The 144,179-nt window shown below is 43.2% G+C and overlaps 3 protein-coding genes and 1 pseudogene across 7 annotated transcripts; 2 read left to right on the forward strand and 2 right to left on the reverse strand.

Moving 5' to 3' along the window:
- Nucleotides 1-6,888: 6,888 nt before the first annotated feature.
- Nucleotides 6,889-75,332, forward strand: LOC115138641 (sprouty-related, EVH1 domain-containing protein 1-like). 3 transcript variants are annotated; one of them, XM_029675712.2, is made up of 7 exons: nucleotides 6,889-7,642; nucleotides 8,995-9,072; nucleotides 40,716-40,899; nucleotides 57,353-57,521; nucleotides 60,931-60,977; nucleotides 67,278-67,442; nucleotides 70,928-75,332. In XM_029675712.2, the coding sequence occupies exons 2-7, from the start codon at nucleotides 9,056-9,058 to the stop codon at nucleotides 71,624-71,626; spliced, it is 1,281 nt and encodes a 426-aa protein (XP_029531572.1). In that variant the 5' UTR covers nucleotides 6,889-7,642; nucleotides 8,995-9,055; the 3' UTR covers nucleotides 71,627-75,332. The 3 variants fall into 3 exon arrangements, with proteins under 3 accessions (XP_029531572.1, XP_029531571.1, XP_029531570.1); XM_029675711.2 differs by lacking the exon at nucleotides 8,995-9,072 and having other exon boundaries at nucleotides 6,890-7,361; nucleotides 7,591-7,642; XM_029675710.2 differs by lacking the exon at nucleotides 8,995-9,072 and having other exon boundaries at nucleotides 6,891-7,642.
- A 4,698-nt stretch (nucleotides 75,333-80,030) lies between these two features.
- On the forward strand, nucleotides 80,031-91,394 carry LOC115138642 (protein FAM98B-like). Its single transcript, XM_029675713.2, is given in 9 exon segments — nucleotides 80,031-80,229; nucleotides 82,340-82,488; nucleotides 82,593-82,721; nucleotides 83,511-83,677; nucleotides 89,931-90,011; nucleotides 90,126-90,242; nucleotides 90,387-90,554; nucleotides 90,889-90,987; nucleotides 90,990-91,394. Coding segments are annotated over 9 exon segments (1,041 nt in total). The 5' UTR covers nucleotides 80,031-80,191; the 3' UTR covers nucleotides 91,083-91,394.
- A 12,305-nt stretch (nucleotides 91,395-103,699) lies between these two features.
- Nucleotides 103,700-123,932, reverse strand: LOC115138643 (tyrosine-protein phosphatase non-receptor type 21-like; annotated as a pseudogene).
- Nucleotides 123,933-131,496: 7,564 nt separating this feature from the next.
- spata7 (spermatogenesis associated 7) lies at nucleotides 131,497-139,910 on the reverse strand. Of its 3 annotated transcripts, none has more exons than XM_029675717.2 (12): nucleotides 139,708-139,910; nucleotides 135,940-136,011; nucleotides 135,718-135,807; nucleotides 135,569-135,616; nucleotides 135,336-135,472; nucleotides 134,707-135,161; nucleotides 134,417-134,465; nucleotides 133,657-133,784; nucleotides 133,501-133,551; nucleotides 133,241-133,318; nucleotides 132,760-132,817; nucleotides 131,497-132,596 (listed from the first exon to the last, which is right to left on the reverse strand). In XM_029675717.2, the coding sequence occupies exons 1-12, from the start codon at nucleotides 139,745-139,747 to the stop codon at nucleotides 132,009-132,011; spliced, it is 1,794 nt and encodes a 597-aa protein (XP_029531577.2). In that variant the 5' UTR covers nucleotides 139,748-139,910; the 3' UTR covers nucleotides 131,497-132,008. The 3 variants fall into 3 exon arrangements, with proteins under 3 accessions (XP_029531577.2, XP_064881823.1, XP_029531578.2); XM_065025751.1 differs by having other exon boundaries at nucleotides 135,940-139,038; XM_029675718.2 differs by lacking the exon at nucleotides 139,708-139,910 and having other exon boundaries at nucleotides 135,734-135,807; nucleotides 135,940-135,955.
- Nucleotides 139,911-144,179: the final 4,269 nt, after the last annotated feature.

Consider the following 144,179-nt stretch of genomic DNA (forward strand, 5'->3'; position numbering starts at 1 on the left):
GTCTCCGGGCCAGGTTAGGCACCGGGGGACTTCAATTGAAACCAGTAGCACACCAGCTAATTTTATGCCATGAGACCCCCATCATTAACCAGATAGTGATATTTTTGCGTGAAAACCCCAAGTTAGACTGTGCTTAAAATGGACCAGCTTCTGAAAAGTCAAATTAATCTCGGCAATGTTGGTCAATTTATTTGTCATATTGGCTGTATCGATGTGCCTCTCTCTGTCTCTCTCAGTGTCTTTCTCTTTCTTTCTCTCTCTTTCGCTGCTCTCCGTAACATCCCCATGAGAGTGATAAAGAGTCATCTGTAACTTCCTCTCCAACATGTTCAATAATCCCATTTATATGGTGGGGTCGGATGATTACAGGGAAGCTAAATTAACTGCAGCCGCCCAAATACGGCTGTAGTTAGCAACAAAGGTCTGTCCACCTCACCCAAAACACAGTTCCCCCATTTAGCAGGCTCAGGTTTCAATAACATAACATAGGATACAGTCACGGAAACTAGTCTGAAACCACTAGAAAAGGCCCATTGTAGGTGAAATGAAAACAAAGAGTCCAGGTATTCATTTCCTATAAGCCCACAGTGCAGTATGTTGCTGAACTAAACAGGAGTTTTTCCAATCTGGTCAAGCACATCTCTCATGTGTCTTCTGAATGGCATTTAAAGTGTTATTATATCCTCATACAGGGGTAAATTACTTATCTCCTTACCCAACATCATCATCATCATGGATGGTCACATAGACACACATAGTTCACATTCTACCTATTATCCTAGCTGGGGCCATCCATTATAAGCATTTCTCTCTAGCAAGGGCTTCACAGCAATGACCCTCCATTTGAATTTGCACTGTATCTACAAAAGTATGTGGACACCCCTTCAAATTAGTGGATTTGGCTATTTCAGCCACACCCATTGCTGGTGTATAGAATTAAGCACACAACCATGCAATCTCCATAGACAAACATTGGCAATAGAATGGCCTTACTGAAGAGCTCAGTTACTTTCAACGTGGCACTGTCATAGAATGCCACCTTTCCAACAAGTCAGTTCATCACATTTCTGCACTGCTAGAGCTTCCCCGGTCAACTGTAAGTGCTGTTATTGTGAAGTGGAAACGTCTAGGAGCAACAACGGCTCAGCCGTGAAGTGGTAGGCCACACAAGGTCACAGAATGGGACCGCCGAGTGCTGAAGCGCATACAAATTGTCTGCCCTTGGTTGCAACACTCAATACAGAGTTCCAAACTGCCTCTGGAAGCACCGTCAGCACAAGAACTGTTCGTCGGGAGCTTCATGAAATGAGCAGCCACAAACAAGCCTAAGATCACCATGTCCACTCCCAAGTGTAGGCTGGTGGGGTGTAAAGCTCACTGACTCTGGAGCAGTGGAAATGCATTTTCTGGAGTGATGAATCACGCTTCACGATCTGGCAGTTCGACGGATGAATCTGGGAGGAATAATGGTCTGGGGCTGTTTTTCATGGTTTGGGTTAGGCCCCTTAGTTCCAGTGAAGGGAAATCTTAACGCTATAGCTTACAATGATATTGTAGACGATTCCGTGCTACCAAATTTGTAGTAACTGTTTGGGGAAGGCCCTTTCCTGTTTCAGCATGACAATGCCCCCGTGCACAAAGTGATGTCCATACAGAAATGGTTTGTCGAGATCGGTGTGGAAGACTGGTCTGCACAGAGCCCTGACCTCAACCCCATCGAACACCTTTGGGATGAATTGGAACGCAGACTGCAAGCCAGGCCTAATCGCCCAACATCAGTGCCCAACCTCACTAATGCTCTTGTGGCTGAATGGAAGCAAGTCCCCGCAGCAATGTCTTACATCTAGTGGAAAGCCTTCCCAGAAGAGTTATGCTGTAGCAGCAAGGGGGGGGGACCAACTCCATATTAATGCCCATGATTTTGGAATGAGATGTTAGACGAGCAGGTGTCCATATACTTTTTGTCAGATATTATACATCCTTGTCATGTACTATAATTCCTAAGCATGACACTGTTGACACACTTGACACATCCATTTAACCAGATCCTCTAACTGGCACATTCCTTGGATAAGCACACTCCCATTACCATTAGAGGCTCAACAACAGGTCCAACACATGGACTCATAGTCACATGTCGCTAATAATGTACCTAAAAGGTACCTCAATATTCCCATGCAGTGTTGTCTTTCTCTACAATAAACCAGTATAAGTCACGTCCCACAGGCAGTCCTACATACAGTTGAAGTTGGAAGTTTACATACACCTTAGCCAAAAACATTTAAACTCAGTTTTTCACAATTCCTGACATTCCTAGTAAAAACTCCATGTCTTAGGTCAGTTAGGATCCCCACTTTATTTGAACTATGCGAAATGTCAGAATAATAGTAGCGAGAATTATTTATTTCAGCCTTTATTTCTTTCATCACATTCCCAGTGGGTCAGAAGTTTACATACACTCAATTAGTATTTGGTAGCATTGCCTTTAAATGGTTTAACTTGGGTCAAACATTTCGGGTAGCCTTCCACAAGCTTCCCACAATAAGTTGGGTGAATTTTGGCCCATTCCTCCTGACAGAGCTGGTGTAACTGAGTCAGGTTTGTAGGCCTCCTTGCTCGCACACACTTTTTCAGTTCTGCCCACACATTTTCTATAGGATTGAGGTGAGGGCTTTGTGATGGCCACTCCAATACCTTGTCTTTGTTGTCCTTAAGTCATTTTGCCACAACTTTGGAAGTATGCTTGGGGTCATTGTCCATTTGGAAGAAACATTTGTGACCAAGCTTTAACTTCCTGACTGATGTCTTGAGATGTTGCTTCAATATATCCACATGATCTTCCTTCCTCGTGATGCCATCTATTTTGTGAAGTGCACCAGTCCCTCCTGCAGCAAAGCACCTCCACAACATGATGCTGCCACCCTCGTGCTTCACGGTTGGGATGGTGTTCTCCGGCTTGCAAGCCTCCCCCTTTTTCCTCCAAACATGACGATGGTCATGATGGCCAAACAGTTCTGTTTTTGTTTCATCAGACCAGAGGACATTTCTCCAAAAAGTACGATCTTTGTCCCCATGAGCAGTTGCAAACTGTAATCTTGCTTTTTTATGGCGGTTTTGGAGCAGTGGCTTCTTCCTTGCTGAGCGGACATTCAGGTTATGTCAATATAGGACTCATTTTACTGTGGATATAGATAATTTTGTACCTGTTTCCTCCAGCATCTTCACAAGGTCCTTCGCCGTTGTTCTGGGATTGATTTGCACAATCCGCACCAAAGTACGTTCATCTCTAGGAGACCGAACGCATCTCCTTCCTGAGCGATCTGACGGTTGCGGGGTCCCATGGTGTTTATACTTGCGTACTACTGTTTGTACAGATGAACGTGGTACCTTCAGGTGTTTGGAAATTGCTCCCAAGGATGAACCAGACTTGTGGAGGTCTAAATTGTTTTTCTGAGGTCTTGGCTGATTTCTTTTGATTTTCCCATGGTCAAGCAAGGAGGCACTGAGTTTGAAGGTAGGCTTTGAAATATTAGCCTATCAGAAGCTTCTAAAGCCATGACATATTTTCTGGAATTTTCCAAGCTGTTTAAAGTCACAGTCAACTTTGTGTATGTAAACTTCTGACCCACTGGAATTGTGATACAGTGAATTATAAGTGAAATAATCTGTCTGTAAACAATTGTTGAAAAAATTACTTGTGTCATGCACAAAGTAGATGTCCTAACCGACTTGCCAAAACTATAGATTTTTTAACATAAATTTGTGGAGTGGTTGAAAAACGAGTTTAAATGGTTGAAAAACGAGTTTTAATGACTCCAACCTAAGTGTATGTAAACTTCCGACTTCAACTGTACATAGGCAGTATTCAAACATGCCTGAAGGCTTTGTACTTCCTCTCCTTGACAGCTACACCTTTTCTGCCAGTCACAGAGCAATTAACATGCCTGGCTGCCACAGGCTTCCGAGGCCGGGCCCGCACTAATCATAGGTATGCATTGTTGTGTTCAGCTCGCAGCCCTTTAAACAGCACCTCTTGTTTATAGCCCCTCCTCTCTGTTGAGTTGGGCACAGGGCAAGCCCTTAGACTAGGCTAGTACATTGTCTGGTTAGATGGCGAACTGAAGGGGAGATCTCCAGATTTAAGAATGGGATGAGGGGAACGGAGTTGCTCCCCTACAGGTATGCTATTGGGAAACAGGAATCAACAACATCAACAGGAACATAAAGGGAACCAATCCGTGTGGCTTAAATCAAATAAACAAGAGAGGGAGGGACACAATGTAGATAAAAAGGCAGAGGATCCTTAGATTAGTGTCTTTAGGAGTTGTTGTTTACCTTACTGTCTATGGGCTCTAAGAGGTCTCTCAGACTGAATGTCTGATGATGTACACACACATCCTGTTCTCTCCATAATGTTCATACAAAGAGGGACCTTCACTTCCCTTCACTTGTGACCGGAGGTTGACTGTCTACTCTAGATCACTCTGCTGCTTACGCTAGTGATCACCTGAGTTTGAGGCCGTCACCTGATTGTGGTCATGCATGAGAGCTAGAAACCGGTGCTGCTTTGAATAGAACGCAGCTTAGTTTGGATGTTTCACCTTGAGCAACTTCATCTTCCTTCAGTAGATATGCTGTGTCGCTAAGCTGTGTGTTTCAATGTGTGTCTTGCTTTACACCATCCTGACTTTCATAACTCACTTTCCTTGGAATGTTTTCAATGTTGGTGTGCATTCTTGCAGTATGTGAGTGAGTTACTTAATCTACTGCATCTATGATATGTGTTTATAAAATATTATGAGTCGTTGCTCCCTTAAAACTTGAGTAGGTAACCCTGCTCTAGATCTAATCTTCAGGTATTGAGGTCACCATTGATTTATTATGTTATTTATCTCCTTTAACGGGGGACCCTGATTGCTCTATGTGAGGGAAGTAGCGCAATGAGGCTTTTCCCTTTGAGCTAAACATCCTGTTGCCCCTGTGCTCTGTACACTGTGTTGTCTGTGAACAACACAGGAAATGCATTAGGCCATCCATATTTGTGAGATGAGAAAACAAACTGACTTCCTGAACTCTGAATAGTCCTCCAAAGAATAGAGGCAATGCTAGTGGAAAAATTCAAAGATTGTCATTGTTTTACTGCTCAAATGAAACAAGGGACACTTTATTTGAGCTTGTGGAACTAAGCCTAAACATGAGGACACTCAATTATGTTAAAGGAGGGGTGAAAAGTGTACTACTGTAACCTACTTTTCAAATTGAATTAATTTTATAGACCCATTGCCACAAAGGTCTGTTTGGTGACATCAACATGCTTATAAGACTGCAAATAGCATGGTAATTGAGTCTGAACCATATTGATTTTTTTGTAAATACATTTAAAATAACTTTGTTCTAAGAATATCAGCAGCAATTTTTTGTTGTTGTCTTAAGGTTAATGTCAGGTATAAGGTGAGCAGTGTGGTTAAATTTAGGGTTAGGTTTAAAATCTAACATTAAGAAGAGAAATTGTAGAAATAGGCGGAATTTAGCCAAAAGTATGACTTTGTGGCTGTGGTAACTAGTGACGACTGCAGTTTGTGCCACAGCCTTAAATATCAGCTGTATAAAACAAGCTGTATGGGAGCCAGTGAAATACAAAGAAACTTCTCACACAACATACTGTCACTATGACAACCGGGCAGAATTATTTAGCCCGATTTCTCGCTATTCCAGACAGCCCAGAAATCCAATAGCGTTAAAGTCTCATATAACCACCCCATTGGTTTCTCATGGCATATGACATCTCACAGGAGTGAATAAGATTAATGCATATCATATGAATTTGGGGTTAAATTGTCAATTGGTATTGCTTTTGTTTTCTGGCTGTCTTTATGTCACAAAATAAAAATGTTTGCAGAATGCCAATGTAATAGCACGATATACTACATTCACTATCTTTTGGAGAAACATGTAGTTAGAAAAATACAATAATCATAATAAAGTTAAAGATCTGTGAACATGAGTGGGTTGTGTTTTTCAAAGGTTTACTTACACTTTCTGGTTAATGTAATTTTTAAAATAAATAATATTATTATTTAATAATGCTATGGCTGTGAAAGGCTAAACTAATTGGCTAACTTTATTCTCTGTCTTCAAATGTAATTTCGATCTGAATTATGTTTATATTGTTGTCTATTAGTATCGCCTTTTGCATCCAAGAAGACGGTCAAAACGGATATTCTGGCCCGAAGCAAATATATTGAAGATTACTCATTTACCCGGCCGGATCAAAAAGTCACTGCAGATACAATATAATTTTCAGGATTATTTTTAACACTTCCCATCATGGTGATGTCAACATGAAACAATCATTTTCTGGAATCCAAACAAATGACATTCATCATCATTCACATATCTGGCCTCAGACCTACTCTTGAGATCAAGCCTACAGCCAATGAATGAGAAAACGATTGAAGAATACAGCTGTAGCCTTCGTTCTCTGTTATTTGAAATCATGAAGTGGAATCTGATGTAATTCCACGTGCTGCCCCATGTATTCGGCTCATATGTCTATACAATCTCCTCCATTTTATAGCACTAGTCTTCCAGTATGAAAGCAGTTGTTTTCTGTGACGCCAAAGGCGCGAAATGCAACCAACACCAACATAATCTACACATGCTAGTTTATTGATGGTGGTATCACACACACAATCCTTCTCACAGATTATTTTTTATTTTTCGTGCTATCACACATACGCTTCCTTTTTTCTGTATCACTGCGTGACTGAAGGGAAACTTCTGTTGGGAAGTGCAGGGACTACTTTAGGTCAATTTTGGATATAAATAATCCGAATATATGCCTAATGACACAGGCATATTTTATCAAATGTTTCTCACGTATGGTTAGAGTTGATGTAAGCAATATAATTTATAGTTGAGAATCCTTTGACATATCATATGTATTTTTTGCAGCCATGCGGAAGGATTTCATTGTAGAACTGGTGGTCGACGCTTCCGCCCAGTTTTCCGATGTTCATTGCTCGAGTTGAAAATGGAGTTCGATTAAAACAGATGTCCAACAACTTCTTCGGGAAAATGTAACTCACTGTATTTGCTTTTGTATGTCAATTTCTTAATATACATTATGTTATACCTTTTTCTAGCTGTGGAGGCTATAATTCAACGTACACCGACACATTGACGGACCAACCAGCGCTTTTTAAGTGTTGTCCTGGACCTGAAGTTGGAGAGGGGAATGCTCGATAACTAGCCACTAATAACGTGCCAAATGTCGGTTTTATTTTGTACACTTTTTAGCATCTGAACGCATTGGATTTCGTTTTACCGAAGAGGATGACGAAGATGTGCATTTTGTTGAGGTTGGATTTTACTTCCAGGGAAAATAAAATTAATAATCGGTTGTCACTCCTCGCAATTGAGTTACAAAATTAGCTAGGCTACTTGGTTTTCCTAAAAGAGCTCAGTTATGCATGCACCATTGTAAGACAATTAACTTTTATACAATATCTAGTGATTTTATGCGAAAGAAAATGGTGATATTTGCGGTTTATTTCCCCGCCGTCACTGCGTCCTCGATGCTATTGCCAGGATTTGGATCCCCGTGAGAAAAAATGAGCGAAGATTCAACAAATCCAAACGAGTGAGTACATTTTTATCCCACATTCTAGAACGCGATGATAATTCTGCCTTCATGTATCGAATCGTCACTGCAACGATTTGCACGATTCTAAATTTCTCTGTTCCACATGATCCTTGGTTCTACAAATACAATTTTGAGAACTCATATTTTAACGAGGTTACTATTGAAGTAATACATCCATTTATTTTGTTTGGTTTGTTTTCCATGATCACAACAACGTGTTATGGGACTTGATGCAATAGAAATAAAACCGTCTGCAACGGCAGATGCTAAATGTACTTTTGACGACTGTATAGAAAATGGATGCAATATATATGATAGTTGTTTCATCAAGACTGTCTTTGAAAAATACCTTATGATTGGACTGCAATTGGATAATATCTATTGATATTTCAGATTGTATGTGTGACTAAATCGTCATTTATTACAATCACTGTGGCTAGGTTTTGTGTTTAAGCGTATGATTTAAGAAGATTTATATGCTTACTGTACCTACTCAAATTATATTGTCATAAGAATCAATATTATACAATAGTGTTTTCTTGACATTTGATAGCAGGTTACTCTGTTAGTTAATGTAGAGGTTTTAAAAATGTATATTCTCTCGAATATTTTTTTTTTCAATGGAAATGTGGCTGTAAACTGGTTGCTGCAAAAGTAGAAGACGCCATATTTTTTTCTCAATAGCACTCATTTGCATATCACAATCTCCATTCATAATTTTTTTTTTAAATGGACGTATTGCTTTCCAAATGTGACTGGGCTACGCCGGGAAAGCAACATTTATGTGAATTGACATATGGTCCTTTGTGTCGCTGTAAATCCGTATTGTTTTAATGGGCTGATCTCTTGCGTTGCTTGTTGACAGTCAGTGAGAAATATCTGCTCGGGAGGTGCTGCGATCACGTGACCCCTTCCATTCATAAAGAGTACCTGGGTGCCCATTCACAGTACGCTGTACAGTACAGTGTCTCGCAACTCACTGGCGATCACACAAAGATTTGGGATGAGCTTAATCTGGATGTAGACATGACAGACAACCATTCATTTGAAAACAAATAAATCATGCAAGGATGATTTGCTCTTATCGCATTCTTCTGATGCTCTCAAAACTGGCATACATATTTTTTAATTTATTCTAGATGGTTGAAATCTGTTCCTATGCTGACATTTCCATCGTTTATGTGTCTGAAAGACACCCATGCTCGCACACAACAGGTTGATTGATTTAAAGTGGGGGGAAAATAAGTCTGTCCTTGAACGAGGCAATGTAGGCATATTGTTGTTTCATATTCAATATATTACATAAGCAAGGACCATGATGTATGGTGCTTTGCGTTTGTTCTTCCTAGTGACTGCAGCAGCACAACACATAAGATGGCCAACATATGATGCAATTGAAGATCAAGGAAGATGGTGGGAAAAGAACAGTAAGCCCCACCTGATCCATTTTTATATTCATGCTGGCTGGAATTTACGTTCAGTCTAGCAGCTGTTGTACATAATGTACGCATCTGATGACAAAGAACACACAAAGAAGCAAGATGTTTTTAATGTCACTGGATGCCATTTTGACACATTTGAGCTACACTATTGTATCAAATATTAAGGTTTATCAGGTTTTGTACTTGTAAAGCATATGACAGAGCCATTGCAATGTGTATCTTCCAGTTTCACCTCACAACAGCATTAAAGTTAACCATGTCAATGAGTAGCCAAGGACAATCATTAAACCACACTTATTGTTGTGAGTCGTGTGTGAATACAATGGGATGCTCAGTAGGTTACATTGTCGTCTTGTTGGGAGTTTCTGGACACTTCTCTGTTTGCATCACGGGCATAGTAATATATCATTCATTACAGCTTGTTGCTTCGTCAAATGATCACAAAGCTGTGTGATGAATAAAATGTGGTTGAATGTGTGTGCTACTCACTCACACGCAAAGATGCACTCGTACAGGTTATTAAAATATTTTTTGCTGTGAACGTGAAATGCATACCACCATGTTAAATATCCAGTCTGCACGATACACTGAAAAGAGGAAGGGCTAGGCCTAACATGGCCTACTGTGTGTGTGTGTGTGGTCGAAGAAGGTAGCGTAGTCCTCCAAAAATAATCACACAGAGAAAGTAGAAGAACCAGGGTGTGTCTGTCTTGGACTATAGGAGACATATCCTTACGAGGGAGCTTAGAAGTAGTCTTTAATAAGGTTCTTCTGCCATCCAGGGATTTGAGCTATGACATGCATAGTAAACAAGGGTGGGCTAATAAAGCCCAAAATTATAACGAAATAGCAAAATCAGACATGCTGTTAGCTAAATGCAAATACAAACTAATTGCAAAGAATGGCAAATTCAGCTGATAAAGTTATACAAGCATAGGTAGTAGCTACCAAATGTAATTTTCAGTGAGTGTGGACATTTTACAAGTGAAAGTGAGTGAGAGAAACTGCAAATGAATGAATAAAGTTGTGATGCATGCTTTCCTGAAGGAAGAGCAGCAAGTGTACGGAGCAGAGGGGAGGGAAAAAATGTGCTAGTAAGAAGCACAGGGAAATAATGACATATTTTATGTCTGGCATTGGTAAGGTCATTAATAAATAAGTAGGGTTAGCCTAATGGTTTTGGATTGATGTTCTGTTTTCTGTTTAGCCTAGTTTGCCAGTCAGGTGATTTCTCTTGGACTCCTCTTCTTCCTATCTGTGTGATTGATTTGACAGCTCAGCATTTCTGTCAATGTGGGCTGTCACGATCTTATCACCTGGGTGCCTGTTCTGCCCCTCGCGCCATTCCTCTGACCGGCTTCTCCCAAAATAATTCCCTCAAACAATAACTGATTGAATGTGAGTATTTTGCCTTTCCGACAGAGCATAGCTTCTTCAGCTGTTCGGCTAGTCGTTTATGGTGGTGATAATTGCTCAAGTTATGTGCTGTGGAACATTGAAATAATGTTTAGTAGGCTACGTTTTGTTAATCTCTCTCGCTAGAGTTTCGGGTGATGCAGTCTAATGGGGGGAAATGAATAGCCTACATAACACAAGTGGTGCTTTTCCATCAAGACTTACCCCCACATCAGTGGGCAGCCAGTGTTTTAGGGTGGCGGGTAGCCTAGCGGTTAGTGTTGGGCCTATAACCAAAAGGTTGCTGGTTCTGGAAAATAGTCTGAGCCTTCTGTAAAACACTAGGGTAAATCCTCCTGGAAATGCGCCACACCTGTAGTTTTGAAGCCTGAATGTAGCCTTGGCTTACACACTCCTCCTAGGCCTGAGTTTCAAATACCAATTGGTGTGTAGGCTTGGGCGGTATCCAGATTTTCACACCATCCTGGGATTTACGGTATTACTGGAATAGCACACAAGGGGGTGCTAAAAGTGCCCATTGAGCCTCTACAAAAAAGTAAGTCGCTCCAGATAAGTGTCTGTTACATTGCTAAAATGCCTTTAGCTAAATGCTAACGAGCGAAAACTAACAAACTAATTGAAAAGATGAGCAAATCCAGCTCATAAAGTTATACAAGCATAGCTAGTAGCTACTGAATGTCATTTACAGTGAGTGTGGACATTTTACAAGTGAATGAGAGAAGTTGTGCGAATGAACAAAGTTGTGATGCATGCTTTTCTGAAGGAAGAGCACTGAGCAGAAGACAGAAGAACGTAGGAAGGGGGGAAAAACGCTAGTAGGAAGCACAGGCAGCTGTACAGAACTTTGACTTCTCGAACACGGCAGAAAGACGTTATAAGATATCTGATGGCGAACATTTAGTAGTGAATTGTGTACAAGTGTAACTTACTTCATTGCCTCGTGCGCCGCGCCGCACAACAGACATTCCGATATACAGTACCAGTCAAAAGTTTGGACACACCTACTCATTCAAGGGTTTTTCTTTATTTTTTACTATTTTCTACATTGTAGAATAATAGTGAAGACATCAACTATGAAATAACATATATGGAATCATGTAGTAACCGAAAAAGTGTTCAATCAAAATATATTTGAGATTCTTCAAAGTAGCCACCCTTCGCCTTGACAGCTTTGAACACTTTGGCATTCGCTCAACCAGCTTCATGAGGTAGTCACCTGGGATGCATTTAAATTAACAGGAGTGCCTTGTTAAAAGTTTGTGGAATTTCTTTCCTTAATGCTTTTGAGCCAATCAGTTTTGTTGTAATAAGGTAGGGGTGGTATATAGAAGATAGCTCTAAAGAAACCACTACTAAATGGACACCAATGAGAAGAAGAGACTTGCTTGGGCCAAGAAACACAGGCAATGGACATTAGACCGGTGGAAATTTGTCCTTTGGTCTGATGAGTCCAAATGTAAGATTTTTGGTTCCAACCGCCGTGTCTTTGTGAGACGCAGAGTATTGTGAACGGATGATATCTGCACGTGTGGTTCCCACCGTGAAGCATGGAGGAGGAGGTGTGATGGTTTGGGAGTGCTTTGACTGTAAAACTGTTGCTTTTATTTAGAATGCAATGCCTGGCTACCACAGCGTTCAGTGGCGATACTCCCTCCCATCTGGTTGGCACTTAGTGAGATTATCATTTGTTTTTCATCAGGACAATGACCCAACACATCTCCAGGCTGTGTAAGGGCTATTTGACCAAGGAGAGTGATGGAGAGCTGCATCAGATGACCTGGCATGCACAATGACCCAACCTCAACCCAATTGAAATAGTTTGGGATGAGTTGGACCCCAGAGTGATTGAAAAGTAGCCAACAACTGCTCAGCATATGTGGGAACTCCTTCAAGATTGTTGGAAAAGCATTCCTCATGAAACTGGTTGAAAGAATGACAAGCATGTGCAAAGCTGTCATCAAGGCAAAGGGTGGCTACTTTTGAAGAATATAAAATATATTTTGTTTTGTAACACTTTTTTTGGTTCTACATGATTCCATATTTATTATTTCGTTGTTTTGATGTCTTTTATTCTATAATGTAGAAAATAGTCCAAATAAAGACCCTTGAATGAGTAGGTGTCCAAACTTCTGACTTGTACTCTATATACAACTTTTGTATTGAATGTACATAGAATGCTTTCTCCCGTTGTGCTCTTTACAACGAACACGTGTCTGGCTCAACTGTTTTGGGGAACTAGGGTAAGCTTCATAATGTGACAAGGGAAGAAAGCAATATGCTTAATCTCTCAATGTATTGCACAAGTTGACTGCAGGTATTAACTTCCAAAGTAGCAACCAATTTTCCAATTTATGGAAACTACAAATAGTTTTGATGTTATTGGAAAACCATCTCGTGGCATTTCCTAAATACCCCGGTATACGGCATATACGGTGTTCCGCCCAAGCCTAGTGTGAAGTGGGTAGTCAAAGGATTTAGAGGTCCTCAGAGTTGTCTGTAGTTTTGCTTCTGTATTATTTTGGGGAATTAGCCTTTCAATAGTTTCTGGCCACTGCTCTGTATTGATTGAATTGGAACTTGTCATCTGTGCAAATAAAATGTACGAAGGAAGTTTTGGTCTTACATAGGCTAACATCCTGACTTTGGATTGGGTCAGAGCGCGTTGTTCTTTTCTAACTATATCAGCAGGCTGGCCTAGTAGGTTGTCAAACGATCACTGATTCTTGCTCCCACTTATCTCAAGATATATCTTTTGCCAAATGTCAGAAAAAGTATTTTTCCTGCCTCAACGTCATCGTTTCTCCTTTCGTTCTCTACCTATTCTTAACATATGATAATTAGCTGTGGCGGATAGGCTTGGGCAGTATACCATATATACCGGGGTATTTGAAAATGGCCACGGGATAGTTTGTCTATCGTTAACTATTTATTTTGAAGTTGTTTAAATACATTTTAATATTTGAATCTACTTTTTAAGTAAATACCTGCAGTCAACCGGTGCAATATGTTAAGAGATATAGACGAACGCATTTTTTCATTTCACCTGTCACAAAATGTTTCATTATAAAGTTTACCAGTAGTCCCCAGTGATATGGTGTTTGTTTACAAGCACACAACTATAAGAGACCGTAGCCTTGAGAGTCACTCACTGTTGTGCAGCACGAGGCAGGTGATCTAGTTACCCTATGGAATTCACAACTAAGTGTTTGCCAGCTAGATAACTTAACTATTATAGGGACACTTTGGGATTTTGGCTATGATGCCCTTTATCTACTTCCCCAGAGTAAGATGAACTTGTGGATACCATTTTTTTTATGTCTCTGTGTCCAGTATGAAGGGAGATTCATGAGCCAATGCCTACTAGCGATGCCCATAGGCTTCCAGTACTAGCATGCTAAGGATGTCTAAAATGTTCTAAATGCTCTGCAGTTGTGGATTTGGTTTGCTAATTTAGTAGCTAGTTAGCTAAGTGGTTAGCTTCTTCCAAAATAAATCCTTGTTTGGTAACAGCAGAGAATCCCCTCTTGGATCTGTCTAATATTTGTCTTGTGCTTGCAGCAAACTGAGTAGCTTTTTTGAGTTACTAGTATAACTTTATGAGCTGGGATGTCTGTCCTGCAAATAGTTTAGGTCAGACTGTATAAAATGTTTAATGCACACATCAGCATTTAGTTATTCTCTATGGGATTTGACACGTACCAAGCCTAATGGAGGATGAGCAGTTGTTTAATCTGTGAAATTACCCCGTGTACAGGCTATTTATAGTCTGCTTTTCTGTTACATGGTGTTGTATTGTTTGCATGACAATACTTCTCTATAAACCTTTCTGGATGAATGGGATGATTTGTTACTGACAGTGTGTTACTGTGTAACTGAGCAGGCCCTGTACAGTATGAATGTAGTCTGTTCTGGCTCTTCTCTTCCCATGGCCAGAGTTACGATTCTGTGTATTTTAAACCCGAGCAACTTCCCTATTGTAATTCTCATTTCCTCTTTTAAGTATTTTAGGAGCGGACCTGAACTAGTAAATATCATCAGTGTATTTGGATAGTAATATTTCATTCTTTAAAACAGCACTGTACCCATTTTAGTTGACTGTCTCACCAATCAAGACAAAATGATCATGCGTATGCAATGCCCATTTACCTTAGAAACTGCTAGGCTGTGTCGTATTAGACCAGGCTAAAACATCCTCCCCGTTTCTTTTTGTCAGATATATAGTGAGACCTTTTTTTCAAGGAGCTCTCTGGTGTGCCTTGGCCATATCCCAATGCTTCTACGAAATTCTTTGAACAGTAAAACGTCTGAATTTTAGGTATTGTTTTCAGTTGTGCTGCTGCATGAAGGCTTTGCTGGGAGCTGCTGCAGCTGAGGTAAGATGGTTCTTTCCTGCAAGACCACTGACATAAAAGGGCACAGATGTAAATCCAAAACCTTGTCTTTTGATTGAGTTTCCAAGCTCTTTGAAAACAGGAAGGAGTTGGGGCCTGTGAGTGTATTCGCATGTGTACATGCTTTTCTAGTTTGTGTCTGTAAAATACATGTAGCTATAGGCTAGATGAGGGGATTGAAGCAAACATAACTTCATTTTATGATCCAAACATTTGACCGGGTATGTAGCCTATTATAGGGAAATTGATGCTCATCTGCTCATCTTATTAGCCATTTTTAGAAATTGAACCTGACGTTCTATGAGAAGCCACTTCTCCAATGTGTAGCCTACACGTGTGTTAAGTGTTTCTCACAAGGTCTTCTAGCTAGAACATTTTTCAACGCAGTTGTTCTTTATAGCGTGCTAGATTGTAAAGGGCAGTACAGTAGTCTAGTTTGATAGTTTCTTTACAACTCGCCACAATGTGAATATTTTTAAATATTATGCTGTGGTTGTGATGCTTTAACAACAGTGTGGATTACAGGGGTAGTTTACAGCATACTAATGTGCCATTTCTGTGATTGTTAACAACCATGGTGGATGGATGATGGCTTCTTTACAGCATGGTGCATTCCTTGTAATGAGGTCTTGCTTCTTCTCAGCCTTGTCCTAGTACCCGTTCCTAGCACTCCCCAGTCTTAAATCTGAGATTCTGCAGTTACTATTGCAATTAGAAGCAGGGTCTCCAAAGACTACTTTCACATCAAAGCCGCCCGTAGACGCCGTAGCAGTCCATATTAGCCATTCCTCTTTTTCTGTAATGGTGAGTGCACGGTTTTAATTTGCCAAATGCTTGCTGTTTTAATTATGATCATCTCAATATGTTGTGCTTTGATGTTTTGGGGCTTTTGATACACATATGGGATTCTTTTGATTTATTTCAGTACACTGGTGCTGGGGTACCCAGAACATTGTCGTTGGTGTTACAGGCCCAAACGTGTAATGAGGTTGGTTAGCATTGGTGTGAGGCATAAAATCATTGTTACAGAAACATTGCTGGAGTAGCTTGACATGGTGCTTTAGTGCCCGTTCAGATTTGTTAGACTTGTTACCAGCACCGGTGTTCACGTTAGCTACACTTGCCGTGGCTTCAGCGACAATATGTTCTCTGCCCACCTCTATTATTTTAAATCTCACAGAATGCTATGCGAGCATCTTCTCATCTTAACCGTTAGACCTACAGTACTTCAATAATACAAAATGATACACCAATTCACACGTATGTGCAGACCATTTTAAAAGGGTTTATTTTCCCATTTGCAAACTCAAATGACAGGAGTCAGACAATAACACAGAAGTCCGTTACGACGCCAAACTGCAGTCAGGTCAAGACCCTGTTGAGGTCGAGAAGCACGCAGATACGCTTACCTGAGACTGTTTCTGACAATCTTTTGTGGTGCAAACCTACAGCTTCATCAGCTGTCAGGTGGCTGGTCTCAGACGATCCCGCAGGTGAAGAAGCCGGATGTGGAGAGCCTGGGCTGGCGTGGTTAAGCGTGGTGTGCGGTTGTGAGGCCAATTTGGACATATTGCCAAATTCTCCAAAACAGCATTGGAAGCATCTTATAGTAGAGAAATTAACATTCTATTCTCTGGCAACAGCTCTGGTGGACATTCAAGCAGTCGGCATGCCAATTGCATGCTCCCTCATCTTGAGACATCTGTGGCATTGTGTTGTGTGACAAAATTGCACATTTTAGAGTGGCATTTTTTATTGTCCCCAGCACAAGGTGAACCTGGGTAATGATCATGCTGTTTAATCACCTTCTTGATATGCCACACCTGTCAGGTGGATGGATTATCTTGGCAAAGGTGAAATGCTCAGTAAAGGGGATGTGAGGAAATTTGTGCACAACATTTGAGGCATTTTGTGTGTATGGGATCTTTTATTTCAGCTCATGAAACATGGGACCAACACTTTACATGTTGCATTTATATTTTTGTTCAGTTGGATTATATTACAATTTAAGATAACTACCTCAACTAACCAGGCTTTGTTTTATCCTGTAATGCAAGTAATTTTTTTGTTACACTTCTATATAGGCTAGGATATGTAGCCTATTTATAGCCATCTTGTTGGGTAGATTTGCTGTTGTACAGAAGGCATGTTGAATTTCAGGATAGCTAGGTTCATCGTTAACTACCCTAATACTTGCTGTACATAGAACCCTTTAGAGCATGGCACTTGCAACGCCAGGGTTGTGGGTTCGATTCCCACGGGGGACCAGAATGAAACTATGGACTTAAGTCGCTCTCGATAAGGGCGTCTGCTAAATGACTAAAATTGTTAAATTCCATGGTTGGGTTCTGTCATTTTGTCCAGCATCCAAAGGGTTGTGTTGGTGTTTTGTTTTGGGTCTACATGCCTGTGGTGTATTTGTAAAACATTTAAACAGTAGCCAATGTCCTTTTTGGAAACGTGAAGATATGTGTGTGTTAGAGTATGTTCGTCCTTGATGCAGTTGCTCAGTTTGCATGGAAGAAGGTATCCAGATGATTCAGACATAAAAAAAAAATGAGTCCATGCTAGTGAAAAAAATAAGTTCTCTAAATGTTTTCTCTCCTCTGCTTGCGGTTCCTTTCCCTCTGCGGAAGGATAATCTAAAGAATCAGATTGGGATAAGTAGCTTGTGTTTATTTTCCGAGTGACTTTTTGATTCTAAATCTTAATCCCAAAGTGGGCTGCTGGGGCTTGACGGCCTGCCTCCCCTTTAGGTACAAGGGGGAGTGGTGGTGGTGATGTCTCTCCCCTTTTCTAATGCTAATGAAAAGAGGAATGGTTTTCCAGCCTTTAGCTTGCAGAGTGTGTCTCTCCTGCAGCATGCTCCATTGCCTGGACATTGTGAGAGCACAAAACTCCAGGCCTGGGATCCAATAACGTGAAATTTCAGCAGAGAAGCAGCCATTGTGTAGAGAGGCAGCCGTGGAGGGTGATGGGTGGGAGGGGAGGGAGGGAGGGCGGATGGGAAGGAGGCGAGGGTGACTTGGAGATCACCCAGGGCTCAGGCCACATCGTCCCACTCCTGTCTTACTTTCAGGCCTCCTCCTCCTCCTGTCCCCCCAGGGGCTGGGAAGCCCAGGGGCTGAGGCAGAAGCAGAGCATGATGGCATGCTGGAGCTCTGTGAGCCACGGTCCAGGGCCACAGACAAACGGCCACTTTGTTAGGTCAGGAAATGGTTGTCCCAGGATCCCCCTTCGCCACCACACACTGAAGCAGCCAGGCCCTCTGGGCGCAGGCCTGGCCAGCACGTGCTCTCAAGTACAGTCCTAGCCTACAGCCCTTTATGTTGCTGTTCCTGCTGTGTGTTTGGGTGGCTTGTACTGTGGTGGTGTGTGTAATGTATAGCCTAGTTTGTGGAAGTTGAGCTGGTTTAGCAGTGTTTTCCACAAGTACATGGAGTTGCCAGCGAAATAAAAAGTAGCCAGCCAGGTAGTTCTGGGCGGTGGGGGTCCGGGAGGCATGCCCCCTGAGGAAAAAACAATTCCAGAATGAGCTCTTTTGGTGACCTCTGGTACATTCTAACGCCCATAATTCCATCTGAAATACACAGCTAAGTTATGGACTACTTTAATGGCTTTACCTCTCATATCTCCAGTTTTACTGCAAGGTGTGAATTACCACAATTATGTTTGGTCTTCAAATTATGTATTTTTTTGGGCTCTGCTGCTGTGTACACTTAGGGTAAGGAAACCACTGTTATTTTGGTCAACTATCCCTTTAACAGTTTGGCCTGTCAATCAAGGATGTTTGTGAGTCACATGGTAGGGTTTCAGACCTGTCAATCAATCACTGTGGGTGGGACTTTGAGGGAAGGCGGTAGATTAGTATTCCAGTCTACCCTTTTCAATCTAACATATCGTGACAAACTAAAACTAGTCGACTCTTTCAGTTTGGTTTATTTTCTTAACCTAATGAAAAATGCTCTGTAAAATAAACATGGATTCCCTGTTGAGAAACAATATAGAAATCAAGGAAAATGGTTAAAACAAAACATTTATGGGGAGTACCCCCAGCCCCCCCACCATATTGTATAAAAGCGGGGGTGTACAAAGTCAGGCGCCCGTGAATAGACCTACAAGAATGTTTTGAAGAATGAAGCAGGTGTTAAACATGGGCTTTGCTACACAGAAAGAAGCAGTTGGCTACTCCATTGTTGACACTAATCAAGTCAGTAGGCCTATCTCAATATCTTTAACAGTGACATAAGTACACTATATATACAAAAGTATGTGGACACTCCTCCAAAGTAGAGGATTTGGCTATTTCAGACACACCCATTGCTGACAGGTGTATAACATCGAGCACACAGCCATGCAATTTACATAGACAAACATTGGCATTAGAATGGCCTTACTGAAGAACTCAGTGACTTTCAATGTGGCACCGTCATAGGATACCACCTTTGAAACAAGTCAATTTGTCAAATTCGTAGTACCCTACAAAAGCCGTAGTACCCTACCAGTATGCAAATTAGGGAACCAAATTAACAGCTAGCTCTCTCACTCGATTCAGGTTCCGTTGAACTAACAGATAAGTTAAAAAATGGTTTGAACAACCCAACCCACCACTAGGCTACACTGACATGTCACTTTAGCAGTCAAGGGCTTCAAATTATTGGAAAATATAAACCAGATCTTTTGGTTTACTTGTCCCAATGCGATACCATAGACATGACTATGTTGTATGATTTATGAATAGCGAAGAAATATTGTAGATTTACTTTATTTAGTCAATTCAACACCTTTTTATATGCTAGTCGACACAAGCTGTTCTGTCATCAATCGAGGCGCAGTAAATAGCCCATGTTCTCCAAATACATGGCTGGCTGTATAGGTGCCACAAAAGAATAATTATAAGCTCAGCAAAAAAATAAAAGTCCTCTCACTGTCAACTGCCATGATTTTCAGCAAACTTATTAGCATGTGTAAATATTTGTTTGAACATAACAAGATTCAACAACTGAGACACAAACTGAACAAGTTCCACAGACATGTGACTAACAGAAATTGAATGTGTCCCTGAACAAAGGGGGGGTTAAATCAAAGTCAGTATCTGGTGTGGCCACCAGCTGCATTAAGTACTGCAGTGCATCTCCTCATTGACTGCACCAGATTTGCCAGTTCTTGCTGTGAGAAGCACCTGCAAGTTCCCGAACATTTCTGGGGGGGAATGTCCCTAGCCGTCACCCTCCGATCCAACAGGTCCCAGACGTGCTCAATGGGATTGAGATCGGGGTTTTTCTCTGGCCATGGCAGAACACTGACATTCCTGTCTTGCAGGAAATCACGCATAGAACGAGCAGTATGGCTGGTGGCATTGTCATGCTGGAGGGTCATGTCAGGATGAGCCTTTAGGAAGGGTACCACATGAGGGAGGAGGACGTCTTCCCTGTATGACAACATGCTCAGTCTGATGATGCTGTGACACACCGCCCCAGACCATCCCGCTCCAGAGTTCAGGCCTCGGTGTAACGCTCATTCCTTCGACGATAAACGTGAATCCGACCATCACCCCTGGTGAGACAAAACCGCGACTCGTCAGTGAAGAGCACTTTTTGCCAGTCCTGTCTGGTCCAGTGACGGTGGGTTTGTTCCCATAGGTGACACTGTTGCCGGTGGTGTCTGGTGAGGACCTGCCTTACAACACGCCTGCAAGCCCAGACATTCTGAGCACTGATGGAGTGATTGTGCGTTCCTGGTGTAACTCAGGCAGTTGTTGTTGCCATCCTGTACCTGTCCCACAGGTGTGATGTTCGGATGTACCGATCCTGTGCAGGTGTTGTTACACTTGGTCTGCCACTGCGAGGACGATCAGCTGTCCGTCCTGTCACAGTACAGACATTGCAATTTATTGCCCTGGCCACATCTGCAGTCCTCATGCCTCCTTGCAGCATGCCTAAGGCAGAGTTCACGCAGATGAGCAGGACCCTGGGCATCTTTCTTTTGGTGTTTTTCAGAGTCAGTAGAAAGGCCTCTTTAGTGTCCTAAGTTTTCATAACTGTGACCTTAATTGCCTACCGTCTGTACGCTGTTAGTGTCTTAACGACTGTTCCACAGGTGCATGTTCATTAATTGTTTATGGTTCATTGAACAAGCATGGGAAACAGTGTTTAAACCCTTTACAATGAAGATCTGCCAAGGGTCCTGAAAAAATTCTAATAGTTTGCCTAATTTCAGTATGAGAAAACAATCAATGTGTAGAGAATCATTGTACCATCTAAACCACTGTGAAATATCCTTTCAATAACCCAAAATATTGTATTTTCAACTGTTTGAAGCTAGTGTACAAAACCGAAAGCAAAAACTAAACTTAAGACTGGGAAGCATAGAAATAGTGCACATAGAACAGATCTACCACTTCTTAGATTTGCTTTCAATGAGTGACTTTTTCGATGTGAATTTAGTCGGGTGGACCCAGAAAGTTTATATTGAGCTTTTAAATAGGTTTCAACTCATCCTTACCACTACATGGGAAGTGAAAATTCACTCGCATTAGACTCATCATGCTCTCGCTCCTCCGTGAAATGAAATTTGACTGCAACCAACCACAGCATACACAAGTAACACAGATTGCCGAGAGGCTGGACAGACTGCAGACTGACATAACCAGAAGTTTTTTCCTCGCTTTGTGACTGACAGGTGCCTGTCCAATCAATAGATAACTAGAAGATGCCTACCGTTATTCTTTAGTTGGAGAAGGCTATACAGACTTTTCTGACTAGTGAATTTAAACTTTTAAATGAAAAGAAGCCTGGTTAATGAAGTGCCGCTTATGGACGGCGTTTCAAACACTGGTTTAGGTATGAAATCATAGGCAAGCAGTTGTGGTATAAGAAAAACTGCAAGTGATTGAACGTGTCTTTCTGTTTATTTCACTACAGCTTATTAGGTCATTTAGACCGTTCTATAATTTAGGTATTTAGAGGTATTTTGCTGTTGCTTCTCCAGTAGTATGTTGTCTACTTGCTCAGTTAGACAGTCCTTAATTCATTTTTTTAGCTAAAGGGTACTATAAAGCTACACTGATATTGGGACACTGATATTTTTGTTGACAAATACAATGTTTACAAACAATGGAGTAAAACAACCTTATGTCGAGTTTGATATCTCTGTCGTCATATATCCTACTAGATTGTATTGAGAAGGGTGAGCGAACTTTCTCAATGACCTTTCTCAACAAACCTGTTTGTCTAGCCTATATTGAGGAAGATGCTATAATCCTGAAATGCGCATATAGGCTGCGCTCTATAAGAGAAGAGGAGAATTATGCCATAGTTTGTTGATGGACTTGAGGGGTTTAAATCCGTATGAGAGCTGTCGACTCCCTCCCTCCCCCTACCATGCCCCCGTTCTTCCCCTCACTCACTCATTCCCGCTGTTTTCTTCTACTTTTTTGTTGGAAATGAAGTCGGTCATCCAGCAGAATAACTTGGAATAATTTGGAATGGGGGGCGGGACTGAGGCAGGTCTACTTTCTCTTTTTCTCTCTTTCCCTCTCTGCTTGCGGGCCCAAGCCAGCTGATCCGCTTCCGCTCTCATTGTGTGTCCAATGGACTGTGCACCCAGCGAGGGGCACGGCGCCCAGCCTTTGTCTCCATGGACCGCCCCACTCTGTACAGGACAGGGGGTTGTGTGTGCGCATGTTAGGGCCCTATAAATACACGATGTGGAAAACACAGACAGAATCTAGACATTTAAAACTGTATTCAACAATATAAAAATATAATTGTTTTTAGTAGGGAATCAACTAAATGTATTAAATGTCTGAAGAGGCAATGAGAATTTCCCCCTGTCTATTTATGCGGTGCACTATTAGCAATGATTAGCAAATCTTCTGGTAATTGGAAAGGCTTTCCCAATAACCTGTAAAAATAATCACCCCTTTTTACATCAGAAGTTGTCACAAAGTTCTTATTAATGAACTGAACCTAAAACACCAGAGAGCAAGCAATGCAGATGTAGAAGCACGGTGGCGAAAAGCTCCCTAGAAAGGCTGGAATCTTGGAAGAAATCTAGAAATCTCTTGGCTGTGCTAGGTGGAGATCATAGGATTACATGGCCATTAACGCCAGATGGTTCTTCAAAATGTTAAAACGTTCATAGATGACCAGCAGGGTCAAATAATAAACAGTGGTTATAGAGAGTGCAACAGGTCAGCACTAGAGGACGGCCGATTCTGATTGTTCAACGCTGATACCGATTATTGGAGGACAAAAAAAGCCGATACCGATTAATCGACCGATTAAAAAAAAAAAAAATAATAATAATAATTTAAAAAAAAAAAATATATATATATATATATATATATATATATATATATATATACTGAACTAACACTTATTTTAACTTAATATAATACATCAATAAAATCCATTTAGCCTCAAATAAGTAAAGAAACATGTTCAATTTGGTTTAAATAATGCAAAAACAAAGTAAAAGTGCAATATGTGCTATGTAAGAAAGCTAATGTTTAAGTTCATTGCTCAGAACATGAGAACATATGAAAGCTGGTGGTTCCTTTTAACATGAGTCTTCAATATTCCCATGTAAGAAGTTTTAGGTTAGTTATTATAGGACTTATAGGACTATTTGTCTCTCTACCATATGTATTTCATATACCTTTGACTATTGGATGTTCTTATAGGCACTTTAGTATTTCCAGTGTAACAGTATAGCTTCCATACCTCTCCTTGCTCCTACCTGGGCTCGAATCAGGAACACAACGTCAACAGCCACACTCGAAGCAGCGTTACCCATGCAGAGCAAGGGGAACAACTACTCAAAGTCTCAGAGCGAGTGACGTTTGAAACGCTATTAGCGCGCACCCTGCTAACTAGCTAGCCATTTCACATCACACCGTTACACCAGCCTAATCACAGGAGTTGATAGGCTTGAGGTCATAAACATCAGAGCTGCTACCAAAACGCACGAAAGTGCTGTTTGAATGAATGCTTATGAGCCTGCTGGTGCCTACCATCGCTCAGACTGCTCTATCAAATCATAAACTTAATTATAATATAATAACACACAGATATGCAAACCTTAGGTCATTAATATGGTCGAATCCGGAAACTCATCTCGAAAACAAGACGTTTATTCTTTCAGAGAAATACGGAACCGTTCTGTATTTCATCTAACGGGTGGCATCCATCAGTCTAAATATTCCTGTTACATTGCACAACCTTCAATGTTATGTCATAATTACGTACAATTCTGGCAAATTAGTTTGAGCCAGGCGGCCCAAACTCTGCGTGCAATTTCACCTGGTTAATATTTCCTGCTAACCTGGATTTATTTTAGCTAAATATGCAGGTTTAAAAATATATACATATGTGTATTGATTTTAAGGCATTTGTGTTTATGGTTAGGTACATGTTGGAGCAACGACAGTCCTTTTTCGCGAATGCCCACTGCATCGATTATATGCAACGCAGGACACGCTAGATAAACTAATAATATCATCAACCATGTGTAGTTATAACTAGTGATTTAGGATTGAATAAGTTTAATGCTAGCTAGCAACTTACGCGAATGCAGTAAGAAGCCAAGGTAACAGGCGGGCTCCTCGTGAGGCAGGTGGTTAGAGCGTTGGACTAGTTAACCGTAAGGTTGGAAGATTGAATCACTGAGCTGACAAGGTAAAAATCTGTCGTTCTGCCCCTGAACAAGGCAGTTAACCCACCGTTCCTAGGCCGTCATTGAAAATAAGAATGTGTTCTTAACTGACTTGCCTGGTTAAATAAAGATTAAATAAATCATTTTTTTTTTATCGGCAAAATCGATTACCGATTTCCGATTGTTATGAAAACTTGATCGCCCCTAATTAATCGGCCATTCCGATTATTCGGTCGACCTCTTGTCAGCACCTTAGGAGTAAATGTCAGTTGGCTTTTCATACCCTAACATTGAGGTCGAGATACCAGGTGGAGAGAGGGAGGAAACGGCAGGTCCCGGACAAGGTCGCAAAATCGGTGAACAGGTCAGGGTTCCGTATCCGCAGGCAGAACTGCAGGATATGGATCAATAGCATGACCAGGTGGACTGGGGACGGCGACAGCCAGGAGTCATCAGGCCAGGTAGACTTGAGGCATGGTCCTAGAGCTCAGGTCCTCTGGGCGGGGTGGGGGGAAGAGGGAGATGAGAGAGTTAGAGGGAGCATACTTAAGATCACACAGGACACCAGATTTAACCTTAAAAAAATTGCATATTTAAAATTCCTCAAGCATACAAGTGTTTTACACCATTTTAAAGATAAAATTATTGTTTATCCAGCCACAGTGTCTGATTTCAAAAGGCTTTACAGCGAAAGCACCACAAACAATTATGTTAGGTCACCACCAAGTCACAGAAAAACAGAGTCATTTTTCCAGCCAAAGAGGGGAGTCACATAAAGCACAAATGGAGAAAATTAATCACTAACCTTTGATGATCTTCATCAGATGACACTAATAGGACCTCATGTTACGTGTTTCGATAAAGTTCATATTTATATCCAAAAATCTCATTTTACATTGGCATGTTATGTTCAGTAGTTCCAAAACATACTGTGATTTTGCAAAGAGCCACATCAATTCACAGAAATACTCATAATAAACATTGATAAGAGATACAACTATTATACATGGAACTTTATATAAACTTCTCCTTAATGCAACCGCTGTGTCAGAATTTAAAAAACTTTATGGAAAAAGCATACCATGCAATAATCTGAGTACAGCGCTCGGAGCCCAAACAAGCCAAAAAGATATCCGCCATATTGTGCAGTCAACATTAGTCAGAAATAGCATTATAAATATTCACTTACCTTTGATGATCTTCATCAGAATGAACTCTCAGGAATCCCAGTTCCACAATAAATGTTTGATTTGTTCGCTAAAGTTCATCATTTATGTCCAAACACCTCCTTTTGTTAGCGCGCTTAGTAAACAAATCAAAACTCACGAGGCGCGGGCAAGTCCAGTGGAAAGGTCCAAAAGGTTCCGTTACAGTCCGTAGAAACATGTCAAACAATCTATAGAATCAATCTATAGGATGTTTTTATCATAAATCTTCAATAATGTTCCAACCGGACAGTTCCTTTGTCTTTAGAAAAGCAATAGAACACAAGGTCGCTCTCTCATGTCCGCGCGTCACGAGCCTGTGGCACTCTGCCAGACACCTGGCTCAATCCCCTCTCATTCAGCCCCCCTTCACAGGAGAAGCCTGAAACAACGTTCTAAAGACTGTTGACATCTAGTGGAAGCCGTAGGAAGTGCAACATGACCAATATCCCACTGTATCCTCAATAGCGCTGAGTTGAAAAATGAACCTTAGATTTCCCACTTCCTGGATGGATTTTTCTCTCAGGTTTTTGCCTGCCATATGAGTTTTGTTATACTAACAGACATCATTCAAACAGTTTTAGAAAACACTCTGAAGTTTCTATCTAAATCTACTAATAATATGCATACATTAGCATCTGGGACTGAGTAGCAGGCAGTTTACTCTGGGCACCTTATTCATTTAAGCTACTCAATACTGCCCCCCAGTCCCAAAGATGTTAACTATTTATCTGTACATGGAATTGTATTTTTATTTTACTCCTTATTTTCTAATCTTAACAGGAAAATGCCACAGGCACTATCTGATGTGTGGAGGCATTTCACTGCACCTAATGTAGAAGGAAAAGCTGTGTACATTTGCAAATACTGTGCAAATCATATGTGAAGAATGCAGCAAAGATGCAGAATCACCTGGCCAAATGCATAAAGTTCCCTGAGCGCTCAAAACAAGCAACCTCTGACAAAAGTCCCTATACTTCAAAATCGAGGTGAAAATGATGAATCTGACTATAGCAACAGCTCATGGTCCCCCTGGAATCAGAAGTTTTATGGACTCAATGGAGGAACATAGTCAGAGAAATGTTGATGAATGTCTTGCTCGAGCTGTGTATGCAACTGGTTCACCTCTTATGCTCACAGGCAATGTGCTTCATCCTTGGGAGAAATGTCTAAACGCTAGAAGGTACCACGTTCACCTGTACATACAATAGTACGCAAGTATAAACACCATGGTGTCACGCAGCCGTCATACCGCTCATACTCCCAAGGATGAACCAGACTTGTGGAGGTCTACAATTGTTTTTCTGAGGTCTTGGCTGATTTCTTTTGATTTCCCCATGATGTCAAGCAAAGAGGCACTGAGTTTGAAGGTAGGCCTTGAAATACATCCACAGGTACACCACCAATAGGCTAATTGACATCTTTTGATTCAATCAGAAGCTTCTAAAGCCATGACATCATTTTCTGGAATTTTCCAAGCTGTTTAAAGGCACAGTCAACTTAGTGTATGTAAACGTCTGACCCACTGGAATTGTGATACAGTTAGTTGATAGTGATATAATATCTGTATGCAATTGTTGGAAAAATGACGTGTCATGCACAATGTAGATGTCCTAATTGACTTGTCAAAACTATAGTTTGTTAACAAGACATGTGAAGTGGTTGAAAAATTAGTTTTAATGACTCCAACCTAGGTGTATGTAAACTTCCGACTTCAACTGTGTGTGTGTGTGTCATCATGGTCCCATAGTGCGGCTGTCTCAGAAAATGAGGAGCTAGGAAGGGGCTCAGGACAGGAGGAACCAGGAAGGGGCTCAGGACAGGAGGAACCAGGAAGGGGCTCAGGACAGGAGGAACCAGGAAGGGGCTCAGGACAGGAGGAACCAGGAAGGGGCTCAGGACAGGAGGAACCAGGAAGGGGCTCAGGACACCAGGAGGAACCAGGAAGGGGCTCAGGACACCAGGAGGAACCAGGAAGGGGCTCAGGACACCAGGAGGAACCAGGAAGGGGCTCAGGACACCAGGAGGAACCAGGAAGGGGCTCAGGACACCAGGAGGAACCAGGAAGGGGCTCAGGACACCAGGAGGAACCAGGAAGGAGCTCAGGACACCAGGAGGAACCAGGAAGGAGCTCAGGACACCAGGAGGAACCAGGAAGGAGCTCAGGACACCAGGAGGAACCAGGAAGGAGCTCAAATCTCATAATGTCATTGTGTAGGCTTATTTAAAAAATGCATTAGTGGTAATGCATTCTTTTTTGCATACATTTTAGGGTTAGTTTTTCTTTCTATATGCTATTACAACAATTAAATATGAATTATAGGTCCTTGAAAATATTTTTTTCATTCGGGCCAGTAACTTTGATGGCACTGTCCCGGTGTGCCACTAGAAAATGTACATGAATGTCGAGCCCTTCTGTGTCCGATGCGTGTAGGGCCTATATGTCTACCACTTTGTGTAGCCGTTAGCGATGCTAATGATAGCCCGACTTCTGAACAAAAATACAAACGCAACATGCAACAATTAAAATATATTTAGCTTTTACAGTTCATACAAGACATCGGTCAATTGAAGTATATTCATTAGGCCCTAATCTTATGGATTTCACATGACTGGACAGGGGCGCAGCCATTTGAGGGAGGGCATAGGGAGCCAAGCCCAGACAATCAGAATTAGTTTTTCCCCACAAAAGGGAAATTAGTTTTTCAATGCCAAATTCTCTAAAACAACTTTGGAGTTTGCTTCTGGTAGAGAAATGGACAACTGCATTCTCTGGCAACAGCTCTGGTGGACATTTCTGCAGTCAGCATAGGGCGTCGCACAATTGGCCCAGCGCCGTCCGGGTTTAGCTGGTGTAGGCCGTCATTGTAAATAAGAATTTGTTCTTAACTGACCTGCCAAGTCAAATAAGGTTATATATTTTTAAAATGGTATAAAAACGTTCCCTCAATTTGAGTTGTGTAGCATTGTTGTGTTTTTTTTTTACAAAACTGCCCTTTTTAGAGTGGCCTTTTATTGTTCCCACCTCCTGTGTAATGATTATGCTTGTTGATATGCCACACCTGTCCGGTGGGTGGATTATCTTGACAAAGGGTCAAATGCTCACTAAAAGGGATGTAAACAGGTTTGTGCTCAAAATTTGAGATAAATAAGATTTTTGTGCATATGGAACATTTCTGGGATCTTTTATTTCAGCTCATGGAACAACACTTTACATGTTGCGTTTTTATATTTTTGTTCAGTGAATTTTCAGGTAGATGGAAAGGCAATTTAAAGGTAACTACAAAGTAGCCTATGTCTACCTGGCAGAATCATGATTATTTGCATCAATTTAGTGTCCATTTATTTTGGAAACTCCGTCACGAGTACGCTATAGAAACACTGCTAGCCAAACACAACTGTCTGGCTGATGAAAATTAAAGTTTAGCTACCAAAAAAATATACATTTCTCAGATTTTTCCCAGACCTGAAAAATTGTCCCTTAGTCATTATTACCCTGGTTCTGTATGGAATGCATGCATATTATGGGACACAGGCCCGGTCATTATGAATTATTTTATAACAACATTGGTGCCTCCAAATCATGGAAATAGTTAGTGTAGAACCCTGTAAAGAGCTGTCAAATGCAACTCGACCTGATGTCAGGTCATCACAGACCATTATTATGGCCTTTTTACACTTCACTAGTTTGACGAAACATACTAGTTCCAGGACACACATTTTTGAAGTGTAAAGAGACTGATCTAGATTAAAATATCTTTCATAAGCCACCTCTGTAGGTAATGAGACACATCTACACTGTATATTACCATATTTCCGCAGTTACCATAGACTTTCAGTCATTGCGCTGACGCTAGTTAGCAGTTGCGCCAACTCTAGTTAGCAACTTTGTTCAAACTGCATGCAGAAACATACCAATTCTGTCCACGAGTTCATCTGACTGGGGAATTAGATAAACAACTTCATAGCCAACATCCTGAAGTATCCCTTTAATAACAGTACACAGCATTTTTGTTGTTAGCAAATTGAAAATTAAAAGCACATTTGAATCGTTGCATTAATCAAGTGTGCAACATTATTGGCAATACGGTTTAGATGAGCTCTTGTATAGTTCGATAGCATCCTTTTTTTCTTTGTCTTTACACTACTATGGTAGTTAGTGTTTGCTGAAGCTATACACACGAAACAGAAATGTGGCTTTGGCCACACCACATCCAAGGATAATGTAAGGATAGTGAAAAACGGATGTTGAAGAAAGTCAGATCTTACTACACATATTTTACTGATGTAAAAAAATGCATTAGTTCACATCTCTCCTGTTTGTGTTTCAAGTCCTATTGTTTGTATGAATCCACCTTCCTAGGAAGGAAGGCTACTTTTGATTAGCAAGACCAGGAGCTTGTTACCACATTGTGTGCACAAGGGGTGTAATGCAGTAGGCCTCATTCCTCCTTCCTCCACTCCCACGGGGCCGGAATAGACTGTGTGGTTTCAAGGCTGCTTAAACCAACTTTCCTGTTTTGTTGGTTAATTTATTTTGTAGTAATTAACCTTGGTCATTGATCGTGGAAGGAACGTTAGTCAACTATTACCAGGGGTAGCTAGTATTTGTATGTAGGCCTACCTAAGTTTAATGCTCGATGGCTCAAATGGATGAATCGATAACTAATAACCTTGGCATCAAGGTTTTGCAAGGGTGTGGATGCAGAGCAAAGGGCACCTGTTTGAGTTGTTATTGCAGGGAAGAGACTTTACACTGGTATGAATGGAGAAAATGGAAAACGCTGTGACAGGAACTGCCTTGTGACGGAAACCATTATCCTATTGGAAGTTGCTTGAAATATCTCTTTTGTAAACGTTGAGTCATCAAATTATTTAACGGACCAGAGCACAGTTTGTATTTATTGATGGTGTTAAATCAGGTTTTCTGGACATAACAAAGGGTGTCCCACAGGGATCGATTCTTGGTCTGGTTCTTTTCACTATTTACATGAACAATATTGGTTCTGTAAAGAATATTTGTAAATACTTTCACCTGTATGCAAACAGTGGTGTATGCTTTGATTTTAATTTTTATTTAGGATCCCCATTAGCCGACACCAACGGAAAAGCTAGTCTTACTTCAGTCCTTTCCTTGACAGACTGACCAGCGAAATCCAGGTGAAAGTTTTTGATTTTCCCTTATTGATGTCACCTGTTGAATCCAATTCAATTCATGTAGAACCCTTGAGACAATTGAGAAATGGATTGTGTGTGCGTGCCATTCAGAGCGTCAATGGGCAAGACAAAATAATTAAGTGTCATTCAAGGGATAAAGTGCTGCTCTGTTCTCGTCCAGCCGCAGCTTTTCTAGGTCCCTATTTGCAGCACTTGACTATCACCGGGCAATAGTCAAGAGTCATTAAAAATGAGAGCCTGCAGGACTTGTTTGGTCGACTGTAGTGTTAAAAATGCTGAACATCTTTTTCATCACAGACAGACCTCTCCCCATCAACAATTACATCAATATGCCTTGACCGTGACAGTTTACAGTTTAAGATTACATTTATCGTTTCGCCTCTTATCAGGAATGATGAAAAGCTATCTTTTTAAAGGCATATTGATGATTTAGTTAAGAAATTAAGAATCAAAATAGGCTTCTCCTATAGGAACAGGTCTTGTCTTTCATAACCATAGTAGCAATTAAAAGGGAAAAGTTTGGAGGTTATGGGAAAATGATTAGACTAAAGGTGAGGACACAACGGTTCACCTGACACGAGACTGAATCCAAGCATTACGCTGTTGATTGTATGTGCATTTTACATTTACTGTACTTTACGCCACCTTTGTAGATGACTAAATCTGAAAATACATTCAGTAACATGATAAGGAATATTATGGGTAGGTGCAACATCAGACAACAAAAATGATAAGGGTTGAGTCCAAAGTGTGCAGTTCATAAGTGCCTCCCCCCTGTTTGTGCTGTTCAGGAAGTAGAGCAAGCACACTTGTAATTGTTTTTCTTTGGAACACAGCCCTGCATCACCATCTTTATTACTGTTTACGCAATCCAAAAACGTTTATTCTGTTCAGGACAACCCAGGGTATAATGCCAAATCTTGTAACTGTACATCAAATGTAGTGATCATAAATGTTGAGACTGTACATTCGCATACATGCATTTTATGTAATGGAAATTTGAGGTGTACATTTAGACTCCTGGGTGTTCAGCTTGCTTGTGTGATGTCATAGATTGCAACCAGAATTTATTTTAATCCTCAACATCTCATCTTTCAAAATACATAGTCCTTGTAACTTACAGCATTTCTCAGCATCTTTTCAACCCTTATACAGCTATGATTGTAAAGGGCTACAGCTGGTGGAGTGCCTCTAACATCTGCATGAATTGCCCTAGAGGGCCTTTTTACTGAATGTGTTTGTTTGATATGATTGTGTTCTGCTTTTCATGTTTTGTGGAATTGATGTGTGTATACAGTGCATTCGGAAAGTATTCAGACACCTTGACTTTTCCACATTTTGAGTTACAGCCTTATTCTAAAATGGATTCAATTGTTTTTTTCTCCATCAACCTACAGAGAATAGCCAATAATGACAAAGCAGAAACTCCAAGCGGACTGTCATGTGCCTTTTACTGAGGAGGTGCTCCGGCTGGCCACTATCATCAAGGCCTGATTTGGTGGAGTGTTGAAGAGAGGGTTGTCCTTCTGGAAGGTTCTCCAATTTCCACAGAGGAACTCTGGAGCTCTTTTAGAGTAACTATCGGGTTCTTGGTCACCTCCCTGACCAAGGCCCTTCTCCCTGTTTTCACTTTGTCATTATGGAGTATTTTGTGTAGATTGAGGAACAAAATGAATTCACTATATTTTAGAATAAGGCTGTAACGTTACAAAATGTGGAAAATGGGAAGGGGTCTGAACACTTTCCGAATGCACTGTAGATATGTATAGTGTAAATGTTGTTTATTGATGTGTTCATGCAGGGCTCACCTGCGAAAGAGACCATGATCTCAGCATGACTCACAGCTTAAATAAAAGTTCAATAAAAAAATCAAGTGTAATTTGGTATTGTATCTCTCATCCATGTTTCACTGACTACTACAATTGATTACAATAAACAGAAGGGAGTAAATACCCATTGTCAACCAAATCCAGTGGCACTGGCCGTGTCATCAATAGGTTAATAAACTAACCCCTGTGAGGGTGCAACATGCCACAGCAAAATACGTTTTGCGGTCAATCGCTTGCTCGCTCTCTCCTCTTGCTCTCTCTCAGCCTTAAATATGTTACTGGTAGGATCTGTAAAGTGCTGCCCTTTGTCGTTTCCGGTGGCCCAGGGGAATGTTCTTATCTAATCAGACAGCCATCAGACTGCAGGGAGAAGGAAGAGGGCTGGATACATTCACTGTAGTAACTTAACCGTGACATCCTCAGCTACCTGCCTCACCTACTGTAGGGGAAAGGTGAGGACACAGCACTGAGGAGTCTGTAGCCTGGCCATGTAGCCACGTGTTCACAAAAACTAAAGCAGGAAGCACCGGTGACTGTCAATAAAGAAGTGGTCAGATGACGCATATGCTAAGCTACAGGACTGTTTTGTTAGCACAGACTGGAATATGTTCTGGAATTCTTCCGATAGCATTGAGGAGTATACCACATCAGTCACTAGCTTCATCAATACGTGCATCGATGACTTCGTCCCTACAGTGACTGTACTTACCACAACCAGAAGCCATGGATTACAGGCAACATCCTCACTGAGCTAAATTTGACATTTTATTTAACTAGGCAAGTCAGTTAAGAAAATTCTTATTTACAATGACGGCCTACACCGGCTAAACCCAGACGACGCTGGACCAATTGTGCACCACCCTATGGGACTTCCAATCACCGCCGGTTGTGATACAGCCTGGATAGAGCGTAGAGCTACAGGGTAGAGCTGCCGCTTTCAAGGAGCGGGACTCTAACCCGTAAGCTTATAAGAAATCCCGCTATGCCCTCTGTCGAAACATCAAACCGGCAAATCTTCAATACAGGAATAAGATTGAATCGTACTACACCGGATCTGACGCTCGTAAGATGTGGCACGGCTTGCAAACTACTATAGATTACAAAGGGAAGCAGTGAAACGAGCCTATCAGGCGAGCTAAATTTCTTCTATGCTCGCTTCGAGGCAAGCAACACTGAAGCATGCATGAGAGCATCAGCTGTTCCGGGCAACTGTGTGATCACGCCGATGTGAGTAAGACCTTTAAACAGTCCAACATTCACAAGGCCGCAGGGCCAGATGGATTATCAGCATGCGCTGACCAACTGGCAAGTGTCTTCACTGACATTTTCAACCTCTCCCTGACTGAGTCTGTAATACCAACATGTTTCAAGTATTCCACCATAGTCCCTGTGCCCAGAAACACTAAGGTTACCTGCCTAAATGACTACCGACCTGTAGCACTCACGTCTGTAGCCATGAAGTGCTTTAAAAGTCTGGTCATGGCTCACATCACACAAATATCCCACAAACCCTAGACCCACTCAAATTTGCTTACCATCCAAACAGATCCACAGATGATGCAATCTCTATTGCACTCCACACTTCCCTTTCCCACCTGGACTAAAGGAACACTTATGTCAGAATGCTAGCGTTCAGGTCAGCGTTCAACACAATAGTGCCCTCAAAACTCAACACTAAGCTAAGGACCCAGGGACTAAACACCTCCCTCTGCAGCTGGATCCTGGACTTCCTGATGGGCCGCCACCAGGTGGTAAGTGTAGGTAGCAACACCTCTTCCATGCTGATCCTCAACAGGGGGGACCCTCAGGGGTGCGTACTCAGTCCCCTTCTGTACTCCCCGTTCAATCATGACTGTGTGGCCAGGGAATACTCCAACACCATCATTACGTTTACCAATGACGCAACAGTGGTAGGCCTGATCATCAACAACGATGAGGCAGCCTATAGGGAGGAGGTTCGAGACCTGGCTATGTGGTGCCAGGATAACAACCTCTCTCTCAATGTGATCAAGACGAAGGAGATGATTGTGGACTACAGGAAAACCGAGAACGCCCCCATTCTCATCAACGGGGCTGTAGTGCAGCAGGTTGAGAGCTTCAAGTTCCTTGGTGTCCACATCACCAACAAACTATCATGGTCCAAACACACCAACACACTCATGAAGAGTGCATGGCAAAGCCTAGAGGGTAGTGCGTACGGCCCAGTACATTACTGGGGTCAAGCGTCCTGCCATCCAGGACCTCTATACCAGGCGGTGTCAGGAAGACTTTAAAAATTGTCCGATTCCAGCCACCCTAGTTATTGACTTCTCTCTGCTACCGCACGGCAAGCAGTACCGGAGCACCAAGTTCTGTTCAAAGACTTCTATTCAGCTTCTACCCCCAAACCATAAGATTCCTGAACAGCTAATCAAATGGCTACCCAGACTATTTGCATTGTGTCCCCTCCCCCACCTATTACGCTGCTGCTACTTTACATTTTTTATTTTTAATCTATGCATGGTCTCTAACTCTACCTACAAGTACACATTACTTCGACTAACCGGTGCTCCCACACATTGACTCTGTGCCGGTACCCCCGGTATATAGCCTCGCTATTGTTATTTTACTGCTACGCTCTTTGTTACATTTTTAAATGAACCAAAAATGCAGTTAAGAAAAATAAGTGTTGAGGGTTGTAAGTTAGCATTTCTCTGTAAGGTCTACACCTGTTGTATTCGGTGCATGTGACAGATAACATTTGATTTGTTTGGTCTCCAAGAAGCAGGACACATCATATGCACTTACTGACCGCACACACAGACTTGCTGGCTCTGTCATATGTTTGGGCTTTTGTGTCACTACTTAGTTCTATCCATGGTCTATTTTAGATTATGGTAACCTGGGATTGGGTATAGGTGTTGGCATCTTTACAAACTCTCTTAAACCCATAGGCCTTTAAAAACAACAGGTTATACTTTTATGCGTCTGTCCAGGCTTCTATACCTATTTGTTGTGGTCGAGTGTCCTTGGCTATTGTCATTGTTCAACTCTTAACCAGTAGGATACGTTCAGTCTAAATCATCACATACGGCCCAATAAAACCTGGTTGTGGAGAACGAGGATGGAATCATGGAATCCAAACATGATCTATTTTTTTTATTTAACCTTTATTTAACCAGGTAGGCCAGTTGAGAACAAGTTCTCATTTTTAAAAATGTATTTTCCCTTTATTTTACCATTCAAGTCAGTTAAGAACAAATTCTTATTTTCAATGACTGCCTAGGAACAGTGGGTTAACTGCCTGTTCAGGGGCAGAACGACAGATTTGTACCTTGTCAGCTCGGGGATATGAACTTGCAACCTTTCGGTTACTAGTCCAAACGCTCTAACCACTAGGCTACCCTGCCGCCACAATTGCGACCTGGTCAAGATAAAGCAAAACAGTGCGACAAAATCAAACAGAGTTACATAAACAAATGTAGAGCCAATAACACAATAAGACAAATCTATATACAGTGTGTGCAAATGTAGGGAGGTTGGCAATAAATAGGCCATAGAGGCGAAATAATTACATTTTAGCATTAACACTGGAGTGGTGGATGTGCAGATGATAATGTGCAAGTAGAGATTCTGGGGTGCAAGAGGGTAGGTAATAATATTGGGGTGAGGTAGTTGGGTGTGCTATTTACAGATTGGCTATGTACAATGATCGGTAAGTTGCTCTGACAGCTGATGCTTAAAGTTAGAGAGGGAGATATAAAACTCCAGCTTCAGTGATTTTTGCAATTCGTTCCAGTCATTGGCAGCAGAGAACTGGAAGGAAAGGCGGCCAAAGGAGGTGTTGGCTTTGGGAATGACCAGTGAAATATACCTGCTGGAGCGAGTGCTACGGGTGGGTGTTGCTATGGTGACCCGTGAGCTGAGATAAGGCAGGGCTTTACCAAACAGACTTATAGATGACCTGGAGCCAGTGGGTTTGGTGGAGAATATGAAGCAGCCAACGAGAGCATACAGGTCGCAGTGGTGGGTAGTATATGGGGCTTTAGTAACAAAACGGATGGCACTGTGATAGACTACATCCAATTTGCTGAGTAGAGTGTTGGAGGCTATTTTGTAAATTACATTGCCGAAGTCAAGGATCGGTAGGATAATAGTATGTTTGGCAGCATGCGTGAAGGAGGCTTTGTTCCGAAATAGGAAGCTGATTCTAGATGTAATTTTGGATTGGAGATGCTTAATGAGAGTCTGGAAGGAGAGTTTACACTCTAAGACTGCCAGAAATTCTTAGGTTGTGCAAACCCATAGTTTCAGCTGCTGTCCTGGTGACTGGTGACTCAAAAGTTTTAAACCCTTGAATGAGTAGGTGTTTTTCTTTTATTTTTACTGCTTTCTACATTGTAGAATAATAATGAAGACATCAAAACTATGAAATAACACATATGGAATTATGAAGTAACCAAAAAAGTGTTCAAATCTAAATATATTTTATATTTGAGATTCTTCAAATAGCCACCCTTTGCCTTGATGACAGCTTTGCACACTCTTGGCATTCTCTCAACCAGCTTCATGAGGTAGTCACCTGGAATGCATTTCAGTTATTAACATGTGTGCCTTGTTAAAAGTTAATTAGTGGAATTTCTTTCCTTCTTAATGCGTTTGAGCCAAACAGTTGTGTAGTGACAAGGTAGCGGTGGTATACAGAACATTGCCCTATTTGGTAAAAGATCAAGTTCAAATTATGGCAAGAACAGCTCAAATAAGCAAAGTTGAACAACAGTCCATCATTTCTTTAGGACATGAAGGTCAGTCAATCCGGAACATTTTCAATAACTTTTCTTCAAGTGCAGTCGCAAAAACCAAGTGCTATGATGAAACTGGCTCTCATGAGGACCGCCACAGGAAAGAAATACCCAGAGTTACCTCTGCTGCAGAGGATAAGTTCATTAGAGTCAACGGCACCTCTGAAATTGCAGCCCAAATAAATGCTCCACGTTCAAGTAACAGACACATCTCAACATCAACTGTTCAGAGGAGACTGCGTGAATCAGGCCTTAATGGTCGAATTGCTGCAAAGAAACCACTACTAAAGGACACCAATAAGAAGAAGAGACTTGTTTGGGCCAAGAAACATGAGCAATGGACATTAGACCTGGTTTTAAATGGTCATTTTTGGTCTGGAGTCCAAATTTGAGATTTTTGGTTCCAACCGCTGTCTCTTTGTGAGACGCGGTGTGGCTGAACAGATGATCTCCATGTGTATATCCCACCGTAAAGTATGGAGGTGTGATGGTGTGGGGGTGCTTTGCTGGTGACACTGATTTATTTAGATTTCAAGGCACACTTAACCAGCATGGCTACCACAGCATTCTGCAGCGATACACCATCCCACCTGGTTTGCGCTTAGTGAGATCATTTGTTTTTCAACAGGACAATGACCCAACACAACTCCAGGCTGTGTAAGGGCTATTTGACCAAGAAAGAGAGTGATTGACTGCTGCATCATATTACCATGCCTCCACAATCCCTCAACCAAATTGAAATGGTTTGGAAAGAGTTGGACCGCAGAGTGAAGGAAAGTCAGGCACCAAGTGCTCAGCATATGTGGGAACTCCTTCAAGACTGTTGGAAAAGCATTTCAGGTGAAGCTGGTTGAGAGAATGCCAAGCGTGTTGAAAGCTGTCATTAAGGCAAAGGGTTGCTACTTTGAAGAGTCTTTCTTTTCTGTGGAGGTACTCATGAGAGCCAGTTTTATCACAGCGCATGCTTTTTTTACAATTGCACTTCTGCACTTCATAGTTTTGATGTCTTCACTATTATTCTACAATTTAGAAAATAGTAAAAAATTAAGAAAAACCCTTGAATGATTAGGTGTTCTAAATCCTTTGAACAGTAGTGTACTTAAAAAATCTCTAAAATGGTTTTGGAGGCTGCTTATGGTAGAGAAATTAACATTCAATTATCTGGCAACCGCTCTGCTGGACATTCCTGCAGTCAGCATCCCTCAACTTGAGAAATCTGTGGCGTTGTGTGACAAAACAGCAAATTTTAGAATGGTATTTTGTTCCCAGCACAAGGTGAACCTGTGTAATGATCATGCAGTTTAATCAGCTTCTTGATATGCCACACCTGTCAGGTGGATGGATTATCTTGGCAAAGGAGAAATGCTCACTGACTTGGATGTAAGCTTTTTGTGTTGCTTGTGCAACATTTCTGGGCTCTTGTATTTCAGCTCATGAAACATGGGACCAACACTTTACATGTTGCGTTTTATATTTTTGTTCAGTGTATTTGGTTCACAGTTGGTTTTGGTATTTTAACCTGCGTTTCATGAACACGTCTAGTGGGGTTAGACATAATCCACATGCGAGCTTGGATGCATGCTCTGAGTCGGTTTGGTCATGATGACCAAACCATGTGATTTTGAGAGTTAACCTGAACTAGAAACCTGGAAAAACAAAACAGAGGAAACGGAATTTGGGGGAAAAGCGGAATCGGGCCAAAAATAATAGGGAATTTATAGGGCCCTACATCAGTCAGTGACATCTCATGAGGTCCAATGGGATAATAGGGAATTTATAGGGCCCTACATCAGTCAGTGACATCTCATGAGGTCCAATGGGATAATAGGGAATTTATAGGGCCCTACATCAGACAGTGACATCTCATGAGGTCCAATGGGATAATAGGGAATTTATAGGGCCCTACATCAGACAGTGACATCTCATGAGGTCCAATGGGATATGGAGGTTGTAAACAATTGTTCTCTGTTTTTTGGGATGTGTTGGGTTCTCAGGCCCTCCTGCCATTTTGTATTTTATTACCTGTCATTTCTAATGACTGTTTCTCTTACACCCCCAATTCTCTTTCTGTTATCCTCTTTCTCTCTCACTCTTACTGACATTTGTGAGTGTCACATTACGGTTGGTTATGGTGTGTGTTGTGAATGTACTTTCATTAATCTGATGACTGTTATTTATCTAATCAACTAACTGTTTAATTGTTATCCAATTTTAAATGAATCATGTAACAATTAACTCATTAGGAATTGATGCACCATGAGAGCGGTTCTTTAAAGAGTTACCATCTCCCGAATGAAACTCTAAAGGTCTCTACCTTTTGTTGAAATTTCAGAGTTCGAACCACTTTGGACGTGAGCTGCAACTCAACATCTCTCTGGTCTGATATGTTAATTCTTAACCCATTGTTTTATATGGTTCGTTCAAAAGAGGCAGTTAATTAATGAGGCTGACACGCTCTCTGACTTCAGGGGCGGTACAAAGTTATAGAAATAATTTCCTCTTATAGTTTTTAAAATCACGTCCCTCTCTTAACAAAATGACTTTCATGCACAACGCATCAGATGGACACTTCACACATGTGTATACCTTTCAAGTTACAGTATTTCCTTTTAAATCATTTTTTATGACATCACAAAGTAACAACCACACCGAGGTAACCTCTGCCCATTCCCCACATTTTTTGTTAGAAATATTGTTCCGGTATTCGCTTTAGAACATCTTAGGGTTTCGGCGGGATATGTCTGTGAAACAAAGGCACATTCTTGCGTGAATTTGCAGAGGGAAATGGCTGAAAGTTCTTGACCTTGATTTACAACAGGGTGTGAGCTGTCAACCCCCACCAGTTCCCTCCTTCCCCCACTGCGGTTGAGACGGATCTGGCTGAAGTTATTTATTGAGAAGCTGATCTGACACATTTGGATCCTTACAGGACAGCCATAACATATCCTTTCGTGACAAGTCATGCATGTGTTCAAGCAGTGGCCGTGTTGCGGTCATTATGCCGAACCATTTTTTGTCTGTGCAATGGCAGCCCTGTACTCGAGGCGACATGGTTGTGTTGTCATAGTATGTGTTCTCTCTATATGCAGAGGTAGTTGATGCCATGGTCTTGTTACAGTCCCACCCTAATCATGTATTTCCCTTTCTCTCTCTCTCTCTCTCTCTGTTCAGTGACAGTTATGCGCGTGTGAGAGCAGTGGTCATGACTCGGGATGACCCCAGTGGTGGGTGGCTGCCTCTGGGAGCTGGGGGCCTCAGCTGCGTCACCGTCTACAAAGTCAGCCGGACACCGGACAGTGACAGCAGCACCACAGCAGACTTCCTCATCAAGGGGGAGCGGCTCAAAGACAAATCGGTAAGGGTTCACCTCGCTTTCCACACACACTGAGTGCAATTCACCTCATTAAGCTAAAAAAAAAAACTGTCAGAACTGTTAAAATAGGCCTGCAATTCATTTTAGGATTTATTTACATTTTTGTTGACATTATTTTAATGTAGATAAACTTTACCTAATAATGGGAGCGTTTTACTAATAATTATAAGCAATTGTTTTGCTAACTTAGTCTGTCTATTAAACGTTCTACATCTCTTTCCAATTGATGATGCGCAGGGGTGAAGAGCACTATAGGCTATAAGTATTCAGACCCATTTTGTTACATTTACAACCGTACCAATCTACACATGATACCCCATAATGACAAAGCAAACAGGTTTTTAGACATTTTAGCAAATTTATTCAAAATAAAAACTGAAATATCACATTTCTTACCCATTACTGCTTCACAGGAGAGCCGTTTGAACGTAAACTTATTTTTAATCAAAATGTGTTTTTTTGGCAGAAATGCTTTCTCGAACATGTGAACTTTAATGTGCCTCATTAACAAACGTGTATGCCTTCTGTAAATACGAATACAATGGTTAAATTACGATTCTAGTTAGTTTAGCCACAGAAAAGACGACAACCATCACTCAAACCGTGATTCGGTGAGATAATGAGTGGGCTGGACATGCCAAGAGATGAGTTTGGAATGGTCTGCCATATAGCATGCTTCTGTCTATTTGATTTGTTCAGTATGTCTAGGTAATCCTGTCTAACGCGGATTTAAAAATATATATATTGTGTAGTAAAGCTGCATAAGTGTTGGTCTCCACTTTCTGGAGGACTATTTATTTATTTATTTAAATCCGTGGAATTTGAGTGATAGCTAAGGAGATGGAGAAAACACCTGTTTCCGGATTACATCTTCAAACTAAGGGCAGCCATGGCATCCCGACAGGAGACGCGTCCATCCATGAATGATGTATACGGGTAAGATAGCCTAGCCAGCTACATTCTTCAGATATTGCACGTTTCTAATTTTGACAAAGTGGTTTCATTTCAAGTTAAAGTATACTATTAGCTAGCTGGCTGGCTGGCTAGCTAACGTTACAAATAATAAGATCATACACGTATCTAAGAGCAATTTGCTCTGCTAGCTATAGTCTGTTAGCTAGCTAACATTGAACCTGGTTGGTTAGCTACCTGCAGATTCATGCAGGGTAGTAACGTCATGAGTTAGGATTATGGTTCATTGTTTACCTAGCTGACGGTGACTAACCGCATTCCATACAAATTTGCGCATCCGCAGCATTCAAACGAGGCTACAATGAAACCTAATGGGACTGTAGCGACTGTGTTGGCATCAAAATCCGGGGTGTGAACTAAGTTTCGATTCAGTGTTGACAAAACTGACCCCTCTGACGCGTGGTACGTTGTGACGTGTCACTACATAACATACGGCACGCATTTACGTCTAATTTTGTGCCGTACAGTCTCTTTCCACCAGGGGTAGCCCTTCTGTCACAGATTAAAAACAAGAAAGGCACAGGGTAAAGGGGTTACCTAGTCAATTGTACAACTGAATGCATTCATTTTTTGCATCATCTCTGCATGACTCTCAAAAGCTGCGACAGCTGCTGTTTACTTCTAAAAACTTTAGCGCTGCCCTAAAAACCGGATTTAAATTCGACACAAACCTTCAAGTAGGTATGTAATGACACATTATATAAACTCTTTATAGTGTTTTATTTACATTTTATATGTGATAAGTTGGACAGATCAGGTGAAGAAAGCTGTTTCCCCACACAACATATCTCCCCCTTTCACTAGCACACAATAGGTTTCGCTTCCCCATCCACCATTTCTTTAAATACCCGACAGAGCTCATTGCCTTCTTCAATCATGCAGAGATGGGCAGCATGAAAGTCTTGTCATTGATTTTGCTGGAAAGGGGAGAAATTGTGCTTTACAATGTTATTCATATTACAGTTGACCTGGAAGTATTATGTTTTTTGGGTGCTAAAATAAGGTAAATTGTATGGAATAGCGCAATGTACAAAAGTGTGTTAGTTACCATTACATGTCTTTAACAAAAGACTCCACTATGCAAGTAACCATTTTGGGTGCATTTTGTAAATCCAGTCTGGCCATCTACTCAGATTTCAGAGCACTCTCATCTGAGTGTGCCAGAGCGCAGAATAAGTAATGATGAATTTATGAACGCTCAACACCCGTTGAATATGGCCGGTGTCGTCGGCATAAAAGCGGAATTAAATTGTTGCCAGCAGCACAGTTACAGGCACCAACGCTCTGAATACCATGAAAACAGCCTAACCATCTCTGCTAAGGCGAGTAAAATGGTCAGAGTGGGGTTTTTCTCTCATTTGTAGCTAGCCAATGTTAGCATGTTAACTTGTGTGCTTGACTGCCGTCGTGAGGTCGGATCAACCCTATTCATCGGCCAGAGCGTCCAGTGTGCACTCTGAACGCTCTGAGTGCGAAGCGCTCTGAATTTACAGCCGGACAATCTGACCGCACAGTTGCAGTCACCAATGCTCTGGATAACATAACAGCCTAACCCGCTCTGCTAGGGCGAGTAATGTTCAGTGAGTTGTTCACTCATTTGTCTGGAAGTAGCTAGCAAGTTTGACTGCTGTTGTTCATACAGAACACTCGGATCAATCCTTAACCTCTTGCTCCTACCTGAGACGCTTGCGTCCCATCTAGAGCTCTGGAAATGCAAATGCACTACGCTAAATGCTAATAGTATTAGTTAAATCTCAAACGTTCATTAAAATACACATGCAGGGTATTGAATTAAAGCTACACTCTTTGTGAATCCAGGCAACAAGTCAGATTTTTAAAATGCTTTTCGGCGAAAGCATGAGAAGCTATTATCTGATAGCATGTAACACCACAAAAGACCCGCAGGGGACGTAAACAAAATAATTAGCATATTCGGCGCTACACAAACCGCACAATAAAATAGAAAACATTCATTACCTTTGACCATCTTCTTTGTTGGCACTCCTAGATGTCCCATAATCACTATTGGGTCTTTTTTTCGATTAAATCGGTCCATATATAGCCTAGATATCGTTATATGTAGACTGTGTGATCAACGAAAGAAAACAGCGTTTCATAACGAAACGTCATTTTTTAAAATTCAAAAAGTCGGCGATAAACTATCACAAAACACTTCGAAATACTTTTGTAATGCAACTTTAGGTATTAGTAAACGTTAATAAGCGATCAAATTAATCACAAGACGAAGTATATTCTATAGCTGTCCGTCTGGAAAAATGTCCGGCTAGAAACTCAACCAAAATATCCGGTCCTAGACCTGAAGAACTGCGCTGCCTTGCATGTGTTTGACCAAGAAACAAATCGTAGGCAAATGACAAGACTCTAGACACCGTGTGGAAGCTGTAGGTACTGCAACCTCAGCCTCATTAATTGTGGTTCACCTTTATCAATGGGTTCAAGTCGCGCAGCAATATATTTTTCCATTTTCAGTGATCAGTTTAACCTGCGCTTTCCGATGAAACGCACATTATGTTATAGCCACAGCCGTGATTTAACCAGTTTTATAAACGTCTGAGTGTTTTCTATCCACACATACTAATCATATGCAAATACTATATTCCTGGCATGAGTAGCAGGGCGCTGAAATGTTGCGCGATTTTTAACAGAATGTTCAAAAAAGTAGAGGGTAGGAGTAACAGGTTAAAGAGATGGGTGGGGCTGAAGCTTAAGAGGGTGTCAACGATGCTGAATAGGTGTAGACAAAGGACTCTCCAGCAGTAGTACCAAAACATTCAGAAGGCTAATTTCTCAAAAGTGAGTTTACAAGTTTATCAACTTTAAAAGCAGAATTACTTTCAAATTGTTCCTCAACTGTAGTGTGTAATATACCATTTTGTAGCTTTGAGGCTCTACTTTTGTGTAATGTGAAAAACACACTTTAAAATTTTGCTGCAGAAAACTGATTAGAGCCGGTCGGTCACGTTTCAGTATTCAGACCCTTTACTCAGTACTTTGTTGAATCACCTTTGGCAGTGATTACAGCCTTGAGTTTTCTTGGGTATGACGCTAAAGGCTTGGCACACCTGTATCTGGGGAGTTTATCCCATTCTTCTCTGCAGATCCTCTTAAGCTCAATCAGTTTGGATGGGTAGCGTCACTGCACAGCTATTTTCAGGTCTCTCCAGAGATGTTATATCAGATTCAAGTCTGTGCTCTGGCTGGGCCACTCAAGGACATTCAGAGACTTGTCCCAAAGCCACAGAGATAGTTGTCCTTCTGTAAGGTTTTCCCATCTCCACAGTGGAACTCTGGAGCTCTGTCAGAGTGACCATCGGGTTCTTGGTCACCTCCCTCACCAAGACCCTTCTCCCTCGATTGCTCAGTTTGGCCGGGCAGGAGGCCACTGTTCTTGGGGACCCTCAATGCTGCAGACATTTTTTGCTACCTTTCCCCAGATCTGTGTCTCGTCACAGTCCTATCTCGACGCTCTACGGAAAATTCCTTCAACCTCATTGCATGGTTTTTGCTCTGACATGCACTGGCAACTATGGGACCTTATATAGACAGGTGTGTGCCTTTCCAAATCGTATCCATTCAATTGAATTTACCACAGGTGGACTCCACATTGTAGAAACATCTCAAGGATGATCAATGGAAGCAGGATGCATCTGAGGTTAGTTTTTGAGTCTCATATCAAAGGGTTTGAATACTTATGTAAATAAGGGTATTCTGTTTTTTTGCTTAAGAAGGGAAAGTGTCTGAATACTTTCCGAATGCACTGTATATGTCCATCCAGAAAGTTTCTTAAAGTAGCCTGTCTGGACTCAATCTCTTAATAATAATCAAATGCTCCTCTCATAATTTAGTCTTGTAAAAGGCCTGTTATCAGTAGCTTAGGCTACATAATTTCTCAATACGGCATCCTCTCTTTGAAGAATTACCACAGCAGCAGGGTTTGTGACGTAATGTGACTATTTCGGGAAAAGTTTTAAAAAACTTCGGACTTCGTTTTGAATGGTTTTGTGCGAAACAGGAAAGAAAACCAGCTGCAGAGGATAAGTTCATTAGAGTTACCAGCCTCAGATGTTGCAGCCCAAATAAATGCTTAACAGAGTTCAAGTAACAGACACGTCTCAACATCAACTGTTCTGAGGAGACTGCGTGAATCAGGACTTCGTGGTCGAATTACTGCAATGAAACCACTACTAAAGGTCACCAATAAGAAGAAGATACTTGCTTGAGCCAAGAAACACGAGCAATGGACATTAGACCGGTGGAAATCTGTCCTTTTGGTCTGATGAGTCCAAATTTGAGATTTTTGGTTCCGATCGCCCTGTCGTTGTGGGACGCAGAGTAGGTGAACGGATGATCTCCGCATGTGTGGTTGCCACCTTGAGGCATGGAGGAGGTGGTGTGGGGGTGATTTGCTGATGACACTGTCTGTGATTTATTTAGAATTCAAGGTACATTCAACCAGCATGGCTACCACAGCATTCTGCAGTGATACGCCATCCAATCTGTTATGCGCTTAGTGGGACTATCATTTGTTTCCAACAGGACAATGACCCAACACACCTCCAGGCTGTGTAAGGGCTATTTGGCCAAGATAGAGAGTGATTGAGTGCTGCATCAGATGACCTGATCTCCCCAATCACCCGACCTCAACCCAATTGAGATGGTTTGGGATGAGTTGGATCACGGAGTGAAGGAAAAGCAGAAAACAAGTGCTCAGCATATGTGGGAACTCCTTCAAGGCTGTTGGACAAGCATTCCAGGTGAAGCTGGTTGAGATAATGCCAAGAGTGTGCAAAGCTGTCATCAAGGCAAAGGGTGGCGGCTTTGAAGAGTCTTCCTTTCCTGTGGCGGTACTCATGAGAGGCAGTTTCATCACAGCGCTTGATGTTTTTTGCGATTGCACTTCTGTATACCACCGCTACCTTGTCACAACACATCTGATTGGCTCAAGTGCATTAAGAAGGAAAGAAATTCCACAAATGTACATTTTAATCAGGCACACCTGTTATTTGAAGTGCATTCCAGGTGAATACCTCATGAAGCTGGTTGAGAGACTGCCAAGAGTGTGCAAAGCTGTCTTCAAGGTAAAGGGTGGCTATTTTGAAGAATCTCAAATATAAAATATATTTTGATTTGTTTATCACTTTCTTTGGTTACTACATGATTCCATATGTGTTATTTTATAGTTTTGTTGTCTTCACTATTATACTCAAATGTAGAAAATAGTAAAAATAATGAAAAACCCTTAAATTAGTTGGTGTTCAAACTTTTGACTGGTATTTCATGTGTTGCCACCCTAGAGTCATGCACTGCTCGTAAAGCAAATGTAGAACTTGTATTATTCAAAAACATCAAATACCGTTAATAATGTGGGAAATATGTTGCCCAGCCTAATGACATGTAGCCTAAGTATCGTATAAAACGTTACAAACCTCCCACTCAGGGAGTCACACAAACCTAAAACACCTCACACTCACTCTTAGGGCCTCATACACACCACACACACTCATCTGTCACAATGGAGAGCAAGCATGTTCGCAATGTACTATGCACCAACTCAGCCTGTGACACATTCCACACAGAGGGGGTCGTGGGATGAGATCACCATCAACCTCCGCCTTACACACACAGTCACACACACACATACACTGTCACACAGGAAGTGGCTGTTTGGCTTTCCTCCTCTGCGCAGGGAAGGTATCTGTAAATAGGAGCGGGCTGCATGATTGTGTGGTGCATGCTGACATCATCTGAGAGAAGAGATGGGCAGACTGCTCAGAAGAGGGGAATGTGGGATGAGGGATGTAGGAAGTCTAACTAAAAAGATGGAGGAAAAAGGGAATGAAGGACAGAACTTATTGGATATTGGTGCGCTGAGCTTCTAGTCATATATTCCTATGCTCTCGTCCTGAAACTGTGAAGCCCTTGCGTCTCTTTATTCATGTTAAACAATTAGTTTGATGACCATTTCCTTTGATAATAATTAATAGGTGACTCTTAAGTATCGTAGATAAGTGGCTCCTGTCTGCTAAGACACTTCGATTATAACTGTCTATTCTGAGCCTGGGCCACCGTGCTATATAGAGCATGATTCTGGTGATGTCACCCACCCCAGGGGCTTGTTAAAGCAGGAGGTCCAAACCACCATTTTACTAGAAAGACAATGGGAACAAGGGAAGGAGATGAAGAGGAGGAAAAAAAGATTGTCAGTCAAACTGTAAGAAATGGAGGGTGACCAAATAGAGACTGAAAAAGAGAAAGTGAGGGAGAGATTGAGAGAGATGAGGTGGTGATTGCAATGTTTGGGGGGGGATCTGCCTATAAGCGCAATGATGCGGCACAGAGTGTACTGATGAGTCAGCTGGCTCCTGATATTGCCACCAATGAGACTTCTCGACTCTGTTCTCTCGCTCAGTCCTCTTGCTCTGTTTTCGCTCTGTTTTTGCTCTCTCTCCCTCTCTTCTCCCTCTCTTCTGTTCTCTCTCTGTGTTTTCGGCTCTCTATTTGCGCTCTGTTCTCAATTAAATTCAAAGGGCTTTATTGGCATTGGAAACGTATGTTTACATTGCCAAAGCAAGTAAAATGGATAATAAACAAAAGTGAAATAAACAATATAAAATTAACCGTAAACATTACACTCAACGTCCCAAAGGAATATCCTCCCGGACAAGCTAAACTACTTCTATGCTCGCTTGGAGGCAAGTAACACTGAAACATGCATGAGAGCACCAGCTGTTCCGGAAGACTGTATGATCACGCTCTCCGCAGCCGATGTGAGTAAGACCTTTAAACAGGTCAACATTCACAAGGCCGCTGGGCCAGACGGATTACCAGGACGTGTACTGCGAGCATGCGCTTACCAACTGGCAAGTGTCTTCACTGACATCTACCATCTACTGTATCTTGCCTATGCTGCTCTGTACCATCACTCATTCATATATCCTTATGTACATATTCTTTATCCCCTTACATTGTGTATAAGACAGTAGTTTTGGAATTGTTAGTTAGATTATTTGTTGGTTATTACTGCATTGTCGGAACTAGAAGCACAAGCATTTCGCTACACTCGCATTAACATCTGCTAACCATGTGTATGTGACAAATAAAATTTGATTTGATTTGAGGTATTGGAGTGGCCATCAAAGTCTTGACCTCAAGCCTATAGACAATATGTGGGCAGAACTGAAAAAGCATTTGCGAGCAAGGAGGCCTACAAACCTGACTCAGTTACACCAGCTCTGTCAGGAGGAATGGGCCAAAATTCACCCAACTTATTGTGCAAGGCTACCTGAAATGTTTGATCCAAGTTAAACAATTTAAAGGCAATGCTACCAAATACTAATTGAGTGTATGTAAACTTCTGACCCACTGGGAATGTGATGAATGATATAAAATCAGAAATAAATCATTCTCTCTACTATTCTTCTGACATTTCACATTCTTAAAATAAAGTGGGCATCCTAACTGACCTAAGATGGAATTTTTACTACGATAAAATGTCAGGAATTGTGGAATAACTGCGTTTAAATGTATCTGGCTAAGGTGTATGTAAACTTCCAACTTCAGCTGTTTGTGAGATTATCAAAATGTGGATTTGTATTTTTGAATTCTTTGTGGGTTTGTGTAATCTGATGGAAATATGTGTCTCTAATACATTTGGCAGGAGGTTAGGAAGTGCAGCTCAGTTTCCACCTTATTTTGTGGGCAGTGTGCACATAGCCTGTCTTCTCTTGAGAGCCAGGTCTGCCCACAGTGGCCTGTCTCAATAGCAAGGCTATGCTCACTGAGTCTGAACATAGTTAGATTTCCTTAATTTTGGGTCAGTCAGTGTTCAGGTCTTCTGCCACTGTGTAATCTCTGTTTAGGGCCAAATAGCATTCTAGTGTGCTCAGTTTCTTTGTTAATTCTTTCCAGTATGTCAAGTAATTAACTTTTTGTTTTCTCATGATTTGTTTGGGTCTAATTGTGTTGCTGTCCTGAGGCTCTGTGGGGTCTGTTTGTGTTTTTGAACAGAGCCCCAGGTTCATCTCTTTGTAGGTGATGGCTTCGTTATGGAAGGTTTTGTGAATCACTTCCTTTTAGGTGGTTATAGAATTCAACGTCTCTTTTCTGGATTTGGATAATGAGCGGGTATCGGCCTAGTTCTGCTCTGCATGCATTATTTGGTGTTTTACGTTGTAGACCGAACATATTTTTTGAAGAATTCTTCATGCAGTCTCAATTTGGTGTTTGTTCCATGAATTCTTGGACCCTAGACCTCAACCATAACGGGCAATGAGTTCTATAACTGATTCAAGTGTTTTTATCCAGATCCTAATTGGTATGTCGGTTTTGATGGCAAAGAAGGCCCTTCTAGCCTTGTCTCAGATTGTTCACAGCTTTGTGGATGTTACCTGTGGCGTTGATGTTTAGGCCAAGGTATATATAGTTTTTTCTGTGGTATATGGCAAAGGTGTCTAGATAGATTTTGTATTTGTGGTCCTGGAAACTGGACCTTTTTTGGAACACCATTATTTCTGTTACTGAGATTTACTGTCAGGGCCCAGGTCTGACGGAATCTGTGCAGAAAATCTAGGTGCTGCTGTCGGTCCTCCTTGGGTGGGGACAGAAGCACCAGATCATCAGCCAACAGTAGACATTTGACTTCACATTTTAGTAAGGTGAGGCTGGGTGCTGCAGACTGTTCTAGTGTCCTCGCCAATTCGTTGATATATATGTTGAAGAGGGTGGGGCTTAAGCTGCATCCCTGTTTCACCCCACGGCCCTTTGGAAAGAAATGTGTATTTATTGCCAATTTTTAACCACACACTTGTTTGTGTACATGGATTTTATAATGTCGTGTGTTTTCCCCCCAACACCACTTTCCATCAATTTTTATAGCAGACCCTCATGCCAACTTTAGTCAAAAGCTTTTTGGAAATCAACAGAGCATGAGACTACTTCGCCTTTGTTTTGGTTTGTTTGTCAATTAGGGTGTGCAGGGTGAGTACATGGTCTGTCGTATGGTAATTTGGTAAAAAGCAATTTTGACATTTGCCCTGTACATTGTTTTCAGTACATCTGCTTTTATTGATAATGCAGAGGATTTTCCCAAGGTTGCTGTTGACGCATGTCCCACGTTAGTTATTGAGGTCAAATTTGTCTCCCACTTTTGTGGATTGGGGTGATCAGTTCTTGGTTCCAAATATTAGGGAAGATGCCAGAGCTAAGGATGATGTTAAAGAGTTTAACTCTAGCCAATTGGAATTTGTGGTCTGTATATTTTATCATTTCATTCAGGATACCATCAACACCATAGGCCTTTTTGCCATGGAGGGTTTGTATTTTGTCTGGTAGTAAATGTAATGTAATTGGAGAATCCAGAGGGTTCTTGTAGTCTTTAAGTTGATTCTAAGACTAGTATTTGATCATGTACAGTACCAGTCAAATGTTTGGACACACCTAATCATTCAAAGGTTTTTCTTAATTTCGTACTATTTTCTACATTGTAGAATAACAGTGAAGACATCAAAACTATAAAATAACACATGGATTCCTGTAGTAACCAAAAAAAGTTTTAAACAAATCTAAATATATTTTATATTCTTCAAAGTACCCACCCTTGGCCTTGATGAGAGCTTTGCACATGCTTGGCATTCTCTCAACCAGCTTCACTTGGAATACTTTTCATACAGGCTTGAAGGAGTTCTCATATATGCTGAGCACTTGTTGGCTGCTTTTCCTTCACTCTGCGGTCCAACTCATCCCAAACCATCTCAATTGGGATGAGTTCTGGTGATTGTGGAGGCCAGGTCATCTGATGCAGCACTGCATCACTCTCCTTTTTGGTCCAATAGCACTTACACGGCCTGGAGGTGTGTTGGGTCATTGTCCTGTTGAAAAACAAGTGACAGTCCCACTAAGCGCAAAACCGATGGGATGGCATATCGCTGCAAAATGCTGTGGTAGCCATGCTGGTTAAGTGTGTCTTGAATTCTAAATAAATCACAGACAGTGTCACCAGTAAAGCACCAAGCACCATCCTCCATGCTTCACGGTGGGAACTACACATGCAGAGATCATCTGTTCACCTGATCTCACAAAGACACGGCGGTTGGAACCGAAAATCTCAAATTTGGACTCATCAGGCCAAAGGACAGATTTCCACCGGTCTAATGTCCATTGCTCGTGTTTCTTGGCCCAAGCAAGTCTCGTCTTCTTATTGGTATCCTTTAGTATTGATGTCTTCGCAGCAATTCGACCATGAAGGCCTGATTCACAGTCTCCTCTGAACAGTTGATGTGTCTGTTACTCACATTTATTTGGGCTGAAATCTGATGTGCCGTTTACTCTAATGAACGTATCCTCTGCATTTACATTTACATTTAAGTCATTTAGCAGACGCTCTTATCCAGAGCGACTTACAAATTGGTGCATTCACCTTATGACATCCAGTGGAGCAGCCACTTTACAATAGTGCATCTAAATCTTTTAAGGGGGTGAGAAGGATTACTTTATCCTATCCTAGGTATTGGTACTAGGTACTGCAGCAGAGGTAACTCTGGGTCTTTCTTTCCTGTGGTGGTCCTCATGAGAGCCAGTTTCATCGTAGTGCTTGATGGTTTTTGCAACTGCACTTGAAGAAACTTTCAAAGTTCTTGAAATGTTTCGGATTGACTGACCTTCATGTCTTAACGTAATAGTCTCTTTGCTTATTTGAGCTGTTCTTGCCATAATATGGACGTGGTCTTTTACCGAATAGGGCAATGTTCTGTATACCACCCCTACCTTGTCATGAACACAACTGATTGTCTCAAACGCATTAAGAAGGAAAGAAATTCTTTCCACTGTTCTCTCACTTTCTCTCTGTTCACTCTCTGACCTCTCTGCTCTTCCCCTCTTTCTCCCTCTGTTCTCTCTCTCCGCCTCTGTTTCCTCGCTCTCGCTCTATTTTGCTCGTTCACTGTTCTCTCTCCCTCTTCTCTTTCTCTGTTCTTTCTCTCTCCCCTCTCTCTGTTTGCTCTTCCTCGGTCTCTGTTCTCTCTCCATAGTTTGTTCTTTCTCTCTGTTCGCTCTCTCTGTTTTCTCTCTTCTCTTTCTCTTTCCCTCTTTCTCTCACTGCCTCTGTTCTCTCTCTCTCTGTCTTTCTCCCTCGCTCTGTTCTCTCCCTCGTTTGCTCTCATTCTCTGTTCTCTCCCTCGTTTGCTCTCATTCTCTGTTCTCTCCCTCGTTTGCTCTCATTCTCTCTGTTCACTCTCTACTCTCACTCTCTCTGTCCTCTTCTCCCTCTGTTCTGTGTTCTCTTTCCACCTCCTCTCCACCTCTCTCTGTTCTCTCCCTTGCTCTGTGTTCTCGCTCTCCCTCTGTTCTATTTGTGTTCTTTCTCTCTCCCTAGCTTGCGCTCTCTCTCTCTCTGTTCTCTCTCGCTCACGACATTCTCTTTGTTCTCTCTCTCGTTCTCTTTCCGTTCTTGCTCTCTCGCTGTTCTCTGTTTTTTTTCTGTTCAGACTCTCTCTCTCTGTTCTCTCTTTGTTCACACACACACTCTCTCTCTCTGTTCACTCTCTCTGTACACTCTCTCTCTGTTCACACTCTGCTCTCTGTTTTCTTACTCTCTACTCTCTGTTCTCGCTCTGTTCTCTTACTCTCTACTCTCTGTTCTCGCTCTGTTCTCTTACTCTCTACTCTCTGTTCTCGCTCTGTTCTCTTACGCTCTGTTCTCGCTCTGTTATCTTACTCTCTACTCTCTGTTCTCGCTCTGTTCTCTTACTCTCTACTCTCTGTTCTCGCTCTGTTCTCTGTCGCGCTGTTCTCTTTGTGTTCTTTCTCTCTCCCTAGCTTGCGCTCTCTCTGTTCTCTCGGTTCTTTCTCGCTCTCTATATTCTCACTCAGTTCTCTCTTTCCATTCTCTCTCTGTTCTCTTCCCGTTCTCGCTCTCCCCTCGCTGTCTCGGTGTGTTCGCTCACTCTCTCTGTTTTCTCTGTTCACACTCTCTCTCTCTCTCTCTCTCTCTGTTCACTCTCTCTCTCTCTCTCTCTCTCTCTGTTCACACTTTTTCTCTCTCTGTTCACACTCTGTTCACTCTCTCTCTGTTCACACTTTCTCTCTCTCTGTTCACTCTGTTCACTCTCTCGCGCTGTTCTTACTCTGTTCTCGCTCTGTTCTCTGTGTTCTTTCTGTCTCTCCCTAGCTTGCACCCTCTCTCTCTCTGTTCTCTCCGGTATTTCTCGCTCTCTCACACTCAGTTCTCTCTTTCCGTTCTCTGTTCTCTTTCCGTTCTCACTCTCCCCTCTCTCGCTGTCTCTGTGTGTTCGCTCACTCTCTGTTTTCTCTGTTCACTCTCTACTCTCTCTGTTCTCTACTCTCTCTGTTCACACTCTCTACTCTCTCTGTTCACACTCTCCACTCTCTCTGTTCACACTCTCTGCTCTCTCTGTTCACACTCTCCGCTCTCTGTTCACACTCTACTCTCTCTGTTCACATTCTCTGCTCTGTTCCCTCTGCTCTGTTCTCTTGTTCTCTCTGCTCGGTTCCCTCTGCTCTGTGCGCTCTCTGCTCTGTGCGCTTCCGCTGTGCGCGCTCTGCTCGGTTCTCTCTGCTCTGTGCGCTCTGTGCGCTTCCGCTGTGCGCGCTCTGCTCGGTTCTCTCTACTCTGTGCGCTCTCTGCTCTGTGCGCTCTCTGCTCTGTGCGCTCTACTCGGTTCTCTCTGCTCTGTGCGCTCTCTGCTCTGTGTGCTCTCTGCACTGTGCGCTCTCTTAGTCTCTGTTTTCTCTCTGTTCTTCCTCTCTCTGCTTTCTTACTCTCCTCTCTCTGTTCACACTGTTCTCTCTCTGCTCTCTCTGACCCCCCTTCTCTCTCTGTTCTCTCCCCCTCTCACTCGTTTTCTGTGTTTTGTCAATTGGCTGCTGAATTACCAGCTCTCAGATTGTAACAGCTCTCTCTAAGCTCTCTGACTCTCTCTAATATTGCATTTCTTTCTCCACTGCTAGATTTAACCTAACCTTCTTAGATGTACTTATTTGTTTGTGTCGCCTGCCCAATAGGCTACTTTTGTATTGGATTGATTAAGAAAGATTGAACCAACTAATTTCCTTCAGGATGTTATAGACTTGTTCTTAACACATAAATGAATAAAGATAAGAGGTCGTACAAACTAAGAGGACTCTGCCCCAGTTATTCTATATGCATGGGAAGTCGTTTTTTATTTAGTTTATAGATATAGTATTGCTGCTTGGTAGATTATCAAATGGATAACTGAATGAATGTATGTGGCATTTATGTCTGCTGTTTGGTGTCTGCTTGTCCTCTGCTCTCACACAGAGAAACAGTCCTGTCCTCTTGATAACATCTCAGAGTGGAATCAGTCCTCCCTCTGTCACAAAAGCCAGAGTGCAACTACAAACTCCCCCAATCTGTTAAAACTCACTCTGAATTCAATTAATCTTCTCTCTCCTTCTATCTCTTTACCAATCCCTCTCTCGCCACACCTATGTCTCCTACACACATAGGTTCTTAATTTGATCCCCCTGTTGCACGATAACTTAGTGTATTTGTGGTTTAAAAAGGCTTCTACAGTTTGTAATTTCCACTTTTAAATTTGACTTGATTTTCCCTTACTAAAAATGTACTGCTACAAAATTGTTCACTCACAATTCACATTTCCTGTTGCTGCTTGATTATTTTCCTGCTGTAGGAGACTACATGTGAAGATCCTACATCTGAATTTTCTTTCTCCCTCGCTCTCTCTGGTCTCTACTCTGGTCTCTACTCTGGTCTCTACTCTCCACCTTTCTGTGGATCCACCTCTCTATTTCCCTGACTTGAATGAATGCGGTGTTGAGTGGCATCCTTCCTCAACGACGATACTTCCTCTTCTCCCAGGCAAGCCGCTCACCTTACCCACTCCGGCTCCGCTCAGTCTCGCCTCCCACAATCAGCCCCAGAGGCGGACACCTCCTCATGCCTCTCTCTCCCTCCCTCCCTCCTTTCCTCCACAGGCTCTATGTAAACACAAGGGTTTAACCCTTACTCCTCGCTTTCTCTGGGCGAGCGAAACACTCCTGTCTGTCTACACACCTGCATTTCCAGCTAATAGGCCTATTTGTAATAGGTGTTTTGGTGCACTACTCATGCGATCCGTCACACACCAGATATATCACCAACCCACACATTCAGCTGCCACGTATGCACTCTTATCAAACATAGACAAAGGTGTACACGGTGACAATGATTTATATACTGACCGTCAGGATGCCATTGGGGCTTGAGTCTCTTTGACTGTTTTGTGTTACAGGTTATTTTTTGCATAGGGACAATTAAATGTTATAGCCAATCTTTTTTTATTTACTAATACTGCCGTTTTTGTTATAAAGGTGACAGTATAGCACAGATTACCATGTCGTAGACAACCCCCTAGTAACGGTTTCAAACATGAATGTCTAACAGAATGCACAAGTTGCCACACAACGTCGTCCCTTCCCGCCCTTATTCAACCCAACGTGCACGCGCACCCTCTCACTCGCCCTCGTCGTCGTGCACGTTCTCAAAAAGCCTTAAAGACTAATGGCCATATCTCATTTCATTGAATCTGCCTAGAGGAAGGGCTGGAGGAAGGGCTGGAGGAAGGGCTGGAGGAAGGGCTGGAGGAAGGGCTAGAGGAAGGGCTGGAGGAAGGGCTAGAGGAAGGGCTGGAGGAAGGGCTAGAGGAAGGGCTGGAGGAAGGGCTAGGAGGAAGGGCTGGAGGAAGGGCTGGAGGAAGGGCTAGAGGCCACCCAACAGTCTTGATTAATAATATCTCTCTCTTTCACACACTTAGTTTCTGTGCCTGGCTCCAAAACTGTTCTTACCCTCCAGCTTTATCGTTTGTAAAATAAAACCACACTATATTGTAATCTGTTTTACAAATGAAGAGGGGAGGAAAAGGGCTATTTGGTTGGATTTGGAGTGTTTCAATTTATCCAGGGTTGGGGCTTTTCATTTCTCAACACGCTACGAGTTGTAATTAAACGGGACACATTTAAACAGCTTAGGGTGATGAGTAAGATGGCGGTTAGATGTCTGTTCCTCAAAGGCTCCCTCAGACAGGGGTAAATAGCAATGTTTCCATTTAGTGATTTTACACTCCTATACCATGTTGGATTTCTACTTTCTACGGCTTTGCTTTTCGAGTGAGAGACTGATTTTTGGGTTTTCTAGCTGCTTCTGGAGAAATCTAGACTAGATTCTGTGCTGTGTGGTTCTGTATCATATTATTCTGCATTAAGGTAATGGGACCAACATTTTACCATCTGGCCAGGTAGCCTAGTGGTTAAGATCGTTGGGCAAGTATGTTCCCTTGAGCAAGGCCCTTAACACTTCATTGCTGCTGTAAGTCTCTCTGGATAAGAGCGTCTGCTAAATGACTGAAATGTCAGTTTAGAAAAATGTGAACTTCAAGTCACTAGCAGATGTCTCTCTCTCGCTGTTCAGGTTGTTCTGGAGTGTATTCTAAAGAAGGACCTGGTCTACAACAAGGTCAACCCCATATTTCACCATTGGAGGATCAACGACAAGAAGTTTGGCCTGACCTTCCAGAGTCCTGCAGACGCCAGGGCCTTTGATAGAGGGATCCGCAGGGCCATTGAGGACATCAACCAAGGTGGGTTAGGAAGGACCCCTGAGCTTCAGTCCACCTCAGTACAGTCTCACCTCACAGAACATATGCTTTTGTAGACTCCTTTGTGTGTGCTGGTTGCTGTGTGTGTGTGTCATTGTGTGTTGTTCTATGTCTGTGACATGTAATGGTTGGCCTATTCTCCTGGTGGTAGATGTGTAGTGTTGATTAGCTGTGATGACTTCCCCTGCTCCCGGCTCACTCACCTATGATTGGCTCTCCTATCTTATCTGTGCCAGCTGTCTAGGACATAATATTATTGCACTTTTCATGTAGCCTAATTTTAGTCAGCTAATTGCCTTACTACCGGTCAAGCAACATTATCCACTAAATCTTGTTGCTGCAGGAATATTTTTCTGTGGAATAGGCTAGGTGAAGTTTGGGCTAGGTTAACCTGTTTGGAGATAAGCTGGGCTCTGCTAGGTTAACCTGTGGAGATGAGCTGAAGCTAGGTTAACCTGGTTGGAGATGGGCTGAAGCTAGGCTAACCTGGTTGGAGATGGGCTGAAGCTAGGCTAACCTGTTTGGAGATAAGCTGGGCTCTGCTAGGTTAACCAGGTTGGAGATGAGCTGAAGCTAGGTTAACCTGGTTGGAGATGGGCTGAGGCTAGTCTACATTAACCTGGTTGGAGATGAGCTGAGGCTAGTCTACATTAACCTGGTTGGAGATGGGCTGAGGCTAGTCTACGTTAACCTGTTTGGAGATGGGCTGAGGCTAGTCTACGTTAACCTGGTTGGAGATGGGCTGAGGCTAGTCTACGTTAACCTGGTTGGAGATGGGCTGAGGCTAGTCTACGTTAACCTGGTTGGAGATGGGCTGAGGCTAGTCTACGTTAACCTGGTTGGAGATGGGCTGAGGCTAGTCTACGTTAACCTGGTTGGAGATGGGCTGAGGCTAGTCTACGTTAACCTGGTTGGAGATGGGCTGAGGCTAGTCTACGTTAACCTGGTTGGAGATGAGCTGAAGCTAGGTTAACCTGGTCGGAGATGAGCTGAAGCTAGGTTAACCTGGTCGGAGATGAGCTGAAGCTAGGTTAACCTGGTTGGAGATGGGCTGAGGCTAGTCTACGTTAACCTGGTTGGAGATGGGCTGAGGCTAGTCTACGCTAACCTGGTTGGAGATGGGCTGAAGATAGGTTAACCTGGATGGAGATGGGCTGAAGCTAGGTTAACCTGGTTGGAGATGGCCTGAGGCTAGTCTACGTTAACCTGGTTGGAGATGGGCTGAGGCTAGTCTACGTTAACCTGGTTGGAGATGGGCTGAGGCTAGTCTACGTTAACCTGGTTGGAGATGAGCTGAAGCTAGGTTAACCTGGTCGGAGATGAGCTGAAGCTAGGTTAACCTGGTTGGAGATGGGCTGAGGCTAGTCTACGTTAACCTGGTTGGAGATGGGCTGAGGCTAGTCTACGCTAACCTGGTTGGAGATGGGCTGAAGATAGGTTAACCTGGTTGGAGATGGGCTGAAGCTAGGTTAACCTGGTTGGAGATGGCCTGAGGCTAGTCTACATTAACCTGGTTGGAGATGGGCTGAGGCTAGTCTACGTTAACCTGGTTGGAGATAGCCTGAAGTTGATACAACAGTTTGGGGCTCTGTTACGCATTTCCAGCAGAGGTAGTGCCAGAGGTAGCAAAGTCATCCAATTAGCAGGAGAGCCGCCAGCTCAGCAATCTGCCATCCAGCCTCCTGCCCTTCATTACTCAAGACTAGAATCTAGCCTGGGCTCTACTGTATCTCCTCCGGTCCTCTGCCCTGTAGACCTGTGTTACTTAAGACTAGAACCTGGCCTGGGCTCTACTGTATCTCCTCCGGTCCTCTGCCCTGTAGACCTGTGGAGGAAACTGATGGGGTCTAACAACATGACAATTGTTTAAATTAATAAAGCACAATGGACTACACCAAAATATAACTTATAACTCTAGCTATGGATATTTTAGGTACGGATGATCAATACAAGCATATTAGCAGAATTAGCACACAGGCCTATGGGAAAGGGAAGGAAAGGTGATATCTAGTCAGTTGCAGACCTGAATGCATTGAACTGAAATCTGTCTTCCAAATTGAACCCAACCCAATAATCACAGAGGTGCGGGCTACCTTATTCGACATCATCATCTGTGCCCAGGGAGCATTTGTTGTTGGTGGTTAACTGCCTTGCTCACGGCAGATTTTTCCACCTTGCTGGCTAGGGGAGTCGCACCAGCGACCTTTTCGGTTACTCTACCAACTCTCTTAACTGCTAGGCTACCTGTCTTTGGTCTTGTTGTCAGTCATGGGTTTATAATAAGACTGCTGCTTAACTCTCAGTGCCTGTTCTACTCCTCTCCTCTCTGTATCCTCGGATCTGTTCTAGCTTCCTCTGTTTTCCGCCAGTGTTGTGTAATACCTCTTCTCCACACAGGCAGGTTCCTTTGTATTCCTGTTGCATCGCTCTGCTGCCGGACTGCAGTGTGTGTGTGTTCTTCTTAGTGTGTGTTTGAGTGTGTGGTGTGTCAGCCTTGCGGTCCTCTGTTGCCATGGGAACAGCGGACACATGGCCCAGGCAGCTCCGGGACCCAGCACTGGCAGAGTCATCTCTGTCTCAACGTGCTATAGACAGACAGACGGCCTGGGTCTCACCGTAGCAGACTGACAGACAGGAACATGGATACCCACACGCTGTTCAATGCTCCAACAATATTCTTCGGCGTTCTCTAAACTAACGGAGAGAGACGCAGACGGACGTAAAACACGGAGGCCTGGTTTCTCCTGCTGCCTGCCTGGCTCCTTTTAAATGAGGTCTTAGTGATCCTAATTAAGTGAACTAGGAGTCTTAAAAGAGCCTCTTGATGCCTCCGGTACAAACAGTTTCCTCTTCGTCCGTCCCAGTGGAAATGAGCTAATATCTGTTTTCTACACTACTGCCAACATTTAACTTTGGACTAATTTATTTTCCCCAAGATTTCAGGATGAGCTTGTTTTAGACGTTAGATGTTGCTAAGAGTCGGGTACGAGTTCAACAGTACGATTGACTTAGTATTCTTATCAGTACTTACTTGACATTAGGTGTCAGTGAATGCAACATTCAAGGCTTTTTAGCCTCGACTCGAGTTGCACTTTTACAAGTAGAGAGTCGATTTCATTAGGCCATGTGTCCCACCAACACAATGCTTTCATTTACCTTTTAGCTGTTCTCGGGTGAATGGAAGTCTTTGCCAACCATACCTCTCTTAATTGCTTCTCTCTTTCCTTGATCACCAGTGATGTACTTGTGGGGAAGTCATTTTTAGGGACTTGGTGGCGTGTGGACATACTGTGTGTTATGAGAACTCTTTCTGTCTCTCTCTGTAGCTCACCTGTATCTGTGTAGCTGGAAGTCTTGAATATCTCATTTTATTATATCTTCTCTTTTCCAGGCTGTCCTGCGTTTGATGACTCGGACTCTCTTGAAGATGGATTACAGGTGAGTCCAAAGACTGGGGTCCTCATATTCTCCATGTACTTGTGTCTCTATTTGCTAGCACTGAGGTTTGCTGTAGGACTAACTCCACTTCTCACAAGTCTAGTGTGTGTTTGAGTTCTCTTGCTGGTGCTTGAATCCAGGAAGCAGGGAAGAGGGAAATCTGTACTGCTTCAGGCCCTTCTGTCTTCTACTCTGCCAGTTGTCTTTAGGATTTGAGTCTGTTTGAACAGCCAGGGCCTTACCTTACCTTCCTTTGCTGGGGAGTTGTCGAGTGTGCCCATGGCTTAGGTGTGTGCATCTGTCATCTGGTCAAAACTGATACCTGGGGGAACCCAATTGTGTAAAAATAATTGCGTGGATTATCGGAAGCCACTTGTATTTACTCATGTTCCTCGTCTGTTAATAGATTGAGCTGTGCTTTGTTGGTAAGCTGATAAAGGAGTTGGTTATCACTTTGTCCTCTTCAGTCTGAGCTTTCACAAGCTACAGGTGGTGCGGTTAGAAAGGTTTTCTCAATCTGAACAAGTGGGAGTACAGGTATATGACTACACACCCAAGTTGATTTTGTGGTGTAGAAACAACACGGCTCCTTAACACTTCAAGTAGAAAACCCCATCAGATTTGTGACACGATGGTACAATGTGTGGTATTTATACCGTGGATTGATGGCAGCATTCGCGCAAAACTGAAAGCGCGAACCACTGCTTTTAACCAGGGCAAGGTGACCGGAAACATGACCGATTACAAACAGTGTAGCTATTCCCTCCGCAAGGCAATCAAGCAAGCTAAGCGTCAGTATAGAGACAAAGTAGAGTCGCAATTCAACGGCTCAGACCCGAGACGTATGTGGCAGGGTCTACAGTCAGTCACGGATTACAAAAAGAAAACCAGCCCCGTCGCGGACCAGGATGTCTCCCAGACAGGCTAAACAACTTCTTTGCTCGCTTTGAGGACAATACAGTACCACTGACATGGCCCGCTAACAAAACCTGTGGACTCTCCTTCACTGCAGACGACGTGAATAAAACATTTAAACGTGTTAACCCTCGCAAGGCTGCAGGCCCAGACGGCATCCCCAGCCGCGTCCTCAGAGCATGGGCAGACCAGCTGGCTGGTGTGTTTACGGACATATTCAATCAATCCATATCCCAGTCTGCTGTTCCCACATGCTTCAAGAGGGCCACCATTGTTCCTGTTCCCAAGAAAGCTAAGGTAACTGAGCTAAATGACTACCGCCCCGTTGCACTCACTTCCGTCATCATGAAGTGCTTTGAGAGACTAGTCCACAACCATATCACCTCCACCCTACCTGACACCCGAGACCCACTCCAATTTGCTTACCGCCCCAATAGGTCCACAGACGACGCAATCGTAACCACACTGAACACTGCCCTAACCCATCTGAACAAGAGGAATACCTATGTGAGAATGCTGTTCATCAAATACAGCTCAGCAGTTAACACCATAGTACCCTCCAAACTCATCAACCCTGGGTATCGACCCCGCCCTGTGCAACTGGGTACTAGACTTCCTGATGGGCCGCCCCCAGGTGGTGAGGGTAGGTAACAACATCTCCACCCCGCTGATCCTCAACACTGGGGCCCCACAAGGGTGCGTTTTGAGCCCTCTCCTGTACTCCCTGTTCACCCACGCCTCCAACTCAATCATCAAGTTTGCAGACGACACTACAGTAGTAGGCTTGATTACCAACGACGACGAGACGGCCTACAGGGAGGTGGTGACGGCCCTCGGAGTGTGGTGTCAGGAAAATAACCTCACACTCAACATCAACAAAACAAAGGAGATGATTGTGGACTTCAGGAAACAGCAGAGGGAGCACCCCCCTATCCACATCGACGGGACAGTAGTGGAGAGGGTAGTAAGTTTTATGTTCCTCGGCGTACACATCACAGACAAACTGAATTGGTCCACCCACACAGACAGCATGGTGAAGAAGGCGCAACCTCAGGAGGCTGAAGAAATTTGGCTTGTCACCAAAAGCACAAACTTTAACAGATGCACAATCGAGAGCATCCTGTCGGGCTGTATCACCGCCTGGTACGGCAACTGCTCCGCCCACAACCGTAAGGCTCTCCAGAGGGTAGTGAGGTCTGCACAACGCATCACCTGGGGCAAACTCCCTGCCCTCCAGGACACCTACACCACCCGATGTCACAAGAAGGCCATAAAGATCATCAAGGACAACAACGACCCGAGCCACTGCCTGTTCACCCCGCTATCATCCAGTAGGCGAGGTCAATACAGGTGCATCAACGCAGGGACCGAGAGACAGAAGCTGTTTTTCAATCTCAAGGCCATCAGACTGTTAAACAGCCACCACTAACATTGAGTGGCTGCTGCCAACATACTGACTCAACTCCAGCCACTTTAATAATGGAAAAATGTATTTAAAAATGTATCACTAGCCACTTTAAACAATGCCACTTAATATAATGTTTACATACCCTACATTACTCATCTCATATGTATATACTGAACTCTATACCATCTACTGCATCTTGACGATGCCGTTCTGTATCATCACTCATTCATATAATTGTATGTACATATTCTTCATCCCTTTACACTTGTGTGTATAAGGTAGTAGTTGTGAAATTGTTAGGTTCGATTACTCGTTGGTTATTACTGCATTGTCGAAACTGGAAGCACAAGCATTTCGCTACACTCGCATTAACATCTGCTAACCATGTGTATGTGACAAATAACATTTGATTTGATTTGATATTTGCTAAGTATACATGGCAAACTGAACCCCTTAAAGAAAGTCCTTGTTTCAGAAGACCTGCCAAGCCAATCATTTAGTAGCTCCTGCTGCTCTTTAGTTCTCAGTATTTGTTAGTTTTGTGTCCATCAGTGACCCGGTGGCTGGGCTGCAGTCACCTTTGACCCTCAGTATCTGACCTCATTCACTGAGTGGAGTAGAGAAGGTCAGAGGGCGTGAGAGGGAGGGGGAATCTGTTCATGTGGAGAGAAGCATTGTTGCTAAGCAGCAGAAGAGCAGACGGTGGGAGGAAAGGGGGGGGGGTTCAGTGAGTGAGCAACTGAGGGTGTCGCCATGGTAATTTGGCATCTGAGTGTTGCGGTCTGTGACCTGAGCTACACGGACGAGAAACCGTGAGGCTAGTCACTCTAACACCAAGCCACCCAGCTAGAGAGAGATAACGAACGCTCTACTTAAATGCCACCACACAATGTGTGACATTAGCCTGCACCTCTTCATAATTTAACACGTTCCAGCCTTGGCTGCATCACAGAATATGACTCCAATGATGAGAACTGTGTACACAGACAAAACATTTGTTCAGAGTTTTTTGTTCAGTTTCATTTATTCATCAAAGGTCTGACATGAATTGATTTAGTTGAAAGTGACCTTGTGCTTTTGCCCAGCCGAGAGCCACGAGACGAGTCACTTTGACATGGGCTGGAGGGCACTCTGGAGCCTCGTTTTGGCCTGTATTGGATTTAGCCTAGTCTTTCTCTACATAAGCTGGACTGGCCTAGTGACATGTCTGCCAAGTAGTGTTTTGGGAGGGATGTCTGATTTTCCCCTTATAATCTGAAGCTCTGAGCCAATGCAGACATCAATGGCCAGCCAGGTCTCTTGGTTTCTGGAACCTCTTAACCTGCTGCGTGTGTAGCGTGTAGGACCCTCTTATCAGCCCACATCCTGCCCAGCAGGGTTCAGCACCCCCACCAAAACGCCACAGTCTTCCTCTCACCCCGACACCGCACACCCCACAGCCAGTCACACACATGCATAATCACACAGTCGACACATACATACACACTCAAAGGCTGACATACTGCACAAATTGCATACACCCCCCACCCTCCTTGCAGAACCCTGTTTAGGTGCAACATTTGACAGGTGTTTGAGAACGCAAAACCACATCTGTTTTGTACTGCACGATATCCGCTGAGGGGGATGGATGAGCCTCTCCATCTTAAATAGATATAGGACTTGTAGAAATGTAGTGTTGGGTGCGATTTGAACTCAACCAAGTATTTGAGAGGAGGTGGGGTGCCATAGTCCTGGAGAGATTAAACAAGTAAACCCCAAATGTGGGTCAAATGGCACCTGGCATGTTCTAGTCCGGTTGTTTGGTTGAGGAGAAAGCGTACGGGAGAGAAGCCCCAGTAGAATCCTTGTAGAGCAGGGCTGAGCAGCATTACGAGGTTGCATTCTAGGGATGAGTCATCATCCGTAACACTGAAGAACTCATACACAATCCCACTCTCTACCCTCCTCCTCTCCCTCTCTAACACACATCTGAATTCCTTTTTCTTGGGATGCTTCACAATGAAATGATGTGAACATGCAGATGCTTGGACCTGGGAGTCTTTGAGTCACTGATACAACGCACAAACAGCAGGCCAGCCCGTTCCCCTGTGTGTGCCTGGGAGGGTGGAACCGCGTGGAGCTCGTATGTTGGTCCTGAGCCAGGTCACCCCCCACCATCTCCACATCTCTGGGGTCAGATCGGAACCAGATTGGCACCCACGCATGCCTTTTGAATGGAGGGGCTCAGCACAGCGCTTTAAAAGGAAGCCCAAGTCTGGTTCCAATTTCATCCCCCTAACCCCCTCTCTCGCTCTTTCTCACACACACACACACACACACACACACACACACACACACACACACAGCTGTCATCTGGCATTTTAAATTCTGGCCTGCATTTCTCCAGCTGGAGTTGGTTTATGACATTCCCTCAGCAGATTTGTTGGCTGTGCTCTCTCTCTCTCACACACATGCATACACACTCACGTATGCATATGCTCACATACACACACTTTTTTATTTTTCCCTGTTCTGTTCTTTCTCTTTCCCCTCCTAATTCTGGCATTCCTGCTCAGACTGCTACACACACACGCACAGTATTTTAGCAGTCTGAGGAGGAGAGGAGGGTAAAAAGAGAAAGAAGGGGGGTAGGGGGGGGGTCAAAGGAAGCATCTCTTAGCAACCACAGGACAGTAATTACTGTAGCAGCAGCTGGGAGCAAACCAGATTTCCGCTGTGTGTTAAAACACTGGCGTGGGCTACTTTACACACAGCACTGACTAACCAGAGCCAGCAGCCTCCTCCACACGCAGTCAGCGAGGCAGTGTGAGTGAGCGAGGCAGTGTGAGGCCTGAATGAGGAACGGTGTGTTTCTGCTTGTGTTTCAAATACAAAGTATATGCTTATCTGTGTGAGAATATGCATCTTTGTGTTACTGCGTATAAGTTTGTGTACCAATATGTGTGAGAGAATTTATGTGCGACTGCATGTCTAAGTGTGTGGCTGTGTGTACGTGCGCAGATGCAAGCTCCATGCTTGTGTGAGTGCTGAAATGTGCTGGCCATCATTAAGAACTCACCATTAGGCCTGTTCTACCTCCGCCGCACCGGTTCTACCACTCCTCTCCTCCGCACCGGTTCTACCTCTCCTCCGCACCGGTTCTACCTCTCCTCCGCACCGGTTCTACCTCTCCTCCGCACCGGTTCTACTTCTCCTCCGCACCGGTTCTATTTCTCCTCCGCACCGGTTCTACTTCTCCTCCGCACCGGTTCTACTTCTCCTCCGCACCGGTTCTACTTCTCCTCCGCACCGGTTCTACCTCTCCTCTCCTCCGCACCGGTTCTACCTCTCCTCTCATCCGCACCGGTTCTACCTCTCCTCCGGTTCTACCTCTCATCCGGTTCTACCTCCTCTACTTCGGTTCTACCTCTCCTCTCCTTCGGTTCTACCTCTCCTCTCCTCCGGTTCTACATCTCCTCTCCTCCGGTTCTTCCTCTCCTCCGCACCGGTTCTACCTCTCCTCCGCACCGGTTCTACCTCTCCTCCGCACCGGTTCTACCTCTCCTCCGCACCGGTTCTAGCTCAGAGCTCATAGTCCATTGTTGTCACCTAATAGGCTGGTGGGTGTATGTATACATGTATTTGTGTGTGTTAGAGTTCTCAACAGTAGTTGTCCAATACAGTTGACTAGGATTTGTCATCAATAAAATGCCTGTAAGAACGCATGGGAGGCTGAAAGGAACTCTTGAGTTCTCAACAGAAGGGGCTTGAGTCATCTCATATCACAGGCAAAGGCACAGGGAGAAATGTGTTCTCTGGGCGCTACCTGGTGGACAAATGTGGGACAAATATAGTTAGAATATCAATGGTGTCTGTAGCTAATGTGAGTCAGTGATATACTTCTTATACCTACTTGTGAAATATAATAATGGTGTCTTGTATAATTAAGGTGAAATGTGAAAAATGAATGATATAGAAGTTTTGTCGTTGTGTTGCAGCCCCTGTGTGAGACGCTGCCCTCCATCTGTACGCCAATGAAGGAGCCCTTTTCCCCCCTGAGTGTCCACAATGTGGTGTCCACTGAACCCTACCGGGGCTGCTACGTCCGCGCTCAGCCCTTTGACCAGTTTCCCTCCAGCAACCACCACTACCTGCCGCCTCAGGTCAGTACCAAACACCTCTAGACTGGAAGTCTTCACGGGTACAACCGACCTGGAATTCTGAAGTCCGACTTTTTATCTGTCAGCCAATTGCAACTCAATAAAACATAAGTTATGTCCAGCTAAAAGTGGTTCCCGCCACTCGCCTCACGTGCTCCTGCTGCTAAGGAGAGAGACAGACAGGGAGCGAGTGAAAGGAGCCTTGGCCTAGGAAATTGTTGATTGCGAAGATGGCCTTTTTAACCTCTAGTGACTCCCAAACCCGCATGCGGGAGTGTAATCATCACCTGAAACTAATTAGCATAACGCAGTGGACATAAATATCCCTAGAAAATATTCCTATTCATGAAAATCACAAATGAAATATATTGAGACACATCTTAGCCTTTTGTTAATCACCCTGTCATCTCAGATTTTCAAAATATGCTTTACAGCCAACGCTAGACAAGCATTTGTGTAAGTTTATAATAGCCTAGCATAGCATTATGCCTTGCTAGAAGCAGGCAACCTTGTCACGGAAATCAGAAAAGCAATCAAATTAAATCGTTTACCTTTGATGAACTTCGGATGTTTTCACTCACAAGACTCCCAGGTAGACAGCCAAAGTTTTTCCCAAAATATTATTTTTGTAGGCGAAATAGCTCCGTTTGTTCTTCACGTTTGGCTGAGAAATTGCCCGGAAATTGCGGTCACCACAACGCCAAAAAATATTCCAAATTAGCTCCATAATATCGACAGAAACATGGAAAACGTTGTTTGGAATCCATCCTCAAGGTGTTTTTCTAATATCTATTCGATAATATATCCGTCGGGACAATTCATTTTTCTCTAGGACCGATTGGAGTAATGGCTACCTCTGCGAGAATCTAGATATGTAAATATACAGTGCCTTCAGAAAGTATTCATAGCCCTTGACTTATTCCACATTTTATTGTGTTACATCCTGAATTCAAAATGGATTAAATAAATTAAAAATATCACACAATATCTCATAATGACAAAATTAAAACAGGTTTTTAGACATTTTAGTTAATTTATTGAAAATGAAATACAGATATCTAATTTTGACATTTTTTCACACCCCTGAGTCAATACTTTTTAGAAGTACCTTTGGCAGTGATTACAGCTGTGTGTGTTTCTTGGTAAGTCTCTTAAGAGCTTTCCACACCAGGATTGTGCAACATTTGCACATTCTTCAATAAATTCTTCAAGCTCTGTCAAATTGGTTGTTGATCATTGTTAGACAACCATTTTCAGGTCTGGCCATAGATTTTCAAGTAGATTTAAGTCAAAACTGTAATTTGGCCACGCAGGAGCATTCACTGTCTTCTTGGTAAGCAACTCCAGTGTAGATTTGGCCTTGTGTTTAAGGTTATTGTCCTGCTGAAAGGTGAATTAATCTCCCTGTGTCTGGTGGAAAGTAGACTGAACCAGGTTTTCCTCTACGATTTTGCCTGTGCTTATCTCCATTCCTTTTTTTATTATTCTGAAACTCCCCAGTCCTTAACGATTACAAGCATACCCATAACATAATGTGGCACCTTAATTGAGGTGGATGGCTCTTGGTAATGGCTGGAGTGGAATGAAATACACCAAACACACGGTTTCCATGTGTGTGATGCCATTGCATTTGTTCTGTTCCAGCCATTATTATGAGCCATCCTCCCCCCAACAGCCTCCACTGTGATGCAGCCACCACTATGCTTAAAAATGGAGTGTGGTACTCCAAACATAACACTTTGTATTCAGGACAAAAAGTCAATTGCTTTGCCTCTTTTTCTGCAGTATCACTTTAGTGCCTTGTTGCAAATAGGATGCATGATTTTTAATATTTGTATTCTATACAGGCTTCATTATTTTCCCTCTGTCAATTAGGTTGGTATTGTGGAGTAACTACAATGTTGTTGCTTCAAACTCAGTTTTCTCCTATTACAGCCATTAAACTCTGATTTAAAGTCACCATTGGCCTCATGGTGAAATCCTTGAGTGGTCAGATGCCAAGCAGTTGCCATACCAAGATGTTCTCAATGATGCAGCTGTAGAACTGTTTGAGGTTCTGAAGGTCCATGACAAAAAAAAATTCAGCCCCCTTAGGAGGAAGAGGTGTTGTCATGCCCTCTTCACAACTGTGTTGGTGTGTGTGGACCATTGATAATTCCTCAGTGATGTGGACACCTAGGAACTTGAAGCTCTTGACCCGATCAACTACGGCCACGTGGATGGGGGCATGCTCAGCCGTCCGTTTCCTGTAGTACAGCTCCTTTGTCTTGCTGACGTTGAGGGATAAGTTGTTGTCTTGGCACCACACTGCCAGGTCACTGACCTTCTCCCTATAGGCTGTCTCATTGTCGTTGGTGATCAGGCCAACCATGTTGTGCCGTGCAAACTTATTGAATATGTTGGAGTTGTGCGTGGCCACACAGTCGTGGGTGAACAGGGAGTACAGGAGGGGACTAAGCATGCATCCCTGAGGGGCCCCTTTGTTGCGGGTCAGAGTGGCAGATGTGTTGTTGCCTACAGTCACCACCTGGGGGCCGCCAGTCAGGAAGTCCAGGATCCAGTTGCAAAGGGAGGTGTTCATTCCCAGGGTCCTGAGCTTAGTGATGAGCTTGGAGGGCACCATGGTGTTGAACGTTGAATTATAGTCGAACAGCATTCTCACGTAGGTGATCCTCTTGTCCAGGTGAACATAGGAACTCTATGTCTCCGTTTCTGTGTGGCTAGGCCTAAGCTTATCTTCCTTTTTGATATATATATTTTTAAATATTAATATCATACAGTGGACACCTAGACCGATATGCCTATATGCATGCAATGCCCTGGCGCATATAGCACTCACATCTCTGACAGCTGAGCTGTGAGGTGGACAATTTATTGTTTTAGGAAAGTAAAAACCAATATAACAATAGGCTAAAGTTTTTCATATTCTACACATCGAAAGTTACAACATTTTATTTGATTTGTTATAGGCAGGTTTTAAGGACACATAACGGTTGATCATTTGGCCAATATCACTTGTTTATTGATGGCGTTGGCAGCGTCCAGTCTGAGGTTTCTTTCTGCTCTCGGATCCTGACTGGTCTTCGGATCCAGATCGGGAGGCGTATGTTTGGGTCTGTTTCTCCACGGGCCTTTTCAGAACGTGTCTGACAGTCCTCGGGTTCATTCGGAAACGGGTCTCCATTTTTATAAAATGTATTTATTCATATCAAGTCAGGTGGGAATGCCACTTTCCATTCCCTAAGTTGGACCCGTGACCCACTATATTACAGTATATGAATCGCCCTGTATTACCACTGGAGATTAAACCTCCATGTTAGATCTAGTTTAATAAGGTATACTATTTCTGAAGAATGTCCTACATGACATGGAAGGACAGTAAAGATCATTCACGATGCATACTCAAATAAATTAAATATATACTGACACTGCTAAAATGTCTTGTGTTCTCTGAACTGAATTACATAAAATAACACTGTCTCCATCAGGTGTCCTTCAAGTCTACGCGCCATGTGAGCTTTCACATGGATGAGGAGGAGATTGTAAGGATCAACCCTCGTAAGGATGTTCTGATTCGCGGCTACGAGGACTACCGCCACCCAGTCATGTGGAAGCAGGAGGCAGAGCGAGAGGACCCTGACTTCCCTGCCCTGTTCCACAAACTGGACAGCAAGAAGTGTGAGTACCTCTTCCCTGAGGGGCCGGGCATGGAGTCCCACTCAGGCCCTGGGAGTATGGGCATGGGCACAGGACTGGGGCTAGGGCTGGGTAAAGACTCCTCCAAGGTGCAGCCCTCACCGCTGCTCAAGTCCAAAAAAGGGCGGCGGAGGCGGGAAGACGGGGAGCGTTCTCGCTGCATCTACTGCCGGGAAATGTTCAACCATGAGGACAACCAGCGGGGCCAGTGCCAGGATGCTCCTGACCCCATCAAGCAGTGCATCTATAAAGTCAGCTGCATGCTTTGTGCCGAAAGCATGCTGTACCACTGCATGTCCGACTCGGAGGGAGACTTCTCGGACCCGTGCTCGTGTGACACGGCTGACGAGCAGTTCTGCCTGCGCTGGCTGGCCCTGACGGCACTGTCCTTCATCGCTCCCTGTATGTGCTGCTACCTGCCTCTGAAAGCATGCCACCACTGTGGAGAGGCCTGCAGATGCTGCGGGGGCAAGCACAAGGCCGCTGGGTGACCTGACAGAACTCTGACCCCTCACCCGGGATGACCTACCCACAACACAGCTAGCTGACACAGGAAAGCGGAAAAAAGCTGGCTATTCAAATGCCGGCAACCTTGTTTTTCATTCACCTCGGAGGGGGTGACATGTTGTTGTAGACGCCGGGCTCTGGAGGTCTTTTGTGTCCTTCGACGCAGAGAGCAGCGGAAGACTAACCTTGTGCTTTACGGGCTCTGAGCGTGAAGTAGAGTTCAGGAGCTGAACGCGAGGAGAAGGCATTGAGACTAGCAGACATGGAAATATTATTAAACAAACACACTCTTACTCACACTCGTACATAATACACACAACAACCAGGCCACCATGTCACTCTCCCTACAAGTAATGTGTAACTTTATGAAGGAATATTGTTTTTGTACAGAGAGCAGCAACTACACAACAACAACAGCAAAAAAAGAAAGAAAACATTTGTGCATACGGAAAACAAACTTGAAGTCTGCTAAAAGGGATATGTTGTTGTGAACTTGTAATTGGGTAACATTGGCAGGTCCTTTATGACTTGAGCGTTCGCTGACGGTGTAATTGTTAGAGAAGGTGCACTAGAAATGTTTATCCCCCTTCACACAATTCTAATGGTACATTAACCTTAAGACCATTCTTATTGAGTCATTTAACAGTTGCTGTAGTGGATGTGTACGTGTTTCCTTATTTTTCCTATTCATCAAATGTTGAACAAAAAAAGAAGGTAACACCTTTTTATCTTTTGCTGGTACAGTCTGACATAGCTAGATGTTAGAATGATTTCCTTGTTTTGGTAAGGTGTTTTGGACCACTTAATTGCATTCCAACATAGTGATCAATTCCATGAGCAGGAGCGAAAATATGGTAATGTCTTTCGCAGTCCTCCATCCCCCGAACTAGTCAAGAATTCATGTTAGCACTTCTTGACTCACCTTCCATGAGACCAAAATTCCAGGTACTTTACCAGATTTTCTATTTTGACTCCATCACATCTTCGCTTCATGGTAAAACTGTTGTTTCTTATTTAAAGCTGAAGTTTTTCCTCAACCAGCAAGTTTTTCTGTTTAATGTTGGTGAGTAAGGGGTCTTGAGTGCCCCTTTGTTGAACAAGGCACTTAAATTAGACTAGTTTGGGGAAAACCTTTTGTTTTTATTAGTCTGAAACTAGAAATTACCAACTAAAACTCAAATGTTGTGTGCGAAAAGCCAACCTTGAAAGCACTGGTCTCCAAGCTTTGGTTACAGCACCATCTTCAAATTTCAAAAGTACTTGATGTCTGTCCCCTTGTGATTTGAAGCATTTGTGACGAGTCAAATGTACTACTGTTAAGTCATTTTGCAGCTTGTCCATGGTAAGTCAGAGAATACATAGTTTAACATTTGCCCAGTCATGAATGAACAGGTACCTCATTTTAAATGTCAAAGGGCATTTGCCTATAGGTAATTATAGCATATGGGTATGATTGTTTGTTACACACTATATGTGCGTAGGTCTTCATATGCAGTGAGATGTCAAGCACAGTGATCATAGAAACTAATAACTATGTTGACTCGTTGTTACAAACCTGACTTTGTTGAAAGCTGATGGGGAGATGCAGTATGAAGGTCCTTGTTGAAATCCATATTTCACTCCGAGGAACATAGCCACAATAACTGTAGACATACCTCTGGTTGTATTCATTTGATGCTGCGTCTTTAAAAGACAGTATGTTATTGCTAATTCCACTGAAATCTGTCTGCCTGTGTTCCGGAATCGTTTTTGAGAACAAAGAAATTGGTTTCTTTGATCATTTAGGCCAGCGGTGTCAGTCATTCCACGGAGGGTTGAGTGTCTGTGGGTTTTTGTTTTTTTCCTTTCAATTAAGACCTAGACACCCAGGTTAGGGGAGTTCCTTACTAATTAGTTAATCAATCAAGTACAAGGGTGGAGCAAAAACCCTCAGACACTCCATGGAATGAGTTTGACATGTGATTTAGACAAAATCGTTATCAAAAGGATTTAAAATCAACCCTATTTGAAAAGCTTGTTATTATAGCCCTGTACTGTAACCAATAGATATGCACACCATCCCCCGGACCACCCCTTCTTGAGAAGGATGTGGCAACCCTGTCGTCGCCAGACTGGATGGGGGCAGTCAACTTCTTCCATATCCCTCTCTTATGTCCCATGCGAGGTACCAACCTACACTCTTTACTTTCTATGCAAACTGTTGACCATGAGAAACACATAGACCTCTCCACACTGAGTCAGTGACAGGACACTTCACTAACGCTATGTAGACGTTACCCCAGGTACTAAACTCCAAGCACCTATAAATAAGTAACACTATATTTAAATACCGGATCAGAATCCCATTTTGTTTTTTGGAAATTAAAAGAGAGCTGTATTTGTCATTGCTGTCAGCATATACTGTAGCTTCAATTGACAGCATTATGTACATAGGTCACCTTTTAGTATTATTTCACATTGAAAGTGGAGGGCGTTCATGATGGAAATGACAATTGAGCTTTTAATGGAGTTTCATTCTAGTTTTCTATGAAGGGAGGAAGGTTAGAGTGCTAACATGGTACAGTAGTGGCAGTCCACTTATTTAAAAAAAAAAGTTATATATATATATATATATAAGCTGCTAGATACAATCACTAATTTTTTTATTGATTTGAGAGAGAGAAGTCTGCACCTAGTTTCTATGACCGCATATAACCGTGTGTGTGCGTGCTCATTTGGTTGGTTTATCCATGTTTTTATTCTCCCATATTGTAATTTGGATTGCCCTGCATATCTCAAGCTGAACCCAAGATTAGATTAACCTGATTTAAAAACTTGCTGGCTGAGGAGTAAAGTGTAGGACGTACATTCATACAAGTTTAGCTGAGAGATACTGAAATCTGTTTCATTCTGCATTAACCAGCACAGTGTAACTCGCTATCATGTACTGTATTATATATGCAACGTGTTTGTCTGCTTTAATATATTTATGTTTTACCTGTCAGTTAACTTTGCATAAGACTTCAGTTCTCAACCACTTTGCTGCTAGTCTTTTATTCTTCTTTCAGTCTTGGAAAGTGCATATTTTTGGAATGCTTAAAAATGTACATTCTTGACTTTGTCTGCGTTAAAAAGAAATGCCTATATAAACGTGTTCAGTGTATTGCTTAAAAGGGTTTCTTTTCACAGCAGTTGAGTGGTTACTTTTCAATTCTCCAATGCTTTGGTGCACTGATGATGTATGTAGGTTTTTTTCTTACAGCGCTTGATGATGTAACATTTCTGTGATTAGTTCTAAATTGTGGAAAACATTTGTGTTTTGTAAATTGCAGTATAAATGGTCTTAATTCTTCTGTGAACACTGCCTGTTTCCTTTCTTTCTCATGCCTCTTTTCTGTCAGTTTCTTAGTGCCATTGGCTTCACATCCTGACAACCTTGAAAAAGTGCCTCACGTCCATCATAGTTTCCATCTAAAACTTAACAGCTCTTGTTCTGGTTATATTGGTTTATATATGTCTAGGTATTTCTACCATGGTTTGAAAATTCTAAGTATATGATGTAAAATGTATAGTTCAATAACTCATGTCATAGTTGTATTTTCTTTATACAGATGTAACTTGTTACTTTTCATAAATATATAATGTAAATTTGCATACACTTGTAATTTGTCATATCAAATAACATTATCATAATAAAATGGTGAGTTTTAATCTTGTGGGATTCTTTTGAAGACTTCAATCGTTCTCTTTCCTCCTCAGGTTTCCTTATGATCCGAGGGGAGTCCATAGTGTTATTAATATGGTGGAGACTTTACATATGCACTGTGCAACCAAATTGTACATAAGTAACTTCAATGAAAAATTCTGTTTTTCATTTTAACAGTTTGTTGCAAAAGTGAGATATTTTGGTCCTTTAGTAAGTACATCTAGCTCTTTTTGCCCCTAGCAGTTCGACTCATGATAGTGCTCCTGTCATATCAAGGGAGGGTTTGGTATGAAATACACTCCCTTCAAGATGTGCTGGGTGGTACCACCCCAAGGCTCACTATAAAAGCAGGTGACCTCGTGCCTGGTAATGGTCTTGGTAAGTGGAGTGTGCCATTATAATTTGCATGATGCTTCCTTGACCAGACTACTGACACAAAATTCAAAAGGCACACTTTCTGTTTATTACACATCTGGGTCATTCCATGAAACGGTAGGATTTGAGTCCAATATTTTAAGTATTGTGTCACCATCTAATTTAAAAAGCTTTTTTTATATATGAATTGATATGTCCCTGTAATGAAGTGTAAGAAACCTAACATGAATTTCATCAGAAGATATCTTGTTTTCAACTGACACTAAGCATTTTGTCATGTCCCCCGTGGCCTTCACTGAATTTGTACTTAGGATATATATAACCTATACATTTTTCCATTGATATAAACATCTATTTGTGTTCTTTTGCTGAGAATGTATTTTTTCCAAATAAATGTTGATTTTGATTTAAAATCACAATATTTATTTGCGTACCTCAGTCGACCCTCAATCCTGTTGCACCAACTCCCCCATACAAATAGGGAACGTATACTATACTTGTGACAATATCGACTGGAAGTGCCATCATACAAGTCTTCTGAACAATATGGTGAAAAGAATGGCAAGTTATCACATTATTGTGTGACACATTATATACATTATTGTATATCTATATTTCATTGATTTGTATTGTTAGATTGGGGTCATCGACCTCAACTCTGTTACATTAAATAAAGATGGGAAACTATTACTTATCAAAACTCTCTTCTTACTGCAAACATACAATTGAAGTCAGAAGTTTACATACACTTAGGTTGGAGTCATTAAAACTTGTTTTTCAACCACTCCACACATTTCTTGTTAACAAACTAGTTTTGGCAAGTCTGTTAGGACATCTACTTTGTGCATGACACAAGTCATTTTTCCAACAATTGTTTACAGACAGATTATTTCACTTACTCAAATTCACTGTATCACAATTTCAGTGGGTCAGAAGTTTACATACACTAAGTTGACTGTTCCTTTAAACAGCTTGGAAAATTCCAGAAAATGACATCATGGCTTTAGAAGCTTCTGATTTTACATAATTTGAGTCAATTGGAGGTGTACCTGTGGATGTATTTCAAGGCCTACCTTCAAACTCAGTGCCTCTTTGCTTGACATCATGGGAAAATCAAAAGAAATCAGCCAAGACCCCAGGAAAGTAATTGTAGACCTCCACACGTCTGGTTCATCCCTGGGAGCAATTTACAAACACCTGAAGGTACCACGTTCATCTGTACAAACAATAGTACACAAGTATAAACACCATGGGACCACGCAGCCGTCATACAACTCAGGAAGGAGACGCGTTCTATATATATATACAGTGGGGAGAACAAGTATTTGATAGACTGACGATTTTGCAGGTTTTCCTACTTACAAAGCATGTAGAGGTCTGTCATTTTTATCATAGGTACACTTCAACTGTGAGAGACGGAAACTAAAACAAAAATCCAGAAAATCACATTGTATGATTTTTAAGTAATTAATTTGCATTTTATTGCATGACAATTACAGACCTCTACATGCTTTGTAAGTAGGAAAACCAGCAAAATCAGCAGTGTATCAAATACTTGTTCTTCTACTGTGTATATACACTGCTCAAAAAAATAAAGGGAACACTTAAACAACACAATGTAACTCCAAATCAATCACACTTCTGTGAAATCAAACTGTCCACTTATGAAGCAACACTGATTGACAATAAATGTCACATGCTGTTGTGCAAATGGAATAGACAAACAGGTGGAAATTATAGGCAATTAGCAAGAGTAGTTCTGCAGGTGTGGACCACAGACTACTTCTCAGTTCCTATGCTTCCTGGCTGATATTTTGGTCACTTTTGAATGCTGGCGGGGCTTTCACTCTAGTTGTAGCATGAGACGGAGTCTACAACCCACACAAGTGACTCAGGTAGTGCAGCTCAGCCAGGATGGCACATCAATGCGAGCTGTCGCAAGAAGGTTTGCTGTGTCTGTCAGCGTAGTGTCCAGAGCATGGAGGTGCTACCAGGAGACAGGCCAGTACATCAGGAGACGTGGAGGAGGCCGTAGGAGGGCAACAACCCAGCAGCAGGACCGCTACCTTCACCTTTGTGCAAGGAGGAGCACTGCCAGAGCCCTGCAAAATGACCTCCAGCAGGCCACAAATGTGCATGTGTCTGCTCAAACGGTCAGTAACAGACTCCATGAGGGTGGTATGAGGGCCTGACATCCACAGGTGGGGGTTGTGCTTACAGCCCAACACCGTGCAGGACATTTGGCATTTGCCAGAGAACACCAAGATTGGCAAATCCGCCACTGGCGCCCTGTGCTCTTCACAGATGAAAGCAGGTTCACACTGAGCACGTGACAGAGTCTGGAGACGCCGTGGAGAACGTTCTGCTGCCTGCAACATCCTCCAGCATGACCGGTTTGGCGGTGGGTCAGTCATGGTGTGGGGTGGCATTTCTTTGGGGGGCCGCACAGCCCTCCATGTACTCGCCAGAGGTAGCCTGACTGCAATTAGGTACTGAGATGAGATCCTCAGACCCCTTGTGAGACCATATGCTGGTGCGGTTTTGGTTCCTCCTAATGCAAGACAATGCTAGACCTCATGTGGCTGGAGTGTGTCAGCAGTTCCTGCAAGAGGAAGGCATTGATGCTATGGACTGGCCCGCCCGTTCCCCAGACCTGAATCCAATTGAGCACATCTGGGACATCATGTCTCGCTCCATGCACCACAGACTGTCCAGGAGTTGGCGGATGCTTTAGTCCAGGTCTGGGAGGAGATCCCTCAGGAGACCATCTGCCACCTCATCAGGAGCATGCCCAGGCATTGTAGGGAGGTCATACAGGCACGTGGAGGCCACACACACTACTGAGCCTCATTTTGACTTGTTTTAAGGACATTACATCAAAGTTGGATCAGCCTGTAGTGTGGTTTTCCACTTTCATTTTGAGTGTGACTCCAAATCCAGACCTCCATGGGTTGATACATTTGATTTCCATCGATAATTTTTGTGATTTTTTTTGTCAGCACATTCAACTATGTAAAGAAAAAAGTATTTAATAAGAATATTTCATTCATTCAGATCTAGGATGTGTTATTTTAGTGTTCCCTTTATTTTTTTGAGCGGTGTATATATACACATACACACACACAGTACCAGTCAAAAGTTGACACACCTACTCATTCAAGGGTTTTTCTTTATTTTTACTATTTTCTACATTGTAGAATAATAGTGAAGACAAACTATGAAATAACACATGGAATCATGTAGTAACTAAAAAATACATGTTAGATTCTTAGCCTTGATGACAGCTTTCCACACTCTTGGCATTCTTTTCTGATATGGACACCATTTGTCTTCAACCCTGTAATGGACGCTATGGAAGTAGTCTGAATATGATTATAAAATACATTTGTAATAAAATCAACATTTTTGTATTAATCATATGCCACTCAAACTAATTCAATAATTACAAGTATAAAATCGGACTTTTGCTATACCAAAGCCTGAAAGGGACACTGTCAGTGGCCTCTTCATTTATCAAAAGTATTGTTTCACTTCAGAATTTGAACTAAAATCAATATTGTCATGATTGCTCTAAACATTTCAGACTGAGCTCAAACATCAAATTCATATGTCATAACCTTTACAAAATGTATGACAAAATTGTCATGTAACAGGGTTGAGAGTGAGATCAATGATTGTGTGCTAACTGTCTGAGCCATATTTGCTCATGATGCTTTGGTGAGAAAGTATTGGCATCAGGTACAACTACTTTAACCCTCTCACAAAATGAATACTTATGAACAATTGCCCCCACCCACAACTTCTCACCTGAATGTTTTTTTATTTATTTGAAGGGGTTGGACAAAGGCCGTATTTGGAGTTGAGCTTCCCTTTAACCAGGGATATTTTTCAGGTATTAGGCTATCCCTAGCTCGTGGTAACTTGTACTCATGTTATTTTTCATTGAGCAAATATCAAAACTGGTAAGCGGGATGGTTTTATTATAGTACCAATTCCTTCCCTTCGAGTGAAATGCATTGGATAAGGTTTTCCCATGTGAAAGTCACATATACTATAATAGTATTTTGTTGAATTACCTGACAGATAGTTATGGTTATATAGTAAATTGATAGCATTTATCTATAGATCATGGGCCATGGCATAACACAAATTAAACATTTTCATTCACATAAATGAATGGTAAATTATATTTCAGAATGGGATGTCACCTTTTCAAAGTGCGCTTTTTGATTATATTATTATACTTTTTTAGTCCACGGAAGATGTGACGAAAACACGGGAAAACACTAGGCGGAATGTAACTAACCAAGATGCATGTTCCATTACGGATTTAATTTTCGCTACACCGAACTCGCGGCATGTTTTTCAAAACGGCGTAGCTAGGTTAGTTCGTAGATAATGATATGTTTGTATCACATTGTCACACTCAAGCTTCTATCGGTTACATCTTTAAAGTAAAAGGAATCTTCTGATATTGTTGTCTACCACAATGGAAAGTGATATTTTAGATGCGCTGGAACAAGTTGGGTAAGCAAGTATGCACAATACCACCACCGATGATGCTGTCCGCTAGCATGGGTGTTAACAATAACAGTGTTGTGGAGTAGTGAACTACATGTATTCCAACTAGTAATTTAACTACATTAGCAGTAGGCTGGTGGTAGTTTAACTAGATTCAAATCTAGGTATCTAGCTAACTTTAGTGTTTTAATACATTTGCCATAGAGTATCGGTGTAGCTAGCTAACTACTGGAACTACACTTTTTGTGCAAAAATAAATTCAGGGTTAAGTAGGAAATCATTTCATTTCTCTTTCGGCATCAGACCGGCCCAATTCTCCCTTGAAACAGTTTTTGTGTTTAAATGGACTAAATAGAGTCCCACTGTGGAGGTATAGTAATATCCATAAAACCTAGCGGTCAAACAGGTCATGGTTCCAATTGTCTTTGCACAATACATTTTTCCCATAAGGGAACAACTTGAAGGGCTGTGTTTTGTGTAGGCTTATCCCGGCGTGACGTTTTGATAACCATGTGAATCTCTCGGGCAAGGTGACTTTAATCAATATATTCGGCTTTATTAACTCTCAGATTCGAACATGCTCATTAGCATCAAAGTAGACATAATGCAAAACTACAAATCCCTGCAAGCTCCTGCACGTAATCTCTAGCAGACTCCTTTGCTAACAGGAATTGTGTCAATTTAAAACCTGCACAGGATAGTTCACAAGTTCACAGAATTGTCCATTTAAAGAAATGTTGCCAATTTATTCATTACTACATTTAGCTAACATTAGATTGTTAATCCAGAGATCCTTACCTTTGCCTCGATTTGGCAGTCTTGTCCAGATCATCATGGCATTTGTGGTCCTATATGATAGCGACATTATCAGTTAATTAGTATTTCATTTTTTGGGGGGGTTAATACAGGTGAATATATTGATAAAAGTTATCTTGTCCTAGAGAGATTTACATGGTTATCAGAATGTCAGGCCAGTGTAAGCCTACACAAAACACAGCCCTTATTTTAAGTGTTTCTAAAATCCCCTATGGGAAAAATTAATGGTGAAAAAACTAATTGGAACCATTTTCCTGTTTGAACTCTAGGTTTTATGGGTTTATGACTCATACTGTGCTCTATTACACTTTCTGTTAACATATGATCCCAAAGTGTTTTTGATTTACATATGATAATTTTTCACTAAGTAGTTTGGATGTCGTCAACTACTTTTTCATAGTAGCTTTAGTTAAGTAAACTATTTACTAGAGCTTTAGTGTAGCTTAACTTCGTCCAGTGTGAAGTAATTGGTAGCTTGGTAAACCTATATTTTCATAGTAGCTTCCCCAACACTGCAATATACACTGAACAAAACTATAAACACAACATGTAAAGTGTTGGTGTCATGAGCTGAAATATAAGATCCCAGAAATGTCCCATACGCACAAAAAGCTTATTTATTTTTAAATTTGTTCTTACTCAATTTGTAAGTCGCTCTGGATAAGAGCGTCTGCTAAATGACGTAAATGTAAATATTCTGCACAAATGTGTTTACTTCCCTGTTAATGAGCATTTCTCATTTGCCAAGATAATTCATCCACTTGACAGGTGTGGCATATCAAGAATCTGATTTAACAGCATGATCATTATACAGTTCACCTTGTGCTGGGGACAGAGAATTGAATGTTAATTTATCTACCATAAGCTGCCTCCAACATTGTTTTAGAGAATTTGGCAGTAGGCCCAACCGGCCTCATAACCGCGGACCACGTGTATGGCGTTGTGTGTACGAGCTGATGTCAACCCAGTGCCCGATTTTGATTGCGCAAAAATGCTGAGGCCTGTTTTTCTTTGAGGTATCTGTGACCAACAGATGCATGTCTGTACTCCCAGTCACGTGAACCATTGACCGATTTCCTCATGAACTGTAACTCTGGAAAATCAATGAAATTGTTGCAAGTTGAGTTTTATATGTTTGTTCAGTATGCTTAACTAGTGTAGTCATTCTAGACAGTGGGAGAAAAATATAAGGGTCCTTTGCTTATTCCCTCGCAAAAGCATCCATACAACATCCAAGTGCTATTATAGCTATGATTCAATGCTAGCGTACAGCTAGATCATATTGTTTGTTGGTGCGCAGGTATGAAGGACCTCTGCAGACTGAGGAGAGGCTTGTCAGAGCATGTGAAGGTGGACTTTTATCAAAGGAGTATGTCAACCTATGCATGTGGTTAGCATCCCGTCTGAAACCGTTATGTGATCTGGAAGAGAGCATTTCTTCAGGTTCAGGTTAGCCAAAAGACATCACCTCTACTGTCCCATTTGATCGAAATGTGTTTTATTAAATCGGATACTATTGCCATTGCTAAGTTAATTCTGAAACGTGTGTTTAGGTGACACTGATGGCCTTCAGTTTGAGATGAGTGGCATGCTGAAGGAGTTGCAGTGCCCTTATCAAGGCCTTGTTTCCGGGATTATACAGGAAGGGCTGCTGAATAAGAAAGACTATCTAAAGCTAGTATGTAAGTATTGAATTGGCCATCTGTCCAGAATCCTGGGCATCATGTTATTATTATATTTTTATTATTGTTATTTATTATATTCTATTTTTTCTATTTTTTCAACTTTATTAAGGTTAAGAACAAATTCTTAGGCCGTCATTGTAACAGTAACTGCCTTGTTCAGGGGCAGAACGACAGATTTTTACCTTGTCAGCTCGGGGATTCGATCTAGCAACCTTTCGGTTACTGGCCCCACGCTCTAACCACCTAGGCTACCTGCCGCCCATGATACCCTTTTTGGTATGTTGCGGCTCTGCCATGGTTCAGACTTGAACCTTTCCTAATATAAATCAAATCAAATTTTATTGGTCGCATACACATATTTAGCAGATGTTGTTGCGGGTGTAGCGAAATGCTTGTTCTTAGCTCCAACACTGCAGTAATATCTAACAATGGAATTAAATATATAAATATTAGGATGAACAATGTCAGTGGTATTGACTAGAGTACAGCATGTAAACATGATTAAAGTGACCAGTGATTACATGTCTATGTACATACAGTATGGCAGCAGCCTCTAAAGTGCAGGGTTGAGTAACCGGGTGGTAGCAGGCTAGTGGAGTGACGAAGTTCAGGGCAGAGATAGAAGCTGTTTTTCAGTCTCTCTGTCCCAGCTTTGATCCACCTGTACTGACCTCACCTTCTGCATAATAGCAGAGTGAACAGGTTGTGATTCGGGTGGTTTTGGTCTTGAGTTTTAATTTTGCATGTTTGTTTTTTTAACCTGTGGCTTCTATCTTTATTCTGCAGTGTTTTTATGCTCTGAGCTACAAGCTGCACAGATAGTAAAGAGACGACCTGCTAAGGACAAAGAACACAAAGACCGAAACGATCTCCAGGCAATCTGTGAAACACTGATGCTCCCAGAGCTAAGAGAGCAGGGAGTAGCAGAGCTGTTCTCTGGGATAGGGAAAAAGGTGTGTTCACTTCCTCTCAGAGCTCAGAAGGTTTGGTATACAAAAGCTGCAAAAACAGCCTTCGTTAACTCAATAGAATATCCCGAATGCATAGCCATCGATTTTATCACTGTCTTTGTATTCAACAGATGCATTGTATCTTGTAGTGCCTTCAGAAAGTATTCACACCCCTTGACTTTTTCCAAACGTTGTTACAGCCTGAATTTAAAATGGATTAAATTGAGATTTTGTCTGTCACTGGCCTACACACAATGTCAAAGTGGAATTATGTACTTTGACATCTTTACAAATGAAAAGCTGAAATGTCTTAAGTCAATAAGTAGTAGGAAATGTGCTTAAAAAGTTGCATGGACTCAATATTTGTGCAATAAGTGTTTAACATGATTTTTGAATGACTACCTCATCTCTGTACCCCACACATACAATTATGTGTGGGGTACAGGTCCCTCAATCGAGCAGTGAATTTCAAACACAGATTCTACTACAAAGACCAGGGAAGTTTTCCAGGGACTTGCAAAGAAGGGCACCTATAAGCTGATGGGTAAATAAAAAGCAGACACTGAATATCCCTTTGAGCATGGTGAAGTTATTCATTACACTTTGGATAGTGTATTAATACACCCAGTCACTACAATGATACAGGCGTCCTTCCTAACTCAGTTGCCAGAGAGGAAGGAAACCGTACTGGGATTTCACCATGGTGACTTTAAAATAGTTAGAATTGAATGTCTGTGATAGGAGAGAACTGAGGATGGATCAAAAACATTGTAGCTACACCACAATACTAACCTAGTTGACAGGGTGAAAAGGACGCTTGTACAAAATAAAAAATACTCCAAAACATGCATTCTGTTTGCATCAAGCCACTAAAATTATAGTTTCCAAGATGGCATAGCAGTTCAGACGTCTTTTGTCCTCGTCTTGTCGTGTATATATATATATTTACAACTTTTTTTTCACATACATTTTATTTTTATTTTCCATCAACTCATCTTCAATACACTCTCCTGCAACCTGCCTCACCAATTGATATGTATAAATACGTATTATTTACCTCAAATCTGCAATCAAATCTGCAATCCTCCAAGAAGCTAGCCAGAAGCTAGTTAGCTTCTTTACTGGCAACTCGTTCGTATTCAGCTAACCACGGTTTGTGGTCATTAGCTATCCTTTAACTCGAAAATCTATCGCCAGTTTTGTACGGCGCAGCGGCTCGGAACGGAACATACCGGACCGATTTTTTTCTCTCCATGTCCCTGGATTTCAACTGCTCTCTGGACATTCACTCCCCGGATCTCACAGCTAGCTGGCTGCTATCCGTGTGTCTATCTGCTTTTCGATTTCGAGCAAACATCAATTACTCCGGAGCTAGCGAGCTCGTCAACCACTCCTGAGCTCCGTCAATCACTCCTGGGCTGCAGTCACCTATCCGGACCCGTTTTACTGCCTACACGGAGCCCCTCCGGCCCTCACAACTGGACTGCCGACGTTATCTACCCGAAGGAGATCCGGCTGGCTCCTCCGTCGCGACGTTACCTGAATGCCCATCTGCGGCCTGCTAACCGTTAGCTGTCTTACCGGATGCTCTCAGAATAGACAATCGGACAATTTATTTATTTTTATTATTAACATGTTTCTTCTTGGGCCTCTATAACTATATCTATTGTTTTTATTTTTTGTTGTTGTGTGATTTGGACTAATCCCCTCTACAACACGGAACTCCACTAATCTACTGACGGAACGCAAGAGGTGGCTAACAACAGACCTCCATCCTATGCTAGCTTGCTACCGATGTCCTGGCTAGCTGTCTAAATCGCCGTGACCCCCAAACCAACCTCTCCACTCCCTGGACCCTTTTGATCACTCGACTAAGGATGCCTCTCCTTAATGTCAATATGTCTTGTCCATTGCTGTTCTGGTTAGTGTTTATTGGCTTATTTCACTGCAGAGCCTCTAGTCCTGCTCACTATACCTTATCCAACTTATTATTTCCACCACCCACACATGCAATGACATCTCCTGGTTTCAATGTTTCTAGAGACAATATCTCTCTCTTCATCACTCAATACCTAGGTTTACCTCCACTGTACTCACATCCTACCATACCTTTGTCTGTACATTATACCTTGATGCTATTTTATCGCCCCCAGAAACCTCCTTTTACTCTCTGTTCCAGACGTTCTAGACGACCAATTCTTATTGCTTTTAGCCGTACCCTTATTCTTCTCCTCCTATGTTCCTCTGGCGATGTAGAGGTGAATCCAGGCCCTGCAGTGCCTAGCTCCACTCCTATTCCCCAGGCGCTCTCTTTTGATGACTTCTGTAACCGTAATAGCCTTGGTTTCATGCATGTTAACATTAGAAGCCTCCTCCCTAAGTTTGTTCTTTTCACTGCTTTAGCACACTCTGCCAACCCGGATGTTCTAGCTGTGTCTGAATCCTGGCTTAGGAAGACCACCAAAAATTCAGAAATTTTAATTCCAAACTACAACATTTTCAGACAAGATAGAACTGCTAAAGGGGCGGTGTTGCAATCTACTGCAAAGATAGCCTGCAGAGTTCTGTCCTACTATCCAGGTCTGTACCCAAACAATTTGAACTTCTACTTTTAAAAATCCACCTCTCTAAAAACAAGTCTCTCACCGTTGCCGCCTGCTATAGACCACCCTCTGCTCCCAGCTGTGCTCTGGACACCATATGTGAACTGATTGCCCCCATCTATCTTCAGAGCTCGTGCTGCTAGGCGACCTAAACTGGAACATGCTTAACACCCCAGCCATCCTACAATCTAAACTTGATGCCCTCAATCTCACACAAATTATCAATGAACCTACCAGGTACCCCCAAAGCCTTAAACACGGGCACCCTCATAGATATCATCCTAACCAACTTCCCCTCTAAATACACCTCTGCTGTCTTCAACCAAGATCTCAGCGATCACTGCCTCATTGCCTGCATCCGTAATGGGTCAGCGGTCAAACGACCTCCACTCATCACTGTAAAACGCTCCCTGAAACACTTCAGCGAGCAGGCCTTTCTAATCGACCTGGCCGGGGTGTCCTGGAAGGATATTGATCTCATCCCGTCAGTAGAGGATGCCTGGATATTTTTAAAAATGCCTTCCTAACAATCTTAAATAAACATGCCCCATTCAAGAAAATTAGAACCAGGAACAGATATAGCCCTTGGTTCTCCCCAGACCTGACTGCCCTTAACCAACACAAAAACATCCTATGGCGTTCTGCATTAGCATCGAACAGCCCCGTGATATGCAGCTGTTCAGGGAAGCTAGAAACCGTTATACACAGGCAGTTAGAAAAGCCAAGGCTAGCTTTTTCAAGCAGAAATTTGCTTCCTGCAACACTAACTCTAAAAAGTTCTGGGACACTGTAAAGTCCATGGAGAATAAGAACACCTCCTCCCAGCTGCCCACTGCACTGAAGATAGGAAACACTGTCACCACTGATAAATCCACCATAATTGAGAATTTCAATAAGCATTTTTCTACGGCTGGCCATGCTTTCCACCTGGCAACTCCTACCCCGGTCAACAGCACTGCACCCCCAACAGCAACTCGCCCAAGCCTTCCCCATTTCTCCTTCTCCCAAATCCATTCAGCTGAAGTTCTGAAAGAGCTGAAAAATCTGGACCCCTACAAATCAGCCGGGCTAGACAATCTGGACCCTTTCTTTCTAAAATTATCTGCCGAAATTGTTGCCACCCCTATTACTAGCCTGTTCAACCTCTCTTTCTTGTCATCTGAGATTCCCAAAGATTGAAAGCAGCTGCGGTCATCCCCTCTTCAAAGGGGGGGACACTCTTGACCCAAACTGCTACAGACCTATATCTATCCTACCATGCCTTTCTAAGGTCTTGAAAGCCAAGTCAACAAACAGATTACCGACCATTTCGAATCTCACCATACCTTCTCTGCTATGCAATCTGGTTTCAGAGCTGGTCATGGGTGCACCTCAGCCACGCTCAAGGTCCTAAACGATATCTTAACCGCCATCGATAAGAAACATTACTGTGCAGCCGTATTCATTGATCTGGCCAAGGCTTTCGACTCTGTCAACCACCACATCCTTATCGGCAGACTCGACAGCCTTGGTTTCTCAAATGATTGCCTCGCCTGGTTCACCAACTACTTCTCTGATAGAGTTCAGTGTGTCAAATCGGAGGGTCTGCTGTCCGGACCTCTGGCAGTCTCTATGGGGGTGCCACAGGGTTCAATTCTTGGACCGACTCTCTTCTCTGTATACATCAATGATGTTGCTCTTGCTGCTGGTGAGTCTCTGATCCACCTCTACGCAGACGACACCATTCTGTATACTTCCGGCCCTTCTTTGGACACTGTGTTAACAACCCTCCAGGCAAGCTTCAATGCCATACAACTCTCCTTCCGTGGCCTCCAATTGCTCTTAAATACAAGTAAAACTAAATGCATGCTCTTCAACCGATCGCTACCTGCACCTACCCGCCTGTCCAACATCACTACTCTGGACGGCTCTGACTTAGAATACGTGGACAACTACAAATACTTAGGTGTCTGGTTAGACTGTAAACTCTCCTTCCAGACCCATATCAAACATCTCCAATCCAAAGTTAAATCTAGAATTGGCTTCCTATTTCGCAACAAAGCATCCTTCACTCATGCTGCCAAACATACCCTTGTAAAATTGACCATCCTACCAATCCTCGACTTTGGCGATGTCATTTACAAAATAGCCTCCAATACCCTACTCAACAAATTGGATGCAGTCTATCACAGTGCTATCCGTTTTGTCACCAAAGCCCCATATACTACCCACCATTGCGACCTGTACGCTCTCGTCGCCAAACCCACTGGCTCCATGTCATCTACAAGACCCTGCTAGGTAAAGTCCCCCCTTATCTCAGCTCGCTGGTCACCATAGCATCTCCCACCTGTAGCACACGCTCCAGCAGGTATATCTCTCTAGTCACCCCCAAAACCAATTCTTTCTTTGGCCGCCTCTCCTTCCAGTTCTCTGCTGCCAATGACTGGAACGAACTACAAAAATCTCTTAAATTGGAAACACTTATCTCCCTCACTAGCTTTAAACACCAACTGTCAGAGCATCTTACAGATTACTGCACCTGTACATAGCCCACCTATAATTTAGCCCAAACAACTACCTCTTTCCTAACTGTATTTAATTTATTTATTTATTTTGCTCCTTTGCACCCCATTATTTTTATTTCTACTTTGCACATTCTTCCATTGCAATACTACCATTCCAGTGTTTTACTTGCTATATTGTATTTACTTTGCCACCATGGCCTTTTTTGCCTTTACCTCCCTTCTCACCTAATTCGCTCACATTGTATATAGACTTGTTTTTTTTTACTGTATTATTGACTGTATGTTTGTTTTACTCCATGTGTAACTCTGTGTCGTTGTATGTGTCGAACTGCTTTGCTTTATCTTGGCCAGGTCGCAATTGTAAATGAGAACTTGTTCTCAACTTGCTTACCTGGTTAAATAAAGGTGAAATAAATAAATAAATAAAAAAAAGTAGTATTGAAGAAAATGTGGCAAAGCAATAAAATTTTAGTCCAAAATACTGTTATATTTCTGTAAAATATAGCACATTACTGAGTACCACTCCATATTTTCAAGCATAGTGGTGTCTGCATCATGTTATGGGTATGCTTATAATAGTTTTTCAGGATAAAGAATAAAGGGAATGGAACTAAGCAAAATCCTAAAGGAAAAACATTGTTCAGTCTGCTATCCACCAGACACTTGGAGATTAATTCACTTTTCAGCAGGACAATAATATAAAACACAAGGCAAAATCTACAATGGAGTTGTTTACCAAGAAGACTGAGTGTTCCTGAGTGTCCAAGTTACAGTTTATATGGCACGACCTGAAAATGGTTGTCTAGCAGTTATCAACAACCAATTTGACAGCTTGAAGAATTTTGAAAATAATAATTGGCAAATGTTGCACAATCCAAGTGTGGAGAGCTCTTAGAGACTTACCCAGAAAGACTCAAAGCTGTCATGGCTGCCAATGGTGCAAGTATTGACTTGGGTGTGAATTGTTTCTGTATTTGAATAAATGTGCAACGTTTTCTAAAAACATGTTTTCACTTTGTCATTATGGGGTATTGTGTGTAGATGGATGAGACATCTATTTAATCAATTTAAAATTCAGGCTGTAACAACAAAATGTGGAATAAGTCAAGGAGTATGAATACTTTCTGAAAGCACTGTATGTATATCCAGATAAACGCAGTGCTTCAAGAGCTTCCAAAGGATCACATTGGAAAGCCTGTTCTGAAGAACTCTCTCGACAGTGAACAGTGGGTAAGCAGACTGCATTCAGAATGTCACCCATTTTTGTGGAGGCAAAGGGTATAATTCCTGCAAAGCCATGAGGGGATGCCAAGTGTGCATTGAATATGGGCCTTGTCTCCACAGGAGCAGCTGGAGCAGATCAACATGGTCCTGTCCTCAGAGTATGAGTGCCGACGGAGGATGCTGATCAAACGTCTCGACGTCACTGTGCAGTCTTTCGGCTGGTCAGAGAGAGCCAAGGCAGGTGGAGTGCTCTGGTGTATCTTGATAGTCTCAACATTAGTGACCCCCTTAAATCGGCAGGCTACTCCCTTTCTGTTCTTTCTATGCAGAACGTCATTGTCCGTGTCCTATGCTCAACAAACTGTCTTGTCTGTCTGTTAGGAGAGAGTTGATAGCATGGCCAGGGCCTACCAGCCTAAGAGACACACCCTGGCCCAGAGTTCATCTGTAGGCATGGCTCACCTGCTGGCAGCCAGGGAGGACATATGCAACGTGGTGAAGACCAGCAGTGGCTCCAGCAGAGAGAATACTGCCTGTGCTGTCAATAAGGTAGCCTTCCAGACTGTGGAATGTGACCCAAGGAACATTGTGTCCAAATGTCTAATGAGTGTACATAAGTCTTGAGCATTTAGACCAAGTACCCAGCAGTGGAATTGCACTAATGTTGAGTTTCCATCTTAGATTTACCCAAAAGGCTCAGACTTTTCAGTTTTTTCAAGTATTTAGTGTCACACTCCTGATGGAAACACAATTATACTAGAGCTAGCATTAACATAAAACACAGGCGACACACTGGGGTGGGGTACTTCTTAGGTGGAAGTGCAGCATAAATGACTAAAATGTTCTCCATCCATTGACCTACCATTGTATTTCTCTTCTATAGATCCTGATGGGTAGGGTGCCAGACAGAGGTGGCCGGCCCTCTGAGATAGACGCCCCTCTCCCTGAGATGCCAGCCTGGCAGAAGAGACAAGACGGTGGAGGGGTTGGGGCGGTCGGGGAGGGGGTAAGAGTGGCTGGCGAGGTGGTGGAGCTGGTTGGGGTCATGGAGGAAAGAGAGGACGTTATCAATACTAACTTACCAGTTTTTTTTTAAACTGAAAAGCCAGACAGTGTTCAATAGGTGAACTGAAACCTACTCATGGTTATATGCGTATATTTGAGTTCATTTTCAGAGTTCTTATGAACTGTGTTGCTGTGGAGAGTTGTAGAAGCAATACCGACAGTAAGTCAAACTCACTGACCATTTTTATATAGTTTTATGTATTTTCTGATTGTATGTTGGTAGTTTTATCAAATTAACTATTCGGAAATTGGAATTATGGTAATGAACTTTTTGATTTGAAGACTTAATCCGATTGACTTGAATAATAAAATGCTTTCTTCAGATTTAAATGTCTAGGTTCCCTGTGTGTGTGTGTGTGTGTGTGTGTGTGTGTGTGTGTGTACTTGTCTTTGTCTTGTGTAATTCCTTATGCATAGATATTTAATTAGTTTTACATGAGTTGAGTTCATTCACCCTCATGGATTAGCCTCTTGTATCAGAAGTTTGGCGTGATTTATGTCATAATGACCGTGACCTTACAAAACCAGTGGCTTGTTCACGTTGGCGGTATAGTGCTTCAAGTACAACTGCAAGTGCTCTCGCCATCCACAGCGAGACACTGGATGGGGCAAACATTCAGTGAAAGACGGTAGCAGCATCGATCGGGCAGAGATACTTAATTCACCTGAGCCGCATGTGGATAGCCTATGCGTAGTCAACAGAAAATGCTAACATCCGGTTTTCAGGGATACAGTATTTTCAACCCAACTTCAGTTTCCCCTGAAAAACAGAAGTGGGAACTCTGCTGAGTCATCTTTCTATGCCTGCTACTTTATGTGGATGATGAGCGTCCTGATAGCAGACCTCACCTATAGTAAGAATCTTTACTTGGTGGAAAACACAGAGCTCCTGAAAATCCAAGTGACAGAGGAAATGCCAAGGCTGTGTAAAGAGAACACAGACCTGAATAATGAGTGAAAAGCCTGGAATGGGGAACACGATAACGGACAGGATCTGGGAGATGTGTGAGTGCATCTGAATGAGTGCATCAGCGCGACACAGCCAGGAATCAGATTAAAATTGAAGGGTGATCTGTCCATTTAAAGACCAAATCACTTTTTTTCACAAGGGTGAGTTGATCGAGGAGATGCAAAACTCAGTGGGAAAATGTAATTCTCACATCCTGGTGTTGTAGGAGAGGCTAAAGAAGTTTGATGACAGAATTACCGAAGCCAAAGACAGCTGGCAAAACACAGCTCCATTGCACACGGGAAAAGGGCTCCATCTCTCACTGAGGAAACTGCGCAGTGTAAAGAACTTGAGCAGTGTGCCAAGCGATGCACCATTGAGGAGGAGACCGAAAGTGGAGGTGGCGGCTCCACTCGATCCGACCCAAAGATTGTTGAGAAGTATAATTACAATTTAGCATTAACACTGGAGTGATAGATATGCAGATGATGTGCAAGTAGAGATGTTTGGGTGTGCTATTTACAGATTGGCTTTGTACAGGTACAGTGATCGTAAAGCTGCTCTGACAGCTGATGCTTAAAGTTAGAGAGGGAGATAAGACTCCAGCTACAGTGATTTTTGCAATTCGTTCCAGTCATTGGCAGCAGAGAACTGGAAGGAAAGGCGGCCAAAGGAAGCGTTGGCTTTGGGAATGACCAGTGAAATATACCTGCTGGAGCGTGTGCTACGGATGAGTGTTGCTATGGTGACCAGTGAGCTGAGAGAAGGTGGGGCTTTCCCTACAAAGACTTATAGATGACCTGGAGCCAGTGGGTTTGGCGACAAATATGTAGTGAGGGCCAGCCAACGAGAGCACACAGGTCACAGTGGTGGGTAGTATATGGGGCGTTGGTGACAAAACAGATGGCACTGTGATAGACTGCATCCAAGTGTTGGAGGCTATTTTGTAAATGACACCGCCAAAGTCAAGAATCGGTAGAATAGTCAGTTTTACGAGGGAGGCTTTGTTGCAAAATAGGAAACCGATTCTAGATTTAATTCTGAATTGAAGATGCTTAATGTGAGTCTGGAAGGAGAGTTTACAGTCTAACCAGACACCTAGGTATTTGTAGTTGTCCATATATTCTAAGTCAGAACCATCCAGAGTAGTGATGGTAGTCAGGCGGGAGGGTGCGGGCAGCAATCGGTTGAAGAGCATGCATTTAGTTTTACTTGTATTTAAGAGCAATTGGAGGCCACGGAAGGAGAGTTGTATGGCATTGAAGCTTGCCTGGAGGGTTGTTAACACAGTGTCCAAAGAAGGGCCAGAAATATACAGAATGGTGTCGTCTGCGTAGAGGTGGATCAGAGACTCACCAGCAGCAAGAGCGACATTGATGTATACAGAGAAGAGAGTCTAAGAATTGAACCCTGTGGCACCCCCATAGAGACTGCCAGAGGCCCGGACAACAAGCCCTCCGATTTGACACACTGAACTCTATCAGAGAAGTAGTTTGTGAACCAGGCGAGGCAATCATTTGAGAAACCAAGGCTGTCGAGTCTGCCGATGAGGATGTGGTCTTTGACAGAGTCGAAAGCCTTGGCCAGGTCAATGAATACGGCTGCACAGTATTGTTTCTTATCGATGGCGGTTAAGATATAATTTAAGACATTGAACGTGGCTGAGGTGCACCCATGACCAGCTCTGAAACCAGATTGCATAGCGGGGAAGGTATGGTGGGATTCGAAATGGTCGGTAATCTGATTGTTGACTTGGCTTTCAAAGACCTTAGAAAGGCAGGGTAGGATAGATATAGGTCTGTAGCAGTTTGGGTCGAGTGTCCCTCCCTTTGAAGAGGGGGATGAGCGCAGCTGCTTTCCAATCTTTGGGTATCTCAGACGACATGAAAGAGAGGTTGAACAGGCTAGTGATAGGGGTGGCAACAATTTCGGCAGATCATTTTAGAAAGGGTCCAAATTGTCTAGCCTGGCTGATTTGTAGGGATCCAGATTTTGCAGCTCTTTCAGAACATCAGCTGACTGGATTTGGGAGAAGGAGAAATGGGAAAGGCTTGGGCGAGTTGCTGTGGGGAGTAGAGGTCGATCGATTAATCGGAATGGCCGATTTCAAGTTTTCATAATCGGAAATCGGTATTTTTATATATTTTTTAATACCTTTATTTAACTAGGCAAGTCAGTTAAGAGCGCATTCTTATTTTCAATGACGGCCTAGGAATGGTGGGTTAACTGCCTCGTTCAGGGGCAACCTTACAGTTAAGTAGTCCAACGCAATAAAGACCTGCCTCTCTCGTTGCACTCCACAAGAAGCCTGCCTGTTACGCGAATGCAGTAAGCCAAGGTAAGTTGCTAGCTAGCATTAAACTTATCTTATAAAAAATAATCAATCATAATCACTAGTTAACTACACATGGGGCAGCAGGGTAGCCTAGTGGTTAGAGCGTTGGACTAGTAACCGAAAGGTTGCAAGTTCAAACCCCTGAGCTGACAAGGTACAAATCTGTCGTTCTGCCCCTGAACAGGCAGTTAACCCACTGTTCCTAGGCCGTCATTGAAAATAAGAATTTGTTCTTAACTGACTTGCCTAGTAAAATAAATAAAATGGTTGATGATATTACTAGATATTATCTAGCGTGTCCTGCGTTGCATCTAAGCTGACTGAGCATACAAGTATCTGACTGAGCGGTGGTAGGCAGGAGCGTAAACATTCATTCAAACAGCACTTTCGTGCGTTTTGCCAGCAGCTCTTCGTTGTGCGTCAAGCATTGCGCTGTTTATTACTTCAAGCCTATCAACTCCCGAGATGAGGCTGGTGTAACCGAAGTGAAATGGCTAGCTAGTTAGCGAACGCTAATAGCGTTTCAAACTTCACTCGCTGAGCCTGTGGTTGTTTCCCTTGCTCTGCATGGGTAACGCTGCTTCGATGATGGCTGTTGTTGTTGTGTTGCTGGTTCGAGCCCAGGGAGGAGCGAGGAGAGGGACGGAAGCTATACTGTTACACTGGCAATACTAGTGTCTATAAGAACATCCAATAGTCAAAAGGTTAATGAAATACAAATGGTATAGAGGGAAATAGTCCTATAATTCCAATAATAACTACAACCTAAAACTTCTTACCTGGGAATTTTGAAGACTCATGTTAAAAGGAACCTCCAGCTTTCATACAGTGCCTTGCGAAAGTATTCGGCCCCCTTGAACTTTGCGACCTTTTGCCACATTTCAGGCTTCAAACAAAGATATAAAACTGTATTTTTTGTGAAGAATCAACAACAAGTGGGACACAATCATGAAGTGGAAGGACATTTATTGGATATTTCAAACTTTTTTAACAAATCAAAAACTGAAAAATTGGGCGTGCAAAATTATTCAGCCCCTTTACTTTCAGTGCAGCAAACTCTCTCCAGAAGTTCAGTGAGGATCTCTGAATGATCCAATGTTGACCTAAATGACTAATGATGAACAAACAAATACAATCCACCTGTGTGTAATCAAGTCTCCGTATAAATGCACCTGCACTGTGATAGTCTCAGAGGTCCGTTAAAAGCGCAGAGAGCATCATGAAGAACAAGGAACACACCAGGAAGGTCCGAGATACTGTTGTGAAGAAGTTTAAAGCCGGATTTGGATACAAAAAGATTTCCCAAGCTTTAAACATCCCAAGGAGCACTGTGCAAGCGATAATATTGAAATGGAAGGAGTATCAGACCACTGCAAATCTACCAAGACCTGGCCGTCCCTCTAAACTTTCAGCTCATACAAGGAGAAGACTGATCAGAGATGCAGCCAAGAGGCCCATGGTCACTCTGGATGAACTGCAGAGATCTACAGCTGAGGTGGGAGACTCTGTCCATAGGACAACAATCAGTCGTATATTGCACAAATCTGGCCTTTATGGAAGAGTGGCAAGAAGAAAGCCATTTCTTAAAGATATCCATAAAAAGTGTTGTTTAAAGTTTGCCACAAGCCACCTGGGAGACACACCAAACATGTGGAAGAAGGTGCTCTGGTCAGATGAAACCAAAATTGAACTTTTTGGCAACAATGCAAAACGTTATGTTTGGCGTAAAAGCAACACAGCTCATCACCCTGAACACACCATCCCCACTGTCAAACATGGTGGTGGCAGCATCATGGTTTGGGCCTGCTTTTCTTCAGCAGGGACAGGGAAGATGGTTAAAATTGATGGGAAGATGGATGGAGCCAAATACAGGACCATTCTGGAAGAAAACCTGATGGAGTCTGCAAAAGACCTGAGACTGGGACGGAGATTTGTCTTCCAACAAGACAATGATCCAAAACATAAAGCAAAATCTACAATGGAATGGTTCAAAAATAAACATATCCAGGTGTTAGAATGGCCAAGTCAAAGTCCAGACCTGAATCCAATCGAGAATCTGTGGAAAGAACTGAAAACTGCTGTTCACAAATGCTCTCCATCCAACCTCACTGAGCTCGAGCTGTTTTGCAAGGAGGAATGGGAAAAAAATTCAGTCTCTCGATGTGCAAAACTGATAGAGACATACCCCAAGAGACTTACAGCTGTAATCGCAGCAAAAGGTGGCGCTACAAAGTATTAACTTAAGGGGGCTGAATAATTTTGCACGCCCAATTTTTCAGTTTTTGATTTGTTAAAAAAGTTTGAAATATCCAATAAATGTCGTTCCACTTCATGATTGTGTCCCACTTGTTGATTCTTCACAAAAAAAATACAGTTTTATATCTTTATGTTTGAAGCCTGAAATGTGGCAAAAGGTCGCAAAGTTCAAGGGGGCCGAATACTTTCGCAAGGCACTGTATGTTCTCATTCTGAGCAAGAAACTGAAACGTTAGCTTTCTTACATAGCACATATTGCACTTTTACTTTCTTCTCCAACACTTTGTTTTTGCATTATTTAAACATGTTTCATTATTTACTTGAGGCTAAATAGATTTTATTGATGTATTATATTAAGTTAAAATAAGTGTTCATTCAGTATTGTAATTGTCATTATTACAAATAAATTACAAAAAAAATCGGCCGATCAATCGGTATCGGCTTTTTTTGATCCTCCAATAATCGGTATCGGCGTTGAAAAATCATAATCGGTCGACCTCCAGTGGGGGGTGCAGTGCTGTTGACCGGGGTAGGGGTAGCCAGGTGAAAAGCATGGCCAGCCGTAGATAAATGCTTATTGAAATTCTCAATTATAGATTTATCGGTGGTGACAGTGTTTGTGGGCAGCTGGGAGGTGTTCTTATTCTCCATGGACTTTACAGTGATGGGGTGCGATCAATTCATATATGGTGTCCAGGGCACCGCTGGGGAGTGTATAACAAGCGGCAACGGTGAGAGACTTGTTTCTGGGAAGGTGGATTTTTAAAAGTAGAAGCTCGAATTGTTTGGGCACAGACCTGGATAACCAGGGGCACACGCCAACACTCCATCATTTACAAACAAAGCATGTGTGTTTAGTGAGTCTGCCAGATCAGAGGCAGTCGGGATAACCAGGGATGTTCTCTTGATAAGTGCCTGAATGGACCATGTTCCTGTTCTGCTAAGAATTCGAAATGAAAGTACTTTTGGGTAGCAAGGAAAATGAGTAAAGTAAATATTATTTAGGAATGAAGTAAAAGTAGTCAAAAATATCAATATTAAAGTACAGATACTTAAGTAAAAATACATTCAAGTGCTAAAGTACTTTACGCCACTGCTTAGGATTCAAGGAGATAATTTTTTCAAAGCCTATTTTACTATTGCTTACTCCATACCTCTTCCTTTCTGAATATCTCCATCCCCTCTTCTGTATGTTTATTTTTTTTACAAAACTCCTGATTTATTTACTTAGGCTATTCATAGCACTTGAAATAACAGAAGCTACATTATCATGTATTGTATATGGCATAAAAGTGATATGGTGTTAGATGGCTGTACCGTCACTAACATTATCTCTGTTTCCCAAGGGGTGCTGATTTAAATAATGAACTCATCACACTTTGATGATTTAAATCAGCTGTGTGGTGCTAGGGAAAAAACGTGCACCATTGGGGTCCCTAGATGAACTTTTCCCGAACTAGGTCCTATCTGGTGCTGAGGTGACCCTGATGATGAGTAAATGCAGTTTCCTATATGTACAGTGGGTGGCAGGATATATATGGTCTGAGTTCCAGAGATCACAAAAATAAACTATAGCTGCTAGTACCAATGAACAATAAAACACAGGATGACAGTAAGGACACAAATCATTTACATTTACATTTAAGTCATTTAGCAGACGCTCTTATCCAGAGCGACTTACAAATTGGTGCTTTCACCTTATGACATCCAGTGGAACAGCCACTTTACAATAGTGCATCTAGGTCTTTTAAGGGGGGGGGGGGAGAAGGATTACTTTATCCTATCCTAGGTATTCCTTAAAGAGGTGGGGTTTCAGGTGTCTCCGGAAGGTGGTGATTGACTCCGCTGTCCTGGCGTCGTGAGGGAGTTTGTTCCACCATTGGGGGGCCAGAGCAGCGAACAGTTTTGACTGGGCTGAGCGGGAACTGTACTTCCTCAGTGGTAGGGAGGCGAGCAGGCCAGAGGTGGATGAACGCAGTGCCCTTGTTTGGGTGTAGGGCCTGATCAGAGCCTGGAGGTACTGAGGTGCCGTTCCCCTCACAGCTCCGTAGGCAAGCACCATGGTCTTGTAGCGGATGCGAGCTTCAACTGGAAGCCAGTGGAGAGAGCGGAGGAGCGGGGTGACGTGAGAGAACTTGGGAAGGTTGAACACCAGACGGGCTGCGGCGTTCTGGATGAGTTGTAGGGGTTTATTGGCACAGGCAGGGAGCCCAGCCAACAGCGAGTTGCAGTAATCCAGACGGGAGATGACAAGTGCCTGGATTAGGACCTGCGCCACTTCCTGTGTGAGGCAGGGTCGTACTCTGCGGATGTTGTAGAGCATGAACCTACAGGAACGGGCCACCGCCTTGATGTTATTTGAGAACGACAGGGTGTTGTCCAGGATCACGCCAAGGTTCTTAGCGCTCTGGGACGAGGACACAATGGAGTTGTCAACCGTGATGGCGAGATCATGGAACGGGCAGTCCTTCCCGGGAGGAAGAGCAGCTCCGTCTTGCCGAGGTTCAGCTTGAGGTGATGATCCGTCATCCACACTGATATGTCTGCCAGACATGCAGAGATGCGATTCGCCACCTGGTTGTCAGAAGGGGGAAAGGAGAAGATTAATTGTGTGTCGTCTGCATAGCAATGATAGGAGAGACCATGTGAGGTTATGACAGAGCCAAGTGACTTGGTGTATAGCGAGAATAGGAGAGGGCCTAGAACAGAGCCCTGGGGACACCAGTGGTGAGAGCACGTGGTGAGGAGACGGATTCTCGCCACGCCACCTGGTAGGAGCGACCTGTCAGGTAGGACGCAATCCAAGCGTGGGCCGCGCCGGAGATGCCCAACTCGGAGAGGGTGGAGAGGAGGATCTGATGGTTCACAGTATCGAAGGCAGCCGATAGGTCTAGAAGGATGAGAGCAGAGGAGAGAGAGTTAGCTTTAGCAGTGCGGAGCGCCTCCGTGATACAGAGAAGAGCAGTCTCAGTTGAATGACTAGTCTTGAAACCTGACTGATTTGGATCAAGAAGGTCATTCTGAGAGAGATAGCGGGAGAGCTGGCCAAGGACGGCACGTTCAAGAGTTTTGGAGAGAAAAGAAAGAAGGGATACTGGTCTGTAGTTGTTGACATCGGAGGGATCGAGTGTAGGTTTTTTCAGAAGGGGTGCAACTCTCGCTCTCTTGAAGACGGGAGGGACGTAGCCAGCGGTCAGGGATGAGTTGATGAGCGAGGTGAGGTAAGGGAGAAGGTCACCGGAGATGGTCTGGAGAAGAGAGGAGGGGATAGGGTCAAGCGGGCAGGTTGTTGGGCGGCCGGCCGTCACAAGACGCGAGATGTCATCTGGAGAGAGAGGGGAGAAAGAGGTCAGAGCACAGGGTAGGGCAGTGTGAGCAGAACCAGCGGTGTCGTTTGACTTAGCAAACGAGGATCGGATGTCGTCGACCTTCTTTTCAAAATGGTTGACGAAGTCATCTGCAGAGAGGGAGGAGGGGGGAGGGGGAGGAGGATTCAAGAGGGAGGAGAAGGTGGCAAAGAGCTTCCTAGGGTTAGAGGCAGATGCTTGGAATTTAGAGTGGTAGAAAGTGGCTTTAGCAGCAGAGACAGAGAAGGAAAATGTAGAGAGGAGGGAGTGAAAGGATGCCAGGTCCGCAGGAGGCGAGTTTTCCTCCATTTCCGCTCGGCTGCCCGGAGCCCTGTTCTGTGAGCTCGCAATGAGTCGTCGAGCCACGGAGCGGGAGGGGAGGACCGAGCCGGCCTGGAGGATAGGGGACATAGAGAGTCAAAGGATGCAGAAAGGGAGGAGAGGAGGGTTGAGGAGGCAGAATCAGGAGATAGGTTGGAGAAGGTTTGAGCAGAGGGAAGAGATGATAGGATGGAAGAGGAGAGAGTAGCGGGGGGAGAGAGCGAAGGTTGGGACGGCGCGATACCATCCGAGTAGGGGCAGTGTGGGAAGTGTTGGATGAGAGCGAGAGGGAAAAAGGATACAAGGTAGTGGTCGGAGACTTGGAGGGGAGTTGCAATGAGGTTAGTGGAGGAACAGCATCTAGTAAAGATGAGGTCGAGCGTATTGCCTGCCTTGTGAGTAGGGGGAAGGTGAGAGGGTGAGGTCAAAAGAGGAGAGGAGTGGAAAGAAGGAGGCAGAGAGGAATGAGTCAAAGGTAGACGTGGGGAGGTTAAAGTCGCCCAGAACTGTGAGAGGTGAGCCGTCCTCAGGAAAGGAGCTTATCAAGGCATCAAGCTCATTGATGAACTCTCCGAGGGAACCTGGAGGGCGATAAATGATAAGGATGTTAAGCTTGAAAGGGCTGGTAACTGTGACAGCATGGAATTCAAAGGAGGCGATAGACAGATGGGTAAGGGGAGAAAGAGAGAATGACCACTTGGGAGAGATGAGGATCCCGGTGCCACCACCCCGCTGACCAGAAGCTCTCGGGGTGTGCGAGAGCACGTGGGCGGACGAAGAGAGAGCAGTAGGAGTAGCGGTGTTGTCTGTGGTGATCCATGTTTCCGTCAGAGCCAAGAAGTCGAGGGACTGGAGGGAGGCATAGGCTGAGATGAACTCTGCCTTGTTGGCCGCAGATCGGCAGTTCCAGAGGCTACCGGAGACCTGGAACTCCACGTGGGTCGTGCGCGCTGGGACCACCAGATTAGGGTGGCTGCGGCCATGCGGTGTGGAGCGTTTGTATGGTCTGTGCAGAGAGGAGAGAACAGGGATAGACAGACACATAGTTGACAGGCTAGAGAAGAGGCTACGCTAATGCAGAGGAGATTGGAATGACAAGTGGACTACACGTCTCGAATGTTCAGAAAGTTAAGCTTACGTAGCAAGAATCTAATTGACTAAAATGATTAAAATGATAGAGTACTGCTGGGGTAGGCTAGCTGCGTTGTTGACACTACCCTAATCAAGTCGTACTGTTGAGTGTGAAGTTTCTACAATGCTGCTTTTCGGGAGCTAGCTGGCTAGCTAGCAGTGTTGGTTACGTTACGTTGCGTTAGGAGAACGACAATAGCTGGCTAGCTAACCTAGAAAATCGCTCTAGACTACACAATTATCTTTGAAACAAAGACGGCTATGTACGATCAAACAAATCACACCGTTGGGACTGTAATGAAATGAAATGAAAAAGTGATACTACCTGTGGAGCGACGCGGAATGCGAAAGTTCTATTCAGTAGACGTTGGCTGGCTATTGGCTAGCTAGGAGTGTCTCCTACGTTAAGGACGACAAAATAGCTGGCTAGCTAACCTCGGTGAATTAAGATAATCACTCTAAGACTACACAATTATCTTGGATACGAAGACAGCAAAGACAACTATGTAGCTATCTAATACTACACTAATCAAGTCGTTCGGTTGAGTGTGATAGTTACTACAGTGCTACGGTAGCCGGTGAACGTATGCTAGCTGGCTAGCTGCTAGGCAGATAGGAGGGCGACGAAATACGATAATAACGCAATTATCACTCTAAGACTCCACACTCTAAGCTACACAATTATCTTGGATACGAAGACAGCAAAGACAACTATGTAGCTAGCTATGTAGCTAGCTAACACTACACTAATCAAGTCGTTCAGTTGAGTGTGATAGTTACTACAGTGCTACGGTAGACGGTGAATCAGTTGGATAACAAAGCAAGCACTCCTTTCCTACATGACAATCAGTGAAAGCATTACCATGTTAATCTCTCAATACCACAAGGATGATGCAAATGAAGTTTAGTCTAGGTAATCATTCTTAAAACCATTACTTAATGTATTGAGTTTATCCATCTATATAGATCAGCTGAATGCGCAAGCAGCAGGAATTCTGTTCTCATTTTCCCAAATAAAATATCCGGTGTGAATTTGCGCACATTCTAAAAACCTGTTTTTGCTTTGTCATTATGGGGTATTGTGTGTAGAATGATTAGGGTACACACACAATTTAATCCATTTTAGAATAAGGCTGTACAGTAACAAAATGTGGAAAAAGTCAAGGTTTCTGAATACACTATATATATTTTGCATTCATTTGCATGAGACAAACTCTACTTGATCAAGTTATTGCTCTAGTATCCACTGATGCCAATGACATCTATAGTGCCGCCATCTAAGGCCGCAGAGACTTTATATTCACACAGCTTCTAAGGACATACACATATGGTTTACATAACAAATTTCATGGCACCATGTCTGGAGTGAATCTGATGTATGGTTTATGAGAAGATGATTGCAGATGATTTTCTCCAGATGGGCCTATATCAGAGATCGGCAATTGGCGGTCATTCCTGCTCTACTAGATGGTCCTCATAAGGAAATCAATGACAGTCCATACACTTTCTGAAACTCTGAAAGCAATTCATTTCAACTGCACCTTCAAAACAATCCCCTTAGTACTATTCAGGTACTATGGCTAGAATGGCATGTACTTAGGGCACAGTATGTTCAGTGTAACATCTTGGATAAGCATTTGTAGGTGGACTAGGGGAGAACTGCCCCTTCTCTTTGAAGCCATGGCAGTTCAAGGCCGACTGCGGTACTGCAGGCTTTGTTAGCCGAAAACAGTATCCCACATAATAGTGAATGGAAAAATGTCTTTGTGATCTTTGTGTAAATAAAGCACTTTTTTGAAGTCTATCATGATGCCAACAATTGCATCTAATACGCTCAATGTATGATCTTAAACCGATTATTTTTTAAATTGCATACAATAAGTTAAGGATAATTTTGTTGCTAATGGCAGCTTGCAGTACCCCAGTCGGCCTTCAACTTGAGTTACTCAATGAGGGAGACAGCACTGAGCTAGTCTGCAAAGTCACTTCCTGGAGTAGCTCAAACTGCATGTTATGTCTCCATAGATGGGTTGGCTAACGATGTCATGAAAACTATGCGCACACATCCATTGGGGCAGAAGTCAGCCTGTTTTTGTGATTCTGAATGGCCAGATTGCTAGCAAGAATGACAAGAAACTACCATGTGGGAAATCGTAAGTGGCTCGTTTCAGGTTGTTTTTGATACCATGTCTTGTTTTGAGGTGTTTTGACTGAATTCATGTCAATGCTAATACAACTCAAATTCACTAGCTAACCAACAACTGTAATGATGTATTTGAGAGACAAGTGGTCATTGTGCAAATTTATTTATGTTTTCAATAAACATTGGAGACAAAATATAGTTTGCATGTCAACAATCTAAACCAACCTCATCCGTTTTGCCCCATGGTTGCGCACATGCTGTTAAGAATGCAGAGTTGTGCTTTATTATAGACAGACTTCTCACCATCTTAGTTCCTGTTGTATCAATGTTTTGACCATGACCATTTACAATCCAGGGTTATTCCAAGCAGTTTAGTCACCTCAACTTGCTCAATTTCCACATTATTCATTACCAATAGTTAGTTGAGGTTTAGGGAATGATTTGTCCCAAATACAATGCCTTTAGTTTTTGAAATATTTAGGACTTATTCCTTGCCACCCATTCTGAAATTAACTGCAGGTCTTTGTTAAGTGTTGCTGTCATTTCATTCGTTGTGGTAGCTGACGTTTATAGTCATCCGCATACATGGCCACACTGGCTGTCCTCAAAGCCAGTGGCATGTCATTAGTAAAGATTGAAAAATGTAAAAGGGCCTAGACAGCTGCCCTGGGAAATTCCTGATTTTACCTGGATTTTGTTGGATAGGATTCCATTAAATAACTCTGTGTGTTTTGTTGGGACAGGTAACTCTATCCACAATATAGCAAGGGGTGTAAAGCCAAAACACGTTTTTCCAACAACAGACTATGATCTATGTCAAAAGCCACACTGAAATCTATCAAAACAGCCCCCACAATTTTCTCAGCCAATTAGTCATTTGTATAAGTGCTGTGCTTGTTCCCTATAAGCATGCTGAAAGTCTTGTCAATTTGTTTACTGTAAAATAGCATTGTACCTGGTCAAACACATTTTTTTTCAACCATTTACTAATGGCTGGTAACAGGCTGATTGGTCAGCTATTTGAGCCAGTAAAGGGGGCTTTATTATTCTTAGGTAGGGAAATAAATTTTGCTTCCCTCCAGGCCTGAGGGCACACTTTCTAGTAGGCTTAAATTGAAGACGTGGAAATATCATCCACTATTATCCTCAGTAATTTTCCATCCAAGTTGGCAGACCCCGGTAACTTTTCACCTCTTCCACAGTTACTTTACGGAATTCAAAAATCCAATGCTTGCGTTTCATAATTTGGTGTGTGTATGTTAAAATAAAAGTATTTTTTCCCCCCGATATGTAAACAAAGTTATTCTAATGATTTATCATATTTAGATAATCAAGCTTAAAAACTCAACATGTGTGTGGCTATTGAATGACTACAGCTCTTTGTTTACAAAGACCCAGGTTTCCCCAAAGTGGGTTTTTTGGTACCATGTGGGCAACATCATAAAATGAACTCCTCTTGTGAATGAAAATAATGGTCTGTGTCAGGCCTATTACTAAGTCAAATAGAAGAGCAAAGGAGAAATCCTAAACCACCACAGGGGGAACATGGCAACACTTCTACACTCCTCAGATGCAAGTGCACTGCACCCGAAGATAGATTTAATTTTAAAAATGAAATCTTTGTCATCTTCCATGGTCAAGCAGACAACAGCAGTCCAATGTAATCAAGAGTGATTTTAAGTTCCTTCTAAATTCTAAATCAAAACATTAGTCAAGTCCTTCATTGTAAAAAACATCATCCAGTGTGCACATCGGAAAAATCGACAAAAAAATGGATCTGTAATTATACTGATATGCAAAAATCTGATTTAGATTCTAATTGCAACTTCAACATGGTTTCACTATATACAGCTAGGTACTGTACTGAAAAAGTGCTGCGTTTCATGTCAGTAATCGTTTAGTGTAAAAACTCCACAGTTGAAATCTCAATAATACTGTTTGAGAGGGACACACACAAAGTCCTGTGATCCTTTCCTCAGGTTGCAGTCTCGCCTCCACTAACACTTCGAAAAAGGGCCATCTGCTAGCACCGCCCTATTTGGAGCCAGAGGCCACAGTTGCTCCAACGCACTGAAGTTTGGCATGAGCATTGAGGAAACTTGGAGAATATTGGTACCTCGTGCCCCAAAACAAATGTTTGAGTGGGGCTGAGGTTTGCACTTAGATAAGCCTGGAGTTGCAGAGGAACTGGATTAGAACTTTGTAAATGAAGCTGTATTGAGAGATGGTCTGCACCATCATCATACGCTGCTGCCGGAGCATGTTGAGAACGGTCGGGATGTCCAGCATCTGGATGAAAGAGGTGGAAACAGGCCACAGACAGGGGTTTACAAAAGGAGTATGTTATTGGATTGGTTAATGGGCCTATTGATCTAAACTGTGGTGAGATGTGATCAATGCCTACCTACATTCCTGATGGAATAGATTCGGGTTCAATCCTGGAGACCTTATTCATTTTTAGGCCTTCTACATAGCCCAGTAATGTAATATACATGTAGACGTTAGTAGGTGTTTACCTCGTTGTGTTCCAGACAGGCGATCATGACCTCAGAGAGGATGACCACCCCGGAGCGGCCCACTCCAGCACTACAGTGGACCAGCACAGGCAGGTTGGTGTTCTTTGGGTCGCTGGTGCTGTTGGTGTGTCTCCTCACTGACTGGATCTCCTCCAGGTATGCTGGGGAAAACATTGAAATAAGAGAATGATTGATTCTATTAACCGAACTAAATGAAAATAGGCTTTTACAACACAATCTCAATTTATCACTGAACACTCATTTAACTTTGACTGGAACTGCCTTCTTGACCTGCTCTCCCTTGAAATAGAGATTTCTTATTAAAGGGACTTCCTGGTTTGAATACACGTTACTCCAACTGATCCACTCACAGAGGAAGCCCTTGAAGTCCTCAGGGCAGCCGTGGTCGGGCCAGTCTGTGTACTGCAGGTGCCACACAGTGTGCTCCTGGCCCGTCAGCACGTGTTTTATCGTCAAGCCTGTGGTGGCGTAGCAGCCTGAGTCCATCCTGAAGCGTGTGGTGATCTTAAAGTGTCCGTACGTCACTGTGTTGTGGTGGGAGCCGAGCCGTGGCCAGTAGTGGAAACTCTTTTCCCTGCCACCCTCCTGCAAAGGGGTTAGAGGCCAAAGGTTTGCCAGGGTCAAAGGGTAATGTTATTGCTTACAGGGCAGTATCCTAGATCTGAGGTCATGCAATAACAGTAACACACCATGGACATACAGACATAATAAAGTCCAGTGTAACACACACACACCTCTTCAGCTGTAACCATGGCAATGATGGCCACGCCCTGCTCCCACACCATTTGCCAGAAGTCCTGACAGGTGTTGGAGAGAGGGCCTTGGGAGGCGATGTACCTCCACTCGTCTCCGCCCACCATGATCTTGGAAACGCCAGAGGAGAGATGGTTATAAGTGACCTCAACCACTGTAAAAGCATTTACAGTGCCTTCAGAATGTATTCAAACCCCTTGACTGATTCCACAAGTGTTACAGCCTGAATTCAAAATGGATAAAAAATGTAATCTCACCCATCTACACACAATTCCCCAAAATGACAAAGTAATACCATGTTTGTAAACATTTTAGCAAATGTATTGAAAATGAAATGCAGAAACATCTCATTCATTGCATGCCACTCACAATACGATATTAGCACGATACTTAGGTGCGGATACGTATTACACTGCTCACAATTCTATATGTATTGCAATTCAACACTGATTTTTATTGGTATTTGATGTTCCAAACATATTGCTCACTATATATTTCTGCTGAAGAGTGAACCTGACAATTATGTTGATCAGTCATATAAATAACAGTGCTGAAAACATCCTGACTCACTATTTAAAATGCTTATCAGAGACAATGACTGCATAAAGTCCTAAGCCATCAGCAGTCATCTGGAATGAAGAACAAGCGGAGAGGAGGCATTTCTGGGAAGTTAACCCTAACCTGGGAAACACTGCACTAGAGCAAAGACATTCATAAATGTATGGTGTATGTACAGGTAACTTCCGAAATAATGGAAACACAAGTAAATAAGGGATACAAAGTATATTGAAAGCAGGTGCTTCCATACTAGAGGTCCACCGATAAATTAGGGCCGATTTCAAGTTTTCATAACAATCGGAAATCAGTATTTTTGGACACCGTTAAAAATATATAAAAATCACACCTTTATTTCATCTTTATTTAACTAGGCAAGTCAGTTAAGAACACATTCTTATTTTCAATGACGGCCTAGGAACAGTGGGTTAACTGCCTTGTTCAGGGGCAGAATGACAGATTTTCACCTTGTCAGCTCGGGGGATCCAATCTTGCGACCTTACAGTTAACTAGTCCAACGCTCTAACCACCTGCCTCTCATTGCACTCCACGTGGAGCCTGCCTGTTACGCGAATGCAGTAAACCAAGGTAAGTTGCTAGCTAGCATTAAACTTATCTTATAAAAAACAATCAATCAATCATAATCACTAGTTAACTACACATGGTTGATGATATTACTAGTTTATCTAGCGTGTCCTGCGTTGCATATAATCGATGTGGTGCGTATCATTGCTCCAATGTGTACCTAACCATAAACATCAATGCCTTTCTTAAAATCAATACACAGAAGTATATATTTTTAAACCTGCATATTTAGCTAAAAGAAATCCAGGTTAGCAGGCCATATTAACCAGGTGAAATTGTGTCACTTCTCTTGCGTTCATTGCACGCAGAGTCTGTGTATAGTTCTGTACCATCACTCATTCATATATCTTTATGTACACATTCTTTATCCCTTTACACTTGTCTGTATAAGGTAGTAGTTTTGGAATTGTTAGGTTAGATTACTCGTTGGTTATTACTGCATTGTTGGAACTAGAAGCACAAGCATTTCGCTACACTCGCATTAACATCTGCTAACCATGTGTATGTGACAAATAAATTTGATTTGATATATGCAACAGTTTGGGCTGCCTAATTTGCCAGAATTTTACGTAATTATGACAAAACATTGGTGGTTGTGCAATGTAACAGCAATATTTAGACTTATGGATGCCACCCATTAGATAAAATACGGAACGGTTCCGTATTTCACTGAAAGAATAAACGTCTTGTTTTCGAGATGATAGTTTCCGGATTCGACCATATTAATGACCTAAGGCTCATATTTCTGTGAGTTATTATGTTATAACTAAGTCTATGATTTGATAGAGCAGTCTGACTGAGCGATGTTAGGTAGCAGCAGGCTCGTAAGCATTCATTCAAACAGCACTTTCCTGCGTTTGCCAGCAGCTGTTTATGACTTCAAGCCTATCAACTCCCGAGATTAGGCTGGTGTAACCGATCTGAAATGGCTAGCTAGTTAGCAGGGTGCGCACTAATAGCTTTTCAAACGTCACTCGCTCTGAGACTTGGAGTGGTTGTTCCCCTTGCTCTGCAAGGGCCGCGGCTTTTGTGGAGCGATGGGTAACGCTGCTTCGATGGTGGCTGTTGTCAATGTGTTCCTGGTTCGAACCCAGGTAGGAGCGAGGAGAGGGATGGAAGCTATACTGTTACACTGGCAATACTAAAGTGCCTATAAGAACATCCAATAGACAAAGGTTAATGAAATACAAATGGTATGGAGAGAAATAGTCCTATAATTCCTATAATAACTACAACCTAAAACTTCTTACCTGGGAATATTGAAGACTCATGTTAAAAGGAACCACCAGCTTTCATATGTTCTCATGTTCTGAGCAAGGAACTGAAACGTTAGCTTTCTTACATGGCACATATTGCACTTTTACTTTCTTCTCCAACACTTTGTTTTTGTATTATTTAAACCAATTTGAACATGTTTCATTATTTATTTGAGGCTAAATTTATTTTATTTATGCATTATATTAAGTTAAAATAAGTGTTCATTCAGTATTGTTGTAATTGTCATTATTACAAATAAAATAAACAAATTTAATAGTCCGATTAATCGGTATCGGCTTTTTTTTGGTCCTCCAATAATCGGTATCAGCTTTTTTTGGTCCTCCAATAATCGGTATCGGCTTTTTTTGGTCCTCCAATAATCGGTATCAGCTTTGAAAAATCATAATCGGTCGACCTCTATTCCATACAGGTGTGGTTCCTGAGTTAATTAAGCAATTAACATCCCATCATGCTTAGTTAGGGTCGTGTATAAAAATGCTGGGCAGGCCATTATTTTGGCTACCATGGTGTTTCTAGCTATCAACGTCGGTTCACTGGGTTGGTTCGCACTATGGAGCCGAGCAAAGCCATACTACTCTGGACTAGTTACGCATCCACCATAAAATGCTGGAACCATGCAGGAAAAGACGGGGAGAAAATATCCAAGCCAGCATGGTCGGGCTCGGGTCGGCATGGTACTGTGAAAAGGGTATTAGTGTGTCCATTACCCTGATGTGTGAGGCGTTGATGTAGCCAGTGTTGTTCTCCTTGCTGGGCACCAGCTCCACACGCGTGTCGTTGTAGGGCAGCACGTCCTGGAAGCGGTTCCTCTCGCCGCTCTCGGGAAGCTGGGCGATGCTGCAGTCGCCTGCCGGACGCCGCTTGGCCACCTGCTCGTACTCCTGGAACACCATGCCCTGCTCCATACGCTGCTGCAGCACCTTACACTGAGAGAGAGACACACAGACAAGGGTTAATGACAGAGACCTGGAATTGTTCCGGTAGGTATAAAATTATTGAAATGCTACAGTGTTGTGAGTAACTCTGCAAGAAATAAAGTACATTTTCCTGACAGCTGTTAAGGTCCCCTACATTGCTGTTATTACAGTGCTATCACTCTGATTAGTACGCCTGCGAAGAAGTGTCACTGGAGATGGACCTGGCCTGGAGTGTGATGGCGACTATGTTTAGTGGTAATACGGTCAAGTAAACATTGTTAAACTGGAACCTAGTCGTTGTGTCATTTTGAGTTAACAATAGCTGGAAACAGCGTAGCAGTATCTGAATTCTGATTGAACAAACAAATGGTGCACCAACTAACACATTCAGGAGTTTCAACTAAAACCGATATAAAAAAGTAGGACAATATTATCCTGGTAGAACTGTTCTATTTCATCACTACCATTCAACACCTTTTTGTTCTGTTTTAAATAACATACTGTTTTGAGCTCCATTAACTAAGTCTTATGTTCTGCAATAGATGCAAGACAATAACATTTGGATAAAACATTACTCTGTCTGCCTGCTATTCTGTTTGGCAATCAAATCCAAAACTCCTGCAAATGTAAAGCAGTATCAATGTCTAGATTCTACAGAAAATATTACAGTATCCACCCCTAGAGCAAACCTTCTCTATAATACTGTTCATGTAAAATACCACAGGGCCTCTGAGCATAGGTGGTTACAAAACCAGTCTCTCTAGCTGCAAACCAAAACACTCAAGAAATGTTGAAGAGGTTCCTCCTAAAACGAAGCATAAAATAAACCCCATTTAGCAAACAGTGTTAAAGGGACAACACCAGTCTAGAACAATGCCAGTGCCTACCCTTTCGTCGTTGGAGGTCTCAGGCTTCTCCTTGCCCCCTTGGTGCAGTGGCAGCCTGGACAGGGTCAGGCCGTTGAGGGCTGCCACCTTCAGAGGACCCATCTTCTTCAGCTCAGCCCACTTCTTCATGCCCTGGTGTTACAGAGGACAGAGAGAGAGTGAGTGAAGTTGACAGTGTCAGAGAGGGAGATGAGGGGGAAGGACAGAAACGACATAGCCTGGTTATGCCTTTCCGTGGAATGCTACCGGACCAGCTATTGCGGTCGCCAGCCACATTCCTGCCACATGTTAAGTCACCTGACCAACAGAGAGTGTTTGATATTGGTTGAAATGGCCTTTGGGACATTGTTGAGTTGTGTGACATTGTGGTGTAAATGAGAAGATCATTCAAATGTCAGACATCTTAGCTATGAGAAAAAAAATATCTTAACTGACAAAGAAATTAAGAAGTCTCCATGACATGAAGATTGGGTAACAGCTGTTCCTTGAACTACGAAATACACACTGACACCTCTAGTCAAATATTGTAATTAAATGTACTTTTAAAAAACTACACTACACAGCGAGTGAGGCAGCGGAAACTGGAGCTACTATGGCGGAAGAGAGGGGGCAAGTCTCACGGCAGGAGGCAGGCCATCGATGGGTTTCTTCCCAGCAGGAACGTCTGACACGGGCCTCTTCTTGATGAAGTCCTTCTTGGCCTTCTGTTTTTTCTGCCCACTGATGTCACCGTCAGACACAGAGGGAAGCATCCTGACAGGCTGCCCATGCGCCAACAGGTACACCGGCTCCGCCTCCTGGATCAGTGCGTGCATCTGATAGGCCGGGAGGCCAGACAAGACAGGGTCAAGGGGGGAGCCAATGGGATATGCGGGCGGGGGCTCCAGGGGAATCTGGCCCAGATTGGTTAGAAGCTGCTGTGGGTCAAACCCAGACAATAGTGCATCGTGGGATTGGGGGGTGTGGTGTCCGCTCTCATCCTCAAACTCCTCCTCCTCACTGCTGTGCACCAACATGGTGGCGTCCGACAGGGACTTCTTATGGCCGTAGCGCATGTGCTCCTTCCCCTCTCCCCCATCCTCTGACTTGGTCCGCTCCAGGAATACTTTGAGCTGGGAGCTTGAGGAGGGTCCATGCGGGGCCAGAAGGGGGGTGTCATTGATCCTCATGCCCTCCAGGCTGTAAGCCAGGCTGGCGATCTCAATGGAGTTGCGTTTGTGTGCGTTTTGTTGGTGGGGGTGGTGTTGTGGGGCTCCAGCCATGAACAGGGGTTCAGATACCTCCTGCAGGGAGTGGGCTACAGGCAGGCTGTCCTCCTGGAAGGTCTGGACAGAGTGGTGCACGCGCCGCATGGTGATCAAGTCCAGGTTGCTGCTGCTTACGTACAGGTGGTGAGACAGGGCTGGCGTGCTGTTAGCGGGCCGTGGGTGGGCACCGTATGAGTAGGGGGGTGAAGGGCGGTACACCTGGGTCCTCATGATGTTGGCCGCAGGGTACTCCTGCGCCTGCTGCAGCCGGACGTTGATCAGCTTGGGCACACTGACCGCCCCCGCCACCGGCCTCCTCTCCGTGGGGTAGGAGAGGGGCTGTGGAAGCTGGAATTGAGGTGGAAAGGGTAGTGGTGGTGCGTTCCTCCTCCACCATGCTCTCCTCTGATCTCAGGCTGGCTGTAGACCAGGGGGTCGGGCCTGCTGTAGGCGTACGAGTTCCCAATGTTCAGGTTCCTCATGGAGAGGCTCTGGCGGTGCTCGTGGGCGTGCACCATCCCTCCCTGGTTCTTCTGCCTCATGACTGTATTGTAGTCCGGGGTGGCGCGGTAGGAGGGGGGGATGAGAGCGCTGTGGCGGTGCGAGGGCACGTAGTCAGGTCGGGTGATGTTACTTCCTGTGATGGAGGGGTTGGAGGACATGGGCGAGGGCTGCATGTAGTGCTGGGGGTTGGTGAGGGAGCTGGTGCTGTGGGCGCTGTACACGCTGCCGTTACGCAGCTGCCCGTTCACAACGCCACTGTTGCCGTACTCGAGTGGTGAGCGGTCCAGGCTGGGTCTGGGAGTGGTAGTAGCAGCCGTGCTGACTGTTCATGTACAGGTTGTCTGAGAGATAGGAGAGAGATAAGACAAAAGGTAATGTTAGAACTACAGTATTAGAATTAGAGGTCGACCGATTATGATTTATGATTATGAACGCCGATACCGATACCAATTATTGGAGGACCAAAAAATCCGATAAAAAAGCCGATAATAATGACAATTACAACAATACTGAATGAACACTTATTTTAACTTAATATAATACATCAATAAAATCAATTTAGCCTCAAGTAAATAATGAAACATGTTCAATTTGGTTTAAATAATGCAAAAACAAAGTGTTGGAGAAGAAAGTAAAAGTGCAATATGTGCTATGTAAGAAAGCTAACGTTTCAGTTCCTTGTTCAGAACATGAGAACATATGAAAGCTAGTGGTTCCTTTTAACATGAGTCTTCAATATTCCCAGGTAAGAAGTTTTAGGTTGTAGTTATTATAGGAATTATAGAACTATTTCCCTCTATACCATTTGTATTTCATTAACCTTTGACTATTGGATGTTCTTATAGGCACTTTAGTATTGCCAGTGAAACAGTATAGCTTCCGTCCCTCTAGTTAGCGCGCGCTAATTAGCTAGTCATTTCACTTCGGTTACACCAGCCTCATCTCGGGAGTTGATAGGCTTGAAGTCATAAACAGCTCAATGCTTGACACACAACGAAGAGCTGCTGTCAAAATGCACGAAAGTGCTGTTTGAATGAATGATTACGCGCCTGCTTCTGCCTACCACCGCTCAGTCAGATACTTGTATGCTCATTCAGATTATATGCAACGCAGGACACGCAAGATAATATCTAGTAATATCATCAACCATGTGTAGTTAACTAGTGATTATGATTGATTGTTTTTTATAAGATAAGTTTAATGCTAGCTAGCAACTTACCTTGGCTTACTGCATTTGCGTAACAGGCAGTCTCCTTGTGGAGTGCAACGAGAGAGAGGCAGGTCGTTATTGCGTTGGACTAGTTAACTGTAAGGTTGCAAGATTGGGTCCCCTGAGCTGACAAGATGAACATCTGTCGTTCTGCCCCTGAACAAGGCAGTTAACCCACCGTTCCTAGGCCGTCATTGAAAATAATAATATGTTCTTAACTGACTTGCCTAGTTAAATAAAATGTCACGCCTTGGTCTTAGTATTTTGTGTTTTTTTTAAATATTTTGTTCAGGCCAGGGTGTGACAGGGGTTTATGTTATTGTATTTTCGTATTGGGGGTTGTAGTATTTGGGATTGCGGCTGATTAGGGGTGTTGTATAGGCTTGGCTGCCTGAGGCGGTTCTCAATCAGAGTCAGGTGATTCTCGTTGTCTCTGATTGGGAACCGTATTTAGGTAGCCTGAGTTCGCTGTGTATTTCGTGGGTGATTGTTCCTGTCTCTGTGTAGTTTCACCAGATAGGCTGTAATTAGGTTCCACGTTCCGTTTGTTGTTTTGTCTTTATGAGTTATTTCATGTATCGCTATTTTCTACATTAAAGAACATGAGTAACCACCATGCTGCATTTCGGTCCTCTCTTTCGACAAACGAAGAACGCCGATACAGAATCACCCACCACACACGGACCGAGTGGCGTGGTTACAGGCAGCAGGAGCAGCGAAGTGAGAAACAGACACGGCGGCGCAGAGCGAAACCCGAAAGTCACCCCAAAAAATGTATTGGGAGGGGGCTCAGAGGGAGAGTGGCTGAGTCAGGAGATAGACCTGAGCCAACTCTCCTTGTTTATCGTGAGGAGCCAAGGAGGAGACCAGAACCAAAGCCGGTGTTAGAGGTGAGCGAAGCAGAGACTGTGAAGGAGTTAATGGGGAAAGTGGAGTGGAGAGTAATGAGGGAGTTGCTAGCTTGGTGCTATAGGTACAAAATTTGTCCGACGGAGCGAGTCGGGGATTTGATGGCACCTGGGGCAGCACTCCATACTCGTCCTGAGGTGCGTGTTAGTCGGCTGGTGAGAATTGTGCCAGCCTCACGCACTAGGCCTCCTGTGTACCTACCTAGCCTTGCACGTCCTGTGCCAGTCCTGCTCTCAGGCTCTCCAGTACACCTTCACGGTCCAGTCCATCCTGTGCCACCTTCACACACCAGTCCTCCGGTGGCAGCTCCCCGCACCAGGCTTCCTGTGCGTGTCCTCGATCCAGTACCACCAGTTCCAGCACCACGCACCAGGCCTTCAGTGCGCCTCGCCTGTTCAGCACAGCCAGAGCCTTCCTTCCCTCCTACGCTGTCGGAGTCTCCCGCCTGTTCAGCGCAGCCAGAGCCCGTCTCCTCTCCTGCGCTGTTGGAGTCTCCCGCCTGTTTAGCGCAGCCAGAGCCTTCCTCCTCTACAGCGCTGCCGGAGCCTCCCGCCTGTTCAGCACAGCCAGAGCCTGTCTCCTCTCCTGCGCTGTTGGAGTCTCCCGCCTGTTCAGCGCTTCCAGAGCCTTCCTACTCTACAGCGCTGCCGGAGTCTCCCGCCTGTTCAGCGCTATCAGAGCCTTCCTCCTCTACAGCGCTGCCGGAGCCTCCTGCCTGTTCGGAACAGCCTGAGCTGCCAGTCTGCAGGGAGCTGTCAGTCTGCAAGGAGCTGCCAGTCTGCAGGGTGCTGTCAGCCTGGGTGTGACAGGGGTTTATGTTATTGTATTTTCGTATTGGGGTTTGTAGTATTTGGGATCGCGGCTGATTAGGGGTGTTGTATAGGCTTGGCTGCCTGAGGCGGTTCTCAATCAGAGTCAGGTGATTCTCGTTGTCTCTGATTGGGAACCGTATTTAGGTAGCCTGAGTTCGCTGTGTATTTCGTGGGTGATTGTTCCTGTCTCTGTGTAGTTTCACCAGATAGGCTGTAATTAGGTTTCACGTTCCGTTTGTTGTTTTGTCTTTATGAGTTATTTCATGTATCGCTATTTTCTACATTAAAGAACATGAGTAACCACCACGCTGCATTTCGGTCCTCTCTTTCGACAAACGAAGAACGCCGTTACAATAAAGGTATAAAAAATATTTTTTTAAATTAAATAAAAATTCGGCAAATCGGTGCCCAAAAATACCGATTTCCGATTGTTATGAAAACTTGAAGTCAGCCCTAATTAATCGGCTATTCCGATTAATCGGTCGACCTGTAATTAGGACGGACATACCCATTCAAATAATCCAGCAATCAAAGCATTGTTGCATGACTAAGCTCAAATAAAGATTCAATTTGGGTGAAACACCAGTGATCTTGGTGAGGTCAGACTCTATAAGTAACTTGTGAGGATGTGTAAGGCTCAGTGAAGTGGCCATTGTAGGGCATCTGTGGCGGGGGCATCATGTAGGCCGGGGGCTTAGGCTGCACAGAGAGGGATCAAACAACAGCATTCAGTTACTACAGACATGATCTTAATGCAGCCCAACAGATTGGAATTACACACAAATCTAATAGTGTGCTGAAGAGCTGGCCAGGGACTGTGATGTTTGTCATGTGCTGCGTTTCACAGGCCATAGATCAGAGGGCGAGCGTGTGTTTCACTGCCGGGATACCAGATACATCCTGGTGGAGGATCGCCGGTACACTGGGTTCACAGCAGTAGGCTGGGTTTGGCTGAGAACAGGAACACAAAAACAACAATGAAACAAACAGGTAGAAAAAACAAAAAAGGCTTTCTTTGAAGTTGAAAGGGACTCGGCTGAATAGCTCAGATCAACTCTTCTCTGTTAAATGAAATCTCCCTTCATCGCAATGAAAGACAGGAGCAGTATCCAGGAGAGAACTCCTTTTCTTACGTTCTTCTTTCACATACATCATCTTTCCTCGCCCAAACACAAAATGTTTCAAAAGTGGTGAGGAGAGGATTGGTGATTATTGGTGCACGTCATTTAAACGTAGCTAGGGTGTTTTGGAGGCTCTGGATGGTTTTTAGGGGAGGGTGTTGGCTCTCTGAGGAGACCTGTACTGTAGGCGGGTGGCTGCGGACAGCGTTGTTACAAGGCAGAAAAGGAAAGAGAGGAATGGAGAGAGTGAGAATGGACTCCTGGGAGCCCTCAGAAGGCGAATGGGGATCAGACTCCTTTCTGGAGAGAAGAGGGGACAGGAATGAGGAGAGCACACACGCAAAGAGTTCCACATGCACAGGAACTGGGCTAGACTCATTAAGAGAGAGAGACACTTACAGGCTGCTCTTGTTAATCTTGTAAAACTTGTGCCTGGCCAGACACATCCGGCACACGTATTTGGAGGTTTCCATGTCTTCCTGTAGAGGGGAAAGAAAGCATTTACAATTTCAGACATTCAGTACACTGGACAGGTGGTGGTCCACTACTTATTCACCAACCCAAATACAACTTCTATGAATATTTCGAAGATACATACACAACGCAGAGACAGAGTACACGAGGTCATGTGGACGAGAAGTCAATAGAATTAACGATCAATGGAAATAGTGTTTTTTCTGTAATAGGAAATTATTTATCAATGGGTCAGATACATGGGAGGAATTTGTCTATATATTGAGTCTGAAATAGGATACTTGTTATTTGACCATTGGCCTAGTTGTACTGCAAGGACTTCTAAATTGGTCAACCACAGGCTAGGGCTGGGTTATAAACTACCTCCTGTCCCTTTGTTCTGGAGAGATAATCACAGGAGAGAATCACTAGAGAGCATCACTGAGGACAGGGGAGAATGACCATCTACCTCCCATTTACATTTACATACATTTAAGTCAATTAGCAGACGCTCTTATCCAGAGCGACTTACAAATTGGTGCGTTCACCTTAAGACATCCAGTGGAACAGCCACTTTACAATAGTGCATCTAAATCTTTTAAGGGGGTGAGAAGGATTACTTTATCCTATCCTAGGTATTCCTTAAAGAGGTGGGGTTTCAGGTGTCTCCGGAAGGTGGTGATTGACTCCGCTGTCCTGGCGTCGTGAGGGAGTTTGTTCCACCATTGGGGGGCCAGAGCAGCGAACAGTTTTGACTGGGCTGAGCGGGAACTGTACTTCCTCAGTGGTAGGGAGGCGAGCAGGCCAGAGGTGGATGAACGCAGTGCCCTTGTTTGGGTGTAGGGCCTGATCAGAGCCTGGAGGTACTGAGGTGCCGTTCCCCTCACAGCTCCGTAGGCAAGCACCATGGTCTTGTAGCGGATGCGAGCTTCAACTGGAAGCCAGTGGAGAGAGCGGAGGAGCGGGGTGACGTGAGAGAACTTGGGAAGGTTGAACACCAGACGGGCTGCGGCGTTCTGGATGAGTTGTAGGGGTTTAATGGCACAGGCAGGGAGCCCAGCCAACAGCGAGTTGCAGTAATCCAGACGGGAGATGACAAGTGCCTGGATTAGGACCTGCGCCGCTTCCTGTGTGAGGCAGGGTCGTACTCTGCGGATGTTGTAGAGCATGAACCTACAGGAACGGGCCACCGCCTTGATGTTAGTTGAGAACGACAGGGTGTTGTCCAGGATCAAGCCAAGGTTCTTAGCGCTCTGGGAGGAGGACACAGTGGAGTTGTCAACCGTGATGGCGAGATCATGGAACGGGCAGTCCTTCCCGGGAGGAAGAGCAGCTCCGTCTTGCCGAGGTTCAGCTTGAGGTGGTGATCCGTCATCCACACTGATATGTCTGCCAGACATGCAGAGATGCGATTCGCCACCTGGTCATCAGAAGGGGAAAGGAGAAGATTAATTGTGTGTCGTCTGCATAGCAATGATAGGAGAGACCATGTGAGGTTATGACAGAGCCAAGTGACTTGGTGTATAGCGAGAATAGGAGAGGGCCTAGAACAGAGCCCTGGGGACGCCAGTGGTGAGAGCGCGTGGTGAGGAGACAGATTCTCGCCACGCCACCTGGTAGGAGCGACCTGTCAGGTAGGACGCAATCCAAGCGTGGGCCGCGCCGGAGATGCCCAACTCGGAGAGGGTGGAGAGGAGGATCTGATGGTTCACAGTATCGAAGGCAGCCGATAGGTCTAGAAGGATGAGAGCAGAGGAGAGAGAGTTAGCTTTAGCAGTGCGGAGCGCCTCCGTGATACAGAGAAGAGCAGTCTCAGTTGAATGACTAGTCTTGAAACCTGACTGATTTGGATCAAGAAGGTCATTCTGAGAGAGATAGCGGGAGAGCTGGCCAAGGACGGCACGTTCAAGAGTTTTGGAGAGAAAAGAAAGAAGGGATACTGGTCTGTAGTTGTTGACATCGGAGGGATCGAGTGTAGGTTTTTTCAGAAGGGGTGCAACTCTCGCTCTCTTGAAGACGGAAGGGACGTAGCCAGCGGTCAGGGATGAGTTGATGAGCGAGGTCTGAGGTGGAGAAGAGAGGAGGGAGAAGGTCTCCGGAAATGGTCTGGAGAGAGGAGAAAGAGGAGGGATAGGGTCAAGCGGGCAGGTTGTTGGGCGGATCGGGCCGTCACCTTCTTTTCAAGATCTGCAGAGAGAGGAGGAGGGGAGGAGGAGGATTCAGGAGGGAGATTTCATCTGAAAGTGGAGAGAGAGGGGAGAAAGAGGTCAGAGCACAGGGTAGGGCAGTGTGAGCGCAAAGTCGTCGAGCCAGCGGGAGGGGAGGACCGGTCTCGTTTGACTTAGCAGAACAGGAGAGGTTGGGATCGGATGTAGGATCGACCTTCTTTTTCAAAATGGTTGGATGAGGCGAGAGGGGAAGTCATCTGAGGAGTTGCAATGAGGAGGAAGAACAGGAGATGAGGGGGATTGCCTGCCTTGTGAGTAGGGGGAAGGTGAGAGGGTGAGGGGGGAGGAGGATTCAGGAGGGAGGAGAAGGTGGCAAAAAGCTTCCTAGGGTTAGAGGCAGATGCTTGGAATTTAGAGTGGTAGAAAGTGGCTTTAGCAGCAGAGACAGAAGAGGAAAATGTAGAGAGGGAGTGAAAGGATGCCAGGTCCGCAGGGACTGGGGAGGCGAGTTTTCCTCCATTTCCGACCTGGAACTCGGCTGCCCGGAGCCCTGTTCTGTGAGCTACAGAAGGCTACGCTAATGCAAAGGAGATTGGAATGAGTCGTCTCGAATGTTCGAGCCACGGAGCGGGAGCTAGCTGGAGGACCGAGCCGGCCTGGAGGATAGGGGACATAGAGAGTCAAATTTGCTTTGGGGTCTGGATGCAGAAAGGGAGGAGAGGAGGGTTGAGGAGGCAGAATCAGGAGATAGGTTGTTTGAGAAGGTTTGAGCAGAGGGAAGAGATGATAGGATGGAAGAGGAGAGAGTGGTCACATTTAGAACTGGACTGTGGGAGGGTAGTGACGTAAATAGAAACCATATCTGATTCAATAGTAAGAGAAGTGTCTACATTTGGGACAAAATGAGACTTCCTCTTGGTAAAATTCAAGATTTCGATACCATACCCCCAGCAAACATGATTCAAATTGTGTCAACCCCAAGGGGCAGTGTTTGGGAAGTGTTGGATGAGAATGCAGGAGGGAAAGGAGGCCTAGTTTCTCCTTGCCAGGTCACATGGTAGTGGTCGGAGACTTGGAGGAGCCATCTAAGAAAGGCTAGCTAGCCTGAAAAACTTATCAGACAGCTCCTACGCTTAAAAATAAACATAACTGCTGAACAGTTAATCAAGTAGCTACCCAGACCATTTGCATTGGCCCCAGAGGAAGGCCCTAAAAATTATCAGAGACTACAGCCACCCAACACTGTTCTCTCTGCTACTTCACTGTTTTATTTTTCACTGACTCTATGCACATTACCCACACACACTACACTACACTGACACTCCAACACATAAATATTGATGACACACACACACTTTCACATAATCAACAGAGTAGCAGCAGTGTGTCTCCGTCTATAGGCTGGGCTCCCGAATGACGCAGCCTGGGATGCAAAGGCTCTAACCATAACTGGCACTGCATCTTTTTCACTGACTCTATGCTACACTGACACTCCAACACATAAATATTGATGCATCACTACAGACACCCTGGTTCGAATCAAGGCTGGATCACAACCGGCCGTGATTGGGAGTAAATTGTAAATAAGAATTTGTTCTTAACTGACTTGCCTAGTTAAATTAATTTTAAAAAATTACATAATATTATCTATCCTGATTGCCCACTCACTTTTACCCCTATCTACATATACAGTACCAGTCAAAAGTTTGGACACACCTACTCATTCAAGGGTTTTTCTTTATTTTTTTTTTACTATTTTCTACATTGTAGAATAATAGTGAAGACATCAAAACTATGAAATAACACATATGGAATCATGTAGTAACCAAATAAGTGTTATAAAATATATTTTATATTTGAGATTCTTCAATGTACCCACCCTTTGCCTTAATGGCAGCTTTGTTTACTCTTGGCATTCTCTCAACCAGCTTCATGAGGAATGCTTTTCAACAGTGTTGAAGGAGTTCCCACATATGCTGAGCACTTGTTGTCTGCTTTCCTTCACTCTGTGGTCCAACTCAATCCAAACCATCTCAATTGGGTTAAGTTCAGGTACTTGTGGAAGCCAGGTCATCTGATGCAGCACTCAATCACTTTCCTTCTTGGTCAAATAGCCCTTACACAGTCTGGACGTGTGTTTTGGGTAATTGTACCTTTGAAAAACAAATGATAGTCCCACTAAGCGCAAACCAGATGGAATGGCGTATCGCTGAAGAATGCTGTGGTAGCCATGTTGGTTGTGTGCCTTGAATTCTAAATAAATCACTGACAGTGTCAACAGCAAAGCACCCCCACACCTCCATGTTTCCGTTCACCTACTCTGCGTCTCACAAAGACATGATGGTTGGAACCAAAAATCTCAGATTTGGATTCATCAGACCAAAGGACAGATTTCCACCTGTCTAATGCCCATCGCTCGTGTTTCTTGGCCCAAGCAAGTCTCTTCTTATTGGTGTCCTTTAGTAGTGGTTTATTTGCAGCAATTCGACCATGAAGGCCTGATTCACGCAGTCTCATCTGAACAGTTGATGTTGAGATGTGTCTGTTACTCGCATTTATTTGGGCTGAAATCTGAGGTGCCGTTAACTCTAATGAACTTGTCCTTGCAGCAGAGGCAACTCTGGGTCTTCTTTTCCTGTGGGGGTTCTCATGAGAGCCAGTTTCATCATAGTGCCTAATGGTTTTTGCGACTGCACCTGAAGACATTTTCAAAGTTATAGAAATGTTCTGGATTGACTGACTTAAAGTAATGATGGACTGTTGTTTCTCTTTGCTTATTTGAGCTGTTCTTGCCATAATATGGACTTGGTCTTTTAGCAAATAGGGCTATCTTCTGTATACCACCCCTTCCTTGTCACAACACAACTTTTTGTCTCAAACGCATTAAGGAAAGAAATTCCACAAATGTACTTTTAAAACATAGCACACCTGTTAATTGAAATGCATTCCAGGTGACTACCTCATGAAGCTGGTTGAGAGAATGCCAAGAGTGTGCAACGCTGTCATCAGGGCAAAGGGTGGCTACTTTGAAGAACCTGAAATATAAAATAAATTTTGATTTAACACTTTTGGTTACATGATTCCATGTGTTATTTCATAGTTTTGATGTCCTCACTATTATTCTGCAATGTAGAAAATAGTACAAATAAAGAAAAACCCTGGAATGAGTAGGTGTTCAAACTTTTGACTGGTACTTTACATAATACCTCAATTACCTCGTACCCCTGCACATTGACTTGGTAATGGTACTCCTTGCCTCGTTATCGTATTTTATTGTGTTACAAATTCCTTTTTTATATATCCATTTTTTAATTATTTGTAACTCTGCATTGTTGGGAAAGGGCTCGTAAGTAAGCATTTCATGGTAAAGTCTACACCTGCTGTATTCGGCGCATATGACAAATTGTATTTGATATAGCAATGGAGTAGTGCAGTGAGGCTTTGGGGGAGCAGTTACTGTAGTTTGGTGTAGTTGTTCACCTTAGCTGGGGTACTCTCCTGGCCATAGCCCTCCATCTTCTCCACCTCCTGCCCTGTACAACACCTCAGCCTCTCACCCCCTGAGAGAAACACACATATGGCAATAGAAGTTAACATAAACCATATACATTTCCAACGCAGGCAGACACGGAGATACCAGCATCCATTAACCAGCACAAACAGAGAGTACAAAGACACACCGTGGTCACATTCTGAAACAGAATTGATGGAATATTCACACCTTTCATCTCAGCAAACTGAACCGGTGTCAGTCTAGTTCAACAACCAGCATGATCAGCTGCTGCTATGTTATATCCCCCTTCACCTCCATCTTCAGTTCATCTGTCTCACTGCACCTGCACACAATGCAGTGAAACCATTTCATACAGACCAACATCAAGGCAAGTGTCAACTCCTCACCTCTTACCTTCAGAACCCACTGACACCTACCTCCCCTGTAGCCAGGGCCAAGGTATGAATCTAAACAGCTCTTTCCAGCTATCCATCTATCCAGACAGCCCATATGGGGGATGAGCAGAAGGCTGGAAACCTGCAGGTTGGGATGGAGGGATAGGGGGGGATGAAAACCAGCTGGCCTTGGACTGGAGGACTGTGCAGGCTTAGTGCCAGGCCAGCCCCAGCTCGGGCCTTTTCATCTATCTACCTGACTGTAAATAACAGCCGAGGAACCCTGGCGGGCCTGCTAATTGGGGACAGATAAGATAGATGCACCATGGACTGCCCAATGCATGTATGGAACCTGGAATCAATTAAAGGCACTGTGTATGTCAGCCTCAGGAGATATGAAGGGGGGGTTCTGTGGAGAATGAAAGGCATGTCTTCTTTTCCACGGATGGAAAAATCAGGCGGATGAACATCTGAAGGTTTCTCACCTGTAGTTCTGGTAAAGCAGAGCCACCCTCTGAGTGGCCTCTTCCAGTACTCTCTCATCCTGGATCCATCCCTGTAAAGAGATGGGGAAACACAGATTACATTGTGTATTCATGAACATATGAACACATGACGTAAAACGTTAACTTTGAGCTGCAAGTCAAAAATAAATAAAACTTCTTACGATAGGAAACAGCACAAACTTCTGAAGAAACTCCTGCAAATCATAACGATTGAAGTCTCCAAAGTCAGCTGAAACACAAAATAATCAAATACAATCACATTTTTTGTAGACTGGATGAATACATGTAAATAACAGTACAGTAACACTTTTCCTAGAAATGAAAACCTGACTTAAAAAAACAGATAGCTTTTCTTTAAATAGGTCAAAGTCCATAATGTGTCTATTTCTGCAATTAGTGCAAGGCAGACTGAAAGCATGGATTTTCAGAATGGCGTGATGCTTTTTCAGCGGTTTCAGTATACAATGACAAAGCGGGCTAATTTGAGAAAGGCAGGAAACCCGTTTGGGATTGCGGTCCAATGTTACCAGCAATCTCAGTCTGCCCACCAGCTATGTTCACAACTATGTTGAGTATGCCAGGCATTAGTCATGCTAGCTAAACAGCTACGGCCCTGCCGGCCAGGCCCCCCACCAGCTCTAATCTCAGCAGCTAGGTAAAAATAATTCATATTCCAAGCAAAAACCAAAAGCAAACTGAGCAGAGCATTTTTAAGTCCAAAAATTCTTTGGAGGTTTCGCAAAACGTTCAGTATTACTGGGATATTTTGTTCTAGCTTGCTATGCCAGTTGGGCAGCAGAAGTTTGAACCTGGGTTGCACTAGTAAGTGATCTCAGTTGCTGTGCTATGTTAACACCCAGGCCAGTAACTTGCACTGCCTGATTTAACTTTGCCAGTAGTGTTTGAGATTCTTCTGGCTGGGAAAATGTGCGAGCCCGGAAATGTCAAGCTGGAGACCAGTTTATTGGATGGTATGGGCTTAGTAAGGTTCCTTCAAAAAATATATATTTCACCTTTATTTAACCAGGTAGGCCAGTTGAGAAAAAGTTATCATTTACAACTGCGACCTGGCCAAGATAAAGCAAAGCAGTGCGACACAAACAAAAACACAGAGTTACACATGGAATAAACAAACGTACAGTCAATAACACAATAGAAAAAAATCTATATACAGTGTGTCCTACATTAACAGACTTGTGAAAAGCTCAATAAAGCCAAAATAAAGTGCTTGACCAGGCTTTTATAGAAACAAGGTTAGGATAATAGAAAATCTTATTTCATAAGTACATTGAAACAACAATTATGTTCTCTTGAATACCAACTGAAAATATTCAGGTTTAAAATTCCCATTTTCCCTAGGTACGCTTTGAAATCCAATGATGAGACACCCGACGAGTCCAGAGTCGAGATTCAGTAATGATCCTTGAGACCATACTCTTAATGACATCACTCCTGCTGCACTGGTGGACCGTCAACAGCCTCAGGATCAATAACACATGAGGTGTGGAATTTACAACAGGCCATGACAGCAGTGTGTGTGTGTGGTGCCAAAACACCTGCTGTGGCTGCTTATGGCAGGACCTAACCTGTCACCACAGTTTGAACAGGTGGTGATCCTCAGTCTTCTATCAGTAGATTATAGAGTACTAAGTTTCACATTCAGAGCCGGTGTTACGTATTCACATGTATACCTTGCACTGCCAAGCCAGCCAAACGGATGGCTTGTTCTATGGAGCAAGGGATTCTGCCTCCCAGAACATCCTTCTTTAACTGGAGGTAATACTGATATCTGTAGGGAGGTAGAGGCAGTTGGTTCATCTCAAAGTGTGAACATGACTTGGTTTGACCCCTCCATTCAAATGTCCAGTTAGAGATGTGATGTCATACTGTGGTGGGTGACCACACACAGAAAAACCTATAGTACTGGACTGAGTTGCTCAGTACGCATTACTAAGATGATACTGAGGAGTAACTGGGCCGGAAGGTACAAATCTGTCGTTCTGCCCCTGAACAGGCAGTTAACCCACTGTTCCTAGGCCGTCATTGAAAATAAGAATTTGTTCTTAACTGACTTGCCTAGTTAGATAAAAGGTCAAATAAAAATAAAAACAAAGTTCAATATAGGAATTCTCTGCTAAGGTACGGAGTATGACAAATCCTCTGGCATGTAGGACACATGCATTCCATTCCCTTCTCCCCTTACTCACTACCTTTGACTGATCCAATAGGAATGGATAAATAAAATCAATATGGTGGGAACTATGTGGCTTAGAGTTAACCAGGGAATAGATGAAGGAGACAACGTTTTGGCCTGAGAGGGTGTCTAGTTTTACCCGGAGAAGCAGCCGGAGCGAGTATCTAGTGTCCCTCTGTGTTAAACGTTTATCTGAAAATAAAAGAGAGCCGCACACTCTAGGAGCTCAGATGCAAAAATGTTATTACAGTGCCTTGCGAAAGTATTCGGCCCCCTTGAACTTTGCGACCTTTTGCCACATTTCAGGCTTCAAACAAAGATATAAAACGGTATTTTTTTGCGAAGAATCAACAACAAGTGGGACACAATCATGAAGTGGAACGACATTTATTGGATATTTCAAACTTTTTTAACAAATCAAAAACTGAAAAATTGGGCGTGCAAAATTATTCAGCCCCCTTAAGTTAATACTTTGTAGCGCCACCTTTTGCTGCGATTACAGGTGTAAGTCGCTTGGGGTATGTCTCTATCAGTTTTGCACATCGAGAGACTGACATTTTTTCCCATTCCTCCTTGCAAAACAGCTCGAGCTCAGTGAGGTTGGATGGAGAGCATTTGTGAACAGCAGTTTTCAGTTCTTTCCACAGATTCTCGATTGGATTCAGGTCTGGACTTTGACTTGGCCATTCTAACACCTGGATAGTTTAGAGGGACGGCCAGGTCTTGGTAGATTTGCAGTGGTCTGATACTCCTTCCATTTCAATATTATCGCTTGAACAGTGCTCCTTGGGATGTTTAAAGCTTGGGAAATCTTTTTGTATCCAAATCCGGCTTTAAACTTCTTCACAACAGTATCTCGGACCTGCCTGGTGTGTTCCTTGTTTTTCATGATGCTCTCTGCGCTTTTAACAGACCTCTGAGACTATCACAGTGCAGGTGCATTTATACGGAGACTTGATTACACACAGGTGGATTGTATTTATCATCATTAGTCATTTAGGTCAACATTGGATCATTCAGAGATCCTCACTGAACTTCTGGAGAGAGTTTGCTGTACTGAAAGTAAAGGGGCTGAATAATTTTGCACGCCCAATTTTTCAGTTTTTGATTTGTTAAAAAAGTTTGAAATATCCAATAAATGTCGTTCCACTTCATGATTGTGTCCCACTTGTTGTTGATTCTTCACAAAAAAATACAGTTTTATATTTTTATGTTTGAAGCCTGAAATGTGGCAAAAGGTCGAAAAGTTCAAGGGGGCCGAATACTTTCGCAAGGCACTGTACCAACGTTTCGACAGCCAAGCTGTCTTCATCAGGGTATAATCACAAACACTGCGGGATGACTCGTTTATATAGTGTCAAAAGACAGGTGTCTGTAATCATCAATATCATTGGTTAATTCTCAAATATTAAAATGGCATACAAAGAACAGCATACAAACAACAAATGGATAGCATACGATCATAGATTCATTTTAGACTACTGCTTCCTTTCCTCATAAGCATGCCGATACTAGTACACATAGCTTTTACTCATCTGAAACTTTCAACTTGACCCACAAGCCCAAAGGAAAGGTACAGGCTGCTGTGTTGCTGCCACTCCCTGTCCAGTCTTGTGAATGTCTGCCGGAGTGGAGCAGTGTGCATCACACAATGAACAGTGGATCTGGAGTTGACCTACAAGGCTCACAGTGTGATTGCCCACTGCAACTGTGTGGCCATAGGTTTATTTCAGTGCCCTGTCCTATAGTCTTTCTGTTTATCTGACTGCTCACTGACTAATGGTCCTGCATGACCATCCATGCTCGAAGTTCCCCCACTCTCAATGCCATCAGCATGACCACTTCAAGTCCTTGATATGTGTTGTAGCTTGTTATGTGCTTTTGTAATACGCAATTCAGCTGCCACACACACACAACCGTTCAAAAGTTTTGGCTCACTTAGACATTTCCTTGTTTTTGAAAGAAAAACACATTTTTGTCCATTAAAATAACATCAAATTGATCAGAACTACAGTGTAGACATTGTTAAGTGTTGTAAATGACTATTGTAGCTGGAAACGGCAGATATTTAATGGAATATCTACATAGGCCCATTATCACCAACCATCACACGTGTTCCAATGGCATGTTGTGTTAGTTAATCCAAGTTTTTCATTTTAAAAAGGTTAATTGATCATTAGAAAACCATTTTGCAATTATGTTAGCACAGCTGAAAACTGTTCTGATTAAAGAAGCAATAAAACTGGCCTTCTTTAGACTAGTTGAGTTCTGGAGCATCAGCATTTGTGGGTTCGATTACAGGCCATTTTGAGCAGAGGTGTGTCCACTTGACCTGTGCATGTTTGGCACAGTGTATCACCACTACTAGACCCACGTGACTGAATAATGACTCGGTCCATGTGGAATGCTTTTGGCTGAAACTAATTATTCTTTCCATACCCATACCCCTATACGTTCTAGGTTTCTGATAGTCCTGTGATTATACATCATTCAGGTATGTTGCAGAACAGCTCATAGGCCATGATAGCCTAACTTAAGCCTGAAAGGCCACCCACTTGAGATGAGTAATCACAAACACAAAGGACAACAATCAGTGTTTCAGTTATTTTGCTTGAGCATACATACCTCTCTTAACTCCAGTCTCTGTGCAACTGCCTCCAAACATTCCTGGCCGGTGCTCTCCACAGAAAGCGTAAACTCAACAAATTCACTATTCAGTAGCTGAATGCGAGTGACCAGACAGCTCTTGCTTGAGACTGTATACCTTCGAGATCTTTTGAGTTTTAAGCCAAATGGCAAGGGCATGTTTCAAACTTTGATGCAGAAATATGTGCCCTACTGTCTCTCTAAACTTGGCCCTTCAAAAATTGAGTGGATATGAGGCCATCCATACGTTGGATACATGTATCCATGCGAAAAGAGAGACAAATTGTTATTAATGTTATTAAAGAATCAATTATTCTTACAGATTACATTTTCCAGACAAACACAGCCTAACTTATGATAAATGTGAAATCCCAATATAAGCTAAATAGTATTACATGTTATGCTGAATCACCAACTTTGGATCTGGAAAGGTACAGGGTGTGCAGGCTTTTAGTGATCAACTTTGATAAATTGATTCAGTTGTGTAGTGTGCTTGGCTGGAAGAAAAGCCTGTAATCCCTGACCACCAGTGCCAATTGGAAGACGTAACCAAATCAAATGTTATTAGTCACATGCGCCGAATACAACAGGTGTACCTTACAGTGAAAAGCTTACTTATGAGCCCCTAACCAACAACGTAGTTTTAAAAAATACAGATAAGAATAAGAGATAAAAGTAACAAGTATTTAAAGAGCAGCAGTGAAAGAACAATAGCGAGACTATATACAGGGGGTACTGATACAGTGTCAATGTGCGGGGGCACCGGTTATTTGAGGTAGTATGTACATGTAGGTAGAGTTATTAAAGTGACTATGCATAGATGACAACAGAAAGTAGCAGTGGAGTAAAGTTGGGGGGGGGTATCAATGCAAATAGTCTGGGTAGCCATTTGACTAGATGTTCAGGAGTCTTATGGCTTGGGGGTAGAAGCTGAATTAGAAGCCTCTTGGACCTAGACTTGGTGCTCCGGTACCACTTGCCTTGCGGTAGCAGAGAGCACAGTCTATGACTAGGGTGGTTGGAGTCTTTGACTATTTTTAGGGCCTTCCTCTGACAGAACCTGGCATAGAGGTCCTGGGTGGCAGAAAGCTTGGCCCCAGTGATGTACTGGGCCGTTCGCACTACCCTCTGTAGTTCCTTGCAGTTGGAGGTCGAGCAGTTGCCATACCAGGCAGTGATGCAACCAGTCAGTGCTCTCGATGGTGCAGCTGTAGAACCTTTTGAGGATCTGAGGACCCATGCCAAATATTTTCAGTCTCCAGAGGGGGAATAGGTTTTGTCGTGCCCTCTTCAAGTGTGCTTGGACCATGTTGGTGATGTGGATGCCAAGGAACTTGAAGCTCTCAACCTGCTCTCAACAGTCTTCCGGAACAGCTGGTGCTTTTATGCATGTTTCAGTGTTATTTGCCTCGAAGCGAGCATAGAAGTAGTTTAGTTCGTCTGGTAGGCTCCCATCACTGGGCAGCTCTCGGCTGTGCTCCCCCTTGTAGTCTGTAATGGTTTGCAAGCCCTGCCACATCCGACGAGCGTCAGAGCTGGTGTAGTACGATTCGATCTTAGTTCTGTATTGATGCTTTGCCTGTGATGGTTCGTCGGAGGGCATAGCGGGACTTCTTAGAAGTTTCTGGGTTAGAGTCCCGCTCCTTCAAAGCGGCAGCTCTAACCTTTAGCTCAGTGCGGCAGCTGCCTGTAATCCATGGGTTTCTGGTTGGGGTATGTATGTACGGTCCCTTCACATTAAACATATGCCCTTTAAAGAACACTGTTTATTTGTAATCTCGGTTACCCAGAAGTAAAATTCTCGCAAAATTGAATCTGTCCTCGAGATAATAGTTTATTGGTAGTGTTAATCAATTTAGCTAGCTAGCTAGACAGGGAGCATCTGACTTATTGGTACAAGTCAGTCAGTGATTTCAGAATGTGCTGCGATAACTCTGTACCTTTTTGATGGCAATGGTTCTCCATCCAAAAGTTTCCATCCAAAAGTTATCAGTAGGACACTTTCATTACACTGGAATAACAGATCAACATTGATTTTTGACAATGCAGTGAGCTCCAGATTTTGCTTGTTACAAAGAGATCAACGACTTTTGCTAATACCCAACATTCTATTAAGTTTAATACAAGTTAGATGGTAGAGACGGACAGTCTCTATCATATATCAGCATCTTATTTGACGTTAGCTAGGTAGATGACGTTAACTATAGCTAAATTAGCACGTTGGCTAGCTCATTGACCCTATCAACGTTAGCCAACAAGCTAACTTCAGTTGAAGCAACACGTTACCAATACTGTTATAAATCAGAGAAGCTTCCAAAACAACCGAAACGTGTGGCTACGTAACGTTATCTAGTTAGCTACAAACTAGTAAGTACACTAGCTAATTAGCAAGCAGACTAGCATTGCTAACGTGAACGTCGTCGGCGTCAAAACGGGCTCTTCTCTCCCGGCGTCACCTAACAAAATCCCTGTAAATAACTAGCTAGCTGATATTATCACCGTTACCTTATTGATGTCCGCCAAAACCAAATGAGTCCATTTGTAAATTGTGCATAGCCAAAGCGGCTATCAGTGATAATAGGTGATACATATGTCCAATATAAAAGAAAGTGTAGTTTGTTTCAAATGTAACCTGCATCATGCCAAAATCAGACTAAGCCAGCTAACGTGCTTCACTTCCTGCCGAAAGAGCATCAAGTGTATGAATCTCTAGCTACATCTGCTGATCTACGTTGATTTAAATGCACAAACAAAACTACGAACAATAACATAACTCAGATCCACTAACAATGGTTTAATCGGCTGTATTCCTTATAAAAGTTTGAGTAGTTCCTCAACAATAGCGTAATACACGGCAGATTGAGGCCATGACATCATACAGCCGGAATGCCAAGTACAGAAATGGGACAGCTGCCTCCCTGCTTGATTTACCTTATTCAGCACCATCACTGCAAATCTATAGTTCTGCTCATATTGCACTCATTTGTGAACTGTCAGTTTAATTACTTCATGTCAGGTTGCTGTAAAATATGAATATACGGTCTAGTTCCTTCTCATCATTGTGTAACAATAATCCAAATATATATATTGGTCAATACTTTGTACTGGAAATACACATGGCAATGGTGCCCAGAACAGGAATAGGCAAAAAGTATGAAATATACCTATCAGCTCCCATTTATAAAACACATTTAAGATGCAAAAACCTATATCAAATTGTTGTTATCGAAAATAGTCTCCTTTGACTACAAACTTCACAAAACTCATCCCTAAAATACTCATAAAATCAGAACTCATCATCACTGAAAGAGGCTACTGTGTTTATATTCTCAGTGACTACTGGCCCTGCGGAATTAGGTGCATTGGAAACATGCAATGACTCGGACAGATTTCTCTCGAGATCTTCCAGGTCTTTGGATAGTCCACCATAATTGTCTTCTAGGTTTTGATTGTGGTCCTCCTCAAGGGTCAGAGGGGTATTTTCACCAAGTGAAGGAGGAAAGTCATTTTCCCTGTCATGATTGTGCTCATCCAGGCCCTCTGCACCTCCATCAGCATCAGGTGAACCAACAGGCAGACTGTCAGAGTCAGTCCTCTTAGGAGGGCTACCATATAACGGTGTGGACACTGACAATGGAACAACATTCTCCAGCCCACCACTGTCCTGGTTAAACAATGCATAGGGAAAAAGGTCATTGTCCTCTTTGGTTTCTGATAGTGCTCCTCTGTCCAGAGACTCCAGACCCTGTAGATGACTATGAAGAAGGTCAAGCTCTGTCTCCTCACCATTCTTAGGCTCTGCACTAAAGGTAGGTGTGTTGGCTGGACTTTGCAAGTCATTGCGCAGAGTCTCCAGAAGGTGGCACATTTTGTCCTTAAAAAAGAACAAAAAGAGTTCACTATGACCCTGACAGATCTCTAATTTTAAGTACAGAACATATAAGCTTTTTTGGTTCTCGCTTTGCCATTTTGAATGTAGCATTAGTGTAAAAAACATGATGCCAGTGCAGATGCCCATGTCAAGTTTAGACACCCACCTCATCCAATAGATGTTTATTCTTGTCAACGTGACGTTCAAACACCCGCTCTAAGACCCTTTAGAAGGAGAATGAATTGGTATGAATACCTACTTGTGTTAACACGTTCATATTCAGTGACACACAAGCTGCGTTTACACAGGCAGCCCAATTCTGATATTTGTCCCCCACTAATTAGTCTTTTGACCAATCGCATGAGATCTTTTAAAGTCAGCGCTTTTTCAGAACTGACCTGATTGGTCAACAGACCAATTAGTGAAAAAAATATCAGAATTGGCTGCCTGTGTAAAAAGCAGCCAGAGAGCAGTGCAGCAACATTAACATGCCCCCTATTACTGGTTTCATCAGGTGGGATTATTACAAATATCACTGAGGCCATCATTTGTGATTTATAGCCTAGCATAAATACCAGACACGGTGCTACACTGTAGCTACAAGGTCTCATGTCCTGAGAAAAACTGTTCATATAAAAGTGACATACCTGTCAGAGTACAGGCCCCTGGACAAGATTTCATTTGTTACATCGGCAATAAATTCAAGGTACATAAATTCTTCCTCCCTGTAGAGAAAGGAATGGTAAGTCAGAATGGTAACTTTACAGGGAAACTACATAAGTGAGACTGCTTGGAACTGCTAGGGTTCAGCAGTAATCATGAATTTATTATATCAGCTTATCATATTTTCCTATATTTTATAGACAAGTAGTGATTAAAGGTGACAAGGTTAAAACATGGTTCTTACTCTGCAGACACCCTCTTCATGATCGGAGATGTCATTCCTTCTGGTGAAACCCTGGAAGAAGCCAATCAAGACAAAATACGTTTAAAAAATAATAATTGTACAAGAAGCACAGGTACAATACCACAGCACATAGTCTGAAACCAGTATAAACATTACCTGAATGAGGGATGGAAGTGATCGCTGCTTACGCTCTTGTTTCCCTTGCTTCGTTGTCCAAATGCTGACAGATTCAGTGTATGGGACTCATCGTCTGCATCCGACCACTCATGCTCTGTACCATGTCCCTATAATAACAGAGTGATCAATTCATTCAGTTTTAATCAGGCTCCATGTGTTTAATTAAGCTGTATAATTGTTACAAGTATAATCTGCTCTAGATTTGATCATTGTTTGAGTTTGTTTCCTTATTTAGACCAGAGTTGGTGACTCTGCATCTGAAATATTATAGTCACTCCAATAACATTGACCTTGCAGTACAGCTAGTGTAATGCACCTCTCTCAATTTGAAAGAGTATTTTATTGGATGCCGTTCCTTGCTACTCCAAGCCAAACCAGGCTGTCAATATGATGGATGCTGGCTTAGTCATCTCCACCTGTATTATGGCAAGACCTTGGCACTGCATCCATATCAATCATATTTGTCTCAATTCTCAGCCAATCCTACTTCTTGTCTATCATCTCCTTAGCATTTCCGAACACCACTTAGACCTAATTGTAATGGATGCCGATCTTGCATTGTCTTTCATTTGTGGTAGGTGCTCTTGAAAGACTTCTCTTTTTACTTCCTCTATTCACACTACTGTCTCTCAATATAACAGCAAATATAATCAACTAATTCTACCACACTTTTTCCTTGACTATATCCTATAATACTGCAATATGTTCTTCCAGGGATGAAGGGTTTAATCGAACTTGCCAGGGGTTGATCATCCCATTCAGCCGATGAGCATTCCTTGGTTCGTGTGCTGCAGGAAAAGAAACAGGATTCAGGATACTGTCTGGACTAGCTGCTGTGTGCGAATGATGAGCATGCTCATCTTATTAGATCCTGTTCAAAGGTGAAACAACTATATGAAAGGATGTTAATTAGCCAATGTTTCCATGGTATCACCCTCTCATCCTGTCTACATCTCTCTCTTTCTGTCACCTCATTCACACAAACAGAAAAATAAGACACATGTGCTGCCAAACAGGGAAACACGTCACCTTTCATGATAGGTCTCCTGCCGTGTCAGCCTGGGGATGGTCCTCTCCTGGCCCTGGGCTGGTTTACCGCGAGGAGGTGTGTAGTAGCGATACTGAGACAGATAGGACCTGCTGTCTGACTTCAGAGTCCTGGGAGTGAAGGGCTTGTCCTGGGTGAAGCGGTGGGCGTGTTTCTGAATCAGGTCCCCACTGTAGGTCTTCTGGACAGGGTCCTGAAAGGCCTTGTAGCCACTCTGGGTACCTGTGGTGGAGCGGGCTGGCTGCTGCCTCTGGGAGTTTGGGCTCCTATAGCTGTACTCTGATGCACAGTGGAAGAAGTGCGGGGGGCTCCCAGACCCTCCGACCATTTGGGACGGGTAAACTATTTGCTTGGCGTGAAAGGAGGTGTTGATTCTTGGAGTAGAAATCATTGAGCTTCCCAGGTAGAAATAGGCACTTTCTTGACCTGCTCCACTCTGAAAGGCAAGAGAGACCCATCATTAAAATCAATACAATAATCTTTACCATCTATTTCCATGTAATATTACACACTTATAATGACGGTGTGAGTGCCAGTGTACACTTCAAGAATGATTTAAAATTAGGTGATAACTAAACTACATGCAGAAATCACTGCAGTGCCTTCTTACTTGCGTATTTTGTGATGGGCAGGAGGCTTTGGTGTTGGCTCTGCTGCTCCTCTGCGAGTGTGAACCAGCTGACTGAGGCCGTCTATCAGACCTGGACGCATCTTTCCTCAACTGCTCCCGCCGTAACTGGTCATTGTCTGTGAATGTACACACAACAATGATCAACAAAATCAGATCATATAGCCTATGTGCAATTTATTTAGATATTGTGATTTCAGATGTAAAAAACGTACATTTTACACTGCTTAGCATACTTTTGGGTACTGATGAATCAATGGCAGCTGAAAGACATTGGAAGAGAATATTTATGTCAATAACCAAAGTCAGCATATGAAATTCTAGAGGACACAAGTTATTTTACTTCACCGGTTGTATCCCTTACCTTTAGCTGAATATACCTTTTTATAATGGGACACCATATGGTCTTGAATAATGCACTGAGTTAGTCTGCTCGACGACCGAGGGCAGAACGCTGTAAACCCAAGACAAACATGAGCGGAATGTGGAGATTGAAGCAAGTAAACACATATCACCCTTGTGTGATGTGGAGCTGTATGTTGAGGTATACATTACACTGTACACATTGTTATAGCCTAATACTTACGGCTGCTTTTTAAACTCATCTGTCCTCTGGGTGGTCCAGTCAGACTGTGGCCTGGGCCAGGCGATGCATTACCTAAAAGTGAATTAGTTTGTTAGCTAGTCAATGTTAATTAACATTGGTTAAAGGAGTGCTTAGCAGTCAGTGAGAGGAGTAATGTAATATTCAACCTCTTCCTATCCTAGTCTGGTGTCCCCACCTGCTTCAAGAGGTCCACCATTGTTCCCGTACCCAAGCAAGCTAAGGTAAATTAACTAAATGACTATCGCCCAGTAGCATTCACATCTGTCATCATGAAGTCCTTTGAGAGGCTAGTCAAGGACCATATCACCTCCACCTTACACGAAACCCTAGACACACTACAATTTGCATACTGCCCCAACAGATCCACAGACAACGCAATTGCTGTGGCACTGCACACCTCCCTATCCCACCTGGACAAGTGGAATACCTATGTGACAATGCTGTAGCACCTTAGAGGCTGCTGCCCTATATACATAGACTTGAAATAACTGGCCACTTTAATAATGGAACACTGGTCACTTTAATAATGTTTACATATTTTGCATTACTCATCTCATAAGTATTTACTGTATTCTATTCTACGCCGCTCCGACATTGCTCGTCCAAATATGTATATATTTTTAATTCCATTCCTTTACTTTGGATTTGTGTGTATTGTTGTGAAATTGTTAGATAGTACTTGTTAGATATTACTGCACTGTTGGAGCTAGAAACACAAGCATTTTTCTACACCCGCGCAAGCGGCTGAAGAAATTCAGCATGGCCCCTGAGACCCTCACAAACTTCTACAGGTTCCCCATTGAGAACATTACGTCGGCATGAATGTCTCTCCAGAGGGTGGTGCGGTCAGCCCAACGTATCACCGGGGGCACGTTGCCTGCCCTCCAGGACATTTACAGCACTCAGTGTCAAAGGAAAGCCAAGAAAATCATTAGGGACCTCCGCCACCCAAGCCACTGTCTGTTCACTTTGCTCCCATCTGTGGCTCCCTACCTTTTTCGATTACGGTACCAACAACTGAATTTTGCCCTGCCTGGAGTACCCGTGAAGTACCCCCTCGTGCATTTTTACCAGTAAGCCTATGGTCTCATGAGTCTTCTCAATCAGACTGTTGAACAGCCAACCCTAGCCAGCTACCTGCCCTGCACCTTGAGACTGATGCCCCATGTATAGAGAGACATTGAACACTTCTCACTTCACATAGTGTTGTTCACTCAATGTGCAGGTTTCTCCCCAAAGAATGTAAGAGGGGCTCTGCGCCACCTTGTGTATTGGTTGCGCCACTATGTAAAAGGAAATGGCAGATACAGGTGTTCAAAAACGCTTACAGTTACAGTCCCATTGTATATACCATTTTGTTTTCCAAATGATATACTGTCATCTATACACATCACACACATATTTATATTCTGGATTCTAACACTGCTTTCTTTAGAATGTATCTACTTGGGTTGTTAATTGGACTCGTTCTGAAATGTCTTGATTTCTTTAATTATTTGTGTATTCGCTAGACATTTTACTGCACTGTAGGAGCTAGTAAGGTAAGCATATCAGGCAGTAGGAAGCTCTCTCATCCATGTATATGCAGATGATAGTCTTCTACTCAGCTGGCCCTTCCCCGGGTTTTGTGTTAAACGCTCTACGACAAAGCTTTCTTAGTGTCCAACAAGCTTTCTCTACCCGTAACCTTGTTCTGAACACCTTTGAAACAAAAGTCATGTGGTATGGTAAGAAGAATGCCCCTCTCCCCACCGGTGTGATTACTACTTCTGAGGGTTTAGAGGTTGAGGTAGTCACCTCATACAAATATTTGGGAGTATGGCTAGACGGTACACTGTCCTTCTCTCAGCACATACCAAAGCTGCAGGCTTAGGCTAAATCTAGACTTGGTTTCCTCTATCGTAATCACTCCTCTTTCACCCCAGCTGCCAAAATAACCCTGATTCAGATGACCATCCTACCCATGCTAGATTACGGAGACGTAATTTAAAGATCAGCAGGTAAGGGTGCTCTCAAGCAGCTAGATGTTCTTTACCATTCGGCCATCAGATTTGCCACCAATGCTCCTTATAGGACACATCACCGCACTGTATAATCCTCTGTAACCTGGTAATCTCTGTATACACATCGCAAGAACCACTGGTTGATAAAACCCTCTTAGGCCTCACTCCCCCCTATCTGAGATACCTACTGCAGCCCTCATCCTCTACATACAACACCCGTTCTGCCAGTCACATTCTGTTAAAGGTCCCCAAAGTGCACACATCCCTGGGTCGCTCCTCTTTTCAGTTTGCAGCAGCTGCAAAAAACACTCAAACTGGACAGTTTTATTTCCATCTCTTCATTCAAAGACTCAATCATGGACACTCTTACTGACAGTTGTGGCTGCTTCGTGTGATGTATTGTTGTCTCTACCTTCTTGCCCTTTGTGCTGTTGTCTGTGCCCAATGTTTCTACCATGTTTTGTCCTTCTGCCATGTTGTGTAGCTACCCTGTTGTTGTCATGTGGTGTTGTTACCATGCTGTGTTGTTGTCTTAGGTCTCTCTTTTAGTAGTGTTGTGGTGTCTCTTGTCATGATGTGTGTTTTGACTTATAATTTTTTAATCCCAGCCCCTGTCCCCGCAGGAGGCCTTTTGGTAGGCCGTCATTGTAAATAAGAACTTGTTCTTAACTGACTTGCCTAGGTAAATAAAGGTTCAATTAAAATATTTAAATGAATGATTTTCACTGCACCTGCTATAGAGCCCCACAGTGGAGGTGTGATAATACCCATAAAACCTAGCGGTCAAACAGGGAAAATTGTTACATTTTTTCCCATACAGGATTTTAGAAACCCCCCTGGCGTGACTCCTTCATAACCATGTAAATCTCTCTCGGACAAGGTGACTTTTATCAAATAAATAAGATCTAGCTAGTTTAGGGTAAGAGGGTGGAGGAGCCTCAATTAAGTGAATGATGGTATTCAGTGATTTGGAACTGTGAGGTTATTGGTCCGTTTGAAATAATAATTTGTATGCTCGGATTGGTTGCAGCAGGTACACTTCCTCCACCTCCGGTTTCCTATGGTGGTGCATTTCCTGCCAGAGGACAGAAAGGGAAACAAGGCAGAGCTGCTGGTTGATAAATTAATATAGCATGTAACCACTAAATTATTGTAGCAGACCTGTTGTACTGAGAGTTTTGAGACTAAACATGTAAACAACTTTTTGTGGCAGTCCAAGCCTGCCAGCATACAGCTAAGCTTGTACATTTTAACTAGCTAGTTTATTTGTAATAAAACTAAGCTATATATTTTTTGGTATCTCTGTTTGGCGTGTATGTAGCCTACCCAGTTCAGGTCTATATTGACCTAGATAAAAAATAAATAAAAAAGTAATCGTGTAACCTAAGCACACTATGGCACTGTAGTTAAAATATTTAGCTAAAAGTTAACGTTACTGATCATGCCCTATCTAACCTGGTTAGCTAGCTAGCGCATCCAATTTAATTTGCCTTGTTAAGTTAGCTATCGAGCTAACTAGCCAGCTTTACATAATAAATCCCCATGCAGCTAAAAGTAGCCAACACAATTTTATAGTTACAGTTTTGCCATACACTTGTGACATGACTAACGTTACTTGCCTTGTCTAACCGTAAACTTGTGACTTGTTGAAGTAAACATGAGCACATTTCAGAGAACCTTTGCTAACATGTGGTTAGCTAACGGTTAGTAAACTAACGTTAGCTAGCAAACCGTATCTACCAACCTCTTTTTGGATCCATATACTCGGTGTATCCCATGCTCATACCAAGTTCTTCAGATAGATCAATTGTGTATAGGTTGATTTACCAAGTGCTAGGTTATGGATTTACTTATTTTAAACCCTCACATTTCTGGAGTCGAGCTAACAAATCCCTGAACTGCCGCTGACTCCGCAAGATTAGGTTAGGAAGCTTCTTTGTCTCCATGCCGGTTGCTATGACTGCGTCATTACGCTATACATAGAACATGCGTAAAGTTTTTCAAGTTTTTCAAAACTCTAAAGCATGCGCACTATACATTTCTCTGGAACACATTTTTTTATGTTTAGCTGTCTTGATGTGTAGTTGTCTCTTGAAAACAGGCATGATTGATGTTTGGAATGTGCAACATTGACCTGTTTTTAATTGTGGCTTGTTTGATCAGTAGCAGCCTATGGAGGGGTGGGACCTGTCCATGGTTCTGAAACACACATACGTGCGCGCTCTCTATCTCTATCTCTCTATCATAAACACTAGGCTACCACATCGGGCCACAACAAACATCTTGTTGGAAATGTGCACACACATAAGGCACATTTCAATATTTAATGTAAACCTATTTTTCACCCTGAAAGTAATATCATGAGCAATTCATGCTCAGCCTTGAGGAGGCCCATTTCATTCATAATTAAACAGATAGTAAATGGAATTCTCATTTACATTTACATTTAAGTCATTTAGCAGACGCTCTTATCCAGAGCGACTTACAAATTGGTGCTTTCACCTTATGACATCCAGTGGAACAGCCACTTTACAATAGTGCATCTAGGTCTTTTAAGGGGGGAGGGGAGAAGGATTACTTTATCCTATCCTAGGTATTCCTTAAAGAGGTGGGGTTTCAGGTGTCTCCGGAAGGTGGTGATTGACTCCGCTGTCCTGGCGTCGTGAGGGAGTTTGTTCCACCATTGGGGGGCCAGAGCAGCGAACAGTTTTGACTGGGCTGAGCGGGAACTGTACTTCCTCAGTGGTAGGGAGGCGAGCAGGCCAGAGGTGGATGAACGCAGTGCCCTTGTTTGGGTGTAGGGCCTGATCAGAGCCTGGAGGTACTGAGGTGCCGTTCCCCTCACAGCTCCGTAGGCAAGCACCATGGTCTTGTAGCGGATGCGAGCTTCAACTGGAAGCCAGTGGAGAGAGCGGAGGAGCGGGGTGACGTGAGAGAACTTGGGAAGGTTGAACACCAGACGGGCTGCGGCGTTCTGGATGAGTTGTAGGGGTTTAATGGCACAGGCAGGGAGCCCAGCCAACAGCGAGTTGCAGTAATCCAGACGGGAGATGACAAGTGCCTGGATTAGGACCTGCGCCGCTTCCTGTGTGAGGCAGGGTCGTACTCTGCGGATGTTGTAGAGCATGAACCTACAGGAACGGGCCACCGCCTTGATGTTATTTGAGAACGACAGGGTGTTGTCCAGGATCACGCCAAGGTTCTTAGCGCTCTGGGACGAGGACACAATGGAGTTGTCAACCGTGATGGCGAGATCATGGAACGGGCAGTCCTTCCCCGGGAGGAAGAGCAGCTCCGTCTTGCCGAGGTTCAGCTTGAGGTGATGATCCGTCATCCACACTGATATGTCTGCCAGACATGCAGAGATGCGATTCGCCACCTGGTCGTCAGAAGGGGAAAGGAGAAGATTAATTGTGTGTCGTCTGCATAGCAATGATAGGAGAGACCATGTGAGGTTATGACAGAGCCAAGTGACTTGGTGTATAGCGAGAATAGGAGAGGGCCTAGAACAGAGCCCTGGGGGACACCAGTGGTGAGAGCACGTGGTGAGGAGACGGATTCTCGCCACGCCACCTGGTAGGAGCGACCTGTCAGGTAGGACGCAATCCAGCGTGGGCCGCGCCGGAGATGCCCAACTCGGAGAGGGTGGAGAGGAGGATCTGATGGTTCACAGTATCGAAGGCAGCCGATAGGTCTAGAAGGATGAGAGCAGAGGAGAGAGAGTTAGCTTTAGCAGTGCGGAGCGCCTCCGTGATACAGAGAAGAGCAGTCTCAGTTGAATGACTAGTCTTGAAACCTGACTGATTTGGATCAAGAAGGTCATTCTGAGAGAGATAGCGGGAGAGCTGGCCAAGGACGGCACGTTCAAGAGTTTTGGAGAGAAAAGAAAGAAGGGATACTGGTCTGTAGTTGTTGACATCGGAGGGATCGAGTGTAGGTTTTTTCAGAAGGGGTGCAACTCTCGCTCTCTTGAAGACGGGAGGGACGTAGCCAGCGGTCAGGGATGAGTTGATGAGCGAGGTGAGGTAAGGGAGAAGGTCACCGGAGATGGTCTGGAGAAGAGAGGAGGGGATAGGGTCAAGCGGGGATTCTCAGTGGTGGTCCCTCACTTGCAAGTGAAGAATTTAATTTACAGAACCAACCTAATTATAGTACAATACCAATCTGAGACTTTGTGTTGGACAGAGCTTCTCTATAACAGAACTAACAATACATAGTGATTTGTGAGTTTATATAGCATTATATTTAAGTGACCATGTTAATCTTATACTCTTTTCTTCCCTTTTGTGAAGTCATGGTGGTGTAAAACGCGGTCTCAGATACCGCTCCCGAATCTCCCATAAGTGTTCAATTGGGTTGAGACCTGGTGACTGAGACAGACATGGCATATGGTTAACATCGTTTTCATGTTCGTCAAACCCTTCAGTGACAACTCGTGCCCTGTGGATGGGGGCATTGTTGTCCTATGAGAGCATTGCTATGGTAGCCAAAATAATGGCCTGCCCAGAATTTGTATATATGACGCTGTATACTTTGTATCCCTCGTTTACTCAAGTGTTTCCTTTATTATGTCAGTTACCTTTATCTCTCTTAGGGGGGAAAGCCAATTCAGACTCATCATTGAGGGAGCGGCAGGTAGCCTAGTGATTTGATTTGATTTAAAGCGTTGGGCCAGTAATTGAAAGGTTTCTAGATCGAATCCCCGAGCTAACAAGGTAAAAATCTGTCATTCTGCCCCTGAACAAGGCAGTTAACCCACTGTTCCTAGGCCGTCATTGTAAATAAGAATTTGTTTTTAACTGACTTTCCTAGTAAAATAAATGAATTGCTAGTGGGCATGGCATTTGGACGGAGCAATGTGGATGGGTAGTCAGACTAGTGTTTAAATGTACAACCCATAATTTGCATTAATGTCAATAACCATTAAACAGCTGTGAGTATACTATGTACCTTTAAGTCTTGGGAAGTTTAAGGTTAAAGGAAGAGGCCTGGTATAGATACTTGTGTAAAACATACATATTAAAGACATGTCCGGAACTTTAACGACTAAGCTTTGTGCTGGATGTGTCAATGCTTAGTTCAGGCATGCATAATCTATGAATAGAATTACTGTCTTACCTCAATTAGCCAAAAAATCCCTAGTTTGATATCAACTGTTTTTCTTGAAGCTGTGCATTTCCCCTACATATTCCCCCACATGGGCCAGCCCACTAGCAATTTGAGTTCAACCAATGAGCTTCAGCCACTCTCCATTTGAGTGACAGCTTGCAAAAGGTAAATCATGCACACACATCAGAGCTAGAGAGAGAGCAATTACGTGGGGCATATACAGTGTGGCAAAAAAAGTATTTAGTCAGCCACCAATTGTGCAAGTTCTCCTACTTAAAAAGATGAGAGAAGCCTGTAATTTTCATCATAGGTACATTTCAACCATGACAGACAAAATGAGAAAAACAATCCAGAAAATCACATTGTAGGATTTTTAATTTATTTATTTGCAAATTATGGTGGAAAATAAGTATTTAGTCAAAAACAAAAGTTTATCTCAATACTTTGTTTGTTAAATAACCTTTGTTGGCAATGACAGAGGTCAAACGTTTTCTATAAGTCTTCACAAGGTTTTCACACACTGTTGCTGGTATTTTGGCCCATTCCTCCATGGAGATCTCCTCTAGAGCAGTGATGTTTTGGGGCTGTTGCTGGGCAACTCGGACTTTCAACTCCCTCCAAATATTTTCTATGGGGTTGAGATCTGGAGACTGGCTAGGCCACTCCAGGACCTTGAAATGCTTCTTACGAAGCCACTCCTTCATTGCCCGGGCGGAGTGTTTGGGATCATTGTCATGCTGAAAGACCCAGCCACGTTTCATCTTCAATGCCCTTGCTGAGGGAAGGAGGTTTTCACTCAAAATCTCACGATACATGGCCCCAATCATTCTTTCCTGTACACGGATCAGTCGTCCTGGTCCCTTTGCAGAAAAACAGCCCCAAAGCATGATGTTTCCACCCCCATGCTTCACAGTAGGTATGGTGTTCTTTGGATGAAACTCAGCATTCTTTGTCCTCCAAACACGACGAGTTGAGTTTTTACCAAAAAGTTATATTTTGGTTTCATCTGACCACATGACATTCTCCCAATCTTCTTCTGGATCATCCAAATGCTCTCTAGCAAACTTCAGACGGGCCTGGACATGTACTGAATTAAGCAGGGGGACA

This window comes from Oncorhynchus nerka, linkage group LG12 (genome assembly GCF_034236695.1).
Source record: "Oncorhynchus nerka isolate Pitt River linkage group LG12, Oner_Uvic_2.0, whole genome shotgun sequence".
NCBI lineage: Eukaryota > Metazoa > Chordata > Actinopteri > Salmoniformes > Salmonidae > Oncorhynchus > Oncorhynchus nerka.

Excerpts from the sequence above, each read along its gene's own strand:
- LOC115138641 (XM_029675711.2), top strand. The coding sequence starts at position 7,614 with ATGAGCGAAGATTCAACAAATCCAAACGA. Across the intron at positions 40,900-57,352 it reads AGCGGCTCAAAGACAAATCG|GTTGTTCTGGAGTGTATTCT; the intron begins GTAAGGGTTCAC and ends CTCGCTGTTCAG. Across the intron at positions 60,978-67,277 it reads CTCTTGAAGATGGATTACAG|CCCCTGTGTGAGACGCTGCC; the intron begins GTGAGTCCAAAG and ends GTTGTGTTGCAG.
- spata7 (XM_029675717.2), bottom strand. The coding sequence starts at position 139,747 with ATGAGCATGGGATACACCGAGTATATGGATCCAAAAAGAG. Across the intron at positions 135,808-135,939 it reads GATGAGTTTAAAAAGCAGCC|CGTTCTGCCCTCGGTCGTCG; the intron begins GTAAGTATTAGG and ends TTGGGTTTACAG. Across the intron at positions 132,597-132,759 it reads ATAAACATCTATTGGATGAG|GACAAAATGTGCCACCTTCT; the intron begins GTGGGTGTCTAA and ends TTCTTTTTTAAG.